The 129,342-nt window shown below is 30.2% G+C and overlaps 15 protein-coding genes, 1 long non-coding RNA gene and 1 other non-coding gene across 25 annotated transcripts; 9 read left to right on the top strand and 8 right to left on the bottom strand.

Moving 5' to 3' along the window:
* Positions 1 to 2,216: 2,216 nt before the first annotated feature.
* On the top strand, positions 2,217 to 2,651 carry LOC112705258 (uncharacterized mitochondrial protein AtMg00240-like). The gene has a single exon (XM_025756094.1). The coding sequence runs from the start codon at positions 2,217 to 2,219 to the stop codon at positions 2,649 to 2,651; it is 435 nt and encodes a 144-aa protein (XP_025611879.1).
* A 5,518-nt stretch (positions 2,652 to 8,169) lies between these two features.
* Positions 8,170 to 14,263, top strand: LOC112707024 (uncharacterized). Of its 4 annotated transcripts, none has more exons than XM_025758578.3 (14): positions 8,170 to 8,430; positions 8,726 to 8,848; positions 8,972 to 9,105; positions 9,417 to 9,455; positions 9,530 to 9,622; positions 9,760 to 9,876; positions 10,498 to 10,593; positions 11,299 to 11,412; positions 11,784 to 11,837; positions 11,967 to 12,014; positions 12,421 to 12,571; positions 12,861 to 13,026; positions 13,442 to 13,511; positions 13,840 to 14,263. In XM_025758578.3, the coding sequence occupies exons 2-14, from the start codon at positions 8,770 to 8,772 to the stop codon at positions 14,086 to 14,088; spliced, it is 1,410 nt and encodes a 469-aa protein (XP_025614363.1). In that variant the 5' UTR covers positions 8,170 to 8,430; positions 8,726 to 8,769; the 3' UTR covers positions 14,089 to 14,263. The 4 variants fall into 4 exon arrangements, with proteins under 4 accessions (XP_025614363.1, XP_072057211.1, XP_072057210.1 ...); XM_072201110.1 differs by having other exon boundaries at positions 8,268 to 8,430; positions 8,972 to 9,283; XM_072201109.1 differs by having other exon boundaries at positions 8,425 to 8,548.
* A 468-nt stretch (positions 14,264 to 14,731) lies between these two features.
* Positions 14,732 to 16,620, top strand: LOC112707025 (cyclin-U1-1). The gene is made up of 2 exons (XM_025758579.3): positions 14,732 to 15,478; positions 16,169 to 16,620. The coding sequence occupies exons 1-2, from the start codon at positions 15,069 to 15,071 to the stop codon at positions 16,506 to 16,508; spliced, it is 750 nt and encodes a 249-aa protein (XP_025614364.1). The 5' UTR covers positions 14,732 to 15,068; the 3' UTR covers positions 16,509 to 16,620.
* Positions 16,621 to 18,590: 1,970 nt separating this feature from the next.
* LOC112707023 (peroxisome biogenesis protein 22) lies at positions 18,591 to 22,467 on the top strand. Its single transcript, XM_025758573.3, has 8 exons — positions 18,591 to 19,039; positions 19,741 to 19,977; positions 20,138 to 20,185; positions 20,692 to 20,748; positions 20,840 to 20,941; positions 21,422 to 21,487; positions 21,766 to 21,867; positions 21,957 to 22,467. The coding sequence occupies exons 1-8, from the start codon at positions 18,923 to 18,925 to the stop codon at positions 22,059 to 22,061; spliced, it is 834 nt and encodes a 277-aa protein (XP_025614358.1). The 5' UTR covers positions 18,591 to 18,922; the 3' UTR covers positions 22,062 to 22,467.
* A 6,523-nt stretch (positions 22,468 to 28,990) lies between these two features.
* LOC112707022 (histone-lysine N-methyltransferase ATXR2) lies at positions 28,991 to 33,252 on the top strand. The gene is made up of 15 exons (XM_025758572.3): positions 28,991 to 29,296; positions 29,383 to 29,458; positions 29,607 to 29,692; positions 29,807 to 30,156; positions 30,450 to 30,562; positions 30,677 to 30,708; positions 30,835 to 30,986; positions 31,377 to 31,464; positions 31,563 to 31,611; positions 31,716 to 31,770; positions 31,961 to 32,030; positions 32,123 to 32,192; positions 32,290 to 32,366; positions 32,436 to 32,492; positions 32,897 to 33,252. The coding sequence occupies exons 1-15, from the start codon at positions 29,210 to 29,212 to the stop codon at positions 33,005 to 33,007; spliced, it is 1,473 nt and encodes a 490-aa protein (XP_025614357.1). The 5' UTR covers positions 28,991 to 29,209; the 3' UTR covers positions 33,008 to 33,252.
* Positions 33,253 to 33,352: 100 nt separating this feature from the next.
* Positions 33,353 to 33,436, bottom strand: LOC112708605 (small nucleolar RNA R11/Z151). The gene has a single exon (XR_003156455.1). It is a non-coding gene; the product is annotated as a small nucleolar RNA R11/Z151 (small nucleolar RNA).
* An 852-nt stretch (positions 33,437 to 34,288) lies between these two features.
* On the bottom strand, positions 34,289 to 36,233 carry LOC112707021 (peroxidase 3). Its single transcript, XM_025758571.3, has 4 exons — positions 35,851 to 36,233; positions 35,583 to 35,771; positions 35,351 to 35,513; positions 34,289 to 35,073 (listed from the first exon to the last, which is right to left on the bottom strand). Exons 1-4 carry the CDS (start codon positions 36,061 to 36,063, stop codon positions 34,658 to 34,660), a joined length of 981 nt encoding a protein of 326 aa, XP_025614356.1. The 5' UTR covers positions 36,064 to 36,233; the 3' UTR covers positions 34,289 to 34,657.
* A 14,724-nt stretch (positions 36,234 to 50,957) lies between these two features.
* LOC140174836 (ubiquitin-like domain-containing protein) lies at positions 50,958 to 51,963 on the top strand. The gene has a single exon (XM_072201107.1). It carries the CDS (start codon positions 51,049 to 51,051, stop codon positions 51,808 to 51,810), a length of 762 nt encoding a protein of 253 aa, XP_072057208.1. The 5' UTR covers positions 50,958 to 51,048; the 3' UTR covers positions 51,811 to 51,963.
* Positions 51,964 to 52,401: 438 nt separating this feature from the next.
* On the bottom strand, positions 52,402 to 54,724 carry LOC112707020 (APO protein 4, mitochondrial). The gene is made up of 3 exons (XM_072201106.1): positions 54,507 to 54,724; positions 54,139 to 54,403; positions 52,402 to 53,861 (listed from the first exon to the last, which is right to left on the bottom strand). The coding sequence occupies exons 2-3, from the start codon at positions 54,396 to 54,398 to the stop codon at positions 53,045 to 53,047; spliced, it is 1,077 nt and encodes a 358-aa protein (XP_072057207.1). The 5' UTR covers positions 54,399 to 54,403; positions 54,507 to 54,724; the 3' UTR covers positions 52,402 to 53,044.
* A 2,181-nt stretch (positions 54,725 to 56,905) lies between these two features.
* On the bottom strand, positions 56,906 to 59,930 carry LOC112707016 (uncharacterized transporter C405.03c). Its single transcript, XM_025758563.2, has 4 exons — positions 59,831 to 59,930; positions 58,950 to 59,671; positions 58,438 to 58,858; positions 56,906 to 57,675 (listed from the first exon to the last, which is right to left on the bottom strand). Exons 2-4 carry the CDS (start codon positions 59,526 to 59,528, stop codon positions 57,362 to 57,364), a joined length of 1,314 nt encoding a protein of 437 aa, XP_025614348.1. The 5' UTR covers positions 59,529 to 59,671; positions 59,831 to 59,930; the 3' UTR covers positions 56,906 to 57,361.
* A 924-nt stretch (positions 59,931 to 60,854) lies between these two features.
* On the top strand, positions 60,855 to 62,247 carry LOC112707018 (protein translation factor SUI1 homolog). Of its 2 annotated transcripts, XM_072200094.1 has the most exons (5): positions 60,855 to 60,919; positions 61,065 to 61,157; positions 61,249 to 61,454; positions 61,712 to 61,765; positions 61,983 to 62,247. In XM_072200094.1, the coding sequence occupies exons 2-5, from the start codon at positions 61,118 to 61,120 to the stop codon at positions 62,025 to 62,027; spliced, it is 345 nt and encodes a 114-aa protein (XP_072056195.1). In that variant the 5' UTR covers positions 60,855 to 60,919; positions 61,065 to 61,117; the 3' UTR covers positions 62,028 to 62,247. The 2 variants fall into 2 exon arrangements, with proteins under 2 accessions (XP_072056195.1, XP_025614349.1); XM_025758564.3 differs by having other exon boundaries at positions 60,869 to 61,157.
* A 2,544-nt stretch (positions 62,248 to 64,791) lies between these two features.
* On the top strand, positions 64,792 to 66,571 carry LOC112707019 (MYB-like transcription factor ETC1). 2 transcript variants are annotated; one of them, XM_025758565.3, is made up of 3 exons: positions 64,792 to 65,313; positions 65,641 to 65,728; positions 66,167 to 66,571. In XM_025758565.3, exons 1-3 carry the CDS (start codon positions 65,253 to 65,255, stop codon positions 66,258 to 66,260), a joined length of 243 nt encoding a protein of 80 aa, XP_025614350.1. In that variant the 5' UTR covers positions 64,792 to 65,252; the 3' UTR covers positions 66,261 to 66,571. The 2 variants fall into 2 exon arrangements, with proteins under 2 accessions (XP_025614350.1, XP_025614351.1); XM_025758566.3 differs by having other exon boundaries at positions 64,853 to 65,313; positions 66,170 to 66,571.
* Positions 66,572 to 70,031: 3,460 nt separating this feature from the next.
* Positions 70,032 to 72,598, top strand: LOC114924318 (uncharacterized). Of its 2 annotated transcripts, none has more exons than XR_011864779.1 (2): positions 70,032 to 72,020; positions 72,372 to 72,598. It is a non-coding gene; the product is annotated as an uncharacterized lncRNA (long non-coding RNA). The 2 variants fall into 2 exon arrangements; XR_011864778.1 differs by having other exon boundaries at positions 70,076 to 72,020; positions 72,276 to 72,598.
* LOC112707014 (syntaxin-132) lies at positions 72,323 to 78,315 on the bottom strand. 2 transcript variants are annotated; one of them, XM_025758562.3, is made up of 13 exons: positions 78,023 to 78,315; positions 77,260 to 77,376; positions 76,956 to 77,012; positions 76,825 to 76,873; positions 76,507 to 76,595; positions 76,333 to 76,406; positions 76,198 to 76,240; positions 76,056 to 76,116; positions 75,898 to 75,923; positions 75,731 to 75,808; positions 75,277 to 75,357; positions 75,123 to 75,188; positions 72,323 to 72,757 (listed from the first exon to the last, which is right to left on the bottom strand). In XM_025758562.3, the coding sequence occupies exons 1-13, from the start codon at positions 78,038 to 78,040 to the stop codon at positions 72,596 to 72,598; spliced, it is 921 nt and encodes a 306-aa protein (XP_025614347.1). In that variant the 5' UTR covers positions 78,041 to 78,315; the 3' UTR covers positions 72,323 to 72,595. The 2 variants fall into 2 exon arrangements, with proteins under 2 accessions (XP_025614347.1, XP_025614346.1); XM_025758561.2 differs by lacking the exon at positions 72,323 to 72,757 and adding an exon at positions 74,592 to 75,018.
* Positions 78,316 to 84,533: 6,218 nt separating this feature from the next.
* Positions 84,534 to 85,094, bottom strand: LOC112705257 (uncharacterized). The gene has a single exon (XM_025756093.1). It carries the CDS (start codon positions 85,092 to 85,094, stop codon positions 84,534 to 84,536), a length of 561 nt encoding a protein of 186 aa, XP_025611878.1.
* Positions 85,095 to 105,637: 20,543 nt separating this feature from the next.
* Positions 105,638 to 107,005, bottom strand: LOC112707012 (vascular-related unknown protein 1). 2 transcript variants are annotated; one of them, XM_025758558.3, is made up of 3 exons: positions 106,253 to 107,005; positions 106,061 to 106,126; positions 105,638 to 105,950 (listed from the first exon to the last, which is right to left on the bottom strand). In XM_025758558.3, exons 1-3 carry the CDS (start codon positions 106,631 to 106,633, stop codon positions 105,801 to 105,803), a joined length of 597 nt encoding a protein of 198 aa, XP_025614343.1. In that variant the 5' UTR covers positions 106,634 to 107,005; the 3' UTR covers positions 105,638 to 105,800. The 2 variants fall into 2 exon arrangements, with proteins under 2 accessions (XP_025614343.1, XP_025614344.1); XM_025758559.3 differs by lacking the exon at positions 106,061 to 106,126 and having other exon boundaries at positions 106,253 to 106,871.
* Positions 107,006 to 108,016: 1,011 nt separating this feature from the next.
* On the bottom strand, positions 108,017 to 109,738 carry LOC112707013 (RING-box protein 1a). The gene is made up of 5 exons (XM_025758560.2): positions 109,482 to 109,738; positions 109,325 to 109,375; positions 109,146 to 109,205; positions 108,434 to 108,505; positions 108,017 to 108,332 (listed from the first exon to the last, which is right to left on the bottom strand). Exons 1-5 carry the CDS (start codon positions 109,609 to 109,611, stop codon positions 108,295 to 108,297), a joined length of 351 nt encoding a protein of 116 aa, XP_025614345.1. The 5' UTR covers positions 109,612 to 109,738; the 3' UTR covers positions 108,017 to 108,294.
* Between the last annotated feature and the right edge of the window lie 19,604 nt (positions 109,739 to 129,342).

The raw sequence follows: 129,342 nt of genomic DNA, 5'->3' as shown, positions 1-129,342 counted from the left end.
CACAGAGAAGATGATTGGTATTGCTAACTCTGTTGATGGTCTATACATACTAAATAAGCACAGCATTGCCCCTCTTGGCGAACACTATACTCCACACCATATCACAGCACCCACACAAAGAGCACACATGCAGCATTTATGGCATGATAGATTATGTCATATTCCTAATAATAGACTAGCTGTTATGAAGCAAACTTTCAATTTCATTGATTGTATAATAAATGAAAATCCTTGTGACTCTTGTCAATTAGGAAAACAAAGAAGATTATCTTTTTCTCAAAGTGATACTGTTTCTGATAATAATTTTGATTTGCTTCACATTGATATTTGGGGACCACTTGCTATTTCGTCTATTGATGGCCATAGATATTTTCTCACTATAGTGGACGACAAGTCCAGATTTACTTGGATAAATTTGATGAAGTCTAAGGCTGAAGCAGCATCTTTGGTGCAAAATTTTGTTAAACTTGTCAAAAACCAATTTGAAAAATTTGTAAAAATTATTCGGACTGACAATGGTCCTGAATTTTTAATGCCAACCTTTTATGCTTCATTTGGAATTTTGTACCAAAGGTCATGCATTGAGACGCCACAGCAAAATGGTGTTGCTGAACGAAGCATCAACACATTTTGGCTATGGCAAGGGCCATTATGTTCTACGCCCAAATACCTAAGTGTTATTGGAGTTTTGGAGTGATCCACGCAGTCTATTTGATAAACCGAATTTTCACACCTTGTTTACATGAAAAATCTCCGTTTGAACTACTGCATAAATCACTCCCCTATATCTCTCACCTTAAAGTATTTGGTTGTTTAGCATATGCAAGCACGATCAAGAATAGCAGAACAAAATTGGACCCTCGTTCAAGAAAATGTGTTCTCCTCAGTTTCAGGGAGGGTACCAAAGGTTATGTGCTTCTTGATCTAATTTCAAAAGAAATTTTTGTGTCTCGAGATGTCAAATTCTATGAAAATCATTTTCCAAATATTGCTTCATCTCAGTTGCCTATTGATTCTCACTAAGAACCAGCTTTTCAGCAACATAATACACCCCACATCATGCATGATTATGATTTGTTTGACCACCACATAACCGATCTGCACACCCTTGCTTCCAATCCACTCCACACTAGTCAACCTACACGAACATACACACTACCACACAGCCCACGGATATTGAATCCTCGAGTCCAGCATTGCATGCACAACCCACTCATTCAAACATTCAACATCACAATGTATCACCATATTCTCACCCCACACCGAGAAGATCATCACGCATTAGTAAACTACCAGCATACTTAAAAGATTATAAATGCATGAATATTACTAATAATCACAACAGAGAAACTTCTTCTAATAAACGATATCACATCTCAAAGTTTTTATCATACAAATCTCTTTCACCTATGCATAGTGCATACTCATTAGCTATCTTGAACATTGAGCCTAAATTCTATGAAGATTCCATACTTGAATCTTGTTGGCGAGAGGCTATCCAAGCCGAATTGGATGCTCTGAATGAGAACAAAACCTGGACATTGACTTCCCTTCTGAGTGGTAAGAAGGCGATTGGTTGTAAGTGGATCTTTAAGGTCAAATATCACCCTGATGGTAGTGTTGAGCGACACAAGGCTCGTCTCGTGGCAAAAGGGTTCACTCAAGTCCCCGGAATTGACTATAAAGACACGTTTAGTCCCGTTATCAAGCTAGGAACACTGCGGGTTGTTTTGGCACTGGCTACTGTCAAGGGATGGCATTTGAAGCAAATTGACGTTAATACTGCCTTTCTACATGGTGAGCTTGATGAGGAAGTGTACATGAAATCCCCTGAAGGTCTTGCAATAGCTCTGGGTCAGGTTTGCAAGCTTGAAAAGTCTCTATATGGGCTTAAACAAGCTAATAGACAATGGAACTTCAAACTGAAATCTGTTCTGCTAGAGTTAGGATATAATCAGTGTAAATCCGATTACAACATGTTTACTAAATCCCAAAGTATTGGTTTTACAGTCATTTTAGTTTATGTTGATGATTTAATGTTGGCAGGGGACGATTTGTTTGAAATTGAAAGGGTAAAACAGACTTTGCATGACAGATTTCGGATTAAGGACATAGGTGATCTCAAGTCCTTCCTTGGCTTAGAGGTTGCTAGGTCTTCAAAAGGCTAGCTCTTACGGGACACTGGCTTTGAGCATTGTAAACATGCCTCCACTCCCATGGACTATGGGGCAAAATTGAGCAAGGATGATGGAGATAGTCTGCCTAATTCCTCCGATTATAGGAAAATCATTGGAAAACCGTTGTATCTCTCAAACACAAGGCCGGATATAAGCTTTGCAATTGGCAAGCTCAGCCAATTCTTGGATTGTCCCACAACTAATCACTTGCAATTGGCACATAGTATCCTCAGGTACATAAAGAACTCTCCGGCAGCGGGGCTATTCTTCTCGGCCAATTCTGATCTATCTCTTATTGGATTTTCTGATTCTGACTGGGTTGGATGCCCCGACTTGCAACGATTAGTTTCAGCCTATTGCTTCTATGTGGGTTCCTCCCTTGTCACTTGGAAGAGCAAGAAGCGAGTAACTATCATAGCTTCTTCCTCTGAGGTAGAGTATCGGGCTCTTGCACTGGCCACCAGAGAAGCTTAATGGCTTAGTTATGTGTTGAAAGACTTAGAGCACTTCTTGGTAAACTTGTGAATTTGTACTGCGATAATAAATCTGCCATTTATATTGCTACTAACCCAGTATTTCACGAGCGTACAAAGCATATTGAGGCTAATTGTCACATTGTGAGGGATAAATTGCAAGAGGACTTAATTCATCTTTTACCAATTTCTACACATGAACAAGTCACAGACATCATGACTAAGTCTCTGGCACCAGAACCGTTCAGCACATTGTGTAGCAAGCTTGGGTTGTTGGACATTTTTATGCCCAATCCTCCCATCTTGAGGGAGAATATTACCTGATATAACATACTACTATTAGTTGTATTTATAATGAGTTAGCCTTAGTTAGTTCTCCCTAGTTTTGTTAGTGCAGGTTAGCGTAGTATATATACATATGCAATTAGTTGCTGTATTGGTTGCTGTAAACATTTCTTGAGGGAAAATCATAATAAAAGTTAACATTTTTGGCTCATTCTCTTTATTGACTCTATATCTGAACTTGCTTACCTCTTCCCTCACACACCTTCAACATACACCTAACATAACCCTTGAATGTGTTATAAGTTGCAAGCTTGTATGAATTGTAAGCAAAATTAAAATATTTGACCATGCCATAAACTTTTCGAAGTTTTCATCTTTTAATCCAAATTAATTATAAATTCATCACAATGTAGTTATGATTCTTTCTTAAAACTTTATATTTCTTTTAATCAAAACCAAATTGTTTAATCATACAAAATTTATTTTGCTTTCTCACAATTTTCACTTTGAAATCAATTTTTTATTATTGCTTTAGAAATTCTACCATATTCAATAATATTTGTTGAAGCATTTGAGTCATTAAATATTGCTCGAACATCTTACTTTGTAAGCATTGCCGTCATACGAATTTTTCATATTGTAAAGTTGATGCGATTATTGAATTGTTGAATCTCGAGCTTCATAAACGTGTAGGATTATAAGTGTTCATAACACGCAGCGAAAATAATAAAGTAATCCTATTGATCTATTTTGTGCTTAAAACTTTATTGAAATAAGATGAGTTAGATGTCAATATTTGAGTACCCTAGTGAATGAAAACTTTCTCCTTCGATAGTGCGAAGGTATTATGTGTGTCAACTCCTTAACCAATGGATTTAACTGAGAAATTTCTTGTAACTCCTTGCACCAGCAATTCTTCACTAAGAATTAGAATATTTGTGTATGTGGAGGTAAAAGAAAAAAAACTTGTGTTGTCTTTCTTTTATCATATACACATATATATAGTATGAAATTGGTGACTGACTTGTGAATTAAATTACAACTTAATTTAAAACAGAATCAGTTAGGATCTTATCATATTTAAAACTCATCATAGAATAAATAATTAATTATTTAATATTTCTAATTATCATATTATTATATTCATGGTGCTAGCAAAGAATATAATAGATTCCATTTGAATTATTATAATTATTTATTTGATCTAATCAAGATAATAATTAAATGATTATTTACCAAGGATTAGAACACTCGTTAGTGTGTGACAATACTAAGCGGGTAGTAAATTAGTCATACTAAATTTACTAATCAAGGTTGGCGTCTAGCAACGTTTCTTGACGACCCGATAGTATGAAGTAATAATATTTTTACTAAGAACCCAAGATGAACAAAAAATACAACTCTTTTCATCTTTTCAGCTCTTAGCTAACTCTTAGAGTACGGTTTGATTGCCAAACTCTAACTTGTTATCATTATTATAATGAATTATGAATGACTTAAGAAACTCATTTCTTAATTCATTCAAACCCCTTGGCCAAGGCATTGTTTATTTCATTCATTATAATCGTAGAGCTCAAACTCATTACCATAGTTGATGGATTCCATTTTGACTAATCATTATTAATTCTACAAGTATTTAAATCACACCTAATGTCCATTCAACTAACACCGTAGAATGTTAGGTGTCCAGAATCAAAGTATAATAAATACATTATCAATTACTATGATAGTCACAGGTCAAAGGAGAATTCTAATATTATGTTCATCATAAGAATATCCTATTGACAAATATACGGTAACTATAACCATTAGGAGTATATATATATATCCGAATCACTAATGTCCCATTTTTAGTGATTCTACGATTAAGAACAATTTAAATTAAAATTACTTAAAAACGTATATCTCATTATTACGTTTCCTATCGTAATTATTCGTTTCTAATTTTAATTAAGGACACTATCATAAATTATAAATGTTTATTCTTATAATAATAATAATAATAATAATAATAATAATAATAATAATAATTCATGATAGTATTTTCTTGGACATACATATTTATCTCTAATAATCTCCTATTTGCACTAGAGCCAATAACAAATTGAATCTAGGACATATATGTATTTTCAACAAGACATTTTTAAATAAATTGGCACAGAATTTAATCAACAGTTCTAATACTATTATTAAAAAATGAGGTGTTTTTAATGACAGCATGAAAATTTGCACAATTAACATAAAATGAACACCAAATATTTTATTAAATAAGCATGATATAACAAGTTATAAAATTAAGTAACTACCTTACTCGAACTAAATTTTTAACGAGATACAAAGTGGTAATTGGTTACGCGATTTCACCTTAATTAAATACCTTCCAAAAGATCCTAAACGGATAACCGTTCTACCCAAACCAAATTTCGGACAGAGAGATATAAATGGTTATTTATGATACTCAACTTAAAACCAAATCTCAATTACACTTAAAATACCAAATCAAATAGTGTAAACATTCAACCAAAATATAAAGAGAAGATACCAAATATAAAACCAATATTCTCTAGCCAAAAGAGTAACTTATGACTTAGTAACAAAACAAATATCAAGACACAACACACAAAACAAAACATTATAATTTTTTATAACTCTTACTACATTGTTACTTCTATCATACCAAATTAAACTAGTCAAGCCACTTATTCATAAGTTAAGAATTTATGTGAATTGTAAACAAAATTAAAATATTTAACCATAAATCATTATCTTTAACCACACCACAAGCTTCACAAAGTTTTTATCTTTCTATTCAAATTGATTTTAAATTCATCACAATGTAGTTGTAATTTTTTTTCCTCAAAATTTTATATTTCTTCGAGTGAAAAATTAATCTGATCCTTATCTATTTTAATTTAATAAAGGACAAGACGATTTCTATCCTAAAAAGAAGAGACACTTTGACTCTTAACTTATTTATTTTGGGATAATATTTCTCCGTTAAAAAAATTATTAAATAATAACAACAATTATTTTTATGGGGATTTTAAACTTTCACAAAAAAATTTTAATAATAGAACCAACTATCACTACTATTACTACACCTTTTTTATTTTTATCATTATCACTTTTATGTTTTATCTCTATTATTTTTATTGTGTAACCATACTTTATTATTATCATTATCTCTTCTATCATATCATCACTAATACCAATACCATATCAATATTAATATTTTTTCTCATTTCTTGTTTGATGCTATTTTTTTAAATTTTTTCATATTGCAATCACTTTTTTTTCTCTAATATTATTTATAGTTATGGTCTTTTTCTATTTAACCACTAAGAATAATTTTTTTTAAAAAAATAATTGTATTAATAATTTGTGAATTTTTGAAAATTTAAAACCTCACAAATTATAAATAAAATATTCCATAAAATTAATTTTTGCTATTTAATAATTTTTTTAACAAAAAAATCATATTATATCTCAAAATAAAAAGATTGAAAATCAAAGTATCTTTTTTTTAACAAAAATCACCTTATTTTTCGTGAAAATATATATAGATTGAATTAGGTGTTTACTCAATTTCTTCTAATTCAAATTAAATTGTTTAATTATCAAAAGTTTATTTTGCTTTCTCACAGATTGTTCATTGCTTAAGAGAGTTGTTCCTGTTTGCAACATCAACTTCAGCTTTAAGCGGGTTATATATTTGCAGCCATAATTAATGGCGAGTTAGTAGTGTTAGTGTAGTGGGAATGGAGTGCTCAAGAGGTAAAACTTTGCCTCTGAAGTCTTAACTATGAATATTGAATGTAGAACATGCCGTGTCCAAAGGCCCCGCACTACCATGAACCAATTATTTCTTTTGTTTATTGGTATTATTTTAGGGTTAATGATGATGTTTTTTATTTATATAAAAAATTATATATTTTCTAATTTAAATGACAATAGAAAAACTATATTTTTATATATCATCTCTCAATTTTACAGTTTTAAGCGAAATTTAAAATATATATTCTATATTCTATACCTTAATTTCGTAACTACTATCAATGAAATTGAAGGAAAAAATTTGTATTACAATAAAAAAAATGATAAGAACAAATCAGTTTTATTGCACACTTTCTGCTATTTTCAATATTTTATTGACATTAATTTAAAAGTAATAAATATTAACAAGTTGTTAAAAATATAAACTATACAATATAACTTATTTGTATATATGATTTTTCCCCCTTAATTTCCCTCAGTACAGCTGTTAGTCAATAAATACAATATATCCAAAAAGATAATTGAATATATAAAAATAGTGATAAATTTTTAAGTAATGAAAGTGTATATTAAATAAATGCACAAACATATTAACACTAATATTTTTTAAGAACTTTCAAACGAACCTCAAATACTTATAAGAACTAAGAAGTTGTATTTTCTAGATCACTTTAAAATATAAGTGAATTAAATGAATAATAAGAAGAGAGAAATTACATTCTTATAAGTTATATCCATTTAGATTTTACATTTTTAGTGATATTCTTATATCTAGTTTGATTTTAATTTTTAGTGATATATGTCTACCTGGTTCCTTTTTCATCATTTCTAAAAGTCCTGTTTATTTCTAAATAGGGAATAAAACATTGTAAGAGAGACCTATTATTAGAGGCAATAATAAAATAGTAGGTTATAAATTTTGATTTTTTGTTAAATTTACCTAATCAAAGATAACTTGTTTTTGTTCTGTACTTTTTAGATAGTATATATATATATATATATATATATATATATATATATATATATATATATATATATATATATATATAGGAAAGTATCTGGAACAAATGGAATATTTGTACAATGTGTTCAATAGAGATTTAGAGAGTATTAGAGATATAACCATTAGTGTTATATTTTTCCATCAGCTGAAACTTTTAGGATGAATGGTATCATGATATGGTATTAGAGTTTTAGATTCGATATTTGGTGAACCTGAAAATCAGTTTAATCTTTTGGAAAGATGTTTATTATCCTAATACTCGGATAGTTATTCTAGATAGTATGTGAGATGTTCATTTTGTAACTCATATAACCTATTGTACACATTGTACAAATAAGTCGTCGTCTCTCTAGCGGGACTCATATCTCTAATACTTCCTAAATCTCTATTGTACGCATTGTAGGTTTAACCCATTGGCTCCCTATACTTTCGCTTGTGGATAACTTGTTTTAATTTTGTGAAACTTGAGGGGTGGGGTGTCAATTAGCATAAGTAGGCTTGGGAAATTGCCGAAGAGGTCCCCTTAAAAGTGAAATTAGCAAAGTGGGTTTTGCTGCAGCAAGAGTAATGTGCAAAATTATGCATGGCCTTTACTCATTTCTTCTGATTCTCTTCAAAACTCAGAATCGTGCTCCATCACCATCATGATGTGAGATCCCTTATTCACACACACTCCACGCAAAATTCATCTTCACATCAACGCCGATTGTTCGATTAGGTTCGTTGTCTACTCTTTACGCCACTTTCTCTCTCTTTCTCTCTCCAAAGCTTCATAGATCTGCTTAATTCATCATTTTTCAACGCACACAACACCGGCTTAAATTTTTATCTTTAATGTATAAGGTCTTTTTGTTTGTTTGTTAATAGTTTCTGAAATCTTACAATGTTAGCTCCTATATTATATGTAATGAGCATGCTGATAATCCCCTATTTACTGATAATTATGTTGATAATCCTCTATTTGCTGATAATTATGTTGATTTCTTTACTCAATTTTCTCTGCATGCTGGCAGGTTATTGGCGGAATTAGTGCATAGCGGATTGAACTTTGTCATCTATGTTTGGAGGACTTGCTGTTCCTGCTAATAGTCCGCATTTGAGGAAATCTGGGAGCAGAGCTGTTGTCTCTGATCTTGGTAACTGATCTTTTTCTTTTAGTAGCATATATGCTGCTTTTTTTTCCCCTTAACTTTTCATTGTGTGCATATTTTCTACTTTAGCTTTGGTCCTGTACAACTTACATAGTTTGTTTTAACCAGATGAGCATGAGGTGGAAAATGGTGCTGAGGAGGGTTTCTTGTATTCTGGGGAGGTGAACGATTCCAAGGGTGGCGTGGCACCAATTAGTGCCTCTGGGATAATGCCCTCGCCTATTTTCCTGTGGAGATTCAAGGTTTTTATACCTTGTCATACTTTTGAAGATAATACCATTTATATCATGTATTGGTGACGTCGTTCTCAACAAATTCGAACTTGTTTGACTCACTGATGGAATGCTTACATTTCATTCTTGTGGTTTTACTGTTGTATTTGAATTTGATGCTTTCGAAGATAGAAGAATAATTGTAAATGTGAGCTGCAATTCTGGCTCTATCCCTATTGCATGCCACCTTCTACTGCTTTTCTTCATTCCCTCCACCTGCCCCCTCTCTCTGCTCTGGTTCTTTTACTCTTTTGTAGAATCTGATTGAGATGGATTTCCAGGTATTCTTGTTCCTTGTTTGGGCCTTCATCTGTTGCAAGGTCTGTATCTCCTATTCCACTAAACTTAATGACTTAGTATTGCCACAATCTTATTGGACATTGTGAAATTGCAGATTGGATGGGATTCTGTCATGAGAATGAGTGCTGACAAGCGGGATCTGTTTCTATATGAGGCATTTTTGTATTTTAACCCGCTTCTTCTTGCGGTTAGTTTTCCTCTCTACTAGAGTCTGTTTATCCATGAGCATATCTGCATCTGGGTTTGAGAGAATTAAATGATATTTTAATTTTTTATTTGCATCCTTTGTTGTATCAATGTGTTCATCTTATTTTTGCAATGCAGGCTTTAATGGTTTGGCTTTGGGGAATCAACTTATGGTTTTTTGCTCAGGCTGGTGTCAATTATGCAAGAATATTTGATCTCGATCAAAATTACCTTACTCACAGAGAAATATGGAAGGTAACATCTACCATCACTTTGACCTATGCGGTGTTTTGCAAATGGATTAATTTTTTGCAGTGTTGCAATGGCAATAGAAATGTGAGTGGACTGATTTGGACTGCTGCAGCCATTTGACCATTTCTGTTCCAATATATGGTTTGCTTTGGAATGGATTTGTACTTCCTTTATTATCAGTTCTACTTTTATTATCCCTAGTATAAGTAGAGATAAACAAAGAAACAGAGCAAATATGAATTCTTTTCAGGTTTTGAATAATCATCCTTCCCATTTGTCTGGGAACGAATAATTATTCTTTGTGGGATAAAGCCATGGAATTTAATGATGTTTAATATTTTTAGCAGACTAAGGAATAAAGGAACCTTTATTCCACTGGAGTACATGTAGAAATCGAATGATTATTCTGTGATATGTGTACTAAATGTGCTATTATTCATTTTTCGTTTAATGAATCTTTGCATTAGTTTTTGGTGCTTTGCCTTCAGTGTGACTATGTAAAACAATTGCCATCTTTTCATGGTTTTCATTTTACACAGTTTCTTTCCTTTCTTCAGTGGACTTTCTAAGTTTTGTTTGTCTTGACTCTTGAATGCTTGACTGGTTTGTTGTTCACTGTTGCAGTGTGCCACATGGATGACGATTATTGTTCCAACCAGTATGACGGCATATATTTATCTTTATTCTCATGGAGAAGTTTCATATGCTGCCTCACAACCAGTGTAATAGATGCATCCACTCTTACTAGTTCTTCTTTCTCAGTTTAGACCTTTAAGATTGTCTGTTCAACATTTCAACATTATATTTAAATTGTCTGTTACCCTTTTCAAGTGTTCGGTTTCATTGACAAAAAGCCAATAAGTTTGAAGCACTGGTCCAAGAATTGCACCACATTAGCTTCAAATCATCTTTGGGAATGAGTACTGCTCATGTTACTGGGATGCGGTTGCAGAGGTGCTCTGCAGACTGCATCTTGTTAATTAGAGTATCAATTTAAAAAGTTGCATAATGTTATTATGCTGAGATGGGACTCGGAGTTGATCTTTTTGGTATTCAATGATGTCCTCAGTTCAAACTCAATGCAGTGGGTGAACGGGTAATTAGAGACGGGAAGGGAGACAATTTATTGGTTTTTCTTACTACGAAAAATACTCTGGCATATTTTGATGGATGAACATGTTCTTCCTATGGATACTTGACAACTTTATTAATTTGGATTTCTTGTCGGAGATAAGTGTTATATCTCTTCATATCACATTATCATCAGTGAAAATTATAGTTAGTATGACTTTGATGATTTTATGAAGTTAATACATATAATTTTTTTTAATAATTTATTTATGATTGGCAAATATTTAATTCCATTTCCTGCTTTTTTTTTCAGTTGTTGCAAGAGTTCTAAGTTTTCCTTGTACTTCTGTTCAGGTGCTCCTATATGCTGGTGTTGTATTGTTGTTGATATTCCCCTTTGATATCTTTTATTTTTCAACTCGATATTACTTCTTAAGGACATGCTGGCATATAGTTTTCCCATTGCAGGCAAGTTTTGCTCTTAATTGGATATATTGTTTTAATAAGTTCATGATGGGTGCCTGTTGTCAATCAATAACATTGTGAGTTACACAAAATACACTATTATGTGGACAAGGAAAAAGTAAAAAACCCTTGAAGAGGCATTGCCACATTGGTTTGAAACTTGTGTCCTCTCCTTCCTCAGAGATACTTGGGAACTATTGATGTTAAGCTTTAGAGAATTATATTTTTTTCTCTCTTTTTTTTAGATTCTTAGGAATTTCATATGTGAGCCTGAACTTTAGCAAACTTCATATTATTCCTTAACCAATTTTTATTTTATATTTTGTTGGAACTATGTTTGAATATATGATATTTTTGTATTTTCATGTAAACAGGCAATATCATTCTCTGATTTCTTCTTGGCTGATATTTTCACTTCCATGGCAAAGGTCTGCTTTGCTTTTGAAGATATGTTTCTCTAGGAAATTTAGAATCAACATATTTGTTTATCTAAATTTTGGTTTCTAACTTTTTTATTAATTCACTCCTTCATTTATTTAGATTATGATTTTATGCAGGTTTTTTCTGATCTGGAGCGTTCTGTATGTAGGATGGTACATCGGCAGGTTTGGTTCTGATTGGTTGATGTTAATGCCTTTTACTATTTAGAGTTAACTTTTTGTGATTTTATGTAACTTATGGGACTCCTATTTTGATTATGGCAGAATGTTGTCAAGTTTATGCATATGATTTATATATACACACATATATATAGCACTGAAGTCATGGAACAAGTTTCCTTAATTTTGTTCAAAATATTCTCGAGAAAAAAACCAGCACTGTGGACTCTATAATATTGATATTTGTAATTTGTCTACAGATTTAAGCATTCTTACCATTCTCCTTTTTCATAGAGCTTGTACATTAACAGTTAAAATTTTTAGTTTCTAGACTTGTATCTTTTGTTCTTGGCTCTCAAGATGCTTGATTGACTTCTCTAATTAGGGGATCCATTTTCCAAAACCCTTGTAGGTTGCCACAATTGCTTGGTTGGAAGCTGATTCTGTGTGTGGCAGTCACTCTGTTGCAATCCCTTTAGTGCTTGTCTTGCCTTATCTTTTCCGTCTAAACCAATGTCTCCGTCAGTACAAAGATACTGGGGAGAAAACTTGTCTTTTGAATGGTAAGAGCTATTTATTACCTTAAATCATGCTGTCTTTTTGTTTCCTATTCAGAACTTTTTTTAGTTATCAATTGCTGGTCTAAATTTTGCAGGTTTAGGAAATTGATGTAATACATTATTCGTTTTAATGTTGGAGTCTTTTATACTGCTTTAGTTAATCATATTCTTTTGTTTGTAATTTAACTGCTGGTTTTCTACGTTCTTTCTTTTACTGATCGAGTTCTTTAATCATTAATGATCAACCCATCACGTTTTCAACTCATCTTTTGTCTTTTGGTTATGGTTTCAGCTTTAAAATATTCAACCGCAGTGCCAGTTATCTTTCTCTCGGCCCTTAAATATCACGTCTTCCCTGATAAGTGGACAAACTTTTATAGGCCTCTCTGGCTTCTGTCAAGTGTTGTGAATTCATCGTACTCTTTCTACTGGGATGTGAATAGAGATTGGGACCTAAGGTTTGCCTAATATTTGTTTACGATGCATCTCTAAAACATAGATAGAGACTGCGAAATCTTTAGGAAAATATGAGATGAACTTCTTGCATTGTAATTAAGTCTGTGTAATCTCTCAAAGATAGAATGAAAAACAGAACACCAATGAAAAGAAAAAAGCAAGATAGACCCTGCAGCATTTCTAGGGGCCCCAAAGCCCCACCTTCTGTGACAAATTATTAATTCCCTCTACTACGATTCATCCTTTCTTTTTTTTCTTGTGTCTCACACCCCTTCCCCATGCCACAAAAGCAAGGCTGTTACGGTCAAAACTGGAAAACATTATTTTTCTTCCCAGAAGTATAACTATTATTTCATTTCTAAGCGGATGAGTGTCTTGTGACATGCTTTTTGATAAATTTTTCTTTTTCTTTCCCAGTGGCCTCACTCGAATATTCAAGTTCAGCAAGCCACATACACTCTCACATCTATTACATGGAAGGAGATGGGTAAGGATTATTTATGTGCTTGAGTTCCCTAGTTTTCTTTCCCTTCCAAGAGTGGACCATTTATGTGAAAATTTTCAAGAAACACTTCTCTTTTCACAGTTCTTAGCAATGTGAAGAAAAAGATGGAGCTTGAAGAGGGTCTTACGGATGCTATTATTAAGTTTATTAACATTATATTGTTAATGTGATTTTGATTGATCTGTTGAATGTGTGAAGACAAACTTGATAAAACAAAAAAGAGAACAATTTAGAACTGACAAAAGAAAAAGAGCAATATCTTCCTAAGAATCTGAAGTTGTTTATAACATTGTATTACTTGGGATCACAGGTTTACTTTTGGGTAATTGGAAGCAACCTAGTCCTTCGTTGCACGTGGACATACAAGCTTTCTGCACATCTTCGCCATAATTACCTGACAGTGTTCACCATTGCAGCCTTAGAAATTTTCCGCCGCTTCCAGTGGGTCTTTTTCCGTGTCGAAAATGAGTTGAGCAAGATGAATGCCAAATCACACGTACAGGTCACAGACATCTCAAACGAGGAAGAGAAATTGCTTCATTCCAACCACAATGTATAGGCTAGAGAGCATTTTGATGCTTTTGGTAGTATCATTTTCAAGGTATATTTTGTCGTTAGGGGATCTCCATTCCATTTTGTTGTTTCAATGGCTTCCCCACACTTAGAAAATGTCATTCTTTATTCGCAGAAGAAAAACAGTTTATTCAATTATTATAGTGTTCATTATTAGCAAATTCTTTCTATAACAATTTCATTAGGATCCCTAGCAAGCATGCCTTTGGGCTGATGAAAAAAGAAAAAAAAATAGGGTCCGAGATATCATAGAGTAATGGGGATACTCACTTTGCACGATATTCATCCCTTTACCTTTGAAAAAAGATACTCTAGAGTGAAGAGATTGGTAACCGTAAGCCGTAAAATAGAAACAAACCTTAAAAAAAACACGATAAAATTATTAGCCCTTATGGGTTGAAGGAAGGGTGCGTCCTGCGTGGCTCATCCTTTACCAGTTCTAACTAGTACCAACATTAGCACAACATGATAATGCCCCTTTTTTGGCCTTTGGCAACTATTTCACCATTGTGTAAGAGCTGAAAGCAATGCTGATATCTAATTGCTTGAACTTTAATGAAACCAGAGACCCTCAATAGAGACCTAGTATCTGAATTGTTGGGAAGATGGACCTCCATTTAGTTGCACATACGAATCAAGCCAACCTAGTTGATGTTGCCAGTCTGTATATTCTTAGGCATGGCTTGTTTTTATTCCTAAGACAAAGTCACCACATACATAGGAGTGGGACCCCCTTGAAGAATAATATTTAGCTTCAATTTTGAACAGACACAGATCCTAATTCCTAACTTCCAATCACAACCTTCTAAAATTAGTTAGAGACATAGCCACACACGTCAATTATCCATAGAGAGAGTGGTTCCTCCAAGCCACAACTTGAAGAGTTGGAGTTATCACCATCCTAGTCTTTAGCCACTCAAATAGCAACCATATGAACCCATGAGCAAGTGAATCTACATGGCCTAAATGTTAACAGGGGGCGAATACACAAACCACGGCCGGCAGCTTCAGCCGGAGACATGCCAGACCGAGCTAAACCTGCCCAGAGTACTATGCGTCCTGTCTTCGACGTTAGAGAAGCTGGTGGCTCGAAACGAAAAGCTGGTGCATGAACTGAGCCAGGAGGTAGATGGCTCCATAAGAATAGGGAAGAGCTTGAATGCATTCCATGGTGTAAGGGCCCCAAGCATAAGCATACCAAAGTACTTAGAGAGGATATACAAGTACACTAATTGCAGCCCTTCTTGTTTTGTGGTTGGCTATGTCTACATTGATAGGCTCACACACCTGCACCCTGATTCTCTAGTTATATCCTTGAACATCCACAGATTGCTAGTTACCAGTGTCATGATTGCTTCCAAGATGCTCGATGATGAGTGAGTCCTTACAATACCTCCTTTTGTTTTTGGATGAATTCAGTAAGTTCATGGTTTCAAAGAGCAATACTACATAACTAAAGAAAAAACATTTCATCAGAATTTTCGATAGAAATCATGGTGGTTGCTAGATAAGTATATCACGTCATTATGACAACTAAACTCTTTTACAAGGCTTTTTGCTCGTCTTGATTAGTTTTATATAATAGTAATATCCCAAATCGGCCTCTAAAATTTTTAGTCGGACACTTTAGTTCTTGACAAATTTTAATTACCAAATTAATCCCCAAGTTTTTATTTCGTCAGACAAATCAGTTTCATATAAAGAGATTGATATAAGAATTTTAAAAAAATTTGAAGACTCTTATGTCTTTATTATAATGGTATGGACCGATTTATCTATTTTTTACTAAATTTTGACTCGAAAATTGATTTGTCTAATAAAACAAAAAAATTAGGGACTGATTTAATGACTAAAATAAATTTGTTGACTATTAAATTATCTGACTAAAAACTCCATAGAACTAGTTTGTGATATTACTCTATAATTTAACTTGTTATATATAGCTTTTACACGTACATGACTCCTTCAATTCAACAATATACATAACTTGTCTTCGTTATTATTCACTAATCTTTGTTGTGCTTTATTATTCATTGCTTTCCTTTATTTGTTCCCCTGAATTTCAGGCATTACAACAATGCAGTATATGCAAGAGTAGGAGGAGTAAGCAATGCAGAATTAAACAAGCTTGAATTGGAGCTACTCTTTCTCTTGGATTTTGGAGTGATGGTAAGCTCAAGAGTATTTGAGAGCTATTGCTTGCACTTGGAGAAAGAGATGGTGGTCAATGGCACTGGCCTCATCAAGGTTGAAAGGGCATTGGCATCACCAAAGGCTATGCTAATGGATGAACATGACCATAACCATCTTAACCATGAGCCTGAAATATTAGTTGAAGATAACAACAACAGCAACCAAAGTTCTCCTCTACCTCAAATTCTGGATAGTGAACTCACTTTTTCTTAGCTAATTTTTTGGTCTCATGGTGTAATAATTATTGGATTATTCATCATGGTTTGAATACAACCGAGTCTATAATTTTTTTTCTTTCTATAAAAAAATTAGAAGTTGATTCAAAGAACTCTTGAATTATAAGTGATGAGTTTGATTATAATACACTAACAGTGTAAACTAATCAAAACCTGCCATTACGCATCTTTCTTTTTGAAGTAAGCATTATTGTAGTATTTATGCATGAGTGCTTGCCAACTAACAAAATAAAAGAATAAACATCCAATTTAGTTCTTGTCTATTTTCACGAAAGTTAAAGCAATTTTTGTAAAAAAAAAAAAAAGAAAACATTTTGATTCTCGACTATTTTATTTTAATACGATTCTTCTGTTAAAAAATTCGTTAAATAGTTACAAAAATTAATTTTGTAGTGATTTTATTTGTAATTTATGAGATTTTAAATCCTCAAAAATCTCACAAATTATTAATAAATTTATTTTTAAAAATTTGTTTCACCAATAGTAGTTAAGTAAAGAAAAATCATAGATAAAAATCTTGCAAGAAAAAAATAATTGCAATACGAAAATCTTTGAAAAAAAATAGCATCAAACAAGAAATAAGAGAAAAAAAAACGTTAATGTTGATGAGATCAGTATTGACGATGATGATGGAAGAGAAGATAACAATGATGATAAATAATAGTTATACAATAAAAATAATTGAGTTAAAAGTGATAACGATGAGGATGAAAAAAATAATAATAGTTGATTCTATTATTAAGAAGAACTTTGTAAAATTTTAAAATCTCTACAATATTAATAAAAAATCTTTTGGCGACTTTGAATTTGATGTGAAATTTGTCAAAAATTCTTTTTAAGATAAGTATTAAATATTTAAAATTTATTTATTTTTATATTTTTAAATTAAATATTAATTTTAATATTTTTTAATAAATTAAGCAACTGAATAAAAATACATATGGATAAAAGTAAAAGTATTTTAAAAAAAAAACTCATTGAATTTATACATGTTTTAAAAGATTAAAGAATTATATAAAATTTATCAAAATTGATAAGTACAATAAAATTTAGATTTGTAATAAATTAATTTTTAATTTATCAAAATTGATAAGTACAATAAAAAAATAAAAGGTTATTTTATTTTATTTTTGTTTGATTTGCTTGTTTTGTAGGTTAAAAGAAAAAAATATTCAGAACTGTGTAATAGATGAGTAGATGACCATATACAAAGCATCTCAGATCTCAGCATCTCACGCTAATTAAATTAAAGTTTTCAAAATAAAATAAAATAAAAAATAATTTGAGAGATAATGAAAAGGCTTTTCAGGAGATATCGTGTAGAATTTATTTTTTGCACAAATAATTTAAGAAACTAGTAGAAGAAAAATGGTAGTTGGTTCTATCTTGGGAAACAAACCCCCTTATCTTTTATAAACTAACTGATTTTTTATCAAGAAGAGGAAAACTTGACCAAGATAACCTTCAGCTTTCATTTTATTTTTACTAGTAGAAGTGATGTGCAGTCAGGATCATCTGTTAACAGTTTAGACTTTAGACTTTAGAGTGTTTCTAACGGAAAATAAAAAAAAATTATGGTGACAAAAGAATTAACTATTAAATTAATTATTATATATTTTTGTATAATATATATTATTTAATTTATAATTTGTAATATATATTTTATATTTTATATTGATTTAAAATGTTTAAGTTGAAATAGTAATTTCCTAAAGAGTTAAAATTTTGTAATAACATGAAACTTGCATATTATTTGTTTCCATACCTAGATATACATACAAATAGTATTTAGAAATAAAAATTCGTGCACATTTTTTCATTTATCATTATACATAATGCTGCCACTTTTTTAAAAGTGGAAAATTAAATCTAATATCTAACTACAACTTAGACATACTAATTAAGTACAGGTGAATACTATAGTATTTATAATGTGGTGCTTATTTATTAAAAAGGGTTAAAAGTTATTATTTTATTTAAAAAATATAAAAATAAATAATTTTTAAAAAATCAAAACTTACTATAAAAAATAAGTTAAGCAACATTTAGACAAAAACTTATAGACACCGTAGAATTGGCGTTAAGTATATAGAATTTAGGGGATTTTGATAAAATTAACAAAAGAGAACTGACAGTGTTATCATAACTCTCTTTTTGCGTGTTGGGTTTGGAACATTCGTTTGGTTCGTTGATTTCTTCAATTCCTTCACAGAATCAATCCAGAGTTCCAGACAGAGCGATCAATGGAGTGAAGTTGTTGTTGGAGGGGATGATGAACGAGTTAAACCCTCTGTGTCTCTGAAGAGTGACCCTTGGAACTTGCAATTTTGAAGAAAAGGAATCTGGTGACTGGTGTGGTTTGTGAGATTAAGAAGAACAAAGATTATAGACATGGCAACGGGTGAAGGTGACACCCCAAAACAAGAGCTTTTCCACCTTATCAAACGCTTCGGTGCTTATGTCACTCTCAAGATCTCCAACCTCTTCTCCATCTCCCTCCACAACCTCGTACCTCTCCTTCTCTCTCTCTCATGGTTTTAATTTTCAATGAGCTTATTCAATTGGATCTGATATGAATTATGATGCAAAACCTTATCTTTTTGTCGATTGTGGTTTGCCCTATTTGAACTTCTTTGTTGCTGTTCACTGTTCGGTTTCCATTTTTTTGTTGCGTTTTTATTTGCTTATTGTTGATTGGGGGTCCGGGATAGTGTAGTTCTGAGCTGAATTTCTGAAAGTTTCTATCTTTTTGGTAAAATTCATCTGGGTTTTTGCAAGTTGCGACCTTTGGAAAAGGTGAAGAGTGGGTTGCTTTTACCTGACTCAAGTGAGCTGGAACTTAGCTTAGCTATGATTATTTGGGTTAATTTAATCAACTAAGCTTAATTTAATGCTGGATGTGGCCCTCTGTACAAAGGATAAGTTTGTATGCTCAGGTTTGTTGTCTAAATAGGCCCAAGAAAGGGGGAGAAAAGAAGGAGGAAGAAAGTGATTTAACCATACATCATAAGTGGTCTCTTGTAAAGATTGTTTGTTTTGGTGCTTGAAAAAAAAGAAATTACTGTCAGGATGGTAATGATGATTTTTATCTGCTACTACTTATCCCTTCCGGTGAAGATATGTGCTTTAGTAGTAGTTCAAAGTAATGAAGTATTGTTTCTGTCTTTGTTTCAAAGCTTTAATCCTCATTAAACTATACTTGGTGTTAGGATTCGCGCTCTATTGGGGCTGTAGCTGGTCTTGCTGTTGCCATTGTTTTCACATGGAGGATGTTGAGATCACCTTCTGGATCTCAACGCAGGCAACAAAAACGGCAAGGTGCTTCATCTAGTAATTCTGGAGTCGGTGCACATTCTAATGCCTCGGTAGCTCCTCCTGAAGTTTGTTCACCCTCAGATGATTCAAGGGCACAAAATGTTGTCGATGAGTTCTTTCAGCCAGTCAAGGTAAAATACTTTCATGGCTTTCCCCCCCTTTTCTTCAGTGTCAAGGTCAGGCAATGCATGTGTTGTTTTGGATTAATAAAAGGGAAGCAGGTTTGCATTTGGTAGTTTTTTGTGTTATTGGTAATTCTAAGCTCTTTGTTTTTCCCTTCCTAATTTTCAGCCAACTTTGGGGCAGATAGTTAGACAGAAATTAAGTGAAGGAAGAAAGGTAATTATATACTCCCTCTGATTTCTTCTGTGAACATGATCTGTGTTTCACGCAGTTTTTTCTTGCTATGGTCTTCTAGAAATTAGCGTCTCCTTTGATGGTAAAAGATTTCTATCTGGAGTGAACTGATTGTTAACAATCCAGTTAGTAAGTAAAAATTCATCAATTTAATGCATTATAAATTAAATTGATATAGGAGATTAAGGTGTAAATGAAACCATTAAACTAAGGCTATTTATTGGTCTACTTTCAGGTTCAAGCTCAGTAGATTTTATATGTTACTTCTCTTTTTCTGGTCTATATTGATAGATGGTGCAGATACTTGTATTCTTTTTCTCGTGGAAACTTGAATAAGTTGTTTGCATTCATATCTTTGTGCAACATAAGTAGTGAAAAAATGGAATTAAGATGTTTGATGACAAAGGGAACATTTCTTACAAGTTTGAGTTGTTACATGTGATTTTGATCAATGTTTACTGACTTTTATGGCAACTATGTGTACATAGGTAACTTGTCGACTTCTTGGAGTGATCCTTGAGGAAAGTAGTCCAGAGGAGCTTCAGGTGATGAGCTTGTCCTGTGTGATGATTTTTTCCTTTCTAAGAAATGAATGTGAATAAAGAAACCAATGTGGTTCATCTTGTTTGTTGGCAGAAACAAGCAACTGTGAAGTCCTCTGTGCTGGAAGTGTTGTTGGAAATAACAAAATTTTGCGATTTATATCTCATGGAACTAGTTTTGGATGATGAAAGCGAGGTGTGTAATTTGTTAGATTATATCATTTACTCTTCACATCTTATCTGATGAGCTTAATGGAACTAATGAGCAATATTTCACATCATATGCTGCAAATTCACTATCTTCCAACTTTATCAAACTAATTTATAAACTGAATGATTTAGAACTAAGATATGTCTATCTGCTTGAGGCAAAAACTTCTAGACGAGGATTCAATGCTTGAGGGTCGCTGTTGTTACTTGTTTGTGAGACATTTGACACACATACACACAAACATAGATATATAATCTCGCTCTGACCCTTTGTCCAGCTTATCCTTCACACCACATAATGTTTACTGTTAAGTTATCACCATCTTGCAATTGCTAGCTGAACTTGCTGAGTGGTGTTGATATTAAGTTGGCACAAACTAAAATTGCTTGCAACTGTATTGTTTCTATTTTGGTAACTGCGTTGTTCAAAATAATTTACGCTTTTAAGCCTGGTTTATTTATGCAGAAGAGAGTACTTGTTGCATTAGAAGAAGCTGGGGTATTCACTTCTGGTGGTTTGGTTAAGGACAAGGTATGTGAATATGCACCAGTTGTTACACCATAAAATGTATTCACTTCGCTGCATATTACTTTAGTGTTCCTTTTAAGAGTTTTTCAGTGTCTCTTTATATCTTCTTGATCATTATTGGTACTGGAACGATCAAGAAAAGGGATCGACTTAAATGTTGAAAAGTAAAATTGTATCAAAGACTCTTGAATGCGCATATCATGAATGCGGTAAATATCCACTGCTTGCCAGCTACTTTTTCTTCTGTGCTTACTGATAACCTTTATGATACCTATATGCAGGTTCTCTTCTGTAGCACAGAAAATGGACGATCATCGTTTGTTCGGCAATTGGAACCGGATTGGCATATTGACACGAATCCAGAAATCATCAATCAGCTAGCTGTAAGTTCCTTATATATTCAACAACTCAAAGTTCATATCCTAATGTTAAATTCAATACGGTATCTAATGATGAAAAAATTATGTTGCAGAGGTTTATCAAGTATCAACTTCATGTATCGCCCTCTAGGACCGAACGAACAGCAGCCAATGTGTTCAGTGCTCCTTCCCTGGAACAGTTCTTTGGATCCATATAAGACTCAAACCTCCACAAATCAAATGTTTTTTATGAATTTCTACTAGTTTCTTCCTCTATGAATTGTGGATTCCACCTTCACCACACTTTACTTTTTTCTCAGCTGTTTTAGTTGTTTGAGAAATAGGTTATATGATGTTGTTATTCGAGCTTAATATGGGTTATCACCCTGCATAGGTGAAAAGACATGCAATGTATGTGCAATGATGCTTTAAGGAAGAAGTATCATTTTCTTTCTTTTTCTCTCCTTTGGTTTAAAGTTAGTGCATTAGATTGACAACTTCTGTTAGATATTTGTATTTGATAATCATAGTTACATGATAATATGATATGCCCTCATGGTCATGGACAAGCTAGATGGTTACACTCCTAACTTCAAGAGGCCATGGGGAACTTCATTGACACTATTTTTGTAGTATTTTGTAATGTGCTACAAGATTTAAGATATAGCATTTGATAAATACTCAAGCTAATCCATATTTAGGGCAAATCACGTAAATAAACCAATTGAAGTACAAAATTATATGGATCTTTTGAAACAAAAAACGTTACGAGCATACCTTCATACACAATTTTGTGTAAATCGAACTAAGTAGATTCGAACTACTAGGTATATGGAGCATACCTTCATACACAATTTTATGTAAATCGAACTAAGTAGATTCGAATTACTAGGTATATGTATAAATCAAATGCATTAAATTCGATTTAAAAGGAAATGAAATTCACCCATAGTAAATGAAAACCATTAGTTTCGAATTACACACATGGTATTGCCCATAGTAATTTGAATTGGGTTATAGTAAATTGAATGGAGTTATTTCAATTTACTTGAACGAATGCTAGTGGTAAATCGAATCCACTAGCTTCGATTTAGTGTATATATACCTATATAAAGAATTTGAATTCACTTGGTTCGAATTATATCTCACCAAACCTTCTCCCTCCCCCCCCCTCCAACCTCATTCCAGAGAAAGTTTGCACCAAAAGAATCGTAAGATTCAAACTGAGAAAATGGAAGACGACGCGGATTGTATCTATCGGTTAGACGACGGTCGCCCATATTGCTGGTTCATCCATGAAGAGGTTATTTTTCGAAATTAAATATCTTTAAAAAATAAATAATAGTTTGTGATGTTAAATCGCTTAGAATTCATTATATGTGCTATTGAGATTTTTAAACTACAAATGGTAGTTAGAATAGTGATTTAGTGGTTTGTTAGAATTTTAAAAGTACAAATACAAGGTGGAATATTGATAAACAATGTTTAGTTAAAGTAGTGATTTACTATATTAGAAGTTTTTTAGGAGTTTAGATAAATTTAATTTAAGTTTCAAATGTTAGATTAAATAGACAATAGAAGTTTGATAAGAATTTAAATTAGTTTAATTTTTTAAATTTAATTTAATTCCTAAATGTTAGGTTAACGTGCTAATAATTTAGTTTATTTTTAATTTATTTAAAATTTAGTTTGGGTTGTTTAAAATTTTTATTAATTTAATTTAGTTTAATTTATTTGAAGTTAATGTAATTTAATCCTTAAGTGTTAGAGCTTAAATTAATATAATTTAATTTAGTTTAATTTTATACTTTACGTATTGAATATCAAATTAATTATGTACAGTTAGAATTTAATTTAATTTGTTTAATGAAATTTAATTATATTATTGACGTTAGGTTATTTATATCCCGGGTTGCAACATAATTTACATTAAAGTTTGTTTTTAGTAGAGTTATTCACTTTAGGTAATTTTTTATATAACCTGTATATGATTTTGTTGAAAAGAGTATGCATTACTTAATTGTCTTTTGGTGAATTGATTTGTTAATTATGATGGTTCTAAAAGAATTTTTTTATCGTGGTGCAGCCACATCGATTTATCACCAGCATGAGGAGGCAGTATGGCATGCCCCTAGACGATAGAATCATACCGTACTTGTAGATGGCAGGCTTAGCCTATATCGCGAGGCTCAATGGCCACTGGTTTTATATTGAATGAGCCGCTGGTTAGTGCATTTGTCAAGCGGTGGCAGCTCGAGACTCATACCTTCCACATGTCATTCGAAGAGTGCACGATTACACTTCAGGATGTTGCATACCATTTAGGTCTTCGCATCGATGAACAGTATGTCAGCGGGTGCTTGACAGACTTCAAACAGTTTATTGATGGCGAGCGACCTGCATGGGATTGATTCCAAGAGTTGTTGGGTGTGTTGCCTCTGGTAGACTACATCGACAAGTTCACTGTGAAATGCACTTGGATGCAAGAGACATTCAGTCACCTTCCTCACAACGCAGACGAGGAGACCGTCAGGAGGTATGCGAGGATGTACATCACGGTGTTATTATCAACCCAGCTCTTCGGTGACAAGTCCGATATACACATACATATCCGGTGGCTACTGTACGTAGCGATATTGGAATACATGGTGATCCGCCGCTCTGTCGTGGTTATACCAGTGCTTGTGCCGTGTGCCCAACAGGAATGTGGTTAAGTTGGCCGGTCCATTACAGCTCCTCCAGTTATGGATTTTTTGGCGGTTCTCGATTTTCAAACCCGATGGGTTTGACGCCTTTCATTGGCCGTTGGCGACGAGGTAATCACTGTTAATCATTGTCTTGTTTAATAATATATATTACAGATTATTGCCGTTGTTCATAACATGTATTGGGTCTCAGGTGGTCCAGTTATCAGCCAACATTGAGTGAGAAGGGGCCTAGAGTTGCACAGTGGAGGCTCGGGATAGATTTACTCCGGCCAAGGGATGTAAGTGTTACCATTGAAGCATTCATTGTTGGTGTTTCTTTAAACTACTTACTGGATGTAAATTGACTTGCAATATTCTTCATTCTTTACTAGTTCACATAGATGCCATATAGTGCATCGGAGGTTGTTCAGGTATTTTCACCCGAGATCTTGGATCCCCCACATATGGCACCATGGAGGGTTGTCACGGAATTGATTTACTTTGTTGTGATAGAATGGCATCAGATAGATAGAGCTACCACAACTTGGTGGAGTATAGTATCGTCTATTGCTTGCACTCGACATTGATTTTCTGATGACGAATGATGGCAGAGGCGGCGACCGATGGTTTTTGGACACTCTACAGAGTTGGCACATACATTGGACCAGGAAGCCGACCATGTGCTACGATAAAGCAACAATAAAGCGTAATACAGTAAACAATTGATAAAGCAACACAATAAAGAAAACACTAAACTCCACTAGCTGCTCCAGAACCCCAGTGCCTCCTCCCTGTGGACAACTCTGCCTAGTATGACCAGGCTGTCGGCATAGCCCACACCGATTTGGTCGATTCATATTGACCTCGTTCATACTAGTGTGAATTCTAGTGCTTCTCAGACGACTTTCAGATGCACGTCTCTTACTGGGACCAGGGATGACTGTTGGACCATCTTACGGTGGCTAGAAGCCTTCTAAAATCGGAGATTGAATCCCATCCTGTAGACATTAAACACCGTGCTGAGGCGATATACCTCGTAGACATAAGTTGCTCAACTCATGCGGAAATATGCACAACAAGCAATTACATGGCGACATGGTTAGTGAAGTGCTTGAAAGTAGCCGCAATCGCAAGTCTAATCTCTCAACGAGACTCTGTAAGTATCAAGTGAGAAATTACCTGTTGAAGTAGTCTCAACCACCTTAAACTCTGAATTATCCCTATCATATAGTGTCACTGTGAAATATCTCGATGCCTTTAGTATTGCCTCCATTGCCTTCACAAGTGACAGACTAAATTGCTAACTTGTCTCCAACTGTGTCTCAACCTCTCTTTCCTTGCGAACAAAGAGCTCTACCAATCTCCTATTAGTGGACTTTACCAAAGAATAAACTGGAAGATTCCTAACACCCTTGAGCACCAAATTAACACACTCAGAAATATTTGTAGTCATATTACGACCCTCATCCCAGTGCTGAGTCCACTTGTCATACTCCATCATGTTGGCCTAGTCACACATTGTTAGGTCTTCAGTTCGGAGGATGTCAAACCAATAATCAAAATCGACCTCAATCTTCGCATAAGCAACGTTGACTAAAAGCCTCATGGCATCCTTTCCCTTGAAACTCAACGTGAATTCACTACAACGTGCTTAATACGGAATGCACGATAAGCAGCAGGTGGAACCCATCCACCATCAAGTACCTCCAAGGCGGCCTTGATCCCATTGTGCCTATCAGAGATCACGAGAATGCTCTGCTGAGGAGTCATGTGTTGCAGTAAGTGAGACAAGAAAAAAGACCATGACTCCGCATTTTCACCCTCCACTAGGGAAAAAGCAATATGAACGGTATTAGAATTTTCATCGTGAGCTATCGCAACCAGCAAAGTTTTCCATATTTTCCGTACAAATGGGTCCTGTCAATACTGGCCAACGGCTTACAATACTTGAATGTCTCAATGCACGGTGGGAATGACAAAAAAAGACGGTAAAAAAACGCTGACTCCCCATCAACCTGGCCTCCAACTTGCATAGGACTCGTCTTCAGAACTTCAATACTGCCTGGCATCATTATTTTCACACTGAGCACCCATCTTGGCAACTCATTGTAGGCCTCCTCCCAATTCCCATATTTCTGCACAACGGCCTTTTGCTTAGCCAACCACACCCTTTTGTACGTAAGTCTGAACCCAAAATGTGCCTCCGTCGCATTCTGCTGAACCTTGATTGACACAGCCGCATCAGCTCTGATCATAGGAAGGATGAAAGCAGATATCACATGATAGTCAAGCTTCCTGTGATCACTGGAGATCGAGGTGGCCAAACATGTATGAGGTCCGTTATACCGTCTGACCTCTCAGATACCCTTCTGCCGCCGTAAAGTGATCCAAATCAACCGTCTGCAACTATTTCCAAACTCCTTACACTTGTCGTAGTACGTATCATGGTCCGATTCCATCACTTTGTACTCAACCCTATGGCGGATGCTATAAGTCTTCACACATAAGACGACTTCCTCTTTATTCTGAAACTGTTGACCGACTTGGAACTCAGTTAGACTTGCGGTGTCCTCTGAATCTCTATCGCCAAAATCAGATTCTACATCCGGTAACCTCTCTAGTCTCATCGCATCCAAGTCTAGAGTAGAAAAGTGTGGCGGGTATTGCTGAGTTCTCGAGCTCGATGCTCCACTAGCCCCAACAGAAATACTCTTCCCTAAGACATCTTCCACCGCATCCGATTCTCCAACTATCCCAGAAATCAGAATTATAACAGGAGTATTCATGTTAGCACCTAGTTCTGTAATCTTATCATGGTGTAGATTAACTACAAAAGATGGTGTAGAAGCTCTAATAAAGACACTCAATGGATCCTTGCCAGTAAATTTTATACCCGATCATATTTTCTTTTTTAATCGTACTTTTGTAATGCACAAAAACTAGAAAACTCTTTTCACTAGTCATAGTGAATTTACCTCAATTCAACACTCTAATCCTATTTATATAGCACACGCTTTTTTAAATAAATCGAATTAAATCAAATTCGATTTAATCAATATGCATTGCTTTTTTAATAAATCGACGCTAATAACTTCGATTTACCATTCTTTTGCCTAGTGTAAATCGAGTCATATAAATTTAAATTACATGCAATCACATACAATGTAAATCAAATTATATTACATGTATTAAAGTCTTTTAACATAATTCAAATCATACCCTAAGCTATAGTAAATCGAATTAGGTTATTTTAATTTATATACAATAAATATAAATCGAAATAAATTGCTTTGATTTATATAAAATTAAAGTACGCACATAACGTTTTTTATTTTAAGAGATTTATATAATTTTTTCCTCCAATTAGTTTCTTTATGTGATTTGCCATATTTACCTTGTTCGAAGTTTAGCTAATTCATATATATATAATTGTGTTTTCTTTTAAGTAGGGGTGTTCAAATCCAAACCGATCTAAATTAAACCACTCATCCAATTTAAAATCGAAACCGATTAAAATCGCACTAATTTGGATCTGATTGGATTTTATTTTTTACAAACCGTTGGATCAGATCGGATTTCAGATCTACTTTTCAAAACCGATCTAATCCAATCTATACCGCACAATGTGCTATAATATTATTATTTTTTTATTATATTTATAATTATACTTATAAGATGTTTAATTTATTATACATTTTTATATTATTCATGTATTATTATTATTTAATAAATAGTTTATGTTCAAAATATTATTTATTATTTATTTTAACTAATCTATAATTTTATTTCTATGTTATGTTATCGTTGGCTTTTTAAGATATTGTTGAGACTTGTTATGTCATTGTTAATTATTTAAAATTTGATGTTAAGACTTGTTATATATATTTAATTTTTTTAATTTACAAAACCGTAAATCCAATCCAATTCAAACCGCTTGAAATTGGATCGGACCGGATCAGATTTTTTTAAAAACATCATCCAATCCAAACCGCACCGCAGGTAAAATTAGTGTTCGGATCGAATGAGTTTTTGACTCAAAACCGATCCAAGCCGCACCGCGAACACCCCTACTTTCAAGTAGCATTGGTACAATCCTTTTTTTTTTGTATACACAAAAAAGAAAACAACAGTTTATATGGATCAAATTATGGCATCTATTTTAAGATAACCATGCTTGAATATTTTATTTGTAATGTTTTTGGATTAGAAAAAAATGTTAAGACTAATATTTTTAATGAAAAAAAATAAAAGGTTAATTAATATTGCTTCAAAAATAAAATAAATATATAAAAGAAAAATATTAGTTACCAAACATTTTACTTGTGTTGGACTATCAAAATAAGTAATTTGTTTTTTTTTTCTAACTTTTCTTTACTAGAAAACCTATATTCCTTAAAAAAATATAAATATTAGTGGGTGGTGTTGTCTTAATTTATTGAGATATTTTTTTTTCAGTTAAAGAGGATTAAACCATATTTTTATTTTTGTGTTATTTTGTTGACTAAAAAACTATTATTTTAGAGGGGATTTATGTCAAATGAATTTTTCAGAACAAAAATAAAGAAATAATAAACGATTCATAAGTTGGTTTGTGTTTCTCGGCGCCGTCACTCTCCCATTAACGTTGGTGCTGCTGGACTCTGAATTCGAGTTTGTGTTTGGTGGCATTCATTCATTCAATGGAGGAACCCATTTGTCCAATCGATTCCAGTTGCCAAACTCAAATCTCTGCTCTTCTCTCTCCTCCCTCCACTCTTCAACTTCAGGCACTCTCTCCCTCAAATTTTCAACTTACTTCTCTGCTTTTTTATTTTGCTCTCTCCATCTTATTGCTTCTTTTTGTTTATCACAGGAATACTATAATACCCTTTTGTCTGCAAGGCACTGCAGTTCTATCACTGTCAAACAAGATGCTAACTTTGGCAAAGGTACTATTCTTTTGTGTAGTATACTATATATGCAAGTATGTATGTAAATGATTCTCAAATGGGGTGTGTCTCAACAACTTTTCATTATTTGTGTTGCTGTGGGGTGTGTGTGTGTGTGTGTGTCTGTTATGCAACTTGTGATCAACAGGGGTATTTGCTGCCATGGACTTCTCTGATGGGGACCTTGTTCTCAGGGACCAAATGCTTGTGGGGTCTCAACACTCTTTCAACAAGGTTTTTGCTTTTCTTAATTTACTTCTGTATTTATCTTGGTCTTGCTTGTTTAGGTTTATTAAGACTTATTCTTCTTTCTATTGTGTTCTTTTGTGTGTATGAACTACTTTGCAGATTGATTGTTTTGTATGTAGCTTCTGCTTTCGTTTTATTGGTTCCATAGAGCTTCAAATTGGAAGGAGGCTTTACCTCCAGGGATTAAGGGATTCTGAGAGTCATGGATGTGATGTCGGAAGCTCTTCGAGCTTGTCGAAAAACTTCCATGAGATGGATTCATCATCTGAAGATGAGGATCAGGGAACTCATCAATGTGGTTCCGGCAGTTCCAAAGATAAAATTCCTCTTCCTGAAGGTGTTGTGGAATCTTTAATGAATGGCCAACTGAATTTGCCTTTCTCTAAGGAGTTCTCGTTGCCGCCGGTGGTTCCATGCCTTGGCGGCTGTGGAGAAGCTTACTATTGCAGGTAAGGTTGTAGTTGTTTGAAATGATGTAGGGTGTATAATGCTTTTGTTTTGTAATTTTTCCTACTTGGGAATAGAAGTAAATGAGTGCTGTGAAAGTCCTGTGAAAAATTTTGTAAATAATGTTAACTTGTGTTCTAAAACAACAGTACAATGAGAAAGCTACACAATGCCACTATTTCTATCTTCGGCTGGAGATTATGAAAAATCAACCCATGCTCCTGTTCTTGCAAATTGTTCTTTCTGGATTATGCTTTGGAATAATCTGTTTTGATGATGTTGTCAATGCCTGTAGCACATCATGTGCAGAGGCTGACTGGGAATCTTCACATTCTTTACTCTGCACTGGCGAGAGGTCTGATCCCGCTCATAGGGAGGCACTTCTTAAATTCAATAAACATGCTAATGGTAAGATTATTTCCGTTTGGAAATCAATGATTTTTAACAATCTAAATTTCTTCAGAATATATTATTTTCTTTATGTTCCTGTTTATTTACCATTGGTCTTCCCTTTTTCCCCAGAAACAAATGATATATTCATCCTTGCCGCAAAGGTATGTTTCAGTTTTGTACTGAATTTCTTGATTTGTTACTTTTCGAACTAGCTGTTTTCATCAATCTCTGCAGCCACAACATTTATGATTTATCTGACCGGAAGCCTGGTTGGATTTTGTGACTAGGCTATTTCTTCTACCATATTAAGATACCGCAAGTTAAAAGCAAACTGTCATGAAGGGAAAATGAAATATGATACTTCTGGTGATTCAAACAGCTATAATGCCTCTCTTCTTTTGGAAGCTTGGAGGCCTATATCAATGGGACACAAGAGAAGGTAGTAACTGGCTGGTTTTACCTGCTTAAATGAAGCCAAAATAGACGGTGTTTGTGCTTTTATGGTGCATGATGTTATATCTTGGGACAAAGTGTTCTGTTTCAAGTCTTTAATGTTTATCTTATATGTTTGATTTGCACGATGTTACTTATGTGGCATGGTTGTTGAAATTGAAACATTTCACCAATTTTCTCTTTGCTTTTGTCAAGCTATCCGTTTTATGATTTATCAAACTATTTAGAGAGTGGACTACATCTCTTACAAAACTTCTTACTAAGAAAATTAAATTCGTTATTTTGTTATAGTTACCAAACCATACTTTGAAATTGTACAAATGATTTAAGATGCATCTGAATTATGAAAGAGGTAGTAACTTCAAATTGTTTTTAGGTGGTGGGATTGTGTTGCATTGCCAGATGATATTGATTCTTCAGATGAAGATTCGTTCAGGATGCAAATAAAAGAATTGGCATTCAAGGTGAGGTTCTTCAGATGTATGATTGTGCATGACACAAAATTATGTTTTTGCTGATTTGATACCATACCTGATTTTTTGCTTATTGGTTAATATTTCAGTCTCTCCAACTTCTTAAGAAAGCTATATTTGACAAAGAGTGTGAGCCATGTATCCTTACAAATGCTTTTATTGATACATTCATTCATGTGTATGATGAAGACTACTTCATCATTTTGTTGGAGACTTATCTTGAATTCCTTGACAATTTCTAGTATTCTCCCTTGATATCTATGGACACATCATTGGCATGTTCGAACAGAATAATCTGTAAGAGTTTTCTGTATTTTGCTTTATTCTGTTTAGCCATATATTGTTATTTCTATTTCTATTTCTGTGTGCATAATGCTTGAATATTGTGATATGGCCATCGAAGGGGACTAGACGTGATAATTGAAACTGAAATTGAAATTTTGGATTGAACTAACCTGTGTATTAATCCTTGGTTTATATTTTCCAGTGATTTGGTTGTAGCTTCTCCTGTGGAGGATTACTTTTTATACATTGATGATCTGAAAAATCCTGATAAGGTTAGAATTTTGTTCAAATTACTTTTCTACTTTATCTCCAAAGAAAGAAACTCTTTTGACTCAATTCCTTTCCTCGTCATTGTTAATGGTAGGAAGAAGCTGAGAAAATTACACAACCAATTTTAGATGCTCTTGGTGAAGACTATTCTGTTTGTTGCCAAGGTAATGAATGAATCACAGTTAGTGTTAGCCTACTGATTATTGGAATTATGCAGTTTTATTTGTAATTATACCTGAATCCTTTTAAATTTTACTGTAGGAACTGCTTTTTTTCCTTTGCAAAGCTGCATGAACCATTCCTGTAGTCCTAATGCCAAAGCCTTCAAGAGAGACGAGGTACGTTGGTTTCGAACTGAGTCAATCGGTACATGGTTTAATTTGAACTCCTAATCTTTTTGTATGCAGGATAGGGATGGCCAAGCAACCATAATCGCAGTAAGGCCGATTCGAAAAGGAGAAGAGGTTGGTTCCTAACTTTTTGCCATTATCTACAATTGACCAAGAATTCTTCCAAACTAAATGATTTTACTGAGGAATTTGGTTTTACAGCACATAAGGAATCTTGCGAATTTTTCACCAATGTGCCACCTTTTTCGAAACTTATTGCCAAAATAGCACTCTTTTGAAACTAATTTACTCAAGTGTCACCCTGAATATTACTATAAACAATCATAATTAAAAATGAAATAGCAAATCAGTTGTCACTGTGGTAAAAAGATGGCATCTAAGTAATTAGTTACAAAAAGATGACATTTTGATAATAAGGTTTGGAAAAGGTGAGACTTTGGTAAAAAGGCCAAATCTCACCATACTATATAATATTTCGAAATATATAGGTAACTATTAACATTTAGGAAAATTTTCAGATAACCATCTCATATGTTGATGAAGACCTTCCTTTTGAAGAGAGACAAGCATCCCTTGCAGACTATGGTTTTAGATGCAGGTGTCCAAAGTGCATTGAAGAAGAGCCATAATTACCAAAACACTTGATTCAAAAAGTTATGCACAAAGTTAAAACTCAAAGGAAGCAAAGAGAAGGGGTTAAATTGAACTGTGTTTCTTCTTTTTCTACCTCTATATTTCCATAATTTCACATGAACTGTGTGCTTCACTTATGATTTCCTATACTTCTGAGATTAGTTTATTTAAAATTTTTACATATGATATTTTATTCATATAGAAGATAACCATATGAGATATATTATTAATTTATTACTCATAAGTGTCTTCATCCTATCAATAAGGTAATATTATTACTTAATATAAGAAAAGAAAAGCAATAATAGGCATGGAATTTGAGATTGGAAAATGAAAGGAAAGGGCTTCAGTGTGTGTAGCAATCAGATCACGGTAGAAATCTGATTGAAATCCGCTAAGATAATTGAAGGTGGCATCATTAGCCCAATATTTTTCAAGCAAAAGATTAAAAAGAAATAATAAAAATTGTAAACTAAAAGAGAAGCAATTCTGCCCAGATAGAGGTTCAGAATTCAGATTGATTGTGTTTTATTGAAAGAAAAATAAGAAACAGTGAGAATAAGAACAAATAAGGAAAGTGCTCCATAGAAAACTTTGGAAACAATCTGATACCTTCGGTTGCACCAACAGATAAAAAGTGAGAGGTGATAAGATATCTAGGAAAATTAATACGACGACCTGTTTTTTTTTTGTCTGGATTTGTTATGGGCCTACGGATATCCTATGTGGGCCATCTAGCCATTTAGAGTGGGCTTGACCCTTGACAAAAAAAGAGTGGGCTAGAAGTGTGAAAAGTGAAAACTCATAATAAACCCTCTATTTTACCTATCCCTTTTAACCTTACAGTAAGAAAGGTGGATAAAATGAAAGAGAAATAACAAGCGTGGATAAAATGAAAGAGAAATAACAAGCGGGAAATTTTTTTTTCAAAAAAACCATACATGAGACAATCAAACAAGATTTATACGTAAAGTGTTTGATTATAAACATAATATATTATAGGATTCAATAGGGTTATTTGATTTATGTAGTCGACTTTATCTAATGAGATAAGATTTTGTTGTTATTATTATTGTATTTTAAAATTTTTGAAGGGCAATTTTACAAACTTTAACAATATTGAATTGGTGCTAATTTTAAAATTCAAAAGCTAAATAAAATAATACAATAATTAATTTAAAAGACTCAGTTACAAATTTACAACTATAACATCATGAACTAAATTATGACTTTAGCATAATTTTATTTATATAATAATAAAGAAGAATAACACTTGATTAAGAGAAAAATGAATTGAATTACAAGTACAGAAAAATGATAAAATTAATTAACAGGTTCCATCTTATACATGAACATGGGAAACACAACAATTCCTCTCTCACTTATCCTTATTGCAGCAAGAGCATTAACCTTCCCCTACCATTCACACTATAAAATAAGAACAAAAAAAATTATGAAAATGGAACCCACTTATTCCAACACAAAAAGAAACACCCTCACCATATGGTCTCCTATAAAATAGTACACCCTACAGCATAGCATAAAATAAGCAAACAAAAAAGGACAAAATATAGTAAAAATACATCATACAAAGTTGCACATACCATGACACAAATCTATTATCAAAAAAAAAAAAAAAATTACTCTTAACTATTTACCAATGCACATTGCTTCCTGATTTCACCTTGTGTCCCTGTCTTGACATTAATTCTTCCCATTTTCTCCATAGAGATTGCAAATTGAGCATAGAAATTCCGAAGTGACCCTTGAAGCAATTGGTTTACCAGAGAGTTTGTAACACTGTTGACCAACAACTGAGAATCTGAAGTGAATAGGCCTCTTCTCTTAACAACTTGGTTATAGTAACCAAGATCAAAGGTCTTGCGGCTACCAGGGTCCATCTCAATCAAAGTGGTGTTGTCATTGATGCTCTTGCACTTGAATTTCTTTAGATTTTGTGCATACTCACTGTCTAGTGCAGGGTCTTGATCTAACTTCCCAGTGAAGTTGTACAAACGGTTGCTGATTGTTGAGCAGTGAGACACTCCAATTGTGTGTGCACCTTTACAAAACCACAAAGTTACATATATTCATCATTTTAGCTGTCACATACTTATGTGTCATATTTGGTGAAAACTCGCATGCATACAGTTGTCTTTACGTGAAATTGATAGTTGAGAACGGTTAAATGATAATTTAGTTAAACATATTAAATTATCTAATAATTTTCAACTATCAACTATATACGAAGACAAACTGCATGCGAGTAAGAAACAATAAAGACAGATAAAACGAAATAAAGTGGTCTATAAAAAACTGTGATTGAATAATGTAAATACCAGATAGGATGACTAAGTCATTGAGATCAAGTCCAGCATTGTTAAACTTAGTTTGCAGGGTGGTGAAGTTATCAAATGGAGCAGGAATGTTTCTTGTGGCTTCTGACAAATTAGAAACTAAACCATCCCTTCTACCTGTTGGAACTTGCCAGAAGGGTCCACCCTGAAGAAAATCCCATGTTAATTATATAACATTAGTGTTGATGAATGATTATTATGTTGATGTACTCACAGTGGCAACAATGGAGTCTCTAGCAGCCAAAGTTAAGATATCAGCACAAGAAACAACACCAGGGCATGCAGCTTCCACAAGGCTCTTTATTCTCTCGATGAAGTCAAACCCTCTCACTGTCAAGTTTGGTGGAGCATTCTTCTCAGCTTGCTGGTTTGTGTTGTTCAGAAGCACTGATCCATCACACCCCTGAAAATTAAAACTCAGGTTATTTTGAAACACAACAAGCTAATTATAGTAATTACTTAATTAATAACCAACTAATTACCCTGACAAAACAATCATGAAAATGCATTCTTATTAATGCAGCTGCAAGTGAAGGAGCATTGTGGATGTGCTCATTCACAAAATCAGAAACAATCTTCTCAGCTTTTGGGCAGCTTTTAGCATAGAAACCAAGCTGCAATTGAGCATGTGTTTTTGCAATTGATGCTATCACACAAACAATAAAAAATCTCAAGTACCCTAATTTCCTTGCCATTATTATTTCCAAAGATCTTAGTAGCAATATAATTAACTAACTATATATTTATATATATAAGCACTAAGATTAAGATACACTACTTGTTAGCAAAGAGGAAATTAAATCTCTTATGTTCCTTTCCACAACAGTGTGTGGCTAGTGATTTATATAGTGCACTTAGGTTGAGGGTACCCTACAAGAAAACAAGAGAAAGAAAATCAGAGATGGTCCATGCATCTAACTAACATGTGCAACAGGATCATACTATACTATATTACTAATTCTACTTTATCATATAATAATTGTAACTAGTCTAATAACAACTTAGTTTGTTGCGTACCCTTATACGACAAGTGTAATAAGTTCTAAAATAATTGCATTCTAAATGCTTCAATACACGTCTATTTCTTCTTTTTCTTTTGCTTCAATAAGGGGTATCTAGAATTAACCCAACTTCAACTAATTTCAACTCTCGATTGGGTTTCATTACGTTAAATTTTAGTAATTGATGTATGATAAATTACAAAAATTAGTTAAATGTTATGTGCACAAAAAAAAATTAGCTATCAAATTAATTATTTTATATTTCTATATATATATTTGTATCTTATTTTTAATATATATTTTATATTTTAACATATATTCTATACAAATGATTTGATGACTGATTTTTTTATATACTCATAGCATATTTAGATAAATTATAATAATTTCTCTCTTACTGCAGAGGGTTTTCTTAAAACAATCTTATTACATAGAAATTTAGAAACAAAAAATTAGTTATTAATGAGACACTCAGCTCACTATATAAAGATACGTATGCAGGATTCATGAAAAGTTTAATTATTATGTTTATAAAAAATTTGATTAACACTAACCTTTCTTAAAAAGAATGTTATGGTGATTGTAGCAGCCCAAACAAATTAAATATAAAAGTAGCTAGGCTAAATTTAACTAAATCCCAAGGGAATTGAATATATCTTCGCATATTAACAACTAATATCTAGCATATCGAGTATTCATACTTTAATTAAGCATTGGATGCCATACCAAGCCATCTTTATTTTATTTTATTATTTATTTAATATTTTTTTTACTCAAACCATCTTTAATTTGGACCATATATTTTTATCAAGTTGTATAATCCACAAGACCACAATAATTTGCTGGCGAAATATATTCAATCCACAAATTCAATTCCAACTCATGCTAGTAGCGATGACACAAATTGATGAATAAAATAGTTGACTTATACCTGCTCCGATCGTACACTACTATCTCAGACTTCGTTCCAATCCATTGTGTTATGCACGTTCACTTTAATATCGTCACACATTCATGAGATAGCAGCCCCATATATATGTATATATATGTCTATGTCAAAGTGATTATGATAATTACAAAAATATTGTTAAAATTAATATTTTTGTTTATATTTTAATAATATTTTTAAATAATATTATTTTAATTTTAACAATATTTTTAAAATATTATAATGACTATAATTAATGTAATATAGTTATATTAAAATGATATATATATTGTTCAAATTAAATTAACGGTGGCTAGCTACCTGCTGCCACCTGTGGATATAACGTTAAGAAATGGAAAAATAGTGACGCTATGATATACCATAATTGTAGAGTGGTTAAGAAGTGGGTAAAAAGAGTTTTGTGATCTAAATCATTGTGATTTAAATTAAAATATATTGTTCATGTTGATCAAGATATAGACAAAAGTTGGGAATTCTATTCCTTTTAATTTGTTAATTATTGATGGTGAGAGTAGTGATCCTCTCATCATATATATAGTGTTGGGTTTTTCTCTCCTTTGTGAGGCCCAAGCCCAACATTTTGGGGGTGTATTCTTTCACCCTAGTGTCACAACCCTAATTTAGTTTTTTGAGGTTTTTTGAGAGAGAGAGAATAGCCACCAAGTGAGAGAGAAGAGGGAAAAACAGAATTCCCATTTTTGCCCAAAGCAGTAAATTTCAAATGGCAGTTTCTCAGTTGTTCACCGTTGGATCGGCTTGAAATTTAAACTGCGTGTTCTTATCATCTTGTTCTTCATTCTGATCGGTGAAGATGTTGATTGGAGGTTTGCAGTAGGAGAAATTGGTTTCGCAAGAGAGAAATTAGGTTTCCCGGTTTTACACAGAGCAGCAATTTTGGAACGGCAGTTTCTCATTCTTTCACCGTTGGATCGACGTGAAATTTGGACTGTAGATTCTTCACATCTTGTTCTTCATTCTGAACGGTGAAGATTTTAATTGGAGGTCTGCAGAGGGAGAAATTGGCTTCGACATCAGCTCTGTTTTTTGGGTATATTTCATCTTCTTGCCTATTATTTGTGAGCTTTGGTGCATTGATGTTTTGGCTGGTTATTTGCACATTTTTTTGTGCTTTGTTTGAGACTCTCTTGTACCTCATTTGATTATAGTGGAGTTATTTCATTGGTCTGGACGACCCGTGGTTTTTACCTCTCACGTTGAGGGGGTTTTCCACGTTAAAATCTCGGTGTGTTCTTGTTATTGCTTTACTTGCTATATTTGCTTGTTATAGTTGCTGCCATATTGTGTTGTGAGTGCTTCCATATTGTTCTTGTGTTGGACATTGTTGTCGTTTCCGCTGCTAGGCTCTTTCATACTGGTATCAGAGCTTGTTGGTATTTTTCTGGGCTTGTGATTCTGTGAACAATGGAAGCTAATACTAATACTAGTAGGATGATCACTCTTAATGGTCCTAATTATGATTTGTGGAAGTCAAAGATGGAAGATTTGCTTTATGTCAAAAATTTTCATCAACCAGTTTTTGGTACAGAGAAGCCTAATGATAAGTCTGATGATGATTGGATTTTGTTGCATAGACAAGTCTGTGGATATATTAGGCAGTGGGTTGACGATAATGTGTTGAACCATATTATTGGAGAGACACATGCTCGGACCCTTTGGATTAAGCTTGAACAGTTGTATGCTCGGAAAACTGGGAATAACAAGATGTTTTTGATCAAGCAGTTGTTGGCTTTGAAGTATACAGATGGGACATCAATGACAGATCACTTGAATAATTTCCAAGGAATTATGAATCAGTTATCTTCCATGGGCATCAAGTTTGATGAAGAGGTTCAAGGATTGTTACTTCTTGGCTCCTTACCAGACTCGTGGGAAATTCTCAGAATGTCATTGTCCAATTCTGCTCCTGATGGTGTAATCTCTATGGATCTTGCCAAGAGTAGTGTTTTGAATGAAGAGATGAGAAGAAAGTCACAAGGTACATCGACTACACATTCAGATGTTCTTGTTTCTGAGTCTAGGGGGAGAAGCAAAAGTCGAGGTCCTAAAGGTAGAGATCAAAGCAGAAGCAAGTCTCGAGAAAAGTATAAGAATATTGAGTGTCATCATTGTGGTCAAAAGGGACATGTGAAGAGATTTTGTTGGCAGCTAAAGAAGGAGAAAGCCAAGGCAAGTAAAGACAAGAGCACAAATAAAGATGATGGTAACAAGGAAGACAAGGTTAATGTAACTCATGATGATTTTCTTGTTGTTGAGGAGTTTGAATCTGTTAACCTTGTTGATAATAGCACTAGTTGGGTGATTGATAGCGGTGCTTCTATTCATGTTACATCTAGGAGGGATTTGTTTACGTCCTATACTCCTGGTGATTTTGGTGATGTGAAAATGGCTCATCAAGGTATTGCAAAATGTGCTGGTGTTGGACAGGTTTGTTTAGAAACCTCCAACGGTACCAAATTGACTTTGAAGCGTGTGAAGCATGTTCCGGATATTCGGTTGAACTTACTTTCTGTTGGTAAGTTGTGTGATGAAGACTTGGATAGCTCATTTTCTCGTGATAGCTGGAAGCTCACCAAGGGTTCCATGGTTGTTGCTAGAGGTACAAGACACTCTACTCTTTATTTAACTCAAGCAAAGATTGTGAAAGATGTTGTTAATGCTGCTGAGTTTGTTGATGAAACTGATTTATGGCATAAGAGATTATGTCATATGAGTGAGAAAGGCATGAATATGTTATCCAAGAGGAATCTTTTATCTGGTTGTAAGGTTGCTTTGCAAAAGTGCAATCATTGTTTTGCTGGAAAACAAAACAGGGTCTCTTTTAAGAGCCATCCACCTTCAAGGAAGCCGGAGATACTTGACTTGGTGCATTCTGATGTATGTGGGCCGATGAAGACAAGAACACTTGGAGGGTCTATCTATTTTGTAACCTTTATTGATGATTATTCTAGAAAATTATGGGTTTACACTTTGAAGACCAAAGATCAAGTTTTGAATGTGTTCAAGCAATTTCAAGCTTCTGTTGAAAGAGAAACTGGGAAGAAGTTGAAATGCATTCGTACTGACAATGGTGGTGAGTACTCAGGTCCATTTGATGCTTATTGTAAAGAGCATGGTATAAGACATCAGAAGACTCCTCCAAAGACTCCTCAGTTGAATGGCTTGGCTGAAAGGATGAATAGAACACTGGTTGAAAGAGTTAGGTGCTTGTTGTCACAATCTGGATTGGCAAAATCCTTTTGGGGTGAAGCTTTGAGCACTGTTGTTCATGTCTTGAACCGGACACCATGTGTTCCCTTGCAATTTGAAGTGCCAGAGAAGGTATGGTCAGGTAATGATGTTTCTTATGATCATTTAAGAGTCTTTGGATGTAAAGCTTTTGTTCATATTCCTAAAGATGAGAGATCTAAACTTGATGTAAAGACTAGGCAGTGTATTTTTATTGGCTATGGCATGGATGAGTTTGGTTACAGGTTTTATGATCCTGTTAACAAGAAGGTGATTCGAAGTAGAGATGTTGTCTTTGTTGAAGACCAAACATTGAAGGATGTTGATCATGCGGAGAAGCCAATGGTTCAGCCTAGTGATGATTTTTCTGAGCTGGATATTACTCCCTCTATGCCTATGGTAGAAGATGGTAGAGTTGAAGCTCAAAATAATGAGCATGATACAAGTGCAGGTGAAGATGGAACAGTTGATCCGATACTTGATGAAGTTGGTGATGATGATCAAGATGAAGAACCAGCTTTGGAAATTCCTGCAAATGCACTCAGAAGGTCTACAAGAGAGAGGAAGCCTTCATCAAGGTATTCTCCACATGAGTTTGTTTTGTTGACTGATGGGGGAGAACCTGAATGCTTTGAAGAGGCTGTTGAAGATGAAAGCAAAGCTCAATGGCTTAAAGCTATGCAAGAAGAAATGAAGTCCTTGCTTGAGAATGATACCTATGAGTTGGTGAAGCTACCGAAGGGTATGCGAGTTTTGAAGAACAAATGGGTATTCAGAATCAAGAATGAAGAACACAATTCTATGCCTCGGTATAAGGCTAGATTGGTTGTTAGAGGTTTTAGCCAGAGAAAAGGTGTTGATTATGAGGAGATCTTTTCTCCTGTTGTGAGGATGTCATCCATTCGTGCTGTGCTTGGATTAGCAGCATCTCTTGATTTGGAGATTGAGCAAATGGATGTGAAGACAGCTTTTCTTCATGGTGATTTAGATAAGGAGATCTACATGGAGCAACCGGAGGGCTTTCTTGTTAAAGGAAAGGAAGATTTTGTGTGCAAGCTTAAGAAGAGTCTTTATGGGTTGAAGCAAGCTCCAAGACAGTGGTACAAGAAGTTTGAATCTGTTATGGGAAAGCATGGTTACCGTAAGACAACTTCAGATCATTGTGTATTTGTGCAAAAATTTTCTGATGATGATTTTATCATTCTTTTGCTTTATGTGGATGATATTTTGATTGTGGGCAAGAATGCTTTGAGGATTAATGAGTTGAAGAAACAGTTGAGCAGGTTCTTTGCTATGAAGGACTTGGGTCCTGCCAAACAGATTTTGGGCATGACTATTACTCGTTATAGAGATTCCAAGAAGCTTTATTTGTCACAGGAGAAGTACATAAAGAAGGTGCTTCAAAGGTTTGGCATGAATGATGCCAAATGTGTTGCTAGTTCTTTTGCTCCTCATTTTAAGTTGAGTACCAAGCAGTGTCCAACCACTGATGAGGAAAAACAAGCAATGGATGAAATTCCTTATGCCTCAGCTGTTGGAAGCTTGATGTATGCTATGGTGTGTACTAGACCAGACATTGCTCATGCGGTTGGTACAGTGAGTCGTTTTCTCTCTAATCCAGGTAAAGAACATTGGAATGCTGTTAAATGGATTATGAGATATCTCAAAGGTACAACTAACTTGAGTTTGAGTTTTGGTGGTGAGAAACCTTTGCTAGTTGGCTTTACTGATGCAGACATGGCAGGAGATATTGATTCTCGAAAGTCTACTTCAGGTTATTTGGTCAAGTTTGCAGGGGGAGCTATTTCATGGCAGTCAAGGCTACAAAAGTGTGTTGCACTTTCTACCACAGAGGCAGAGTTTATTGCAGCAACTGAAGCATGTAAAGAGTTGTTGTGGATGAAGAAGTTTCTTGCAGCACTTGGTTTTAAGCAAGACCGTTATGTCTTGTTGTGTGATAGCCAAAGTGCTATTCATCTTGCCAAGAATTCTACTTTTCATCCAAGATCTAAACATATCGATGTTAGGTATCACTGGATACGGGATGTGTTAGATTCTAAGTTGTTGGAACTTGAGAAAGTTCACACTGATGACAATGGTGCTGATATGATGACAAAAGCATTGTCAAGAGAAAAGTTTGAAACATGTTGTTTGATCGCCGGAATGGCGAAGGCCTCCACCTAGTCGAGAAGGGGGAGATTTGGAAAAACAGAATTCCCATTTTTGCCCAAAGCAGTAAATTTCAAATGGCAGTTTCTCAGTTGTTCACCGTTGGATCGGCTTGAAATTTAAACTGCGTGTTCTTATCATCTTGTTCTTCATTCTGATCGGTGAAGATGTTGATTGGAGGTTTGCAGTAGGAGAAATTGGTTTCGCAAGAGAGAAATTAGGTTTCCCGGTTTTACACAGAGCAGCAATTTTGGAACGGCAGTTTCTCATTCTTTCACCGTTGGATCGACGTGAAATTTGGACTGTAGATTCTTCACATCTTGTTCTTCATTCTGAACGGTGAAGATATTAATTGGAGGTCTGCAGAGGGAGAAATTGGCTTCGACATCAGCTCTGTTTTTTGGGTATATTTCATCTTCTTGCCTATTATTTGTGAGCTTTGGTGCATTGATGTTTTGGCTGGTTATTTGCACATTTTTTTGTGCTTTGTTTGAGACTCTCTTGTACCTCATTTGATTATAGTGGAGTTATTTCATTGGTCTGGACGACCCGTGGTTTTTACCTCTCACGTTGAGGGGGTTTTCCACGTTAAAATCTCGGTGTGTTCTTGTTATTGCTTTACTTGCTATATTTGCTTGTTATAGTTGCTGCCATATTGTGTTGTGAGTGCTTCCATATTGTTCTTGTGTTGGACATTGTTGTCGTTTCCGCTGCTAGGCTCTTTCATACTGGTATCAGAGCCGATGGTTTAATCGGTCTGGTTTAAGGAGTATTCAAGGTGAAGCATCGAAAGTCTTCCCGGCAAAGGTGGTCCGGGCGGCGTGTCCCGCGGTGTTTTGCGGCGGTGTGATGGACAAATACTCGTGGTGGTGGAGGAGCTAGAGGGGAGTTGATGCTTGATGTGGAGGCTCACACTTGAGGGGGAGATTGTTAGTGTTGCAAGTGTGAGGAGTGTTGAAGTTAGTCCCACATCAAAGAAAGCATGGAAGAGTGAGGAGTTTATAAGATGAGAGACCCATTAACTTGACACCTTAAGGTTTTGAGTTGGATGTGGTGTCTTCTCATCTTATGTTCTCTCACTTGATTCCTCCCCGAAGTCTCCCCGGTTGTCGAGAGCTCTCCACGGTTGGCCCAACATATAGTAATTGTGAGTATTGTTGACGAGATATAACAAAACAAATTAAGCAGCCAAAAACTGCTTAGGAGTAGGTTTTCTTTTCCATTCTTTTGACATGCATATAGAAAGATATTATTCGTTTAACTTTAACTACTTAATGTTGAGAATTTGAGCAGGCTTTTTTTTTATCTCAAGTAAGTTTAAGTAAAGTTAGGTATCATCAAGTAAAAGTATTTATGTATTTGTGCTGTGTATATATTATTTTACATGTTTTTCAGTAGAGTAATTAATTATTAAAATAATTAATTTTTTTAATAACAAAACAAGCAATTTTTTGTGAATAATAAAAATAAATTATAATTAATTTGTTCTTTTACTTTTATTTGTATTTTAACTATTAACATTGATTTGTCACTTTATAACTCGATTTTTATTGAGCATTCTGAGTCTTAATTCGATTTTATTTGCCTTTATTTTAAGTTTGTAAAGAATAATTTAACTTAATGATCAACGATCATAATATTAACTCTATGTCTATAAAGAATTAAAAATACCTATTTTTATATCTCAAAAAGACCACATAATAAATTTTAGTTTTTGTTTAATATTTTATAATTATAAAATTTTTATATTTCTTAAACACTTACGGATTTGAGTATCAAAATGTCTTTTACAAATATTCACTGATCATATTTTTTGATATCTGAATTATTCTCATTTTATTGAAAGAAAACGTATTACAATAACATAAGAGATGAATTATATCTCAAAAATTTATTCACACGAGAATAAATATAAATTTAATTTGATTATAGTATTTATAAATATAAATATGAAATCATATTTGTAGGCGACTAATTTGCCTAAGATGGTTAATTATCATGTGGATGTTCAAACCTGCTTAATAATTAAGCATTATCCTATAACTTCGCCCGAGAAAAAAAAAAGACAAATTAAAGTAAAAAAAATACCTAGGACACAGCAATACAAGATATACTTTATTTAAAAAATATTATTTATATATTAAAATTAATATTAAAATCAGTTATTATATATATTTATTGTTTAATTTATATTTAAGGTGTATTTTATATTTTAATATATATTTTATATTAATAATTAATTTTAATATATATGTGGTATAGAATATAGTTGATATTATAACGAGACAAGTATTGCTAATTTTACGGGAACAATTGAAGGGGAGGGGGTGCGTGTGGCATATACATGATTAATATAATAATAACTTGTTAAATATGCTAAATTGTAATAAAAACAACTTTCTTAATTCTGATGGAGAGGCTTTTATGGGAATTACCGCACGTAGATTAAATTAGTACATTGGATGGGGGTCACTTTCGTGCCATTTCTGTCTCTTATATCCTGTGGTTGATTCCAAATCCATGTGCCCTTTATTTTGTATAATCAAAATTGAAAAGCAATAATGTTGTTGATGGACATATTCAAAGCCTAGAGACCCCCTAATCATGCCAGGTTTTTGGATCTACCATGCCCTTGCCTATTCAGCATAACCAATGATCAATAAATAATGAGCAGGTTTCAAATGTGTTGAGGCATATGATTTATTAATTTTCATGTCAGATTTTCTTCTGATCAAGGTGGTTATTAGTCGGTGATCAACATTAGCTAACTAGCTTAGCTTTCGTTAATCAATTTAGATTAGTGGAGTCAGTTTATTCATCTATTTAAATAGTATTGAAGATTTGAATTTTATCTTATGTATATAGTAATTTATCGATTAAATATTAGTCAAATATCAAATTCTTAAATAAAATTCAAATTTAAAATAGATTAATTTTTAAACTGTCAAATTAAAAAAAATCGTAAATAACAAAAAAAAAATTAACGAGTCTTATAAAAATGTGAGGACTTTGTTTTTCTTGGGAGATCGATCAGCTGTCGGTAGTAAGGTGAAGCCAATTTAATTATGAATGTCCTGTGCTTGTGATCCAATGTTATATGCACAATTGTAACAAACTTTTATATATATTTTAAAAAAAAAATTTGAACGTCGTTTTCTGAATTAACAATTTAAGAAATAAAAAACAGCTCAAGAAAGGACTCTCCCACTGGCCATAATGCATAATTGAATTTGAATAGTCAACATTAAACAGTTCTTTAGAGAAAAATTAATCACATTTCACATGCATTATTGTGGTATGGTGTTGCAAAAGGGAAAGTCTCTACGTTTGATGAAATAAGATACAATATTATTAGTTCAAGTGATTGTATCTTTGCTTCATCTTGCGGGCAAAGCTTGATTTTACAGTGATTGTCTAACTGATTGGGACCAAGTTGTCTAGTGATTTGGAAACCAACCTTGCAAACATACTTTCTCTAATGTTAGAATCACCACATCAAGAGTTCAAATATGTAAATGTAATTGCCAATTTGCTTGAAAATTGGACCAAACCAGCTGATGGAATCGATTTAATCGAAAATTTCGATTGATTTGAGCTATATTTAAAAATTTATTACTAACTAATTGGTTGTTGTATGTACAAAGTGAAATTCAAATTTCAATACTTATTTAAGCCGATGAAAAATTCACTCGACTAACTCAAATTAGTTACTTAAGATGTCAATACATATTAACGCAAATATAAACCTTTTATAAGTCTTGATTTACAGTAACTATAAGAAAAATAGTTTATGTGGCATTATTAAATTTAGAAAAAGTTTAGAAACCAATTTTTAGTTAGTTATTTTTTTTAATTTCTACGAGTTCAATGACATCGTTTGATCCATGTAACCGACCTCACTTAGTAGAGTAAGACTTCGTTGTTATTGTTATTGTTATCGTCTAAAAATTCTCAATATTTAAGAAAAGTGAGAACTTAAAACTTTAAGATTTAAATTAAAAATTTTTGATTTAAAATTTAATATAAAAAAAATATAAAAAAAACTGAAATTAATTAAAAGAATTAAATCTCTAGCATTACTCGTAAATATATATTATTTCTCAAGGATTAGCAAGTTGCCAAAGTCCAACGAGTTCCCATTTAGTGAATGTAAAGAGGCTCACTTTTTTTCTTTTACTTCAATTAAGTAAATGTTTGTGTGAAAATTTCAGAATTTGACAAGCATTTTTATCTTTAATATATTTTTTCCTTTGTCCCTTCAATGCACTAAATCCACAAGTGCACACAACATCTTCAATTCAACTCAATCACGTAATTCATATTGCTTTGTTACTTCACCTGACATGAAAGTGATAATAAGGATTCTATATCCACATTCACCACCTCGAGCCACAGCAAATTAAAGGGCTAATAATGATTAATGAGTCTTGGCCATGAAAATAAACAAACATTAACTAGGGATCAGAATACCTTTGCTCCATAATAATCCCAAAAGCTAAGAATTAAAGAATAATAATTTTGTTGTGTATAGATTCCAAGTTTTGTTGTTTGCCAGCTGGAATAAAATGCAACTTACAAGTAATATACACCCTTTAGTCAAAAAAGCATGTCTATAATAATTTATGATATTATTAACTTAATTGAACAATTTTCCGAAGCTGATTTTGCATGTAAAGTTGGATAAAAAACGTGACATTTGTTGTTGAAAATTAAAGTGGAAAGTGTGTGGAGCCTCTTTGATCTCTTCTCCAACTAATACAGAAAAGGAATACAACTTATCCAGTTATTACCGAATAGAAGAAGAGAATACATTAGAACTTCCCAAATCCCAAAAATTGCAACTGTATCATGAGGTAGGCCAACCATATGAATGTTGACATTAACAAAACTTTATAGTATATTCGTTGGGTAAGTATGAGTATGGCTTCTTTCTAAAATGCTGATAACATTAATAATTCATGTAACTTGTTGAAGTCCCTAACAAAAGAAAGAATTTAATTTTGATCTGGTAGATAGTAAAATAATTTTACACTTGCATTCAACTACGTATGTCACATTAGCAAAAATAACTACTTCTTATATCAACTATGTGAATGGTTATTTAAAAAAGAGAAAAAACCCTAAACAGTTCGTCACAAATACCTCAAAAAATAATAAGACACTCAATAAAAAAAACTATTTTCAGCCTTTAATTTTTATTTCTGTGAGACAGATTAGTCCCTCTATCAATATTTTCTCTGTATATTAACGAAATAAGCCTACATGACATGTTAAATTATTGAGTTATCCATTAAAAACTAATTCGAATTGACAAATTCTTTTTTGTTAGAAATTTTCTTGTCCTTTAAGGATAATTATTAGGGTTGTTTATTTATTTATTTATTTATTTATTTTTGCCTTTTTTAAATACTTAGCTAAATTTATTATATAAAATTAGGAAATATTAGTAATTTTTAAGTTGTTTTTACTTATAAAAATTAAATAAAAGATATATTAATGATTAACATGTCACATAAGCATATTCTAGAGACTAACCATCCTTACGAAATTAAATCTCAAATGTCCGAATAGGTATTTTTTTTATTGGGAGTTTCATAATCTTTCAAAAAAATTATCAAAACCAAGATGGATACCCACTCTTAAAAAATTAGACGTAATATTACACCGTTGGTAAATCAAAATTAAACTTTAAAAAAAATATGGGATACTTTGTTTTGGAAAGCGGAAAAATAAAAATAAAAATATACTATACCTCAAACTCTACTTCTCCATCATGTTAAGCTGTGTCAAAAGTGCTAGTTGTGTACTATACCTCAAACTCTACATGTAGAAGCACATTGCAAGATAAAGATTAATTTACTTATGATACTTTTTTTTGGTAATTATTTACTTTTGATATTAAATATTAGAATTTTGGGATTCTCATTCAACAAAAAACCAAGTACCACTCTTAAATTTTTTTTTTTGGGCATAAAGTTTTTTTAGAGAAAGTTTCTCCTTAATACTTTATTACATGCTTGTAATTTATAAATGCATTTGGAAATCATTCATTAATAAAAACAAATTAAATTCAGCAATTAAACCTAAACCAACTAATCTAAAATCGTGCAATAATTACTAAAACGAGATAAAGCACTGGTTTCCCTATAGAGCATTAGAGCACTTGTTGGGGCCAAATCTGATTTGAATTGGAGTATGCTACATGCCTAATTGTAACCATTAGAAGAGAAAAACACCAAGCAAAAATGTTACATAGAAAACGACAAGTCACATGCTTTGGACCCAAACTTGTTCAATTAAGATGAATGAAGATTACACCTACAGAGTGGCAACAGGGTAGTACACATAATCATATGAGTTTGGCTATGTTATATCTCTTTTGTAGACTAAAAGCTGTCTTCATTCTGTTGGGTTCCACTCACTACTGATTTTTGTCATCATTTTCACCCCGTTTTCCCCGAGTTTGGATTCTCTCAAGGATTTTCAATGTTTGTCAAAATAAAACGTTATTTGTACATTAAAATTAACCACTATACATTTGTATATAAATACATATGTTGTTTAACTCATTTTTAATATGTATTTTATATTTAAATATTGAACATATATTTTATATTAGTGACTAATTTTAATGACTAATTTTAGTTTACACATAGCATTGTCAAAATTCACAACTGAATTAACTTCTTTCATATATGTAACCTACAATCCTACATGCATGGTTTGTTATATTATGATAAATTTATATATATACCAATAAAATGATAAAATGCCATCTTAAAACAGTACCTTTGGTTTAAAATAAAAGTTGTTTATTTCACACCTATAATATATGATACTATGTGTATGATTTTTTATTTTTAGAAAAAAGAGGTTTCTATTGCTTTCAGTGTACTCTTAATTGAATGGTGATTGATGAATTATCTTTATTGGATTAAATGCTATGGTGGACACTTTTACTCAAGAAAGCTTGTTGTACTCATTTTTAGTATGTAGCAAGTTTTGAGAAGACAAATAAACTCTCTCATGGCAGCAGTAACAATGCTGTCCCAGGAAATTATGTGCAAATATTAGAAGGAATCTTTTATTTCCACTTGATCATGTTAATGGGTAAATCATGGCATAAGAGTCAATTATGAATTTAGATTATTACACCGTGCATGCATACATGATTATCAGAGAATGTGTGATGCTAAACAGGTAATAAGGTTTATAATTATTTGTAGTTTTCTAATGAATAAAAAGCACTTATTTCATAACATGTAATTCCAAAGATAACCCTCAGAATGCATTTACATTTTTTTGGTTGAAGGACAACGCACATAAACGGTCACATATATGCAAACATAAAAGTAGGGGTGAGCACGGGTCGGTTTGGTTCGGGTTTAAGGTAAAATTAGAACCGAACCGATCAAAAAGTAATTGGTTTCGTTTGGTTCGGATTTGTGTTTTTTTGTGCTTGTACCCGAACCAAACCAAACCGATTAAGAGCGGATTGGTTCGGTTCGGGTAGCGGGTACCCGATGACTTTGAAATTCATAAAAAAAAAACTAAATTGGCAAATTTTTATCTTAAAAATTCAAGAAATACAATAAACATGTAATATCAACAGAAATAATGCAAACATATTAAATACAAAATACATTAAAAACTAAACTCATCAAAATCCAAACATAATAATAGTAAATAATCTTGTCTAATGAAAATATAAAAGTGCAATAGAAATATTAGAAGTTAAATACAAAAGTCTAGTGAATAATCTTTGAAAGAAGCTAAAACCAAAACACATTAAAATCTAAACATTAGTGAGATAGGATTAGCGTTATGAGTTAGAAAACACATAAAAAGTCATATATATATATATATGATCGGGTATACGGGTTGGTTCGGGTTCCGCACCCCCAAAACCGATACCCGAACCAATCATCAGCAAATATCATTGGTTTGGTTCGGGTTGGACCCGATTACCCGTCGGTTCTAGAACCAATTTGATTGGTTTGGTTCGGATTCGGGTGGGTAATCGGGTACCCGCTACCCGTGCTCACCCCTACATAAAAGACATGTTCTGCATGATAATGAACCCCACAATCTCAACTACTCACATATATAACATGATTCTAACGATTTGTATCCATTATCATTCATATTCTCATGAGTCATGAGGCTAGCTAAAATTTTTTTACTACTCCTCATAGTTTAGTTTGTTGAAATTAAAACTACTCAAATTGATATTCATATACTGTTGTTGTCTAGTCTTTGCCTGCAAATAAAATTCTAACAACTAAAACCCATAACAACTTCATAACAGTTCTACCATGAGGGTAGTTATTGTTACAAGAATAAACCAATTCTTCATTGAAGTAGGTGCCCAAGAAACAGTTTCCGAGATCAAAAGAAAAATAGAACAAATTCATGGTACTCCAGCAGCTTCACAAATCCTAACAGTTTCTGGATGGGAACTAGTGGATGGCTTAGACATGGAAGACTATCCTATAGTCACTGAAGGTACAAAAATTGACCTCAATATCAAACCAAGCACAGAACCACATTTTAACCAGGTTAACAAAATGCAAATCACAGTGAAATTTTCAGCTAGAAGGATCAAGATAGAGGTGGACAGAACAGATACTGTTCGGAGCTTAAAGGAAAAAATCCACATAATTGACAGCACCCCCATCAAAAGAATGACACTAGTTTTTTCAGGGGTGGAGTTGAACGAAGATTTCAGAAAGCTAAGTGAGTATGGCATACGTGAGTCTTCTGAAATTGTTGTGTTCCTCAACACCATAACTAGGGCAAGAGATGAAGCTCCCTCAAGGAAGGTGAGCCTGGTGGTAAAAACTTCCTCTAGTTTGCTTAATGCAGCAACTATTCCCCTGGAGATGAGAGATGCATGCACTGTAAATGACTTAAAGCAGTTGTTGTTAAGCAGAAAAATTCTGCCTGTTGATGACTACTTATTTATTCATAGGCAAAGGATCATGAGGGATAGCTGCAGCCTCAGATGGCACGGTGTTGAAAATGGAGACTGCCTCTATGTGTTCAAAGGGACAGTTAGTCGCAGTGGATATCACTAAGCATTTTTAAATTTTAAAATATTATTATTACTAATATACATTACTTCTGCTGTTTAACTTTTCACTAGGGAAATGATTGACAAGACCATAAAAACTTAGTGTTGTTTTATATGTATGCTTAGTGTTTGCTAAGAATCTACAATATATTTACAAGTCGATACTATTGCTATTTTTATGAATTTAATCTAAGACTATATTTTAAAAGAACTTGAAAGCAAGAAACCAAACTACTCAAGTGGTATATCATACATTATTAACAGCAAATAGTAGCTTCATATTTTCTTATATGATAAATAAATAAAAGAGAACTTGATTAACTTAGTAAGTGAAAATCCTTATTCATTGAACATACAATAAACTTTGCAAGTTTGGAATTCAAATATTGCTATTCCAATCGACGACATCAATGTTAAACTAAAAACATAAACAACCAGAATAGCAACGAGCTTGAACAACATTTTTTGTTTTTTCAAAAGGAATAAAAATAAATAAATCTAAGGTGATTCTCATAATTTTGTAGAATTCCCTCAAGGTCTTCAATATAATTTAAAACAAAACGACCTGATAAACTATAAATATACAGTGCTATAATTGAAAGCCAAAACTTCAGTTTCTATAAATAAATCATGCATTTACATTGGCAAGACAAATTAGACAGCTTGGAAGTTCAAATTGGAATTAAGAATTGGCCAATCCTGGGAGTAACATCACTCACTACGATGCTTAATTTTTCTTCATAAAAAACTATGTACATAATAAAGCATCAAAAACTTTCTTTTCTCTTTTGTTTGGATCACAACTATAATTAAGAAGAATAAAAAGGAAGATAATGACATACTTTTTTCAGGCATCGATGAACTTATTACAAACATGTACAACAGTGCAGCATCTCTCCTGTGTATATCTAGCAATTGTTGGACTTTAATTCCTCAAGAAACAAAAATGTGTAAAAAGGGAAAAACAATTGGCACCTTTGACTGGAGAACTAGAAGATGAAATTGATTTCTTCGAACTGGGCGAAGATCAGCTCCACTAAGTCCATACACATATATTAGATTTTGATCTGTTCTGCAGAAAGTAAATAACTGAGGAGATATGATATATAGGAACCAAAAGAAACGCTACAAGTAACTGAAGAACAGGCACATGGACCCAAAATCAGAATATGCAGACAACTTTAGAAATATGGAGCAGTTGCAGGCAGCACGCTGAAGTAATGACATATAGTTAGATGTCATTTTCCCACACCGTACTCTGATTCCAACCATGCCTGTGAGTCAACATATTGCTGCCCCGGAAAGTTCAATGCTATACTTTTTCTAATCTCATTACTGACAGGGCCTGACGAACCTTTAACTTTCTTCATACAATTATACTTTGCGGGCACATGGGCACCACCCTTTGAGCACAGATCCAATACAGCTGGAACACGCCCGTAAAATTTTCTCCCTTCATCTACAAGTTCACGATCTTGAGGCCTTTGGCTCCATACGATCTTCGGGGGCACTAAATCATCCACTGTAGCTTTCATCCAAAAGTGAGATCCTCTCCAACTTTCATATTGAAATACTCCACAAAGCCTAGCTTTATGGCCAGAAGGCCCAACATGAACCTCAGAACAATGTTTACAAACTTTTACTGGATAAACCAACAACAATTTCTCCACCCCTGACCTAAGAATTTCCCAAGCATTGAGTGTTTCTTGTGCTACAGAGGTAAGATCCCTTGGTGACAAAGATTCACCTCCATGCAGGCTATCATTGGCAGCCTCCAAGCTCCAATTACTTGAATTAAGATTTTCATCATTGGGATAAGCGCCTGCTTGCCAACATAGCTCCAAAACAGCAGGTACGCGTTCAAAGTCAAACCTCTGGTTGTGTGTAATAACAGGCTGGAACATGTTATGTAGGTGAAATGCTTGGACAGGAACAAGTATATCATTTAAACCACCTCTGACCCACTCATGAACTCGATTCTTGGCTCGATGCTTGTAGCCCCAGCAAGTTTGAATTTTATGCCCCTGCTCACCAATAAATATCTCTGGACAGAATCTGCAAATGTATATTATGGGCAGATAAGAATAAAATGATCTCAAGAATTTCAGCTCTCAAAACACAAAACACAATAGGCCCGAGGTAAGGTACTAACTTAACAATCATACTTTATATATGGCGTTAACAAGATTGCAATTATCTCATGTAAATGCAGTACAAACTTCCTAACTCAAAATGTAAAAATCACATTTAAAAAAAAAAAAAGGAAAATCCCAGATACTACTACTAGCAACAACAAAACAAACAATAACAAAAATTAATAAAAGGCTCTCACTTGCAAGCCATGATAGGAATGGACTTGAGAAGGATGGAAACGCCATGGAAGAGAATATCCCGAGTTACCAGCACCTCCTTTGCAACCGGAATGGTGGCGCGAACCGGGTACGCTTGGGCTCTTCTCTCGATTCTCTTGAGAATCATGGGGCGGAGCTTCCTCAGTTTCGTTTTGGTGGCGTAGAACCGAATAGGAAACTCAAAGCATCTAACTGATTCGCTGCACACAAGGCCCCGCCAAGGCAAAGTTCTCAGAGCCATCGAGTCTGCAACACAAAATGATAAAAGAGGACTTAGTTGGTCACAGAGGCATTTCATCGAACAGTTAGCTGTCGTCACGGACACGCAATGGGAAATACTGACGCTAACCTATTGGGATTCAAACGAATCGCGAGAGAAGCCAGGGCCAATTGCCAAACTGGGCTCTTCGTTTCGGATCAAATTTTTTATCTTTGAGGTGCAAATGCGAAGCAGCGTCTGTTAATTTTGCAGTATGAGGAAGATGGAGTAGCCGTGAGTCTTTCGTTGTGGCTTACTGGCTTTCATCCAACAGCGATCAATAGTTGTATATTTGTATATTCATTTTCAATTTTAATTATATTATGAGTTCGATTATATATTTAACAATGTTTTATTAAGTAATTATATTTTAAATTTTATGTAATTAGCTTTAAATACACCAAGTAATTTTGGATGTTAATTACTTAATTATGAAAACTGGTTTTAAAAAAATAATAATTTATTTAATCTGAGTTGTGACATTCTCACTCTCGAGTAATTACCCCCAATTTTAAAAGTGGACATTTTAGTTCAAAAAAAAATTAATACAGATCAATCTCTAAAGTTTTATTACGGCAGACAAATCAGTCTTCGGCTTATTTTTTCGACAGAGTAATTACCCAAATTAGTCTCCAAAGATTTTAAAAACAGACATTTTAGTCCCCAAAAAAATTAATATACAAATCAATCCCTAACGTTTCTCTTCCTTAAACATAACAGTCCTCTGTTCAAAAATAAAATAAAATAATTATTATTATTATTAATTGCATAATAATATTGTACTATAAATTTTTGTATCTTTTAGACAAAAATAATAATAAATTTATTCATTAGATTCTTTTATATATATATATATATATATATTTATATATTCACTCAATAATAATAATAATTAATAAAATTATTAGAGATTATTTTACAAGAAATTTAAGGTTAAAACTATTTGATATTTTTGTATTTAATATAATTAAAAGATGTTCTATTTTAAAAAACATGTTTGTATTAAAAGAAACGTATTTAATATAAATTCAAATTAAAATATTTTTTAATACATATTTTTTAATACAAACATATTTTTTTTAAATATGGCATCTTTTTATTATATTAAATACAAAAATATCAAATAATTTTAACCTTAAATCTTTTATAGAATAATCTCTAATAATTTTATTGATTATTATTCTTATTATTATTATTATTATTATTATTATTATTATTATTATTATTATAATTGAGTTACTATATATATATAAAAGAATCTAATAAATAAATTTATCATTATTTTTGTCTAAAAAATACAAAAAATTATAGTATAATATTATTGTGCAATTAATAATAATTATTATTTTATTTTATTTTATTTTTGGACGGAGGACTGTTATCTCTAATAGAAAGAAACATTGGAAATTAATTTGTATATTAATTTTTCTTGAGGACTAAAATGTCTATTTTTAAAATCCTTGGGGACTGATCTGGATAATTACTCTGCCGAAAAATGAATTGAAAATTGATTTGTCTGCCGGAATAAAACTGTGAATTGATTTGTGTATTAATTTTTCTTAAAAACTAAAATGTTCACTTTTAAAATTTTTGGAATTGATTTAGATAATTACTCCTCGCTCTATTTGAAACTTAATAATCATAATTTTATAAGTTATAATGACTAAATACTCAAACTAATCCTTCAAATTAAATTCTTACATCAATTTTACTCTAAGAATCTAATTACACTAATTTGATTCTCGCAAATTGAGCTTCAAATTACATACGAATTCTTCGGTTCATTTTTGACATAAATCAGTAAGTGAACTGTTGATGTAATACAACTATTGTCACTCTGTCAATTATAACAACTAACTGACATGTCTAGTAATATATAATTTTTCAATTTAATCCGTGTTCCTATTTATAAACCCTAAAAGCTACTTCTTCTTTTGTTCTGTCTCTCTTTTTTTATCTTCTACAGTTCTCCTTTTATCATGGTGCAATACTAACAGAGATGGGTAACAACTAATTCTGGAGACTAACAAAAAAATAGAAGACGAAAAAGAGAAGCAAAATTAAAAAAAAAAGATGGTATAAATGGGTCAAAAATTAAATTGTGGAATTATCAATTGCTAACCATGTCAGCTAGCCGTTATAATTAACAGCGTAACTGTAATTGTGCCACATCAATAGTTCATTTGCTAACTCATGTCGGAAATAGACCGAAAGACTTGTAATATAGCCCAAAACTCAATCGAGGAGAGGGGGTTCAATTAGTGCAATTGAATTCTCATAAAATTAGTGCAAGGACTCCATCTAAAATACCACTTTGGGATTTAATCAAGTTATAAATCTTACAATGTCGATTATGATCATATTATAAATATAAAACTCACACACTAAAACGATTTTCTGTATTATCATAAATTTTAAAATACTATAATTCAATCTACCTCATTTTTATTTTATTATTGTTTATTGACTGGAAGAACAGACAAAGGTGATTTGGGTTAGATTCCACATGACATTGGCAAAGCAACTAGATTCAAATCTGCAAAACATTTAAAGGGTATAATGAACATTCAAAGAACATCTCTGACTCTTCACTCTTGGTGCCATTGTCGTTCCTATTTCCATAAGCACCCTCCAAAAAGAATAGCAAAAATAGACCTGTGTATGTATATGTACAAAAATACAGAAATTCAAACCGTATATGCTTGTAGAAAGGTGAGGAACCAATCACCATGCTATTTCGATCGAGAAGCAATTTATGAACCCAAGGCAGTCTCCATTTCTCTCCAACTTCAAGTGCATGTGCAAACTCACTTATGCCACCTTTAAACTATATTCTCTTGTTCTCGTTCTACTTCTGTGCCTGGTAATAGCAGCCATTGCAACTAACTTGGTGGAGTTACAAGATCAATTCGTTAACTAACACGGAAAATGAATCCAATTACATGCTAAGGTATGGCAGCCGAATCTTCACCTCTCGGGATTGTAAACTCTTCTTTTCCTAAACTGACATTATTTTCCAATTCGATGTTAGCTTCTCTTTTGTTACATAAAGTCTCAAGAGGAATATTAATTCCGGCGAAGCCAACCATGACAGCTATCGCTCCCAGATAATTCATAAGGCGAGGAGCACGGCCAGTCAAGGTATCCACGATGGCGGCCAATGGAACCTGAATCGTAAGGCCAGCAGTTGCTACTGTGGTTGATGTGAGAAGAACAGCCTTGGCCCACAAGTAATCACTCAGCACATTATCAAACAGTCCTGGTTTTGACAGGAAACAATCCAAACATTATGAAATGTACAAAACTTAAGAAACAAAAGCATTGTGTTGAACATCGAATTCAACACAATGCGTCAAACTAAATATAGGGGTCATAGAGTCAATTCATTCTTTAATGGAAATTCATTAATATAATTGGTGCCTAATTTTTAGGTTTAATTCTTTAGTGAGTTATTACCTTGTTGAATATTGACAAGTTTTACTTATTCTGATGTAAACTGCACTCAATGTAAAAGCTTGCACACTATCATCAAATAAACTAACAAATTACAGAGGATAAATAGTTAAATACCAACATCACTTCCTACAGTCCTTAAATGTGCAAATTTTGCAACATTAACAAAAAAAGATAAAAAAAAATGGAAATATGATCCTCAATACCAGATTAATTGCTACACCTAAAATCAAAGTGTTCTCTATGACTACTACTAATAATACCGATAGTCTGATAGGGAGGGATAAAGGTCCCCATTTCCAAATATGACCAAAAACAAAAAAAGTTGGACAACATGTGCAATATGCATAATTAAATAACCAAAAGTGCCTGAAAGAATGCGTCAGTGTGCTAAGGTCTATGTCTGCTTATTTGCAGAACACAGAAAGAATAGCACAATTTCGATGGCAGAAAAGGTAAAATAGGTAGATCTCCTCCTTAAATAGTAAATACCGATTGCAATTTTACAGCAATCATGTAAAAGAACTAAACCACAATGTCAAGCTACTAATAATAATTAATAACTGACCTTTGCCAATGATCAGACCAAGCTGCTTCAAGGTAAGTGTATGAAAAGGTTCCACCTTGGTGAAATTGAGTATGAGGGCAATTGGAAGAAAAATAAGAATATTAAAAAGTCCAAGAAATCCAAGAAACTGAGCCATGCTTGCTTCACCACTCTTTCCATCATCCTCAGGTAATTTCTTGCGAATTAGGGTTATATAAACCGCATATAGTCCTGCTGAAACAATTGCAAAGATGTCTCCAAGAAGCGGATTCGATGCGATTGTTTTTAAAGTGCTTTTTGAATCACCAAGACTCACAATTATTGTTCCTCCCATGCAAAGAAGAACACTAAAGAGCTTTAACCAAGTAAACCTCTCACCCAAGAATGCAAGAGAGACCAAGAAGGTAAAAAGACTGGATGCACTACTCAAAATTGTATTTGACTGCATAAACCATAAAAAAGGAACTAATTTGAGCACAATGATTAATTGAAACAGAACCTACAAACCAAGAGATGAATCCATAAGTACTTACTGTGACCGTAGTATACTTCAACGACAGGTTAAAAGTGAGCTGAGCAAGAAACCAAAATGGACATATCAATAGACTAACTTTGGCCACCCTCCACCGTGTCCAACGCCCTTTCTCATCCAGCTGATTTTCAACATTCTCAATCACATTAACTTGACCAGGCAACACCTCAACCCTGTTTTCCGGTGGCAGAAATATGGAACCAGAGTTCCTTTGTTCGCTGATGCCAACCTCATCATCCACAACCAATGATTCATTGCCCTCGTTCCCTACATCATTCTCTTCAAGGAGTATAGCCTGCTCTGACTCCTTCACACTTTCTGAATGTTGGCTCGCTTTCTTCGCGCTCCAAAAGCAACCACCGCCACAAGAATCCTCCAAATATCGTCCAATTTCAACAATTGGTATCAAAACCACAAACAATGAGTTGCAGATGTAAGTAACAAGGAATGGTGACACACCACCATCAACAACAGACTGTACTACAAAGCTAGCAGCTATCCAAATTGTGGCCACAGCAACTATATACACCAGACCCAACCCCCATTTCCATGCTTTACTATTCTCAACTTTTGAAGCCATACCAACATTAAAACTCACCGAAATCAAAATAGAACTTCTCAAAATTGCAAACACTGATAGTGTGGGAACTCCAAATCTAGAATTCCCATGAACCAAAACCTTCTACAATTGGGAAATTGTCAACACCAGTTTTGCAATTCAAGCTGAAAAAAAAAAAACACATATAAGCACCAATAATTTGGAATTGCGATTCAAAATCTTTTCTTTAACTTTTTTCACATTAAAAAAAAGGTTGCAGCAATTATTTGGGAAAAGGAGAAAAGAGAAATCGAGAGAATTAGCTTAGTAGATGAGAAAATTACCTGTTAGGAGAAAGAATTTCGGTTAATGGGAAGATGAAAAACCCGAGATTCGCATCTGTATTCCAGTAGCAATCGTTGAAACTTGAAAGTTGAAAGTTGAAACTAAATCCACGCGGTTTCCGGGTTAAACAACGGGTGGGTCGTATCCGAATTTTGTGGTCTCTGGCCCGAATATGTGCCAGCCCATTATGCTCCAGGTTTGCCCATGGCTGTTGTAAACCTAGATTTTTGGCAAAAAAAATTGGATAAAAATAAACGAAAAAAAAAATAGAGAATCAACTTTTATTTAACTACCAAGTCCAAAAAAAAAAACCAAAAACTTTTATTTAGCTACCAGTCAAATTTAATGTTTAGATTTATAATTTAAAATTAAAACTTTATAATTTAAAGTCTAAAATATAAGATAAACAAAAATATTTTTAAAAAATTAAATAATATTAACTGAAAAATTTAAATTACTTAAAATTACTGTAATAAATATATAAGCATTTACGCAATTAAACTTAGTTTACAAACTTGTTTTCTTTAAGTAGATAAATAAACAATCTCAATATGTCTTAATTTTTTATTTTAGACATTATTTTAATATTAATATTGTTTTATAACTAACATGTATTTTCTTAATTAGAAAAATAATTTAAATATATAATTAATTAATAACAATTGTATTTTTATAGGATATCAAAATGTTTAGTATATGAATAATGTTATTGATAAACAAAAATTACCTTTTATTTGTGAATGTTTGGTTCAACCTATTAATTACTCTCTCTTATAAATAAACTGTAGTATAGTATTGTCTTTAATTGATAATCATAATAATCAAGTAGTTAAATATATAATTACTTGTCACAATATTCGAAATAAATTATGAAAATTAAATTTGTCAAGGGATTATTGTCATGATTTAAACATTTGTAACATGAGTTTGAACAAAAGTATTACAACAACCACAACCAATTTGGGCGGCTGGGAGCACTTCTCTCAACCGCTATATATTAAAGCATGACAAAGTTTTTAATCCTTAATTACTTTTAGTAAAAATTAAAGGAAAAGAAAAAATCACCTTCATACCAAAACAAGCTTCAGGTATTTATCATGTATGTTATGATCGTTACTGCAATTCCCTAAATTCCCCTATTACATATAAGCGTGAGGATTTCATTTAGAATTATCAAGGTTGATATATACGTCAGTTATTTCATTTTATTTCTGACTTTGCTGAATTGATTAGATTTATTGAAAAGAGTGTGTGTTGAATACAAATAATAACCAAGTGCAGTTTTCATGTCTGAATTTGACACAAACGACATTCCATCTACTTTTGGTGAGTTCTGTTTTTAGTCTGAAAAAATATTGAATACACAATATGTATGTTATTAAGTTGATATGGTAATGAACAACATACATACATACAGATCCGTTTGCTGAGGCAAATGCTGAGGACTCAGGTATCGGGGCGAAAGATTATGTTCATATCCGGGTGCAGCAGCGAAACGGGAGGAAAAGCCTTACAACAGTTCAAGGATTGAAGAAAGAATTCAGTTACTCCAAGATTCTTAAGGACCTCAAGAAAGAGTTTTGTTGTAATGGTACTGTTGTCCAGGACCCTGAGTTGGGCCAGGTATATATTTTAAAGATCAATTTAAAGCATTTTTTTACTTGAGGACTAAATTGACGTATAATTTTTTAGGGATTATTTTGATCATTAATCTCTAAATAATTAATACTCTTTTAATTTTACAGCATTTGTTATTTGAATTATAAATCATAATTATTAAAAATTCTCAAACTATCATAATTCTTTAAGGTTTTTAGATTTGAACATTACATGCATATTTTTCCAATAGTAGGAGAAGGGAATAACACTATATTATGCAGGTCATACAACTTCAGGGAGATCAAAGGAAAAATGTTTCTACCTTCCTTGTGCAGGTGAACGTTAAATAATTAATAATAGATGGATTCTAGCAATACATTTTAAAAAGTATTCTTAAATAATAAAAATATTATTTTAATTTTATTTTTTTTAAATAATATATATAGCTACTGTAAAGTAATTAACATACCAGAATGACCCTTAATAATATCATAGTTTTAAATGGGTGTTGTAATCTATAATATAATAAATTCCCATGTTGTTATAATGCAGGCTGGCATAGTAAAGAAGGATAATATCAAGATTCATGGTTTCTAATTAAGTACTTACTACTCAATAGCAAAAGATTGTAAATCTAAAACTCAAGCAATAGCCAGCTTTGCGTTATTGTATGTTAGTTCAAGAGGCCTATGTGCTGTAATCATCTACTCTAGGTTTCTTAATTAATCATTGTATTATGTAGTAAAAGATTATTATAGATTACTTATATACGTGTGTTCCCATGCAACCATTTCGAATAAATTTCTCACTTTTCTTCCCCTTGTGCATCACTTTATCTAAAGAATCACTCCACCTTTCACTTTTTCAGAGAGATGTATAATACATTATCGAATTAATTTGGTAATGAAAATTTTCAGAATTAATCTTAAGAACAACCCTCTTTTTAAAACAAAAAATAGTTGTTATTTATACGTCGATGTCATTGTTCAAGACATAGTAGTTTATATATATTTTATTAACTTAAATTTTGAGTAAAAGTATTTATAGATCGCATCATATATACAAATCTGAGGTATTTATATCCGCAATATGATCGAATTGATCTGCACTCTAAGCAGATCAAATTGAAGATACCACATCTATATATTTAAAAATTCACACTAAATAATAAATAATTAAATAATATACGTTGTATTTATGTTTTATTTTAATTAATAATTATTATTCATATATGTAGTATTATTTTATGTTTGTTATTTAAGAAAAGTTAGTTTATTAATATTTTAGGAATAAAAATATTTAAAACTTAAAAGAATGAAAAAAATTTTGATTATAGTGAAAAATAGATTTTATTGACTTTTTTTTTATAGAAATAAGTTTTTTTAATATTTTTATTTTTTCGATATGTGTGGATTGAATCCAAATATAATAAACATGGATATTGAATTCAATTTAATCTAATAAGGTTAATGTAAATCAGATTGAAATTTTGAGTATATCTAATATGATTGGATTTACAAATACTCCTAATTTTGGGATAAATATTATAAATGTTATTAGATAATTATTAAAATATATAATTTTGTCTCTAATATTTTAATTAAATTTTAATTTTATTCCTAATATTTAAAATATTATATATATTTCTATCTTAAATATTCTATTTGGTTCTATTTTTGTATTCGGTTAAAAATTAATTTTCTTCTAAATTTTATTATTATTTTTTATTTTTCTTATTCTTCTATTATTTTTATTTTTAAATTATTATTATAACTACTACAATTACGATTTTTTTGCTACTTAAAAAATATAATGAAAAAAAAGTTTTTTAATAAATTTTAATCAAAAAATTAAAAAAAGATAAAATAAAATATTTGGAATAAAAAAATACATTTTAAAAATTAGAGACAAAACTAAAATTTAGTCTAAATAATAAAAATTAAGCAATACTTTATTTTTTTAATTTTTTTAGACATGTGATAATATAGTTTTATTAACTAATTATGTGAACATAAAAATTAGTTAATTATATAAATATATATTAAAATATATAAAATAACACATATAAGGATATACAAATTTGGAATAATTGATTTAGTGATTAGTTTTTTTTATTCAATATGAAATATTATAATTCAGTTTTTCTTTCTTTTTGACTCATCTGAAATTATTGGAGAGACATGTGATATGACAAGTGACAACCTACCTTCTCCCACCGAGTCAGCAACCACATTAGTCATCATTTGATTACATGCCATAATAATGGAAATAAATTGTTCCACTTTATTTGTGATTGTAATAAATATATAAGCAAAATTAAACATCATAGGGAACTTCGTTCCATATAAAAAAGCAAAAAAGAGGTATGAAACATGCGGTAGGGGTGGAACAAACGTAACTTGGTCAAGAAATCAGAGGGAGCAAATGATAAAACGTGATGGGCATTATTTTCCTTTACATTGAAAGAGAACTAGTGGTGAATAATTGAATATACACAAAAATATGTTAATGACTTTTGTTTATAGAAAATTTTTTAAGTGTATTGATATTTTAATAATTTTTAATTATTGATCTTAATTATAAATAATATAATATAATATATATAATTAAGATCAGTACCGGTATATTTAAAAACTTTCTTTCTCTATATATCTTGTGAATTCTTTTCTTTTCAGAGAGTTGGTGTTTGTAGATTTAACTTTGTGCTGATCACAAATGTAAGCAAATTAAGAATATATTTGTATCAATAATCATCAGTGTCAATTTGCTTGCTTCATGGCTTCTATTTTATATTTTCAAATATTATTTTTTTAATATAGTATAATTATATACTTATTTTATCATTTAAATTTATTGGTCCAAAATTTACTTACACTTGAGTTGTTGTTAACAAGTGATTTAACATTAGCATTAATAAATTAAACATATTCTATTAAGTGCTATTTTCTTCACTTGCAATTTGTAAATTTTTTTCTTTTCTTTTTTTGACAAAAAGAAAATCTTGACAAATAAATTAAATATATAATTTAGACTAACCATAATGTAATATATACATATTAAACAATTAACAGGAATAGTATATTTGAATACTTGGTACGGCTGCACATTTGACAGGTTAATAACTAATTCGATATAAATCATAGCTCTATTGAAGATGTCGTTGACTAATGAATTCTTGTATATACATGTAAAGCTAGATTCAAACCCTCAACATTTGTTTAAGGGAACGAGAGAACTGATTATTCGACCAATTCAAATTGATTTATATTTATACATTGTGTTTTTTTCTTTTTTTACTTAAACCACACTAGAAAAAGAAACAAGCTTAAAGAGCAAAAGAACAAAAACCAGCAGCAGCTATAACCTTTCACCGTTCCATAAAATCGATAACCAAGAGCAGCAGACACAATTTTCCTTCAAAGCTTTAGCTTTTCTGGTGTTGATTCTTAACAACAAAATTAATTGTATATTATATTTTATTATGCTTTTTCTCTCCCGTTTTTATATTTCAATGATCTAAAACATTTTCTAAATTTATTATTTACTTTCAACTAACATGTATAGTAACATGGTAAAGCTCAACTACCTAAGGGTCACATATACGTTCAACTACCATTCTTCATTCTTCTCTGTACTTTACTATAGCCATTTTATTGTTCCAGTTCTACCATTGACGTGCCTTTGATTAATTAATTAAGAAAAAAGAATCACTCGGCTTCTATATATTAATAGCAACAAAATTCATAACCTTCCTCATCCTCTAACATATCTTTCACTTCCGCATCTATCTATATATCTTTTTGTTGAAAATTATTTTTGACAATGGACGACATAGATCACTCTTCTTCTTCTTCTTCTCAACATGTTTCTGCAAACTCTACAGGTATATAAATATATAATAATAATCCTTTAATTTTGTTATACTCCATTTCTTCTAATTTATATAATATAATATTCCTCACTAGCTAATATGTAATGCTTTCTTAGCTTGTGTTAATTACTACCACTCTTTTTGGTATTTTAATATTGGATCGAATAATTATATAGATTTTATTTAATTGAGATCATATTGATGATTACATACATATATACTCTTCTTCTTTTTTCTGTCTCTAATTTTATGAGTTATATATGATGACACAATATAATTCATTTAGATTGATGCAAGTGATGACTAGTGCTTTATTTTTGGAGAGTTTATATTGTGCAGAACAAGTGTCCAATCGAGCTTCCAAGGTTGAATTTTCGGAGGATGAGAAAACTCTTATTTCCAGGATGTATAAACTTGTTGGGGACAGGTCACTATATATATTCTTAAATTTGTATCGTATTTTTAAGAAGTTAATTTTAATACACTGTAATGTAAAATAATTTTACACGTATATTTAACTACGTAATGTACATAGTAAAAATAGTAAAATACTTTATACTATCAGTACATCAAAATTAAACTGTATTTTTAAATTAAACACTACATAACTAATAGTAAAAATATAAATAATACTACATATCTAAGTCTTTTTATGAACCAAGTCTAATCAAATTAAATAATAAAATTTAGAATAATATTAGTCATAATTGATTTTTGTTATGTTAGACCAATTTGATTGGATTTGATTAACAAAAGAACTTGAATATGTAGCATTATTTTAAAAATATAAATGTTTTTCAAAACATAGTAATATAAATAAGCTTAAGAAAATAATAATATATGTTGTTTTAATTAATTTCCATAGCAGGTGGTCCTTAATTGCCGGAAGAATTCCCGGAAGAACAGCTGATGAAATAGAGAAGTATTGGACTTCAAGATACTCATCAAGAAACGAATGACTAAATTCTGCCACAGAAACTATACTCTTGGCTTGGAGCAAGAAATTTTTGGGAGCTCAGTGAATTTTAGTTTGTGATGATGAGACCCAAAACAAAAGAAAGTGTGCTTTAATATAATTTAGTACACGTATTTTTATCTGTATTTGGGTTTAAATTTGACCAAAAATGGGGTCAAGCAATTACCTTAGAAGTTAGAAATTAAAAGCTGGTGTTTGTGATATATTGTGGATCTTTTAAATGTTACTTGGCGTGTATGGTTACTTTCAATTTATAAATTATAATCACTTATCCACTTGCTGGTATTAGTATCATCTTCATTCTTCGATATAAAATTATAAATTATAATTAGGAGATACTATATATATTAATTTTATGTACATTTTGTATATATATAATTTTTATTTTAATATTAAAATTAATTGATAAAAATAACAAATATACACATATAAATATAACAAAGAATAGTATAAATATAATTTCTTTAAATAAAATGGTTGGTGTAAATTTATATTAGTTCGAAAAATATTCAAATTTGTATTTTTATTTATTTGTAGGTAAATTCTATGACGTAGAAAGAAAGATTCTTTTACATATGTATGTTTGTGTTGTCAAAAGGATAGTGTGACAAGTGTTTAGAAAGAGAATAATTGAAGAGATAAGATTTAACATGTTGCAAGTAAAATGTAGTATATTTTGTCTTATATAACATGAAAATGATGTATTGATTTTTTTTTGTGATTAAATGATGTATTAATTAAATAGGCTAATTATATGTATGTTAATTAATTATTAAAGATAATATTAGACCTTGTATGATTTTATTTATTTTTAGATTTTTTGAATGTACGCTTTCTCTCTCAAAAAATATTAACTTTACACACAAAAATTTATTAATATTTATTTATTTTAATATATACCTTTTTTTTCTTTTTGATGACTTAAATATATTCAGTTTCACAAAAATAATTAATTGAATTTTTCTTTTTTATTAATTTTTTATCTAAGTTAATAATTTTTCTTCTAACTCATGTTACTTGAAAAAGAGAATTCAATTAATTATTTTATTTATATAATAAATATCATCTGAAAAATTAATTTTTACACACAAAAATTTATTAATATTTATTTTAAATTAAATTAATGAATGTATAATATATATTAGAAAAATTATCATCTTTCTTCAACACATTTATATACCTTTAAAGAGAAACTAATCATATAATTTTGTTAAATCTATTTAGATATACTTTTTTAGTTTAATAAAATAATAAATATTAAATATTCACTCAATAACATAGTTTATTCATTGTAAAAAATTAATAATTTAATTATAAATAATAAGTTACATCTAAAATATTCCAATAATAACTTGAAATATTTAATTTTTTTTGAAATATTAATTATTAAAAGATTTTTCTTTTTTTAATATTTGAAATTTTTTTTAATTATTTTTTATAAACAACTGTAAATAGATATTTTAATGCAAACAAAATAACAAGATATTGTCTATATAATACCAAAAAATAACTATATTTTTTTATATTTCTCTTGGTGTCTACCATATTTTACTATATTTTTTCTATATGTCTGGTGTTATACAAATTTTGGGTGCATATATTTTTAATGAGTTTAATTTTGGTGTATTGACCGTGTAGAATGTGTTTTACACAGTCGTGTAATTATATTTGGTCTTTTGGATGATAATTCACACCGTCTATAAAAAGTAATTATTTTTGTTAATGTAGTGTTACGTCATTAGATGTAAATATAAAATTATTTTATACTAACACTACATTAAAATTAAATTTATTTTTAATTTCTCTTTATAACAAAAAGCAAAATTTCTTATTACAATTTTCATTTTTAAAAAAAATTAATTCTCTCAAAATATATATTCTCTCTTTCTGCACCATAAAAATGACAATATTACAAATACTATTTTGCTATCAATATTTTTTAAATAATTAAATATAAATTTTTTTATTAATTAAAAAAATTTAAATATAAAATAATTAATAACAAACTATTTTTATAAGATGTCAAGAATATGTGGTGTTTGAATAATATTTTTTTATAAATATCTATATGTATCCAGAATAATATTGAGTTATTGACAGATATATTGATATAATATTTAAATTAAATATATATAAATATTATCGTTAATTTAAATGTATGTAAATAAGTAAAGTTATATGTTTTTTATTGGTTAAAATATGTAAATATATTTTTATATTTGTGAAACTGAATATATCTAAGTCATCAAAAAAAAGGAATATATTAAAATAAATAAATATTAATAAATTTTTTTGTGTAAAGTTAATATTTTTAGAAAGAGAGCGTACATTTAAAAAATTCAAAAAATAAAAAAATCATACAAGGTCTAATATTATCTTTAATAATTAATTAATATAAATATAATTAGTCTATTTAATTAATATATTATTTACATGTTACATAAGACAAAATATACTATATTTTACTTACAATATGTTAAATTTAGTTTCTTTAATTACTCTTTTTCTAAACATTTATCACACTATTCTTTTGACAACACAAATATACATATATAAAAAAAATCTTTTTTTCTATATCATAGAATTCACTTATTTGTATGTAAGTCAAAATAATCATATTATAGGGATCATGGATAGCGGTTACATACATAGGTTCCCTCGGTTAAAATGTCCTAGAATTTTAACTTATTCAACGTGACAAATATATACACACTACTTAAATTCTTTATCGTTAACACATTAATACATACCTAATGACATAGTAACTTAGTAAGTTAAATGATTAGAAATATTTTTAAGGATGACAATATTATTATTGGTCTACAATTAAATTATATGATAATTAATCTTTTGTTGACTTGTAAATTTTGACGGGTAAAAGTGTAAAACAATGTACTCAAAGTTTTACCTTTTAAAAAATAAAATCAAAATCTTAATACTTAATTAAAGGAAAGACTGATTAAGAATATATATTAATGGATAATATATGAATTAATTTTTTCTACAATAAAAAAAGTTAGTAAAATAAAAATTGAGAATATTATTTTTAAATTAAAATAATAAAGTTCATACATAATATAGTTATATTTTTATAAATTAAATATATAATAATAGTAAACATAAAATTTGTTTATTATATTTTAACTAAAAAAATTTGAATTTGAATTTTTAAAATAGTAAGAATATTTTTTTTATAAAGTATATAATAGAAAAGAGTAGTGCTAGGAAATCAATAACTTAAGTGTACAATGGGTTAAATCTTTGGTCCATGAATAAAATAAAATCATCCATACTATTCAGAATAACCATCCGGATACCAGGATAAAATGAAATCACCCATACCATCCTGATTTTGGCGTTCACCAAAGATCGAACTCCTGACCTTTCGGATCTAGAACTCTAATATCATATCATGAAACCACTCATCCCAAAAGCATAACTTGATAGAATAATATAACACTAATAATTATATTTTAAATACTTCCTAAACCTCTATTGTACGCATTGTACGCATAAATTATTGACTCCCTATACTTTCCCAATAGAAAAACATTTAAGTAAAAAATGTGGACCCTAAATTTTTTTCTGTATATATAATAGAAGTTTGGTGACATTTTTTTTAAGTATATGCTATGGTGGTCATTATTATTATAATGATTACGACTTTATAATTTGATAACATTTAAAAGATATTATTAAAATTAAAATAATATTTTTTAAACATTTAAAAAAATTAATTTCACTATTTTGCAATAGATGACAAGATCCACTGTCGCTGTTTCTCTTTCTCTCTCTCTCTCTCTCTGTCTCTGCATCGATCTGAATAATGAGGCACGTTGGAGCTGATTCGCCATGAATAATATGCACCTTCTTTTTCTTCCAACCATACATCAAATTCAAACCTTTTCAACCTGCAAATTTTGACTCTCTATTTTATTTATGGAAAAGTCTAGGGGCCAGCAATTTTTGTGATTGTTAGCCATCACCTAGCCATCAATGATGATTTGATGGTGTAAGATTGGTGTGAAATTTCATCCAATGGCTCACCTTCCTCTGCTGGTCACATGCTGGCCAAAATTCAATAAAACTGCTGGCCCCCTAGTATTGCTCTTTATTTATTTCCTTCACTGGTTTTATTTTTTTCTCTCAGCTTCAATCAAATTCAAGGTTAGAGATTTATTTCCCCCCTTCGAGATTCGGGCGTATAACTATGTCGCTTTTTATCTTTTGGCCTGCCATGTTGTATGTTCTGTTAGATTTGATTTTCTTTCTTTATCTCTCTGGTTCTTTTAAATCTAGCTAGATCTTGTTGATTTGATATTTGGTGTTGCTTCCTCAAGGAAATGGTAAATTTTAATATTTTTTGTTTTATTGATTTTTTTTTTTCAGTAAAAATAACAGCTTGCGTATAGCTCGATCGATTTCCTTATAACTCTCTTGTTCAATGTGAAATTTTGAGAACAACTGGTGTTGGGCTGAATGTTCACCTCTGACCTAAAATCATGTGGTTTTAGATATCCAAGCTTGGTCTTGCTATGCTGCTTGAATTTAGATCCTTTTTTCAGATGATCAAGCTGTGATAATTTTATTGCTACCTTGCTTGTTTTTATTAGGAGTTTGTGATCTTACAATAGATTATTTGAAGAAAAATCCAAGCTATTGATTGGCATTTGGCATGACTTTTCATATTTTGATAATTTGATACTCATGCTTTTTGTCACGAAATAGTGCTATCCATGATGCTCAAAAGCATATTATACTGTTTCTCTATTTCCATGTGTCTGCTTCAATTCTGATAGTAACAAAATTTCCCATTTGATTGTTGGGTTATTTAACTAGCAAAGTCTTGTAAGTCTGAAAGTTGAATCTATTTGCTTATAGATGAGTTTAGTTGGAGTCTTGGAGAAGCTGGAGTTCCTGCTATTCTTTTGGTGAGGAAAAAATGCCAGTGAAATGAAATATATTAGCCTTTTAAGGTATTCTTCATAGTCACAGGGTATGGATAGATGGTTGAAGTTGGAAACCTTTGTAAGTAGTGAGTGCTAGTAGCTTGGTGTTCACAAATGTTCTTGCATATGCATTTTGTTTATTGAAGCTATTGGCAATGAGATTATCAAAATCGTGGTCTGAGGATAGTCCGTAATCCCATTTTGCATCAAGTCGAATTGCTAAAGCTCAATTCCATAAGCCTCTTGGACAAGGAGCACAAAATCAAATTGGCCTTTCAATTATCTTTAAGAATTTTTATGCATTTAGAACTTTCATGTTAACTTCTTGTTTTCCTCAATGATTAGATGCTCAGATAGAGAAGTTGGTTTCCGGTCTAAGGGATTGCTCGGCAGTTCCAGGCCCCAATGATGGTTAGATATTATAGGTGACAATATTTGAACCCCTGAATTGCAAGTCAGGTTCACTTGGGGTCACAACCACCTCTGCGAAATCAACTTTCCATGGAAAGTTGTTTTTGATAACTAATCAATGATACTGCTATAGCTATGGACATTGGACAATAGGTGGTAAGGCTATCAAAATTTGAAATCATTCTAAAAATTAGGTGATAATGCATGAGATATTGTATGATGAAAGCACAGGCAGGAACAGCACTTGAGTGCATATGTCCAAGCTTATGAAATGAGCTATTTGGCTAACAAGAAAGGCTATTCTATCTGAAATCAGTTACCATAAATGAGGATGGGATCATGAAAGACTACTTAACATGGTAACATCAACATGAAAGAAGCAGGTAAGATTGGAGTCTTACATCTTTTAAGTTTTGCTACCATTGTCATCTATTAATGCTTTCAAGGTTTGGTTTCATGTGATCATTCTCAGCCATTTGAATTAGTTTTAGTAGGGTATTTGACAAAATTCAGGCTTACCTCAGTGTATGCATACTTGCATCTGTTTTCCTGAATCATTAATCAAATATTAATCCTATTCAATCATCAATCCAAATATATTATATATGTTTAACCAATTAACTATTCATAGTTCACAGCTCCTGCCACAGTCCCTTTTGAAGTTGCAGTTAAATAGACAAAATGATGGATGTAAATATCAATTATATGACAGAGTCATGGTCCATGTATTGCAGAACTAATTTTTCTCTCAAGTTGTCAGTGAAAGGAGAGAAAAATTCCATATCTTATGATTCATAAGATGTTCAATTATTCAAGCAGAGCCAGTTTGAGAAAGGAAAAGTATCAAAACCAGGACAAATCACAGCAACAAAAAGATTTCGTGTATAATTTTCTCGTAAATGTTATGTAACATATGTTTTCCTATGTTTGAGTAAGTCACTTTCTCTTGTGGTGATCATCACTTCTTCCTTGTTTTCAAAATGGGGATCACGATAATGGCGGCGATGATCAAGACCAGTATAACAGCAATGATCATGCATTTTCTTGACCTCTTTTGATAACTCTTTGCAGTTTGAAGAGCATCGTTTCCCAATCTAACATGATCAGTTGCGTTTGTCACCTGTCAAGTAGAATGCCATTTTGGGAGGAAAATGCAAATCTGATTAGTAAACTAAAATGATAGACGACTTTTCTGATTATCCAACAAATGAAGATTACTAAATTTCCTGCTGCAAAACATGAACTTGGGATATTATAGCAGCTTAAAAACATTGTGCATTATTTTTAAACAATTATATGAGAATCGAATCAAGAAAATTTTTTGTCAAAACTCGAAAGACAACACACAACTCTGAAACCACTTCACAATAATACAGATTTTAGGATTTAAGGTATATATTGACCATTATATGTATACACCAATATCAGATATCAATTCAATTATGAGTATAAAATATATATTAAAATATAGTATATTGAAAACATACGAAGTAATACATACATATATTCCAATCCATGATGGAAAGTCTTGAAGATAACTAGTTTATATGTTGCACAAATTTAAATTATTGAATATTATACGGCATAATGCGCAAATGACAATTTTATTAGGTAAATTACTCACAAATTTAAGAAATTCATAGACATGTTTGATGTAGATATGCATATAATAATATACCCAATGTAGAAAAGTGCTTTGCTCTTTTCTTTTTATTTAGGACCATATTTCAGCCATTTTATTGAGAATTGCCATGATAAATGGAGCATAACCATGATTTATAAAGATAAGAAAATCTCCTAACCATAATAATCAGATTATGTTAGCATACAGCAAGAAAAGATATAAAAGTTAAAAAGGAAATGATGAAACTACGATGATAATGTGCTGGTATTTGCTAGTTACCAGCATACCCTTTTTCATGTTTACATGGCTTCATCCAATATATAACATAACGCATAAAGCGGAATGTCATGTAAATGTGATGCTCAACAATTTTATTTTCTAAGCAAACAAGAAGGGCCTTCGATTTTAGAAATTTCTAAGCAAACATTACATATGATATTTTTATTTTTTAAAATATTTTTCTTAATTTAAAAACAATCAATCTTCATTTGCCACTTTAACTTTACTCTTTATCTTAGCATTAAACTTCTGCCTTTATTATTGAATAATAAAAATGATGCATAGAATACTACCTATATATAAGATTTGTCTGCTAGCAAAATAATTTCTCAAAAATTGAGACTTAATTCCATTATACTCAAAAATTAGTTTCATCACTTAATAACCATTCTAAATCAGGCATTGTTTTCATAGCAACTAAATTGAAGAATAAGGGTTTGTCTTTGGTTCTCACAACTTTCTCAAATTCATTTGGTCTTACCGAACATGTAAATTGGGAGAATTTTGGTTGGAGTGGGAAATAGGAATTTGATTGTTATTTTCAAAATAAATTGGAAGACAGAAAATAAAAAGTGAAAAGACAAAAAAAACAACTATACATTGTGTACTCAAGTCTCAACCCTCCAAAACTTGTGCGAGAACCAAAAGCATTCTTCAAAGGAAAGAATACTGAAACTACTTTTGGAAGTTAAGCTACCCTGGTTCAAAATACTCTTCTTCAAGTTTTCAAATTCTAAATCTAACTCTACTTTTCCTTTTCCAACACAATACTAAGACATAACTCAATCCTGCACATTTTACACCAAACTCAATACAGAAACTTAATTTAATCTTAGTCTCTATTCCAAATGCAGCCAAATGCAGCCTAAGAACATAAGAACTAGTGACTCGGTGCTAAAACATGGTTGTCCGCCGAGTACTGGCCCGGCGGCAAACGGTACTCTAGCATAAACCAGTAAACAAGGAAGTAAAACAAAAAGAGAGAGTGCACTGTCGTTCTAATCAAAGTAATAACACATGATTAAATCTACCAAATGGAAGAAGCTGCTGCTTTAGAATGGAACATGGAAATATACTTTTGAAGGTATATTAAAGAATGTGAATTTCATATTGTGAGACACACCAATGTATATAATAAGGTCAGAAATCAACACACCAGACATATCAAGCATCATATTCAAAAAAAAAAAAAAAAGACTCGAGAATCCTGTGCTAACAAGTCGTCCCGCTTCACTCATACAAATGCTTTACTGAAAGCAACTCAAGGAACGAAAGTATATTGACAAGGGATAAAAGGGCCATGATCAATTGCCCTAGCTACTCTTCCAAGGATGAAGAACGCCAACAACTATTATAGCTACTACTATCAATAGTATAAGGATGGCGATGCACGTCCATTTTCGAGTGTTCTTCTGGAGTTTCTTAGCACCTTGAAGTGCCGTTGTCCCCCTCTGGACATGATCGACTGCGTTGTTGACCTGAACAAGGCTCTCATTATCGCAAACTGAACTAGACATTGCCTGCACTCTACATACAAATATACAGACAGAAAAACCGAGGTTGTGAGGGAGCATGAACAAACCTGGCTTTCGATGTTGTCTAAAATCTCTCCCTGAGCATCAACCAAGACTGCCATGTCGAGATAAATCTGAAATGATGAAATACGATTGGCATATTCATAATGGTATCATCAACTTAATTAAATATTTAAGGCTGAGATTTTTATCCATGCAAACCTGGTGCAAATCAAGAAGCTTTTTCTCAATTTCTTTCACAGCATCATGTCTCTCCTGAATTTCTTCTACTGTGCTTACAACCTGTAACAACCAAGAAGCATGAACAGTTATGAACAAGTTCAACCAAAAGATTTGAATTTCACCAAGATGCTCCTAGATACATGCAGCAAAAGAGAGAGGAAAAAAAAGACGGAAGGGGGGGGGGGGGGGGACTAATCTTATCTTTAATAATGTGAAACATCACTTCACTTGATGCAGCTACTACGCTTTAGATAAAAAAAAAAAAAAAAACTTCATAAAATCGTGATGAAACATTTCGCACTTTCGCTAATCCCCTCCTCTTCTGAGAAGAAGGCAGAGAGACAGATTGACAACAATGATGGCATAGCGCCATATCAATTTTCAAATTATTTTTTTGGGGGGGACATTTCAAAACAGAACATAAACCAAGTACCTGTCCTCGACCTGCTTCTAAAATTGCCTTCTGGAAGATTTGTTCACTATTTCCAGTTTCAATCAGGTGATCAATTGTCTAAGACAGCCATAAAACAGCCAATTACAACAAAATCTATATGCAGTGTATTCTTCATCTCAAGTAACAAATTCACAAGTGAAGCTCACCTCATCATCTGGCCTAGTTCCAGTGACTGTCAAAGAAATAATTCAACCGCAAAGTGAAAACCTTTTCAGAAAAATAGTGAAATAGATCGAAGAACAATATATACTACTACCATAGGACAACAAAAGTGAATTTATCAAGGAGCTGAAAATGCTCAAACCTGTAATAACTCTTCTCTCAACAACCTCACGATATTCATCTTGTATTCTTTGTCTAAGAGTCTAGAACATAAAAAACTTCTAAGAATATGGACATAAATGGAGAAATACAACTGATGTAAGGTGCTAAAAATGTAAACATACCTGAAACTCTGTCATTAGATCCTTGAACCTTTTAGTTAAGGCACTGCAATTTCAAGATAAAATAGATATTTTAGCTTTTTAAGTTGTTTCATCATATATACTAATGAAGATAAGTAGTATGTGCTCCCAACATACTTTGTCATATTCATCCTCGCTCTATCAATACCCGTTCCCTTCTCACAACCAGGCTTTTTTCTGTTGTTTAAGTTCTGCAAATAACAAGACCATATAAAAAATTCCTCATATGTTTGAAATTTCAGGACTGAAATCTACTAAAACAACATCAAGTCATTATCTTCGTCTCATTACATCTCTGTTTATAGCTTCTATTTTTGTTTTGACACCATGTGCAATCTTTCCAACTTCATCAATATCCTTCTCCATTCTCTTCTTGATAGCTGAAAATGATGTTGCATTTCCATCAGTGATCATAGAGCATTAAGTTTCAGTCACACATAATGTCCTAATGGAAAAGGCAATATATTTAAAAATTATTGATTTGATGCAATATGAACCATGAATATTTACATAGCCAATATTGATGCCAGAAAAATCTCACACATCATGACCCAATTCGACTCTCATGCTTTCGACTAATATATAGGGGGAGTTTGCATTGCAATATACCTTTCATAGCAGATGCTTTTGTAACGGCTTTTGATTCTTCATTAGCTTCCTGCAACATTTCCATTTAGTAACAGCTGTAGATGAAACCTAGCTAACAACAAAAAGTGATAACTGATGGTGATAATAGGTACCTTTAGCTTTTGAAGTAGCCCAGAGAGCTTATCGATTTGTTTGTCGACCTCATGGATCTAATAACACAATAAATAATATTAGTAACTTCAAATTATTCAACTGAAATATTGAACAAACAGTTTGAACAAAACAAATATTATATACATGGAGAAACTAACCAATTTCATTACACTCTTAAACTAACACTATACTATTACAAAAAAGAATCAAACAAAATATTCATGATGGGAAGAGGAAAAAAACTGCAATGGCAAGTTAAAAACACCATCAAAAGACTACATAGCATGCACATAGTGGTTGTACCTGCTTATTAAAAGCTTCCATTCCCAGATCAGAGTTGCTTCTCTGAACCTGCATTCCCATTTCAATATCACCTTGTCTAGAAGGCTGACCATGATTACCTTCATCAGCAAACGAATCCTACAAGACACGAAATCAAAGGGGAAAAAACATTTAAACTTTGATCTTAAAAGACCACAGCATGATACATAATCTAAGTAAGCTCCAAAGTTACTAAACGATAATAAAACAAAATAGTAAAAAAAGATCCCAAGATCACTATCAGAATAAATCCAAAAATCCCAAAACATGTACCAAGTGCTCTGTCTTCCACTCATTAAGGTGGGAAACAAATCAAGCAACGATGTAGACTAGGAAGCATCAATAAGCATAGCACAACAGAGAGCACAGCCACTTCAAATCTAAATAGGGATCCAAAACATGATCCAAGTTAAAGCAACACACCACTTTCAAGGAATAAAATTTAAGAAGAAGAAGAAGATTCCACTACCAAACACCGTAAAGCACTAAAAATCAAAGCTCAATACAACAAAGAGTGATTAATCCAGGTCCTTACCCTATAATTCAAACCTTAATAGCATTGGAAAAAAAATCCACAGTACTCCCAAGTCATAATACAAAGAGGTTATCAAATCCAACAGTAAGAACAGAAATTTGCGATCCAAAAACGTAAACTTTAGCAACAGAAGTACAAGACCCAGTTGTCAAAATTGAAAATTTTTTGTTGCATCGGAAAGGGGCAAATCAGAAAGATGATTTAACTTACAGTAAGAAGGTCGTTCATCTTGAAAATATGATAAAATCAATCAAAAGGGAGCAGAGTGAGTGACAGAAAGGAATGGAATTTGCAATGAGATGATACTGAAAAAACGGATACAATTGTTTCTTTTTGCCCGTTGGCCGGCGAAACGACAGCGAAGCAAAGAGGCAAGGCAAAAGGTAAACCCACGAAGAAAACTATATTAACAACAATGGCACTTTTTTTTTTTTTTGTCTTTCTTGTGTTTCCAATAATTACTTCCAAATTATAATTAAATATTTCAAAATTTCTATTGTCTCACTTTCTCTGTTTTAAATTTTTAATAATAGTAGTCACCAAAAAAAAAAAATTTAATAATAGTACACACCTAAATCAAGTTATGTTATAGAAAAGATTAAAGAGTCAATAGTTTTTAATGAAAAAATAGAAAATTAATAGTATTGACTTAAATATATTAGTACTTAACATTTTTCTTCTTTTATTAACCAGTCAATTAAATATCTATACATCTATATAAATGTTACTAATGCATTCAATTTAAAATAAAACTATATATCAAAGAGAAAATAATTTTATTATATATTATTATTTAATCACATATAGTATCTTTTCAAAAAATATTAATTAGTTATATATATTATAGTGGAGGTTTATTTTACTTTATTTTGACAAGAGATTTTTTATTTTTTATATTGATGATATATTATTTTGGGTTTAAATTATTTTCTATTGAAATTCTTAAAAATAGGGTTAAAATTTTTAGTAATATTTTTTTTTAGTCTGAAACCCATTTTAAATAGATTTAATTGGTTAATAAATTAATATTTTCTTTCTACATAATTATGATCTTGCAGAGATTTTATACCCCCATCAAATTGTACTTTTTATATAATATAATAACTAGAAATTTTAATAATTATAAAATTAGTTAAGAGCTTAAAGGAAATGTTTGACTCTATCCAATAATCATTTTAGAATTATTTCTATAAAACTGTGAAACAAAATAAATGAAAAAAAAAAAAACTAAGAAAGATCAAATTTGTTAGAGGAGAAATGAGGTCTGTGTGAGTACTAACCAATGGATCACTTACTTAGTAGGCCCATCTCTACCTTTTAGGTTCGCCCTTGGGCATTCCGATTGAACACTATTTTCAATTTGTCAGTGGTTGAAAGAATAAAATTGTTTCCAAATGTCCACATTGAATCCAGCTAGAATGAGCTATATCATGACTTGCCAACGGTTTAACTTGAGAATTTGGTTTTGACTTTTGCGTATGTTTTGTTTTAGGATTTGGCTATGGTGGTGAAAGTATAAAATGATCCTTAAAGGACACTTTATAATGATTCTAAATGTGTGGCTGTTATGCAATCCGTACAAGTGAGTATGTGAATTTATATTCTCACCCAAAATTTATAATAATTACAAAGAGGCTTGAATCATTAATAAAAAAAAAATTTTTGAATGTAATTAGAGGGAGATTAGGTGTATGGACTTTTTGCAATTTGAGCTTTTAATGGACATTCATATAGAGAACTATAGTTTCAGCTCTATATATAAAATTATATTGGACACCGGTAAAAAAAATTTTGTTACGTTAATAGTTTATTTGTCACAAAGCAAAGCATAAACAAGAAAAAAAAAGTCACCAGCAAAGTGTCATCAATAATAATAATAATAATAATAATAATAATAATAATAATAATCCTTTATTATATACATTATTTCAGCAAAGCATTAATTTTAGCCAAAACATATAACAATTATTTAAGGGGCATGTTTTAGGATTTCTTATGTTTACGGTTGAGTAAAGTGTCGTTTTTGTTTTCAATGTTTGGGATAAATTTTAAAGTTATTCCTAACGTTTCAATCGTTTTATTTAAATCTTTAACATTTCAAAATTGACTTAATGTTATCCTGTCGTTAGAGATCAGTTAATAGAATTGATGGTGGAACAAAATTGAGACGATTTTGAAACGTTAGAAACTTAAATAGGACGAAAATATTGGAACAAAAACGATACATAGAAATAAATTTTAATTATATCCTTCAATAATATTAATTTTTTGTTGTACATAATGTTCAATTATTTTTTAATCACATCTAAGTAAATTATACTTATTCATATTACTTTCATTCTAAATAAATTAATTTTTTTTATAATTTTACTCTTAAAGATTTGTAGTTATCATAAAATGTTTGTAAAATGATTAGTACATAAACTTATAAAAAATAATATATATACAATAAAATTTATGTTCTAATCATTCTACAAATATTTTTTATAAAATAAAAAAACAGTTTAATTTTTTTATTTTTACATATATTAAAAATTTAAATGCTAGACTATATTTACTTAATTAATAGAATTGTATAAATAATAATTAGATCAATTAAATAATAATACTATATTTTTATTATTTGTTTTACTTATAGCATATGTAGTTACTAAAATTTGTGTGCTATTTGTTTTACTTATATTTTTTAATTTTATTAATTTTTTTTAGTTATTCATGTACAAGTCAATGACTAATCTGTCATAGATCTGAACTCTATTTAAGAATTTGTGTTTGTCGCTGGCCAATAAATAATTGCATACACAAGACGAAATTCGAACTCCCAACACTTACTTAATCTCATTTTTTACACCTTAAAAAATACAATTATCTTCAACATTATAGTGTTTATGTTATCATGCTGGATTGGGATTCTAACACAGGATTTGAGGGATGACTGGATAAGAGACAACTTAACCACTACTAAGACATGTTATTTGTTGTTATCTATTACGTTTTTTTTAACTATATTACATAACCATATATTATATTTTTAATTAAAATATATATTTAAAACATTAAATTATATATTACTTTTATATTTATTTAATTTTTTTATTTTATATTCACTCTTTTAAAATTAATTATTTTTAATTATATAAAAAATAAATATTAAATTTTATTAAACATCTATAAATTAAAAAAGTAAATACTATATGATTCATAAAATTATTTTTGTTTATTTTTATAAACGTTTAATAAAATTTAATATTTATTTTAATAATTTTGTACAATTAAAAAGACAATTAATTTAAAAAAAGTGAACATAAAATAATAATAAAATTAAATTAAATATAAAATAATATTTAATTAAATATTTTAGATTATATATTAATTAAGATGGTTATGTAATATAATTTAAAAAACGTAATATATAATAAAAAACAGTCTAATATAGTGATAGTTAAATTATTTTTTATCCCTCAAGTCTCTTTTTGAAACTCACATTTAAATATAACTAAAAAATAAAGAGAAAGATCTTTTTTTTTTGTCAATAATTTATTTTCGGTAAAAAATTATTAGAATACTTATTAACAAATAATTTATATCTATACGATTTTTAAATAAGTTTTATTTCAAAAACAGAGACCCTAAGTAATAAAATAGAGTAAAATAATTAAACTAAAAGACAAAATATAAAAAAATATTTTAATTATAATACATAATTAAACATATGTATAAAGTCTTTAATCTGATATGATGGTGAAATTAAATTAAAAATATATAAAATTTAAATTATTTTAAAATAAAAGTAAGAAAAAAATTATAAATTAAGTTTGTATTATTTTATATAAATATATTTTTCATATACAGGTTTAACTTTTTTGATATTTATATATAATTTTAGTTTCAAATTATAAATATTAGTGTATCATTAGAGGCTAACGTGTCAAATGAGAAGTCTTTTATTATTAGGTGTGTGTATAAAAATAAATAAAAACAACATTAGCTAGGATAATAAATTATTTATAATTTAATTAAAATATTTTTAAGTGCAAATTTTAAAAATAAAAAATATTTTTTATAAATTATATATAATAAATAATATTTTAATAATAAAATTATTCCTGAACTCTTTTTAATTTTTATATCTATTATATTTTTAATATAATTAATAATATTCAACAAAATTTATTTTAATATATATATTTTTTTATTCTTAAAATTTTTCTGAGTCCGTCACTAAATGCAGCATAATGACCTATCAACTTGAATAAAATTTAATTCAATTATGAAAAGTACAATTATTTTGTATATAACATTTTAAAATAAAATGTATGTTTGCAAGTATTTGAATAAAAAAATTGTATTATATAATAATATATTTTTAACAAATTTGACTACAACAATATTTTTTAATTTTAACAAAATATAAATATTGCTACATGATATGATTTGGGCCTTTGGGGACTCTTGCGGATGACAAAAAAAAGTTTTCAGTTCAAACATTTGTGTGGGGCACAGATTGTGATTATGTGACAATAGAAGTTTATGATAAATTGTCATATTAAAAATGAACCAACAAACATCTTAAAATTTTATAAACTACCCTGGTCCTTAGAGGACCACATTATACTTTCCCCATAGTAGAACCAGCCTTTGTTTTAATATATCTGTATGTATTTTGTGTTTAGGGAATGTTTCTATTTTAATTTATAAAGTAAAGCAACCAAAAGATTAGAAATAAGTAGGCAACACCACTTGAATTTATGGGTATTTATCTTGTTTCTATTCGTTTGGGATGAATAATTATTCGTCCCTATCCGTATGTATATGTATAATATATATAAAATAATTAGTAAAATAATTTATAATATTATATTATATTTAAAATTTTACTTTAATTTATGTTATATATATGATTATGGTTATATAAATTTTAAAATTTTATTTTATTTATTATATTTTAATAATTATGCGACGGATATCTACAAAGATGGTAGATGCAGGATGGATACCCATATGGACAGATTAGGATTCAACTATTTACTATCGAAGATAAGAATGAGACGAATTTTATGATGAGAGTTGGATAGAGCAAAAATTCGTCCTTACCTATTCCGTTGCCACCCCTAAAAATAAGTACAATCTTAAATTCTAATATTTAGAAATGAAATCAAAATTGTCTTTAATCTATTTTTTGGTTTAAAATAATCTTAATATTATATTTAGTATCACAACCATTCTTTTGACCAATTTATTCCTTGTAAAATTTAAAAAAAAAAAAAAAACACTCTTCTTTTTTTTTTTTTATTATCTTTTATCTATCATCCTCAACCATTATCCTCTATCACGATAATAAATTATTATAAAAAAAAATTATTTTAAGATATATGTTAATAAAAGAGGTATATATGTCATTTAAAAGATTATTATGTTAAAAATAATGATTTTAATGCTAAATATAACGTGACATTATTTTGAATTAAAGAAAAGATGATGGACAATTTCAATTTTAACTCTAAATTTTAGAAATTAAAATTTTATTTATTCTAAAAAGTTATGTTTTACCAAAAATTAATTTTATTTGTGAGTTTTTATTACATAGCTTTCTATAACCACCACTCATTTAGCTGTGAGAATTTTGGCCTGGTTAATAATCGAATTTAAAAATATGATAATTTTAAATAACCTTTAATGATTAATTGATTTCTCAAATTTCAAAGAATATGCTACAAAGAGAATATTAACTTTTTATAATTCATTCTAATTGTTATATTGTAACCACTATTTTACTATTAAAGAGAAGGTTACAAAATTAATTATATATAAACTTAAAGAATATTATATGAACTTATAATACTATAACAAAGTCATATAGTCACAATTAATTAGGAGATAAGCTCATAATGTTATAACTTTATAATATATGTACTATTTTAAATACGTATATTAAAGTATAATTTTTAATTTAATTTTTCTTAGACCTATATTAATTTGAGAGTTGAAATTCTTACAGAAACATCTTATCATTAAAAATAAAGAATGAACTTGGGATATTAGAAATTTAGAATAGAAGTATGATAACAATATTATATTTTAATCTACTCTTTATAATTTTATTTAGATAACTTCTAAACTCAAAAGAAGTATGTAATCCGCCCTAGCTCAACTCAAGAGGACTACATTTAACAGAAAAACGAATGAAAACGAAATTCCTACACGAAAAAGGCAAATGGAAGGCTTTGGGACAAGATATTAGTTAGAAAACAAAAACATTTCAAACAAACCCATTAAAATTTCTATTTTACATCTCTCTATTTGCTATCTGGTACGAATTAATGCTAATAGTATATAACAATTTTGTTGGAGGTACGAAATTTCAGGAATGAAGAGAAAATCTGGATAGAGAAAGAAAACACAAGCTGAATTATGGAACTTTTTTAATTTCTTGACTCATATATGTCAGGATTTTTTTCATAGTATTAACTATTGAGTATATAAATATAATAACTAGACATTATAAAATAAAATAAATCAAAATGTAAGAATCAAACATCACCCCATTTTTCTTCTCCTTTTAATTATATGTTGCAGCACACAGGCGAGTATACTCATAAATAAATATTTACTTAAAAATAAATAAAAAGCTAAGCCTATTTCTACAACTACATAAACAACTTTGAATCTTGATTCTTGGACCTGCAATCACTAAACAAAGATATCACATATTAAGCAATAATCAAATCTTGATTTTGGTTACACAATTAGACTCCACATGCACACGATTAGAAACAATACCAAGAGATATATCACAAGAACTGTGTGTTGTAGCCTTCATTTTGATAAACTTGAGTATGATAACTTTCCCAGGCATAACAGCATCTGATGTAAAATTCAATGTCCCACTTGCAATATCAAGCAAAAATTTCGGATCCTCAATCATCTTTGCTACATTAAATTCCGCATTGCTGCTGATATTGATCTGGCTACGAGCTGGAATAAAGTTTGAGGCCAATGGAATATCTGCCACAACGTTACCATCATAATTTACATGGCCAGTGGAATTCACAGACCTAAAGTCTCCATAATTTGGATTAGTGATAGTGATTAAGGTTGGTATGAACACACTGGAGGATAAATTAGTGACTGAAAGGCTTCCTGGGCCTATTATTGGGTGGACAGTTACAACAGGGTCCTTGATTTTGAAGACTGTGAAGATTAAGGCAACAATCACAGCAATGACTATGATTAAGAATAATGCTGACACTGACATGCATATTTTGAGTTTCCTACTAACCATTGTTAGTTGTTCTTGGTGTTTTTGATTGAAGGTTTTTTTGAGAATTAAGAAGGGTATATAAGAATTTGGGAAAGAGGGATTTTGAGGAATGTGAATTAATGTGGAGTATAATGTATATATGGAAATGTGTTATTTTTTAGATTTTGATATAAATAATGGATTTGATTTATCATTTATGACTTGAAATTTAATTTTTTGCTGCTTTAGTTATGAATCAAATTCATCCAAAAAATAAAATAGAAAACAAAAAGTCCACTAACAACCAGATCAAAATTCAGCCTAAAAATTAGCACTTGACTCCTAGTTTGTTTAGAAATTAATAACAAATTAATAAATTATCATTATTATTTTTCTTTTGCTTATATATTTCTCTTTATTGTAGTTTGACCTTTAATTTATTTAGAACTAGTCAGCAGCTAGTGCAACTACGTATAAGAAAAAAGTCATAGATACCATTTATCCTTATGTTTATTGACAGGTAGTTGTAAATTAGATATGACTAAAATCTTCATCTAATCCACATAGGATTAGATTCGATATTTGTATTTTTATATTTGTATCAGATATCAAATATATTCATAAAATAAAAATATAAAAAAATTTATTTTTATACAAAAAAAAAGTTAATAAAACTCTTTTTTCACTCTAATAAAACTCATTTTTTATTATTTTAGATATGTTTACTTCTAAAATATTATTAAACCAACTTTTTTTAAATAGCACAAAAATAAAAGAATACAATATATATGAATAATAATTATTAGTTGAAATAAAACATAAATACAATTTATCAATTCTTTGTTGTAAATATACAAATTGAATTTGCAGATATAGATGTCATATTTGCGATTTAATCTGGTTCGATCATCTTGCGAATTGGATGCAAATAAATACCACAAATTTGCGGATACGATCATCCAATCCATAAACATCCGTATTTTCTATGTTATAGATATATATATAATGTATTTTATGAGAATGAAATTCTTATATAAGAATGTAAAAATATATTTATAGTTATTAAATTAATTTAAATGGTTAAAATTAAATATATCTAATAAATATATTTATATTTTTTAATTTCTGTTAAAATATACCAAATAAATAAATTAAAAGAATTAGATTTTTTTATGCAAATAAAATTTAAAAATATTTTTGATGATTGAATATATTTTTTAAAAATTTATAAAAATATGAAATAGAACTTTTTAAAAAATGTATTAAAAAAAATAAGTGCTTTTTAAAACTAATCCAAACTACCTTTATATTCCGTTGTTGATCTTAAAACAATTTAGTAATCAATTTTATTTCTTATTATTATTTCTTATTATTTTAACTCCCAGAATGATGAACGGGATTTCTGGTGATTCGTTTACAATTAGTGAGCATCAGTTCAACTTAAAGCAGTATAATCTGCTGAGATCTTGCTTCCATAAATAGTGCTTTAAACTCGGAAGGAGTGTCAATGTGTCATTCTACTGATACTAATAAAAGAAAAAAATTTGTTAGAGGAATAATATTTTCTAACTAACAATTAGCCAATAAACAAGTTTAATCACCCGTGCCATGCACGTTATAAGATTGAAATTATAATTTTAAGTTGTTATGTTAAATTTTATTTTAATTATAATAATTTAATTAATAAAAAAATAACTTGTATGCGTTGTTTTTCTTTTCTTAATATAGTGTTAATTGTATTAACTATAAAATAGTTATTTAATCTACTTTTTTCAATAAATCAGGTATATATACTCAATATGACCATAAATAATATAGTAGTACTTAAATCTACCAACAAAGTTTTATATATTGGTATACTGTGAAGTAAAAAAAATATTAAAATCAGCTCAAAATGAAGAACAAATTGATAGAGAATCCTAATGCAGAAAGTTTTGTAATAAACAATAAATAATTTAAACCTACTGAATAACAATTCAATGCTATCCTTTGATACCTACAAAATATATACATGAAATAACATTGTATCAATGTTTGTATATAAAATTATACGATTAACGTAATTATAAAATTGTTTGTCAAGAGAATAAAATTATACGAATTTTTATGATAATTTTAATATTCTCAAACTATTAATGTACAATAAGAATTCATCTATTAGTTCCTAAAATTTCTAAATTATTTTAAGTGATAGTAATAAATTTTAATAAATAAATAGATTTAGTAAGACATTTTGTTATTACCTTTTTATTATAGGCTCTCAAAAACTTCTCTATATACCACATTCATCGTGCAGTAATTTTCAAGTGTATTAACCCGTGTCATGCACGTGATAAGATTAAAATTATAATTTTAAATTATTTTGTTAAGATTAATTTAAATTATAATAATTTGATTAATAAAAATATAACATGTTATGTATTATTTATTTTTTATTAAGCTAGTGTTAAATATATTAACTCTAAATAGTTATTAATTAGTTTTAGTAATCTACTTTCTTCAATAAATCAAACATATATACTCAATGTGACCATAAATAACTTAATAATACTTAGACCCACCAACAAATTTTTATATGTTGTTTTACTGTCAAATAAGAACATATCAAAATTAGCTCAAAATAAATAATAAATTATTAGAAAATTCTAATGCACAAAATTCTCTAATAAACAATGAATAATTTAAATCTACTAAAAAATAACTCAACACTTTTCTTTGATGTCTGCAAAATATATACCTAAAATAATATTATATCATGTTAGTATACAGTTTTACAATCATCGACCGTATTTACTATACATGACTCCTTCTTAAAAGTTATTCTATACACGTGTGCAGTCGGAAGATAAATTACTGGACTTTATTTTATTTTTTTAAATTATTATAATTATGCATTATTCATTAAATGCTAATTATAATATTGTAATATAATTATAATAAAGACATTTTTCTAAAATAAATTTAGAAGAGAGAATAGTACTTTCATTTTGGAGGGAAAATGAATTCATGAGGAATTGACAACTCACTTTTATTAGTTGATAATGTATTAAATATTGATTTTATATAATTATAATAAAAATATTTCTCTAAATTAGTATAATCATACATTATTCATTAAATGTTAATTGTAATATAATTATAATAAATATATTTTTTTAAAATAAATTTAGAAAAGAAAATAGTGATTTTATTTTAGAGAAAAAATAAATTTATGAGGAATTAACACCTCACTTTTATTAGTTGGAGAAAAAATTCAGTTTTGGTATATTTTGTCATTATTATACATTTTTCTCTAATCATATATTCACTGTTTTCTTTTCTTTGTTTTAGCATTTTGAACCTGGGTTTAACTTCTCGTAGTTCTCACTTCTCAGTCATTCTATTAGATGTAGTTAATAACTATTGAAATTTTTTGATTAATATAGGAGAAAAATATATTATTATATGATAGAACTAATATGAGTATATTTTATTATTAAATAAAAAAGTTAATATAAAATAAAATTATACATAAAAAACAAAGAAAATAAAATTAAAATAGCAAAAGTGATAAAAAGATTATTTTTATAATTTTGTTTTGTCATTTTTATGTATAGAAGATTAGAAAATAGTAAATTTTTAACTAAATTAATTTATATTTGTTGTATTCAATTTAAATAAGTAACAAATTATCTTATTTTAATTTATTCCTTAAATTTATATATCATAAAAATTAAATTAAATAATTAATATACATAATTTTAAATTATGTGATACTTAAATATCTATTCAAATCAATTAGTTGATATAATTAATTCATCATAATGAATTGACTTTAATGAGTTAAACAAAATAATACAGAAGTATGCTACGTTGATTCTATCATTAAAGGTAAAAATTCGATTTTTATATGATAGGATAGATAATATAATAGACGGTGAGAAAGAGAAAGATAAACATTTTAGATCCTAAGTTGTTTCATTTGAATGTTGCAATGTGGTATCATATTATTTTACTTATTCTACTCTATGGACCCTTTTGTAACTTTATTTCATTATCAATAGAATTTCACTATCTTTGAGTACTAAATTAAAATTCAAAATGAAACTAAAAAAAAGTAAAGAATACAAAATTATTGATTAAAAAACACTCTAAATAATAAAAAGCCAAATTAACTTTAATATTAAATTTATTAATACGATTTTAATTTTATATAATAGTTAGAAAATATATTAGTAAAAGCAAATGGAAGAATAGCTTTAATTAGTATTTGATAAAATATTCATTTAGAATAATTAAAAAATATAAAATTATGATATTATTAAAAATAATACATTTTTATGTTAAAAAATATATTTAAATAAAATATTTATAAAATATAAAATTTAGAGTAACATAGCTTTATAAACATTAATCATTAATCAATTATGAACTAACATAAAATTATAATATAATTTATTTATGAAAAAATAATCAATAATTAATATTAATAAATATAAAAATCATCCAAACATTTTAATTAAAAGTATGAATGGTTAATTATTATTCATTATTAATAATATTTTGTTTATAAAAAAACTGAAAATATAATTATTCAGATTTAGATTTTAGAAAAATAAACGTATAAGTAATAAATGATCTATTTGATCATGTATATTATAAATTAATGAATTAAACTAACTGATATAATAAATTATAATTAATTAATTGGTATAAATTATAATAAATTATATGATATTTAAAAAAAATAAAATGAATAAAAGAATAAAAAATAGAAGAATAGAAGACTACAATAAAATAAATTGAATGTAAGTTTTTTTTTTTTACAAAATTTATATCACATCTGCTTCAATAATAATAAATAAAAATACATCAACTTAATATCTAAGAAAAAAGGATGAGATAAAATCATAGCACAATTCTAAAATAAAAGCTTAAATTAAACCATAATATCATTGCACAACACAAACAAAAAGTAATTTCACACTACAATATACCACACAAATAGATAAATGACTTAAGCTTAATTATGAATTTTTTATTTATTTATGCAAATATGATAACACCATAGTCTATAAATGCTTAATGGATAACATATCATATATTGCTCTAAATGATGAGCACGGGAGTTGAAAAGTGTGTGCTGATTTGTGTTCATGATAGTTGCCTTCTTGTGACGGCGCCTCATAGGAAGAAAAATAATTGTTGTAAAAGCTACCCGATGAAAGAGTAATTGGTAAATGAATGATATTTCTTCTAGCATATATGGTCTTTTATAGTGGTAAAATAAAAATGGAATGAATAAAATTTTGTATTTTTATATTAAATAGAATTTGATATTTATCCTAATAAAATTAAATAATTAATTATTTATATTTAAATAAATTAAATAAATTAAATAAATTAAATAAAAATATTTTTAAGAATTAATCAAATTAATTAGTCAATACAAATAATTAGTATAATTAATTTTATTTGATTTATTGAATTCAAAAAATAAATTAAAAAATAATTAATTGAATTAATTAGTTGATATAATTAATTTATTATAATTGATTGGATTTAGTGAACTAAAAAAAATAAATAGAAAAACATAGAAGACAGTGATTTTTTTTAACTAAATTAATATATATTTATTGTATTTAATCAGCATAAGTAACAAATTATTTATGTTATTATATATCTTATTTAATCTTGCATGGCACGGGTAATTATAAATTATATTTTGATTTCTAATTATTTACGTACATAAATGATTAAAATATATAACATAAATATCGTAATTATTATAATTCTATAATATAATTATAATTAACATATTTTATCATAATTAAATATTGATTTGATATAATTATAATGAAAATACTTTCCCAAAATAATATAATCTACTATTATTCATCCACTAATTATTTGGCAATAAACCTTAATAAGATTTTTTACATCTCCGCTATGAAAAATAACTACTTAGATATACCAAATAATATGTAACATATTACTACCTGTATAAGTTAAGGCACAAACACATGATTTAATTAAGGTGATTGAAACTTTCACCAAACAGAATATGACCTCAATCGAATTAAAAAGGATACTCGATTTTGTATTAATTAACTAGTCGAAGAAATAACATACTCATTTATTATTCATGTTTCATTATATTTTTTAAATAATATATAGAAAATATATATCTTGTGCATAAAAATGTGATTGTTAGTAATTTTATTAATAAACCTTTTTTTAAACTATTACTAATTTCAATTTTAATAGAAAATCTGAGGAAATAATTTCGCTTGCCATAAATAATATACTAAAACTGTTAGTATATTATCTTCTATATGGTTAATTGAATTTATCAATGATTTTTCTGTGTAAATCGTTATTACCCAGTTTTTAATAACTACTTAATATACAAAATTTGAAATTGAAAATTGTTATTACTAATTCAATTAACTGGTTAATTGAGTAATAATTGTCAAATTATTCCGGTGCAAAATCATTGATTTACTCAATAAATTTTCATATATTATTTATATTTCAAGTAATAATTTGAAATTATATTATTTACCCAGTTAATAATACTATTATTAATAATTATTTTTTGCATTGATTTTTAAATCAATTATTAAATAATTATTTTTGTTAAGATAATTGTTTATAAATTATTTCAAATTATATTTTGTTAAGATATAATTATTTAGATTATTACTGATGGCACATGTATAATTTCATTTTATACCAATTAATTAATTATAATTATATGACACAGGTGTAATTTCAATTTTATCCACTGATTATTGGCAAATAAATTTTATTCCAATTATAAATAAAATCTGTTTTTATTGGCAAATAAATTATCTTTAGGTCAACGATTTAATATATGTATAAGTTAATTTTTTGTCAAATATAATGAAAATACAAATAAAGAAATAAAGAATAAAAATAAACTTAATAATATCTGATACTACTTCATTTTATTAAATTATTTAAAAATAGCAAAATTCACAAAAAATAATCGTAATATATAAATTGAGGCAATAATTTAAAATTCTATAATTATAATTTAATCAAATACTAATAGTAAAACCAAATTACCTAAACAATATTGAACCTATTCTAGTCCTTAGTCACGTATAGTATAGAATCATTCTTATAACGACAACCAACTGAAATAACATCGTAAGTTTCAATATTTAGAATTCGTGCAAAATCAGACCATTTTCTTGTTAGATAAGCTTCATCATTCGCTATCCATGCAATGTGGCAAGATATAGAATTATCACACCGAGAAACCAAACTAACTCTTATTCCCCTCAATGGCATTGTATGCATGCAAAAGAAAGCTAGTAATTTCTGAAAAAATTAAAATATATTAAAAAGTTATTCTAATAATTAACAGTTTAAACTAAGAAAATTTAAATATATTACCAATCATTGAAATTGCATATCTGCATTTGTCACGAATTTAGCAAAACTGAACTGAAAATGAGGGAATTCAATTTCATTATGTACTCCACTTCGAAGATTTTCGGGCAGACGTAAAAAGCATGGAGGGGATGGAACTTGAACTTGCCCTATAAAGTTTCGCGAATGCAATTCCTCAATCAAAAATCGAGCTCCTCCTAAGAAATCTAACTTTAACCACATTCCATTAGGTTGGTCATAATAGGTGAGTAGATCCAACCATCCTTCGGTAAAGTAGAGACTATTGCCTCTTCTTTGAACGCTTACATCCATGTAGTTGGAACCCGAATCAGTGAAGACAACTCGATGAGGTATTTCATGGATGTGATGCATTGTAAATGATTGTGGCAAAAAAAATCGAACTGAAACATTAGACGATAAGAATAACTTAGAATAACAATAAATAAAAAATTATCAAAAGAATAATATAATAAAATGAGTATATGATATTATAAAAAATTATAAATTGTACTAAGAATCAACTTCAATAAAAAACGAAAAATACATTCTTATTCTATGAAGTAGTAAAAAAAAACACTAAATATAAAATTATGAATTGACTCTCAAATTTAGATTCATGTACCACAGGAAAACATTATATATAGACTTTAGTAAAACAAAAATAAATATGTAAATTATCTATTATTAAGGTAATTTTTTAATAATGCATTAAATTTTGATTTAATACCATTATAATGAAGATATGTTTCTAAATTAGTATAATTATATATTATTCATTAAATATTAATTACAATATAATTATATTAAAGATATTTTTTTATAAAATAATTTAAAAAAATTATTTGATATACGTGAATCGGGTAACAAAGATTTATTATTATTATTATTATTACTATTATTGATATTATTATTATCAATAAAATTATTAAAAGTATTTTTAATTGATAATTGATAAGTAGTTTAATAGTGCATTAAATATTGATTTGATATAATTATAATGAAGATATGTTGCTAAATTAGTATAATTATATATTATTCATTTAGTATTAATTACAATATAATTACAATAAAATAATTTAGAATAGAAAAAAAAATTTATTCGTTTTGGAGGGAAAATGAAGACATGAGAGATCGACACGTCACTTTTAGTAGTTGGGGGAAAACCCAGTTTTAGTATATTAAGTAGATTTCTGAATTCTTTTTCGAGAGGATTTTTTCTGTTCGTTTTTGGTACTAATATGGGCCGAGGCCCAAAAGAAAATTACAATGTCAAAATTTCGTGGGGCATTACAACCCCTTTAGCATCATCATTAATTCTTGACCAAAAAAAAAAGCATCATCAATAATTAGGGAACCTAATTCATCTGGTGGAATATCTATGTAGTTTTTATCATCATTAATCTTTTAATATTTAATTTTTGAGAAGTTTTTCACTCAGAACTATCCAAGTGTTAATAATTGATTAGTCCATAAAATCCCATTTTCCCTATCATTTTGGTTCTCAAATAAATACATGGTGATTCATTAGCCTGTCATATTATGGTGCATATTATTGTTGCATATATTGACATGTATGTATGATTACAATTACATTTTAAACATACACTGGAAATCACATAATATATTCATGTAAATATTTTATCAAAAATTTAATTTGATTAATAGAGGTACACAAATAATTATATTTTATTTATGTAAATTTGGTTTTTTCTATTAATCACCTACTTAACACAATCAATTTATATTGTAGCCTCACAGCGCCAGTTACTCTGGAAGAAGTTAAGTCGGCCGTTTTCAGTATGCATTCTTTTAAGGCGTCGAGCCCTGATGGGTTTCAAGTTTTATTCTTTAAATAATACTGGGAGATTGTTGGTTTTGATGTTTGGACTATGGTTCGTCATGCGTTCTCTGGTTTGGATATGGATCCAAGGATGATGGAAACTCTTGTGGTTCTTATTCCGAAGGTAGAAAACCCGGTTTCCATGAAGGATTTCCGACCAATTAGTCTCTGTAATGTGGTTTACAAAGTTATAACGAAGGTCCTGGTCAATAGACTTCGTCCCCATCTCAAAGAGATTATTGGGCCCCTTCAAGGAGGGTTTATCCCGGGGAGAGGAACCCCAGACAACATCATTGTAGCACAAGAGGTTCTCCATTTCATGAAGAAGACAAAGTCAAAGAAAGGCACCTTGGCCTTTAAGATTGATCTGGAGAAAGCGTACGATAGAGTGGATTGGGGATTCCTGAAACAAACCCTGGTGAGTTTTGGCTTTCCTCCTCCGATAGTCAATCTGATTATGCATTGTGTCACTGCTTCCTCACTGTCTATCCTTTGGAATGGGGATAGATTAAATAGCTTCACTCCGAGCAGCGGTCTTAGGCAAGGAGATCCTATATCACCGTATCTGTTTGTGTTGTGTATGGAGAGATTGTCTTGTTCTATTAATCAGCAAGTTGATAAGGGCTTGTGGAAGCCGGTTGCGGTTTCTAGAGGGGGTCCAAGAATTTCTCATTTGATGTTTGCCGATGATTTGCTTCCTGTAAAGCTGAAAAACAGCAAGTTCAAACTGTAATGGTAGCTTTGAAAAATTTCTGCAGAGCCTCTGGGATGAAGGTTAATGTGGAGAAATCTAAAGCGCTATGCTCTAGGAATGTTTCAGCAACAAGAAAAGAGATTTTCACTGGAGTCTCCTCCATCAGATTTGTCCAGAACTTGGGCAAGTATTTAGGGGTGAACCTTAATCACTATCGGGTGACACACGCAACTTTCAATGATGTTCTGGACAAGATTCGGGGAAGGCTAGCCAGCTGGAAAGGGAGATTGCTTAATAAGGCAGGTAGACTCTGTTTGCTCAACTCGGTAGTGACTGCGATTCCTACTTATCGTATGCAAGTATCTCTCTTCCCTAAAGGGGTAACTAATAAGATAGAATCCATGATGCGAAACTTTCTATGGAAGGGTCAAGCTGATGGTAGAGGCCTGAATCTAGTTAACTGGAAAGTGTTGGTCACCCCTAAGAAGTTTGGAGGTCTGGGAATTAGAGATCCTTTTTGTGCCAATATTGCTCTTCTTGAAAAACTAGTTTGGCAACTTTTTCACCATCCCGATAAGCTATGGGTTCAACTGTTGACGGAGAAATACCATTCTTCTAAGGATGATTGTCTTAGTCGGTCTCGAGAAAGGGGATCTTATGTTTGGAAGAGTATATGTCGAGCTTGGGATATCCTGAAGGAAGGTTTTATTTGGTGCATTGGGGATTCGGAACAGAACTTTTGGTTTTCTAAATGGAGAAGAGAGGGGCGACTGTGTCAGGAGATGGATTATGTTCACATTTCTGATTTGGATCTCAGGATCTTGGACCTTTGGTCATCTGAACAGTGGAACCTTGAGAATATCTATTCTCCTCTGAATCAGTCTCTGCAGAGCAACATTAACTTTTACAACCCAGATGTTCAAGCTGGTTCAGAGGTCGGTTGGTGTTGGACTGGTGCGGTTTCAAAGGTTTATGATGCTCATAGTGGTTATTTGTGGCTCAGTAAGAAGATGTTTAGTTGGGAGGATAGGGGTAATTGGCTTTGGCTTTGGCGTCAATATGTTCCGGAAAAGCACAAATTTTTGGCCTGGCTATGTCTTCGGGAGGCTCTTCCTACTGCTGCATTTCGTTTTAGGAGGGGCATTTCGCACACGGATAGCTGTCCACGATGTTTCTCAGGTCAGGAATCGGTATTACATTGTATTCGGGATTGTCAAAAAACCCAACTTGTTTGGCAAGCTTTAGGGATCTCTGATCAACCAGTGGATTTGATGAGTTGGTTCTTACATAATAGCAAACAGCGCCCCTTTAGATTCTTTTCTGGTCTCTAGTGGATTTGACGTTCGAGGAATAACGAGATCTTTCATCCTCACGACCATTAGACCACAGACAAGGTGATTGGTATGGCTTTGTCCTTGGAAAAGGAGCTCCAAAATATTTTTGAGTTGCAACGACTGTCTATCCCCTCAACCATTAGTGGCTCTTGGATTCCCCCCTTAGTGGGTACCTTTAAGATTAATTGTGATGCTAGCTATCTTGGCAGTGGTGCTCGAGTTGGTTTTGCTTGTGTTAGCAGAGATTGGAAGGGAAGGTAGCAACGAGGCTGTCTGGGAACAATTGAGAGTCGTAGCATTTTGCAAGGAGAGTTGTTTGCTATTTGGAGAGGCTTTCTTTTAGCATGGGACTCGGGACAAAGAGACATTATATGTGAGACAGATTGTGTGGAGACTTTTACTATTGTCAATAATTTACAAGATTGCTCTGGGTTTATTGATCCTTTGGTGTTAAAAATTTGAGATATCATGTTTTGGAAATGGCATGCTGATATTCGGTTGATCTTGAGATATGCAAATACAGTAGCAGACATTATGGCAAAGACCGCAATGAGGACCCTTTCTCCCCAAGTGGAGCTTCCGTTGCCTTGGAAAGAATTTGAGAATAGTATTCAGCAGGACTGCCTTTCTTAAGCAGTTTCTTGTTTTTTTTTCTCGTTCTTAATTTTTGTTTATTTCTTTTAAGTCACCAAAAAAATTTATACCGACTTAGATGGATTATAACAGGGTAAATTAAAAAGCATTATTTGTTTCAACGAGTTTTATTTTATCTATATTTATTATTTAATAAGATGTGAAATTTGTTTATATTATTTGTACTTATTTTTATTTTATATTTTTTTGTACATATTTATTATTTTATAAGATGTGAGATTCCGTTTCTATATTATATACAAATAATTTCTTTTGTAATATTAGTGTTTTTTTTTTGTTTTTTACGGTATTTTCCAATCTGATAGGTTAAAATTCGTCGCGGATTTGAGCTTTATTTAAGGATCTGTTGTTGATAATGAGTTGCTGTATACACAAGACAGAATTCAAACCATCGACACTTGTTTAAACGGACGAGTGAGCTAACCACTCGACCAACCCAAGTTGGTTATAATATTAGTGTTTAATTTTGTTGGTTGAGTGAAGAAATTATAGCAAAAAAAGACACATGGACCATACATCCCAAAGATTAAGCCCCCCTATATGCACCATAAAGATACGGTGATAAGCTACATTGGATATTGTTCTCATTATATTATTATTATTATTATTATTATTATTATTATTATTATTATTATAAAAAAGTTCTTCAGTTTATGCGTAACTTAGTTATTGGTTGCCGGCCATTTTCATATTCAATCTCAGAGAATGTCTGCACCCACAAATTAAAATAAAAATGATGAAACTTAGATTAAGTATAGTTGTAAGTATTGTATACCTTTTTTTCTGGTGACATTATTTTACTGTTTTGAGTGTGTGTATATAGTAAAAGATATTTTTAAAGGTATTTAAAATTATTTTTATATAACGAAAAAGTAATACGTTTTATTAAAATAATAATTTTATATAATTTATTAACAAGTATATGTAATATTTATTATAATTTTTATTTTTGATAAAAAATTTATTGTACTAAAATTAATTTCAATAAAAATGATGTATTTTAAAGATGTTACAAATATAATTTTTATTTATAAAAAATTGTAATATATTCTATTTTATTTTAATTTTAACATTAACATTTGATTTAATTTTATTTTCACATTTCAATATATTTTAGTTATACTCTTAAGTTGGATAATATATATATATATAACATGTCAGCAGTCCTATGTTAAAGTATAATTGAAACGTTTGAAATATTAGAAATAAAAGTAATACCTTTTAGGTCATATAAATTAAAGAGAATGCTAGTACATAGCAAAGGAAAAAATGTAATAATTTTGATTATTAATATAATATATTTAATATTATTAATGACTACACCATTATATATTAATTAGATACCCTTTAAAATTGTTATTGGAAAAGCAAATACAAAAAGAAATTATTTATCAGTTACAACAACTAACAACAACAATAATAGTAGTAGTAGTAGCAGTAGTAGAGAATGTAGATAATAAATATGAGATTGTACATTGAAATGAAAAAGTTCAATGTATTTGTGAGAAACACAATGTCCATTGTCCCCAACATGCTTAGCTTTCTCCCTTTGCTTCTTTCTATTCACGGGGACTAAATAACACTAATTTTACTACTATTTCATATTTTCATTCTTGTCACGGGGGACAAGAGAACCTTGTTTTCCACAAAAGTCAATACAATACAAAATTACACTCACCAAAAGGACTACGTTTGAGGCTGCCACATGCATGGTGGTTACTGCTTATTAGTTTATACTTTATATATATATTCAAAGGTGGAAACTCGGGTGCAGTCGACTTCACGTGAAATTGTTAAATGAGAGCCGTTAGATGATTTGACTGATTTAAATAAATTTTCATCTAACGAATTTCAGCTATCAACTTCACGTGAAGTCGACCTCACATGAGTTTTCACCATATCCAAATCATTTGAGAATCAACAAGTTTTTTCCTCCTCTTCTTTTTTTTTTAAATTTTCTTTTTTGGATATTTGTGCCTTAAGTTATGTTCCTCAGTTTCATAATTTGAGCTTTACATGACATAATTTAGTTTTTCTTCTATAAAAAAAAAATAGCAAAGAAGAAGCAAGTAAATGGGACAGAAAATTTATTTATTAATTTAACTTTTCTAGAAAAAAAAATTAAAAAACTACAATTTATTTTGGCTTGGCTTTCAAATTGCCTCTATGGCCATAAGCCGTAAATCACGCATGAAGTATAGCTTTCCAAAAGTGGCAATAATAAATAGACAAAAGTATATATAAAAGGGAGAAAATATTTTAGACGACATATAAATGATTTTAGATTTAATTTCCATGATTTTGTATAAGATCAAATAATTTATCTGTTGCCTCTATATTGCTTCTGCTTATTGTTATTTTGACCTAAAAATTGTAGCACAGTAACACATGGACCACCAAACGACCTAATTAGGCATAGTGAAGCATAGGAAAGCTTCGTTTTTCTACCCTATCCTTCACCATCCCTTTCATCATTGCCTTTCATAACATAAACAAGTTCAAACTACTTCCATCATTCAAACTCAATTATATATATATTGTTGAGCAACTAGGTTTAGGAGAGCAAGAATAATGATGCATTTTTAAAAGGTTATCATTCTTCATTTTATCTCATTTTTGCTAATGCTATATAATTTGTAAACCTAATAAGAGTTTAATTTTGGTATATTAGCAGTGTAAAACGTTTTACACAGTCGTGCAATTACATTTGTTCTTTTGAATGACCATTCACACGATTAATATAAAAAATAGTTATTTTTACAGATATAATATTACATAATTGAATGTACGAGTAAAATTACTTTATATTTGATTGTGCATCAAAATTAAATTCAACTAATAATAACAAGCATGTATTTTAAAAACATCTGTATATAGTTCAAAAAGGACAGTTTTAAAAGTTAATATTTGTGAATATTTATAAATTTTAATAAATATTCTTACAAGTTTTCCAGAATGTTTTTAAAATACTAATTAATTAAGTAAACTTAAAAGAAGAAATTGGATATATGTTATATATGTATAGATAGAGTTTCAAATTAAATTTGACTCTATTTTCTTCATGTTAATATATATGCAACCACCATATATAAAAACCATTACATTAAAAAATACACTATATGTTTGTAATCATGCAAATTTATATGTAAGTTTGCGTAGGTACATTGTAACAAAAAGAGCTTTCTAATCGCATTTAAGCGATGCTGTGCTGGAGGATGATGCGATTGATGGTGGCCAAGTGGCCATAAATGCTTATCCTAGCTAACCTATGATATTGCATACGATGATTGTAAAAATGTTCGGTTTTAAACTGTGATTGTTGTTAGTTAGTTAGTTAGTTGTGTTGTAAAATGAACCATGCTAGACGATCATTTTAGTCAATCATATTTTAAGTACTAAATTTTAAATTTTAATTAAATTTTAATTTATAATAATATAAAAATAAGATATTAATTAAAAATAGAGATTAATTTTGATGTACTAACCGTATAAAATATTTTACATAATCATATAATTACATCTATTTTTTTGAATAACCATTCAAGCGATTAATATAAAAGGTAATTATTTTTATTAATATAGTATTACGTAATTAGATACACGTATAAAATTTTTTACATCAAAATTAAATTTCTAAAAATATTAGTTAATTTTATTAAAAAATATTCATCTTTTAATATTTTTTAAGAAAAAACTTCATGGGTTAATGCTTTTATTTTACATTTGCTAATATTTTTATCCATCGTTTTAATATTTTTAATCTAAAAGCCTAATAATATATTGTTAGTCAATATTTTTAAATATTATTAACTAACTACTAACTAAAAATAATAAATTATACTAATATTCTAGCATTACTCATTTTCTAATAATGATAATAACAATCTCTATCTATTTTATCTGTATAAAAACTTACATATATTTTTTTACAACTAAAAAAATGGCATACATCTCATTTATATATATCCTATTGTCACATCAACCTTTTCTTCAAGTTGTAGTTTTCATTAAAAAAAATTCCATTATCTCTTCCTAATAATTTCCACTAACATTGTCTATTAATTAATAATGAATTTAATATCATCATTAAGCTCTTTTTAGAGAAAAAACTATCTTATTATTTATTTATTTATCATTAATTATATTTATTATTATTAATTAAATACTTTAATATATATAAAAGTAAATTGACAGAGTTAATTTTATTATACTATTATCATTATATTATACTATAGAATTTATTATAATATAATTATTTATATTAAAAGTAAAAAAGTTTAACTTGGCATTACGCGAGTCTAAATGATCTAGTTTGAAAATTTTTCGTAGCGATGTGAAACCTATGAAAGCGATAATAGTTTGAAGATGGTCTTTGAACTATATATAGACCTTTCATCTTCTAATCCATGACATACATTTAAAAAATGTAAAATATAATAAAAAATATCTAAAATATAACTAAAAAAATATTTAAAATTATTGTACAAAAATTTTTAAAATGATTTAAAAAAAATGTGAAGAGAGAGAAGAAGAGATTGAAAGGAAAGACTAAAAAAAAAAGGAGGAACAAAAAGAAAAGAGAAATAAAAAAGGGTAAGAGCGCTGCGTAAAATTAATTTTTTAAATTTTAAAATTAAGATTTTTTAAAAAGTTAGCTCCATATAGAGTTGTTTTCTATATTTTTTAATTAAAACATGATTATTATTAGTGATAGTTAATTATTTGATTGGTTACCTAACCTTTGATTTAAACGCGTTTATAGTCCAAGTGGTTCGGACTAATTAATTGTCTTTTCAAATTAGTGAAAAGTTTATCCACTAGAAGAGGCTTATATAAATATTTTAAGGAAAAGTATAGGGTCCCAACATATTATCTGCCAACTTCTGCCAACTCTTATTTATATTTGTGTTTTATGGAAGTGTGTTCGTAGATGTGTCTAGTAATTAATATATTTTAAATACATATATAAAGAGACACATCCAGAAAATATATCTATAAAGACACTTCTATTAAACACAGTTATAAAAAATACATTTTTATTAGACACATCTACAAACACACTTCCATAAAACACAAACATAAATAAGAGTTGGCAGAAGTTGACAGATATGTTATTGGTAACGTAGCAGAACCGATATTTTAATTCTTTTCTTTTATCGGTTACAAGTCTAATCCTAACTTTTTTTTGATGTGCAAGACTTTAATCTTATTATTGGCATGGCATATATGTAACAATACAGAGATCAAATCGTTGTCAATGTCAACAGTTTTCACCATTTATGAATTATTGCTTTGTGATGGAGACAACCAAAGTTCATATGCAAAGCATTCACATATAGAATCATAATTCTTATGTACATATACGTTGAAAATTCAGCTACTGTTAATTTTACGTAAAATTAATAGTTAAAAATTATTAAATAATTTGATTAAATTTTTATTTAATTTTTAATTATTAATTTCACGTAAAATTGACTGCATCTAAATTTTTTACTATGTATATACATGGTTGACTCAGTCACACACACTCATATATACACACTGCGCAATGAAACATTTAACACGCACGTAGTATTCATTATTCATTTTATGCTTTGAACCATAACTTAACTATTTATATAAAGCTTACATACTCACAAAATAAATCATCATATCCATGCATGCACACAAAAGCAAAAGCATGGATTAAACGTCCAAAGATATAGGAGTTACGTTTGTGGGTATGTTTAATTTTAATTTATAATAAATATCTCTTAATTGTAATTAACTTGGACTTTTAATTTGTGAAATAAATATGATAATCTTGGTTATATAAGAACAATAGAGAGGGTGAACCGCCTTTATGATTGTACCAAACTATATAGCTGTAAAGTAATTTGCATTAAGTCTTACTTATATCGGAGAAGAGAGGAATATAATTAAAAAAAAAAAGAATGTACTATTACACCAACACATGAATGATTAGGTTCATAAATAATACTCCTTTAATCTTAGCAAGAGTCATGCATTCTATAAAATGGCCAATTTTAAGAATAATGATTTTCAATAGAAAAATATTCACGATTTCAAAAAATTAAAGAAAAAACAAAATTATTTGAAATAAATATAATAATCTTTGTTTTACGGTAGAATAATTGAGAGGGTGAATTGTGTATACTAGTATATAATAACAAATTTATTAATTTATTTTTTATAAAGTAAATATATCTAATAAGGAGACGACTTTAATAAAGACACTAAAAATATTTTTTTTAAAGATGTTTACACTGATCATGTTATTATTGGACATTTTTATTAAATCGGTTAATAATTTATATTTTAATAAACCATAACAAAATCGATTTGTTATAGCAATAATAATAAACCCAATTATTCGCATTATAATTATTAAGCCCGGTTAATCCGATCGATTTATACAATTTGAACCGATTTATGTTCAAATTTTTTTATAAAAAGATAAATATATTCTTGAATTTTTGTTTTGCAGATATTTAAATTCCTATAATTTAAAAATACAATTAGGATTGTAAAACGATGTCCTTTGTGGAAGTGAAAAATCCAAAAAAAAATTATGGTCCAATCCGAGTCATATAAATTGGTTGGTTCAACTGGATCTAATAACAATTAAGTTTATTATTATTATAAAAAAAAGGTGTTATTTTGGTTAGTTAAAAAAATTTAAAAATAACCGATTTATTAATACGTTCAATAATAATACGATACATAAATGTCTTTACAAAAAACGTTTTTTTACATCTTTATAGGAGCATCCTCGTCTAATAATCACAAATACAAGATTAGTCAAAATAGTAATACATATATCCTACTTTAATAAAAGGTATTAAATTTACATATATACTTTTTATGAACTAGATATTTAAAATCAGAAAACTATGCCCAATGGCCGCAATATTTGTCAAATATTTATTACATGGAATTGTGGGTAAATGCGTTTAAGAAGTTTGTATCTGATACTTGGATTTTATGAGCACATGGTAGCCGTTTCTGAATATTCTTAATTATATTCTTCATCAAATGATTGGCAAGCAGGAAGCACAAGATGAAAACTAATATTTAAACCTATCACTCTAGTATTTCATGTTTATTATATGCTATAAATTAATCACTACTTTTCCTAAGGTACAAGGAAGATAATAACGAAGCTCCCCTATACCTTTCGTGTTTTCTGTATTGTTGTGTTATTTTTTTATTATTCTTATCTCTTTGTATTTTGAGTAATGTTATATGATGAATAGAATTTATGGTTTTTGATGACTAATCAATTAAAGATATTTTTATAGTAATTTTAAATTTTAAATCTTAATAGTATAAAAATAAATATTAATGTAAAGTATTATCTAATATTAATAAAAATTATTGTTTTTAACATTTTTTATTTCTAAATATTTTACTATTCTTCATCACAAGTATATCTTAGCCGAATACGTATATATACTTGTTTGCCATGAGTGTATAAGTAATTTAATTTCTACAGAACTTGAGTGTTGATGATTACAATTCTTACATGCCATTTTTCTTTGTCATGAACGAATTTAAAAAATGAATGATATTTTTCAGGAAAAAGACAGTTATAGTCTTATAGAAATACTGTATTAGAAGTATACCATGCAATGCAATACTATAGAAATTAAAATAAACAACAGCATATTGTTAATTATTTTTTAGTTCAGAAAAAAAGTTGCTTAATTCTGAAAAAGTTGCATTGGAATGAAGTAAGAATAAACAACCTTAATCTATATCAGAAGAATAATGCAATTTAAAGGTGACAATATGAATACAGAAGACAATAATTATAAATATATTTTTATAATATCTTTTATTTCGACATATTAAATATTAATCTGCTATATATTTTAATTTTATTTAAGAGTTTATTATTAACTAATAAATATAAAATAAGTAAAATTTAAATTTCGATATTTATTTAAACAAAAAAAAGTAAATTAATCACTCAAAAGATTGTTACAAATAAACCTCAAAGGATTGCTCACTCTTAAAGGCTAAAGTGGTGCATATCCTTAAGATACCCCACACAACATTAATATAGTTATTAGTTAATAATGTTGAACTACCTAGGAATAATCTTGGATTTTCAACATCACAAAGTGAAGATTTTTTTTAATTACAGAAAATTTATCTTCTTATTTCACTCGTCTTTTTATTTATGTTTATTTATTTATTTATTTTTAAATAAAAGTAATTTCAAACTTATTTTTATGGGTTTATTATCACTATTTTAATTTCTTTAACCTTTTTCACCTCCACCGATGACCCATTATTTGGTCTATCCATTTCAAATTTTATAATATTGCCGTCCACATGTTTTCTGGATATATATCTCAACACCTTCTCACCTTTCTTAATTAATTATTTTATTTTTATTGTGTTCAATGAACATAAGAGAAATGCTGAAGCACTATAACAAGTAACAACAATCAGAATCTAGTCTAGTCTTGTCTTCTTGAGTGGATGGACTAATTTTGGAGCCAGGTTATTATCACAAATAATATTTACCTAATCAAACCCAAACATATAAGATAAAAGAAGATAATTTGTGTTAGGCAATTGATAATCATACATAAAATTTTGATGAACAGTGTAACTAAATTTCTTTTTTTATGGCAACTTAACAAGATACAAATTCTTGGACTCAGCAGATTGTTAACATTGATTGGTATGATAAAAATTATGATGAGTCACAAATCACATTGAGTATCCAATTCTACAACTTGAGCTACATAGAATCAACATAGAAAAAGTAGATGAGGAATTGAAGGGCACATTTTTGGAATGGTATCAATCATTCAGCCATAATAATTAACCAACATGGAAAAAGGAACCAAGCATAGCCCTCTTTTCTTCAAATCATTGCACTCATCAATATTCTTCTTTCCATGAAAACTCACTTCACCACCCTCATTTGTCTGCAACTCTGATTCCAATCCCTTGTTACCCTGCAGAATCATCATTACAAACCAAACCATAAAACTAGAGTTTCTTCTCTTCTAATGCAAATTAAAAATTATAATGACAAATTAAGGTTATACATATATATAATATATACCACAGAACCAAGTTGATAATCATCAATATTCCTTGAAATAGTTTCTGTTGAATTCAAGTCTCCTACCTACACAAAACAATGAAATCATAATGTTAACAGTTTTGTATCCTAGTACTACTTTCGCTCATATAAGTTTAACGGCCGTGTTGCATTAGTACTGGTATGATCGCACCTGCAAATTATTGTATATACCTTGGGACTATTGAGAGGGGAACTAGCAGTGTCTTCCAAGGGATCATCACCTTCTTGTGATATCTGCTTGGCTCTTGTTTTCTTGAAACAAAGTTTTTTAGGGAGGCTTGAAGGCTTCCTAATAACTGAAGAACAAGAAGTAAGGTGATGATTGTGATCATGATTATTATCCTGCTGGATTGAAGAGAATTTCTTCCATGCAGCAGCAGAAGAAGAAGAAGCATCTGAGACCAAAGAGGATCCACCACCAAAACTGAGACAGTAGCTTTGCTCTTTTATCACCATGCCTTGAGATAAGTCTTGGAAGTAAGAAGTCCACCCACTCTCTTCATCAGAGACTGCTTCTTTCCCCATAGATGGATTCAGAGAATGCTCCATCATAGAGACCCTTTTTTCTGTTATTTCAAAGAGGAGTTTGTTTATAATTTATATAACTATGGAGAAAAATGGGAAGCCATTAAGTAGAAGTAGAATCATGGAGGTGGGGCCAGTGGGGCACTATGACTATGAGTATGAGGGAGTTAAATTAACAGTTGAAGGGTGCAAGCCTGAGTAGGGGAACAAGTAGTAGAGAACGTGCAGGGGAAAAAAAAACTAATGGTGAAGGTGGTTGACCTTTGTGGCTCACAAGAGATTTTCTTTTTGTTTCTATTATTATTTTTCATTTTGGGATTGGAGGCCATTTCTCATTGTCATGGCTTACCTTTTTCAACCGAACACAATTAATGGGTATGAAGAAAAATAAAAGTGTATAGGACTGACTAGTTCAGCTAAAAATCTGCTCATGGCAGCAGACCAGAACCAGTAGAGTTAAAGCCTCTGTATTGTGGGGTCAAAATTCACAGCCAAATTGGAATTATTGACATGAATTTCATATTAGAGAATAGAATTACTCTAACTGCTTGTGGATGACTTTGAAGGCTTTTCTCTACCTTCAAAACACATTCAGTCATACATATAGGAACATGTGTGTGAGTATGCGTAAGAATAGATATCATGGTATATTAGGATTGTGTATTAATTTGGTTATTGGTGTGAGTAAATAATTGTAATTTTATCCTCAACCATTATCATCTAAATAGTCTGTGCCACACCAATGAGGATTACTTGATCATAGATTCATAGTACTTAGATAGTTCGACTGGGGTTTCCATAACCCTGTTTTGGTTCTGATTCGGCTTAATTATTTTATTTTGCACAATTGCACGAATAAGTTGCTTAACCATCATAATCCAATTCTATCTGTCAAATCACTTTGCAAGTTCCAAATTGATTGAAAAAAAACAAAACGAGAACCGAGCACTTCCGTACGAAATGGGTTAGGGAGGGGACATCATTTTCACAAAGTGTGATGATAACACAAAATAATATATCCTTAATCGCGAAGCTCTATAAAGTTAATACAGAATTGACAATGTTAGCACAAATCTAATTCAGTTCTTCTCTACACAGTTAAGCTGGGGCAAGATGAGTCAAGGTCAAGATTTCATTCCCCTATATTATATTATCATATGGTGATAATTATTAACAAAAAGAAAAATAAAAGGGTAAAGAATACGATACTATTGTTGCACACACTTTACACAATTACAACTTACAACGCCATTTAGTCACTAACATTTTTTATCAGTTAAACGTACACGTGGCACATCAACTGGAGATCATCATTAATCGTTAATACAGTTTCAGATAAGTAGGAAAATTCGTAAGCTGGATATAGCAACTCACAATTCAATCTTGAAAGGGTGGAAAAGAAATTCTCAGTTAGCAAGGCAACAGATTCTATTGTAGATTGCAAAATACAAACAGGAAACACAGCCAAGATGAGCAAATGATCATGGAACACATTGCTCAATATTAAAGTGAAACTTTACATGTTACTCTGTCTGTGTGGATCAAATTCTACTGGATAAGTTTTCTTCCAAAAGATAATAGCAAGGCAAATATAATAGCCAGACAGGGCTATAAATGTTTCCTTAGAAGGATCCACAACCGTACTCTCGCTCGTGGCAAGCAGCGAGTAGCTCGGCGGCGCCAAAGTTCTAGTGGCCATATTTCTGAAACTCCCACTCGCTATTATCTATACCAGCAAATAAGACACCAAGGCAGTGAGAAGGTTACCAACTAATCCATTATACGTTCAAACATAAAAAGCGAGGTGAAATAAAACCAGATATGTACCTAGAGGGCAAACTTGACGGGTCTTGAGCCATCTGCTTATGCAATGGAAGTGAAAAGCATGGTTGCAAACTCCTGCATAAGATATCAGCCAAATCAAGCAACAGTTTGCATAATCCTGAACGGCCAAGCCAGACAGTAACAACAAGAGAAGAACATAAAACTGGAGAAAGGGCCAGTGAATATTCTTTATAATCCTGACTAAAGTACAACATATATCCGATTTCTCAAACATAAACAAACCAAATGTTCTATCTACCTCTTGAAGAAATTACCTATGCACTATGTCCTATGCTGAACGAAAAGAATTAGGAACCACGATATTATTAAGCATCAATTAGTTAAGCAATCAAAAACATTCTAGTAATGCCAAAATCTTTACAGAGCAAATTATGGCTCTATAAATACATACTTTGACACAACAAATTAAATCATGCTCTATTATTTCCCTTGCTTTAAATGAAAAATATTGGCCCCATATGGTTTAAGTGAAAAGAATAGCTACAAGCACAGAACAGCATATCCCAAATAGCACAAGTTAGACCTTAGGGTTTGGAGTTGATCAAAAAGCCCCTAAAATTTCAGCCAACAATACTGACTCAGACACCCTATTTGACACTAAGTTCTAACCAATAATAAGCTTCACAGTGGCATGAACACCAAAACCGAACAAATTACTCAGACCAAAAATATGTATTAGCACAGCATAACATACCCCACGCTACAGTGCATTCCTCGCTAGTGGCGCTAGCCTGATTAGCCTGGCACTCAATGCCTGAATCGTTCACAATCAAAATCCAAGAATCGAAACAAGAATTAATACGATTAATAATTACTTCAAACAGAAAATTATTATTCACAAAAGTAAAAACCAGCTGAAATCAAGGTGTTTACAGAGATCCATGATATGGTTCCGGCAAATAGCGCAGTTATCAACAACTATATCTGCATTCAGCAAGAAAAACAAGTAAATAAATAAAGATCGTGGAGCATAAGGAGAATTTTGAATAGAAGGGGCAAGAGAGAGAGAGAGAGAATTAGGGTTACAAACCCCAAGCCCAGAGAGCAACAGCGTTCCATTTCTTGATCTCGAAGCGCTTGGGCTTCTTGGAGGAAGGACCCGCGCTGCTGGAAGGCTCGCCGGCCGGAACCATTGGTACGTCGGAGTCCAGAGTTGCCATCGCTCTCTCTCTCTCTCTCTCTCTCTCTCTCGTTTCACGTTTCGAAATCTTGGAGCTTGATTTCTGAATGGAACGAAAGGGTTCGCACTTCTAAGCTCGTGAAGCGTGTCGTGCGAATCAGGGTCTTATTCTTTACGGCTTAAAGTGGGCTTTTTTATCCCCTTTTTGGGCTTTCAAACACGGTTAAGCCCAACAAGAAAAGTTTGGCTAACTCAATCCATAGGTAAATCCAAGACCCAAAAAATTTCATAAGTAAATATGGCTAGCAAAGAGTTCTAAAATGCTAAGGTAGCGTTTGGTGGAAAGACAGAAATAGAAAAATTAAGATTAAAAGATAGAGACTAAGATATGAAAATTGAAATAAATCTCAGTATTCTATTTGGTGTAAAGTGAGAGACAGAAATTGAAACAAGAATAAAATTCTAATTTAATTTGTACAAAGGGTAAAATTAGAATTAATTAATTGAAATGAAGGTATTTTAGGTATAAAATGTTATTAAAGTTTCAGTCTCTATTTATAAAAATTTTAGTCTTCCATGTCCTCACTTTTTGGATGTACTAAAATACTGAATTTTTTGGGACAGAGACAGAAATTTTAGTACCAGTCTCTGAACTAACAAACATGATATTGAGTCTCAATCTCCCAATCTTTGTCTCAGTACCTCAAAACAAACGTTACCTAATAGATTAAGGTCTTTAAAAAAACATAATTTGAATCAATTTATTAGTTAGTTCAATAGTCTGTTTAAACAAATATTAGAAGTTTGAATTCTATTTTATGTATGCAATAATTCATTGCTCAACGACAAATTTTAACATAAAGCTCAAATTCGTGATGAATTACTCATTGACTTGTAGAATTGAAAAATATCATCAAAACAAATTTAAAAAAAAATAATAGCATAGTTAATTAGTCTCTAACAATAAAAAATTGACAAAATTGGCCTCTAATATTTTATAATATTAGATAAATTAGTTTCTAGTAAACATAAAGATAAATTAATTTCTTATCTTTTAAAATTTTAGACAATTTAATTACTTTATCATATTATGTATATGCTTTAGCAAAATAGAAGACTAATTTGTCATTTTTAAAAGAATATTAGAGTCCAATTTATCTTTTTATTCTTGAATTAATTTATTTAATATTCTAAAAGATCAAAGACTATCTTGTTAATTTTTTCCTTTTTAAGAAACAATTTATTAGAGACCAATTTATTACTTAGAGTACTACGCAATAAAAAAAATACATTACATTGTTTCAATTATACACATCTACCTATATGATATTTTTTGTTGATATAATAACATATTATTAGAAATTTATATTATATATAATGTTTATACTAGCTAGTATTATTCCATTAAAAATTAAATTCATCATATGCTATTATTTATAGTTCTCTTTTTAAAAAAAAAAAAAGCAAGCTTAATGCTAATTAATACATCACTTAGTCAGTTAGTCCTTTTATTTTATATAAAAGGGGCTTTACAAGTTATCAGCCCAAACTTCATTAACACGCGCATTAACTCATTTTGAATGGAGCGTAACTACACGCGCCCCACTCAAACGGTTCCTCTTCGTCTTCTTCTTCTTCTTCTTCTCTTCTTCTTCTTCTTCGTCTTCCTCTTCCTCTCCCTCTTCCTCTTCCTCTTCTTCTTCTTCTTCTTCTTCGTTTTTTTTTTCGATTTTCATGGTTTCTGAAATTCTTCTTCTTCTTCTTGCTGCACGTTCTTCTTCCTCTTACTCTTCTTCTTCTCCTTTTCTTTCGTTTCTGCACGTTCTTCTTTCTCGTTTTCCTCTTCTTCTTCTTCTTCCTCATTTATGTCTTTTCTCTCTGTTTTCTCTTTTTTTTTCTCGATTTTTCATGGTAAAATCGTTTTTGAAGAAGAAGAAGCAGCAGAAGATGAGGAGGAGAAAGAGAAAGAGTTCTGAATTATGCATAAGATGTACTTCAACGAATTTTGGGTGTATTTTTTTAAATCCTTTGGGTGTATTTTCTGTAACCCTTTGGGTGTATTCCTATAATCGTTTGGGTGAATTCTTGTAACCGTTTGGATGTATTTTCTGTAATTCTTTGGGTGCATTTCTGTAATCATTTGGGTGTATTTGAGTGATATCTGACTGATATCTATGGGTGTATCTGACTCATATCTATTGGGTGTATCTTACTGATATCTATGGGTGTATTTTTTATTTCAGAAAAAATGGCAAACATTACAGAAATACACCCAAACGATTACATAAAATACACCCCAGAGATTACAGAAATACACCCAAACGGTTACAGGAATTCACCCAAACAATTATAGAAATACACCCAAAAGATTACAGAAAATACACCCAAAGGATTTAAGAAATACACCCAAAATCATGCATAATTCAGAACTCTTTCTCTTTTTCCTCCTCATCTTCTGCTACTTCTTCTTCTTCAAAAACGATTTCAGAGCTTGATATCAAAAAATAATAGAAATCGAGAATAACGAAAAAAGAAAACAGAGAGAAAAGCACGTAAATGAAGAAGGAGAAAGAGAAGGCAAGAAACAAAAGAAAAGAAGAAGAAGAAGAGGAAGAGGAAGAAGAACGTGCAGCAAGAAGAAGAAGAAGGTGCAATGAAAACATGCCGTAACAGTATGTGGAGGAACTAACGTCAACGACGAAAAACAAACCAGTGAGAAAGGAGGAGAAAAGAACGATCGAAAAAGAAGGAGAAGAAGAAGAGATGTAGCGCGTGTAAGGAACGTAGCACTTGCAGCGAATTTTGGGGATTAGAGTTTAATTGGCTTGTAATACTTACAAGCCCTAATTGCTTGAATGCAGAGTTTTCCCTTTATAAAAAAGGTAGTTTTATTTACTTATTTTCTTTTATACAAAAACATGGAAACCACTTACCCACATATGCCAAATCTGTCTTGGTAGAGAAGAGAACAGTTTGGTTTGTTTAGTGTAAGCACCAAATTCATTTATTGTACGAGGGAAATAAGATACCCCAAATCCCTTCCTCTCTTTAATTTTCTTTTCTCAATATGAGAGGGTTTCATTCCATGCAATATATATGCATTCCACCAATCAAGATATAGAAGAATAATTTAAATATTTCAATTATTATTAGAATTATCAATAATAATATAATAATAATATGGACCTTCTACCAACAATACCTATTTCAATAATAAGGCATTAAAAGAGGTGCATATGCATATATATAACATTAATGATCATTCAATAATTTAATAAGATTCATATTTATTACAAAGCTTCTTACATTAAGGAAGGTTTCCAATGTGTACATATGTAGTTGGCACTTCTGCGAATCAATCATGTAAATTAAAGGAATCCATTGTGTGCATATTATGTCATTCAATGAGAACACTTTTATTTTTTAGCTTCATAATTTTCCCTTTTCACTTCAGTTATATATGCTTTAAATACTTGTGCCGAAATGCGAATCAAGATACTCTCATATACGTATTCAAACACACTCTATGCTTTAAATAATCCTTTCTTGCACTCCATTATTATTGCACTGAGTTTTGTTTGCAGGCAGCATGACACAAATACAGAAACAACAGAGATATAAATATATAAAAAAAATATAATAATATATATATAGTTTTTTATTTGTGTGTTTTAATTTCTAAAATTTTGAATAAAGTCATAAAGGGAATACAAATTTATTATAACATAAGTAAAAATATTGGCGTTAAAATAGAGTCATGAACATGACATATATATAGTGATATTTCAATTGTTAAAATATATATATGTATATAAGTCTCATATAGCAAGTAACTATGTTATAACATTGAAGCTAAATATGGAAAAAATAAAGAAGGAGAAAAGCACATGGTATATAATAAAAGGTGTTGTACACGTTCTATTTTATTGGTATTTTTATTTAATTCAATAATATTTTTAAATGAAAATATACGGCATCGTTATAATAGTTTTGTTACCACTTACCAAACCATTGTCCATGTATTTATTATGGTGATCGCCTGTCCGGAAAAAAAAATTTGAATTCTCAACTGTGCTATTTATTACAATCGCCGGTACATTCTGGCTCAGATTTCATATTTGTTCTCTGATTTAATATTCTCATTAGTATTAATAAGACGGGAGAGTTTAATTAAACTCTAAATTAAATAAATTAAGCATGTATTTAATTTATTTAGAGTTTAATTAAAAACTAAATTTTTAACTAATATCAGTCAATTTTTTTTAAAATTTTTTTGTTATATTAAATTATAAACACTAAACTTTAAAATATAAATTCTAAATTTTAATTTCTAAAACTTAATTTTAATTTTAAACTCTAAACTATATATATTAAAAAGATAGGGTTAAAAATAATTTTATAATAAAAAATTTAATTAATATTAGCTAATAAGAATTAGTCTTTTTTATACTTATTCATTTATTTAAATAATTGAAAATAATATGTTATATTATAACTTTGATATAAATAATTTTATGGCTAAAAAATTTGAGCCAGAATTTGATATTTGTTACATTAAAAGAAGACATTTAAGCATAAGATAGAAAAACAAAAATTTAAGAAAATATGCCTATATATTCAATTTACATTTCAAAACTAAAAATAATTCTCTCTACCAATTTAAATTTTTGAAATGAAATAATTTGATTTCAGGATCCTTATAATTAATAAGGCATGCATCAAGAATCTATCTATAACTAGCTGGTCATGTAAATTATTTAATGAGAAATGTTACGCGGCTACTCATTTTTGTTAGTATATATATATTAGTCAATATGTTGGACTAACACTTTATTTTTGTACTATTAGAATTTAAGATAAATAGTTTAAAATTTAGAATTTAGTATACTAATATTTTAATTGACTAATAAGTATTGATTATAAAAGATAAATTTTATTGGTCATATAATATTATTTGTATTTAATATAATTAATTACTTATATACTTTGAAAGTGGGTTGACGCCACTCTCTAATATAATTAGCCGATTATCTAAATTTGAAATCCCTCTTCATCCAATTAAGTTCATGACAGATATATAAAAATTAAAGATGATGTATATACTTTGTTAATTTATATAAATTAATATCACAATAGTTTCATTTTCAAACAAACAATAAAATTTGAGCTAACTGGAAAATTATATATAATTGGTTGTTATCAGGATAAATACTTACCCTTAGCTTCATTCATGATTTCAATTTATTATGTATATTGAAGTATTTATCAATTTCCATGAACTAATAAAATTTAAGGAAAATGTCTATAAATTTTCTTTTCTTAAATCCTATATTATAGGCATCCTCACCAACACACAAACTTACATACATATTCAATATCATAAATATCTTATTAATCAATAAATGATATCTGATAACTATAGCTAGTAAGTAGGAAAAAAATGTTACTACATTAACAAATTGGAACCAATAAAAAAAAAAACTAATTTTGCTAGTGTGATTTACAAAAAAAAAAAAAAAAACAAAACAACTAATAATATCCCATAATAACTACTTGTAAATAATTGGGTTTTGCCTTTCCCATAAGAAGATGAATGGAAAATGCCAAATGGAAAAGAAGAAAAAGACCATATATATATACATATATGAAGCTAATGGCTATGCTAAGTTAGAGCAGACCTAGAAGCTTATATGCAAAATGGGTAGAGAGGGAGAATTAAGGAATTATTGTGTACATTAAAAAAAAAAACCTTAGTTTCAAACTACACAATTACTACTACAAAATCGAAAGATGGTGGCGGATAATTAACAGTTTTTTTCACAATTTCTGCTATCTGATAGTTTTTCAGCAGTTTTAATGATGAATGCTAAAAGAGTAGCTATTTAATTTGGTTTTGTAACGAATTTTAAAGAATTGATGCTAATCTATTTTTGGCAATATTTCAATCTCTCACTTCTCAAAAACACAACACTCAACAGCAGCAAAAAAAAAAAAAAGAAAGAGAGAGAGAAACCTAAAGAGAAAAGAGGGAAAAACGGTGAAAGAAAGGAAAGGGAGGAAAGAGACGGGCCGGCACTGCTGGGTTCGCCGTCGCCGTCGCGTTGCCGTGCCGTCGGAAAGTCAGAACCGCAAGAGAAAAAATCACGAAGAGAGAGAGAGACCACATCAGCTCACCGCGAAGCCAATGCCGTCGTCGTCCTCATCGCGGGTCTTAACCATCGCGTCTTGCCACCGCCGCCACCACCAAGCTTGCCGTCGTTGCCACTGAAACTGAAGAGAGAGAGAGAGAGATCGTAAAGATAGGGAGTGTGCGTACTCACGAAGGAGAAGAACGATGAAGAGTGAAGGAGAAGTAGAAGACGATGAATGCAGGGGAGAAGGAGGAGGACTGTTCTCGCACCGTCCTGCTCTGCTGCCGCCGTTGCCGTTGATTGGGGTCAAGGCTGTAAAATCCGGTTAATTAATGACTAATTAACCCATAAATTAAAATATATTCTAGAAAGTGATAAATGAGATTTTTATGGTTTAATGTGATAGAGAATTTTAAAATGAGAATTTTGATACCAATTTTAAAGAAATCGACCTAAAATTGGGCTGAACGGGCCAAACCGAACCAACCAGACCCAAGTTGGGTCTAAGGCCCAGTCAAACCTCTCTTAATTAGGAAAGCTCAGCTCTGTCTTCCCTCTCAAACACACACACACGCTGGTAAAGGGAAGAGGAACATGAAACCCTTGCTTCAAATCACTTCCGATCCATTGATCATAACTTTTGATCCGGAGTTTCGATCGACACACTGTTTGCGGCCACGCGACCGCGGCATTGAGCTTTACAAAGCCCACAAGGTTGTGCAAGAGGTAAGCCACGTTTTTCTCTGCTCTTCCAGCCTTGATTTTTGAATTTCTTGAGCAAAAATATTAAAATTGTGAGCTCTTTTGTGTCATAAGATCTAATTAATTTGAAGGGAAGACTTAGTCTTACCTCCTTGGTCCTTGGGTAAGGTAAGAGATCTCAAATTCTAGTGAAAATTCTAAATTAAAGCATTTGGATATTGAGTTATTGTGTTTGGGTGTGATATTGTGGTTTAGGCATTGTGTATATGTGTATTGGAGCTTGATTGGTGGTTTTGAAAAGTTTTAAAGGGGAGCACCAAGCTTGGAAATCTGTTGGTGAAGCTTTTGAGACTTTGAAAGTTGAAATTAGAGGTGTTCCGGGTGGAACGGAAATCGGACAAGGTATGATTTCGGTTTTCTGTATCTAAAATGTAATATGGTTGTGAAAACATAGGCTAGTGACCCTAGGATAAGATTTTGAGCTATTGATGTAGTTCATGAATGATATAAGTTGTGTTGTTATGTATGAATTTAGTAGATTGTGAAATGTTGATGTAATTGCTGAATGAATTGGATTGAGATAAGTATATGAATAGTGGTTGAATGATTGTGAGTGATGATAATTGTTGGCAAAGAATGTAAAAGTTGTACGTGATATGGAGTGACATGTTTAATGGATGATAAGGTTGAGCCTCTTGTTGATGAGCATGAGTTGAAGTGTTATATATATATATATATATATATATCGTGATTGATGAATTGAATATTTGTTTGGAAATTGAGATATGAAATGTTGATTATGATGTGAGATTTGTTAAATTGAGATTTGATTAAATATGGTGGAATTGGTAGGTTGATGATTGAATGAGGGTTGGGAAATGATTGATGTTGGAAGGGTGAGTTTTGATTGGTTTTAAATGAGAATTGGAAGTGTATGTTTTAAAAATTGGGAGTTTATGAGTTTTGGTAAAAATGGAATTTTCATGAACTTCAATGGAACATATCTTGAGCTATTGTATTCAGAACTTGATGATTTTTATATCAAATGAAAGATAATTTCATAAGATTTAAAATGGTTTAGATTTGGTGGAAATCTGAATTTTGTGGAAGGAGATATGATTGTTGAAAATTTGGGCCAAAATTTTGAATTCTACAAATTATGCATAATTTGTGATTTCTAGTTTGTGTGCGCACGCACACCCCGTGAAATTTTGAACATGTGCGCACGCACAGCCTTGTGCGTATGCACACGTGGGGACAGGGCTACTGATGGGAGCGCTAGCATGCCCTGTGCGCACACTCCACCAACGAAGGTTTACAATCTGTGCGTACGCACAGCCTTGTGCGCACGCACATGTTGAGAATGTCATTCTGTTGATGGCGCTAGCACACCTTGTGCGCGCACTCAACAATGGGAATTTTACTTTCTGTGCGTATGCACAACCCTGTGCGCACGCACACTTTCTTAAAATATTTCTGGGCATGCGCACGCATACCCCTGTGCGTACGCACACGACCTTGTTCTTTTCTAAAGCTTTTGTTTTCAAGTCTTTTACATTTCCAACAAGCTTGTAACCTTCCGAGATGTTGTTTCACGCTTATGAACCCCCAATTTTATCCTGTAAATCTTAAATCAAAGAAAAATGCCTAGTGATTGAGAGCAAGCTAGGGAAGAGGGTAGCTTGTAGATGAAGAAACGGGATGTTAAGATGAGATATGATTAACAATGATGATATGAGTGGTTGAAGGGGGTGGTGGAGTGCTGTAAATGAAATGAGCCGAATGGCTAAATGTGATATGAGCCGAATGGTTGTGTGTGATGATGGTTGTGGCCGATTTTGAATTACGATTTGTAAGCCGGATGGCTGAGATGAATGTTAGTGTATGGCTGTGATTAAATGCATATATGTTGAATTGTTGATTATTGTGATTATTGCACTCCACCTATCTAAAATACGAGTTTCCTTGGGTGAAAGTAGTGGCTAGCCACCACGCGCTCCAAGTGGAGACTCGATACTCTGCTGACCCTATATCGTAAGTGTGGCCGGACACTGTGAAAGTTCTGGATGAGCTCGCCCCCGTGAATATACACCATTAAGGGTGTTGGATATAAATTATGAATTGTATTGTGAATAACTCGAGTTGGGGATGCACGACAAAGGAACAGTCCAATGGTTAGCTACTAGGACTTGTCGGGTTGGCTTTATAACTGACAGATGAGACTCATCAGCCACTAGGACAGGCATGCATCATATGCATTATATGTGATTTGTTTGGAATGTCTAATTAATTGCATCATTACTTGTACTTGCCTAACTGTCTTATCTGCTTCCTACTTGTGCATTTCTTTGTTTGATATACTCATGTTTGCATCTCAATTATTGTCGGCGGTTTGGAAGTTCGAAAGATTTGGAAAAGGGATATTTAGTTAGTCTGAAGACCCGTAGTTAGTTGCCTGTGTTCATTTCTCTTGGTTTAGTTATATTTATACGTTTCGATTATAAATTGAGAGTTCTAGGATTGCCTTCGCCTTTTTCAAGACATTACATGTTAGATATTAGCGCACTGTTACCATGCTGAGAACCTCCGGTTCTCACCCATGCGAATTTTGTGATTTTCAGATGTAGGACGTGAGGCTCCTTGCTGAGGCATGCTGAAGACTTCTATTTTGACGAAGATCCTTAGCTTTCGGGGTGTAATTTTGATCTTATTTACTTGTTAGATACTTACATTCTCCATATCTGTTTTATGACTTAAGCATAAAACTCTGTGTGGTAGGGTGTTACAAAGGTCGTCGCCGTCGCACCCTATTCCCGTCGCCATTAGAGTTTGCTGTTGCTGCCATTGATAGAGCCGCCGCTGGAGGAACCAAATAAGGAGAGGAGGTTGCCATCGCACACGCCGCCATCAGTTACAACCGTCGTCGAACCCGGGACAGATTCACTGATAATTCTGCTTCTTCCTTTCTTAAATCTGTTGTGCTTCTATTTTGTTCCACTATTCTCCTAACTTTCTTTCTATGTACTTTGAAATTGGTTTTGCTCATTTTTTAAAATTTGTTTTTCAAGCGTCGGTTTTAAATAACTCATTCTATTTAGCGACGGTTATACTAGCAATTGTTGAAAATCACTACAAAATCAACTCTCCACGTCCTTAAAAAAGACAGTCCTTCAACTGCTGGTGTTTTATTTTGTGGCGGTTTAAAACCGCCATAAATCGATAAAAAAATCGCGGCTAACCTCCGTTCTCTTTGTAGTGAATGAACTAAACTATATAAAAAGCAAAACAAAAAATAATGAAACCAAATGTAGCCGACATGGTGAGCCCGGTAATATTGACCTCGTAAATTTATGGTTACATATTGCACTTGCAACCCCCTTTCGATAATTATAACTTTATGAATAGGACAATAATCCTAGAATAAATTGGCACATTATTGTTACCCTTAATTAATTTCATTATTACATATAGTCAACATGCAACACAGCAACCATAATGACATGTATGTTTTTGCCTGAAATAAATTATAATCACCACTAATAACCAACAGCTTTAATTTCATTAGGTCTTAATCAATTTGACTCCTAAGTTGCCAAGTCCATGTTACCATGATAAAAAGTTATCTATATCTATCTATTATTATACTACTAGGTTCCAGAAAAAAGACAACGTCTTAAAATTCTTAATTAAATTCTTGGTTGACTACTATATATGGCGTATTAATAGTTTTGCTTCCTACAAGAATTCTTCTACTATGTAGGCTTATTTAATGGAAAATTGGAAGACTATGAACTAGTAATACAAGAAAAGAAAATAAGCCTTCAATTGCGCCGGTGAACTGTTCCATGACAATGTGTTTTTTGTGTTTCAGTGATGACTTATTACCCATTCACCAAAGAAGAAACGGATGACTTAGTATTTGATAGAGAGAGGGGAAGAGGGCCCCAATAATATGATGCTATTTATCAAGACCAAAAAAAATATATTTATAAATATTTAACTAATTTAATTTATCATAGAAAAATATTACTAATTGTAAATATATACTAGAATTGATATATAACTTTTAGTCACTTAATAATTTATAATAATTAATTAGATTGTTTCATGTTTTTATACATTTTTGTTAGATATAAAAATGATAAGATATATTAACAGTAAATTTTTAGAAGAGATAATAGTACATAATATAATATTAAATTTTTATAAAATAAATTAATACAAAACACAAAATAATCATATAATATATTCTCTAAAAAAATTTTCAAATGTGTTGTCGTACCGGTATTTCAGTAATTTTTAACCGTTGATTTTAATTATAAAAAATATATATAATATATATAATTAAAATCAACAGTTAAAAATTACTGATATACCGTACCAGTATGACGGTATACTTGAAAATCTTCTCTATCCTTTAAATCCAATGACTTTTTTAAGTTTTAGAAAAGATTTTAACAGCCAACTTTACATTTTAAGTTCAATAATTATTGTCATAAAAATATGTCATCATTATTGGATTATATTATAGAAAAGTTATCAAGTGTACCTAGAAATATAGTATTCCAGTTGTTTTAATCGTTGATTTTAATTAATATATATTATATATATATTTTATAATTCAGTTCATTATTGGATTATATTATAGGAAAGTTATCAGGTGTATCTAGGAATACCAGTATTCCAATTGTTTTAATCGTTGATTTTAATTAATATATATTATATATATATTTTATAATTCAGATCAACAGTTAAAACAACTGGAACACCGGTATTCCCGATACACCTGATAAGCTTCCTATATTATATATAGAACTTGTGATTTGAAAAGCAAGGAATCAAGCTTATTGTGGTTTGACCTAATCAATAGGGAAGACTGTTTGTTCTAGGGCTTACTCAATCACTTTATTTGAAGTCAATGATGACAAAAATGGGAGCCACTTGCCATTTCCTTCAGGACCATGACAGCTACAGCTACATGCTGACCCCCATATATATATATATGGATATCTGCTTACATCACCATGTCCTACAACAAATGGACATTCAGTTTTGGCACAACCTGCCTAGCTAATTAACATCACTTACATCTATATAAACACTCTTTAATTGTTTTTTTGATATAATTTCGAGATATGCTATTAAAGTGTCTTTAACTGAATATTTGCATTTTAACCATGACAAAAACAAACAATGGTGACGATTTTGCGATTTTATCACGTCAGTTCAAATCGTTGTTTGAAAAAAATTGCGGCAGTTTATAAATTGTTATTAGATAAAAGTTACAGCGATTTATAAACTGCGACCAGGTCGACTATTACCACAAAACGACAATAATTTTAATATCTATTAAAATAATTGATGCAAAAAATATAAAACAAGCAAAATTCTACCATGGCCAAATTTTATGAAAAATATAGTATTTTACAACGGTTATATAAAAATATAACCACCAGTCAAATAATCTTTGTTGATTCTTAAAATAAAATAAATTAGTATAACACAAATAAAAAAATTATACAAAATTTATGTAAATAAAAAAAAGTGGCTTTAAGACAAATAAAAAAATTATACAAAATTCCTAAAAGAGGCAAACATTTTAGAATTTGATTCTTATTTGGATCGATGAAATACGTCTAAAATTTACTCTTTATTTTCATTATATAGACTGTCAAAAAATTATTCTATTTTTTTTTATAAGAAAATAAATCTAATTAATGATATGCACAAAAATGAAATCAAATCATCGAAATGAATAAAAAAAGAAGCAAATAATAAATGAAAACGGCCAACTGCCCCGAAAAAGAAAGGGGGAAAAAGTTAAAGTTTGAAAATGAAGCCATATATATAAAGATAGATAAATAGATAAATATAAATATGTATATATGAATCAATTGGCCAATAGCAATAAAGATGGATATAAGATCGCGCAAGATGTCATTTTACAAATTTGACTTGAATGTTTCTGGGGCATATATGATTCTGGATTTGGACCAACCTTTATGTGATAATTTAATTTTCACGATATATATATATATATTCTAAAATATAACATTCTTACAAATCATAATTAAATATGAACAAAAAAGAAAGAGTGAAAGAAGTGAATGAATGAATGAATAAATGTCATTCCGATCCGTTAAATTAAAAGTGGAATGCCTTGTGTATGTGCATGATTACTTAGCTTTGACGAGAAAAACAAAGGGAAAAACAAGAATAAAAGATTAAAAGAGGGACATACATGATTAATTAAAAGCAAACAACCCAGAGGGACTAAATAAAGTTATTATAATAAAGCATACATTAATTGAAGAGGTCTCAACCAAACTTCACGAGGATAGTAAATACTACATAAATGAAGCGATGAAGCACAAGAGAATATTTCACAAGTTCTATTGGATCATAGAAATCATTCTCTAATTAAATAAATAAAGCTATAAGAGGAATTATAGATCACAAGAGAATTAAATAAATTAAAGAGAAGAATTAAATAGGAATGAAGGGCAATCAACATTAATAATAATTAATGGACGATATATGAATGATGAAGATAAGGACTGGTGGTTTAAATAGCACCACATACATATGTTCCCCTATATGTGGAGATAAAGATACCTACGTCCTCTAATTAATTCGGTATATTGCTATTAATTACTTATCTTATACTATAGTAAATGTGAATTAATAAATAAGAGTCATTTTCTAATGGAATTTTCATTTTTTTGGTTGTCAACCTTTTCTATTCGAAAATGTTTAGAAATAAAAAAAAAATTAGTTATCAACGCAAGTTAGTATAGATGGATGAGAATTTGTGTCTTTTAATCATTTTTTTTGGATTTGATATTTTAACCTGTCAGATTGGGGGATACCGTTTGAGTAAACCAAAAAATTTACTAGAGGATGGAGATAGAACTTACTTGTTTGGGAGAGTCGTCCATTCTGTCTTTACAATATGCCAATATTCAAAGAATTAGTCATTGAATTTTCTGGCTAATAAATACCTTGATACAAAAAATAAAAAATAAAAACAGTCAAAACTTACTTTATTTAATATTTATTAATTATTATAATTAATAAATATTAAACAAAATAAATTATATATTTTTTATTTTTTTAATATTACTGCTTCATAATATATAGTTGATAAAAATTATACTTTTTTTCGTCTTCTAAATAGGGATTCAATCAACGACGATACAATTAGGTCAGATCCAAAAATATTATTATCGGGGACTAATAATAATATATATAATATTAAAAAATTATACAAAAAATTATATAATGTAAGATATATTATAAAAATATACTGATAGAGAATATATTTTAAAGTGCAAAAAATATGTGTATATTTTTTACTAACGAAGTGGTCGATTTTTTGTATCATAAAATTCACCGATAATAAAATTTGTGTCAAATTTTGTTAAAAGACAATTAGCAAGAAATTTATCTTTCATTTTGTTTTTAGGTCATTCTTCACAATATTTTATAACTGAAAAAGATCTTTCAGTTACAGTAATTAAAACAGGGAGAATTAATATCAAATAAATAAAAAAATACAATCACAAAAAAAATCTATTTTATAAAATTTAAAATTTTTTATTTAATTAAAAAATATTAATAATAATATTCTTTTCAAATTTTTTAAATATTATTACTTACTTTTTAAATATTAAAAATTATTAATATTTAAATTAAACTAAATTTTTGTTGATGTTAAATTAAATATTAAATAACTTTTAAAAAAAATTAAATCATATTTAATAACTTATTACTATTAATTTTTTTTAAAAAAAAAACTGGACCGAAGTCTCCCTCGCCACCTAATATCCGTCCCTCGATAGAACCTATAACAATAACAATTTTAACGTAATATAAACGAAGAATATTAAGACTATTCACATCCAAAAATTAAACATGAAGGCATAGAATATAGCATTAATACTTGTAGTTCCACCGTTCATATTGATGTAATAATTAATGAAGATTAGTCTGTAAGCCTGTCTTTAACCAGTGTTTTAAGATATATAGATACTTGGAAAATAGAGAAATACATAAATATTCACCTGTTTTTATTTTTACCTTTGTTATTTCCAAATTTTGAATGAACAAACAATTAGATAAGCTTTATTTTAAAACAGATCATTTCAATTTTATTTTATTTTAATTTCTACAACTTCTAGAGTTAGTCCTTTTTTCGAATGGAGCTAGTTTCCCCAGATTCTTAAAAGAACTTTATTAGCAACACCGTAAAATAGTATAATATTTCAGTAAAACAAATTTTTCTAGGAAAAGGTTTGCTGTGTATTTATTAAAATAAATTATTTTAAAAAAACTTTTACTAATAGATAAAAAAAATAATGATGATAAGCAAAAAAAAATACTTCTTCTTATTTTTGCTTTATGTTTAAATTGATATTAATCAATTCTCTATTTTTTTACAATAATATATTGATAATTTAGTATTCTCCAAATTTTTATACAAAAGTAAATTTATTATCAACAATTATTAATGCTGAAAGTAACACAATAATCCGTCATTAAATCTTCAAAACAGGAGGTGTATGATATATATACAAGCATTTTCATGAATATGCGATTCAACTGTTGAAGTTTGTACTTTCAATCCATGATTTCCTAGATGGCCCTTTTTCCTTCAGTTATAGTTAAGGGGAAAAAAAAAACTTGAATCTGGAAACAGGAGCCGGATGATTAATGCAAGAAAAGATAATAAAAGTATGTTGTTCCCATTTATATACTTTTCAAATAAAGGATGAATAATTTTATTTGTTTTGAAATCTTATTTTGTCATGTACCGTGTATACCTTCAATTCTTAGCAGATTTCACCAAATTAAATATATTTACACTTCAATCGAAATACGCCTAATTGAGTAATTTAATTTTTAATAAGTATAGAAAATTATTTTTTAATTAGTACATATTAGTCAAATTTTTATTATAAAATTAATTTTTAATTCAACTTTTTTGAAAATTTAAAATTTAGGATTATAATTTAATATTAACATTTTTAATTTAAAATTTATGATTTAAATTTTAAAATAAAAATAAAAAATTAATTGATATTGACTAAAAAAAAGTTAATCCAGTAATTAAACTTTTAATTTATTAACTTTTCAAAGATTATTCATGAGAAGCACTAGACGTACTTATATATTATATATATATTTGTATATATACTTGTTTTTCTATATTGTTTTTATATATCATTCTAATTTATTGTATTAATTGAATATTTAGAATTAACGAAAAATTAAAAGAAAACTAATTAAGCTAAAGTCTAGAGATCAAAGATGTGTATACCCATATAAGATTTTATAATATCCGAGCGAGACAATGAAAAAGATAAATTCTTAGGGACAATAATATTTAGTATTTTTTGTCATTATTTGATCAGTATAAATATTAAATTTTTTTAATAAGTAAATTTTATTAATTTATGTATATAAATTTTAAAAAATATAGGTACAAATTATATTAATTTATGTGTGTAAATTTTGATAAATATAAATAAAAATTATATATTTTTTATATGTAAAATTCTTATAAATATAAATGTAAATTATTATTGGCTAAATATTGGCCAAAAATAATAATATTTGTTGGTAATGTAATATTAATCGAAGAAAAAATTATTTGATTATGGACGAAGTTAGTGACATGAACTATATATATATATATATATATATATAGTTGGGTCCATCCTTAATAATACCATCAGCAGGTATCTATCTAACAAAATTTTTAGTTTTCTTTTTATTATCTGATATATTTATCGATTAGCCTCTAACTTTCTAGATTAAAAAACAGTAATGACCTAATCATTGGCAAAGAGAGTTCCAACTTTCTCCCAAACTTTAATCCAGATTTTCTTTTTTTTTTTTTTTTGAAAATCTTAGGATTACATTAGTATAGACAGTAATAGGGTAGTAATAGAATCTGTTTCTTCTGTTACAAGTTAACTAAGATTGTAAATCTTGATCAATTGAGCTACTACTAATAAGTGTATATATACCCTTATTATTGTATGGTTAACTAATTAAGTGAACAAGTAACATTCAATAACACTTCCCGATTTTCAATTCTTCTCATGCAATTCCATTTCTCTTTCTCTGCATAATTCCTTCAATTAGGTATAATGGTTAGTAAAAACTAAATCAACTTATATCATACTAGAATTATCATAAAATTATAAGTTATAAAAATTATAAGTGATAAATTAGAAGTTATAAAAGTTATAAGTCAAATTTTAATTAAAATTAGAGGCTGTAAATTAAGTTGAAAAAATTATGAAACATCTATCTATATATATATATATATATAAAATAAATTGTACTTATTACCTTCATATTCGAAAAATTATGAATTGTATTGGAATTTAGAAGTTTCAAGTTGATGACTAAATTTAGAGAATTTTTAAGATGTTTATAGTAGTTGTGCTAGAAATTCTAAGATGCCAACTAATAAAAATATAAAAGTTACTTATTTGAATAGTCAAAGTTAAAAACAAAGTTAAATAAATATGTATGTGTATTAGAAAGTTAGTAGAATCATGAATTATTAGTATGAAATATTTCCTATATAAAAACATATATGCCTTATGTATTTTGTGTGTTCAAAAACAATGAAAAATGTGTTATGAAAACTGAGAGGTACTCCTTAGTTTTTTATTCTATGAGTGTTAGTGAGTTTAATTTGAGAGAGAAAAAAAATATGATAGCATTATTTATGTGAGTGAGTAATCCTGGAGCCAATATAATGTGGATATTATATTTACATTTGGTATCAGAGCCAGTTAATTCAGTGCTTGGTGTTTGAAAATTTGTGAGGTGTAAGAGAGTTCTCACATAATTATTAATTCATAAAATAAGTATGGCAAACACTTTTAATATTGTGTAGTCCAGTCCCAAGTTAGATGAAAAACTTGATTATAGTTATTAGGAGACTTTGATGTCTATCCATTTGAAGGCCCAGAACCTATGAAATTTTATTGAACCGGATTTACATGAAGGAGCAAGTGCTGCCTAATAAAGGAGAGATCAATTGGCGCTATCTCAAGTTCATCAAGGTGTAGATTATACGGTGTTTGGCAAAATAGAAAATGCCGAAAGTGCAAAAGAAGCACGAAACGTGTTGAATCTTTCATACAAAGGCGTAGATAAAGCTCAGAAAGCAAAGCTACAGTCTTTAAGAAGAGAATATGAAAGGTACAAGATGTCTAGCTTAGAAACTGTTGAGCAATATTTTGCTCATATTACGGATCTTGTTAATGAATTGAGAGTCTATAGAGAAAATATGCCCGATAGTAAAGTGGTGGAGAAAATTCTTCGCACTATGCCGATGAAGTATGATCATTTGGTGACTACGATACTAGAGTCCCACGATATGGATACCATGACGATTGCAGAGTTGCAAGGAGCCATGGAAAGCCACATCAGTAGAATACTGGAGAAGTCAAAAAAATCAATTGAGAAAGTCCTGAAAAATCAGGTGAATTTAAACAATGTTGCAGAATTAAGGCATACACAAGAAGGACAAGGTCATGGTTTCAATTTTCAAAATAGAGGTAGAGAAAGTTTTAGAGATAGAGGTCGTGGCAATTACAACCAAGGAAGTTATAATAATTTTACACCACCTAATCAAGGAAGAGGTGGAACAAATTTCAGGCCTATCAACCGAGGAAGAGGTTGAGGCAATTTTTATCAAGAAAGAACAAATTTCAACTTCTTTCATTGTGAAAAATATGGACACAAAGTAGTAGATTGCAGATTCAAAATGATGAATAATAATCAAGCACACATTACAGAAAATTAGCATCAAAATACTGAAGATAGTTTGGGTACTCAGACTTGGATTTGGATCCTCTAAATTTTGAATTTCACTTTAGAGAAAAAAGTGTGATCTCTCACCCTTTATTCCATAAGTGGGACCAAGAAAAAATATGAGAGAAAAACTATTCAAAGGTGAGAGATCACACTTTACCCTTTAAAGTGAAAATTCAAAATTTAGAGGATCCAAATTCCTCGGACTTTTTTTTTACAAGTAATTTATGTGCTGAACATAAAAATATATGGTATTGGGGATAATACTTGTAGTAATCATATGTCTAGTAGAAAAGAGTTGTTTTCTTCATTAGATAATTAAGTTAAACTATTATTGAAGTTTAGTAATAATACAAAGATTCCTATCGAAAAAAAATGACACACACCAATTAGATTGAAGGATAGTTCTTTGAGTTATATTTCTGATATTTTCTATGTTCCTGAACTTGATTACAATTTATTGAGTATAAGGCAATTATCTGAGAAGGGATATAAGACGACAACATATCATAGATATTGCACTGTGTTTGACAACACCAGAAGGTTCATAGATAAAGTAAAACTGTCTTCAAACAGAATGTTTCCATTAAAAATTCAACATGTTAATCCCTCTTACATGAGTTCTGTGATACTTGATGATAACTGATTATGGCATATGCGGTTTGGATATTTTTATTTTTCTGGCCTAAACTACCTGTAAATAAAAGGACTTGTTTCTGGTCTACCACGAGTTCAGATCATATTCCCAATTGTGGTTGTGAGATTTGTGAACTGGGAAAAAAGCACAGAGATCTATTCCCTACAGGAAAGTCATGAAAAACCAGAAGATAACTTGAAATTGTGCATTTAGATCTCTAATCTGTAGAAATTTCAAGCAACAGTGATAGCAGGTACTTTATCACTTTTATTGATGATTTAGATATACATGAATATACTTTCTGAAGCAGAAATCAGAAGCACGTGATGTCTTTAAGACATTCAAGGCGTTTGTCAAAAAATAAAGTGGCTGTAAAATCAAAATCCTCAAAATAGATAGAACCATCATGAATATGGTCAGATGCATGCTTAAGTTAAGACAAATGCCTAAAGAGTTTTGGACA

This window comes from Arachis hypogaea, chromosome 8 (assembly GCF_003086295.3).
Source record: "Arachis hypogaea cultivar Tifrunner chromosome 8, arahy.Tifrunner.gnm2.J5K5, whole genome shotgun sequence".
Lineage (NCBI taxonomy): Eukaryota > Viridiplantae > Streptophyta > Magnoliopsida > Fabales > Fabaceae > Arachis > Arachis hypogaea.
The sequence above is the reverse complement of the archived record's forward strand: the minus strand, read 5'-3'. Positions and strand labels throughout refer to the sequence as shown.

Coding starts and splice junctions, on each gene's coding strand:
- LOC112707020 (XM_072201106.1), bottom strand. CDS start 54,398: ATGGCTCTGAGAACTTTGCCTTGGCGGGGCCTTGTGTGCAGCGAATCA. Junction 53,862..54,138: donor ATTCCTATCATGGCTTGCAA/GTGAGAGCCTTT, acceptor ATACATTTGCAG/ATTCTGTCCAGAGATATTTA.
- LOC112707012 (XM_025758558.3), bottom strand. CDS start 106,633: ATGATGGAGCATTCTCTGAATCCATCTATGGGGAAAGAAGCAGTCTCT. Junction 106,127..106,252: donor CCCCTCTCAATAGTCCCAAG/GTATATACAATA, acceptor TGTTTTGTGTAG/GTAGGAGACTTGAATTCAAC. Junction 105,951..106,060: donor ATTATCAACTTGGTTCTGTG/GTATATATTATA, acceptor ATGATTCTGCAG/GGTAACAAGGGATTGGAATC.
- LOC112707021 (XM_025758571.3), bottom strand. CDS start 36,063: ATGGCAAGGAAATTAGGGTACTTGAGATTTTTTATTGTTTGTGTGATA. Junction 35,772..35,850: donor TTCATGATTGTTTTGTCAGG/GTAATTAGTTGG, acceptor TTTAATTTTCAG/GGGTGTGATGGATCAGTGCT. Junction 35,074..35,350: donor TGACTTAGTCATCCTATCTG/GTATTTACATTA, acceptor GGTTTTGTAAAG/GTGCACACACAATTGGAGTG.
- LOC112705258 (XM_025756094.1), top strand. CDS start 2,217: ATGGACTATGGGGCAAAATTGAGCAAGGATGATGGAGATAGTCTGCCT.
- LOC112707014 (XM_025758561.2), bottom strand. Junction 75,809..75,897: donor GAACTAGGCCAGATGATGAG/GTGAGCTTCACT, acceptor TGGCTGTCTTAG/ACAATTGATCACCTGATTGA. Junction 75,358..75,730: donor TAGAAGCAGGTCGAGGACAG/GTACTTGGTTTA, acceptor TGGTTGTTACAG/GTTGTAAGCACAGTAGAAGA.
- LOC112707018 (XM_072200094.1), top strand. CDS start 61,118: ATGTCTGAATTTGACACAAACGACATTCCATCTACTTTTG. Junction 61,455..61,711: donor AGGACCCTGAGTTGGGCCAG/GTATATATTTTA, acceptor TATATTATGCAG/GTCATACAACTTCAGGGAGA. Junction 61,766..61,982: donor TTTCTACCTTCCTTGTGCAG/GTGAACGTTAAA, acceptor GTTATAATGCAG/GCTGGCATAGTAAAGAAGGA.
- LOC112707019 (XM_025758565.3), top strand. CDS start 65,253: ATGGACGACATAGATCACTCTTCTTCTTCTTCTTCTCAACATGTTTCT. Junction 65,314..65,640: donor TGTTTCTGCAAACTCTACAG/GTATATAAATAT, acceptor TATATTGTGCAG/AACAAGTGTCCAATCGAGCT. Junction 65,729..66,166: donor TATAAACTTGTTGGGGACAG/GTCACTATATAT, acceptor TAATTTCCATAG/CAGGTGGTCCTTAATTGCCG.
- LOC112705257 (XM_025756093.1), bottom strand. CDS start 85,094: ATGGTTAGTAGGAAACTCAAAATATGCATGTCAGTGTCAGCATTATTC.
- LOC112707023 (XM_025758573.3), top strand. CDS start 18,923: ATGGCAACGGGTGAAGGTGACACCCCAAAACAAGAGCTTTTCCACCTT. Junction 21,488..21,765: donor GTGGTTTGGTTAAGGACAAG/GTATGTGAATAT, acceptor ACCTATATGCAG/GTTCTCTTCTGTAGCACAGA. Junction 21,868..21,956: donor AAATCATCAATCAGCTAGCT/GTAAGTTCCTTA, acceptor ATTATGTTGCAG/AGGTTTATCAAGTATCAACT.
- LOC112707025 (XM_025758579.3), top strand. CDS start 15,069: ATGTTAACAGGGGGCGAATACACAAACCACGGCCGGCAGCTTCAGCCG. Junction 15,479..16,168: donor TCCAAGATGCTCGATGATGA/GTGAGTCCTTAC, acceptor CCTGAATTTCAG/GCATTACAACAATGCAGTAT.
- LOC112707016 (XM_025758563.2), bottom strand. CDS start 59,528: ATGGCTTCAAAAGTTGAGAATAGTAAAGCATGGAAATGGGGGTTGGGT. Junction 58,859..58,949: donor TGAAGTATACTACGGTCACA/GTAAGTACTTAT, acceptor TGGTTTATGCAG/TCAAATACAATTTTGAGTAG. Junction 57,676..58,437: donor TGGTCTGATCATTGGCAAAG/GTCAGTTATTAA, acceptor TGTCAAAACCAG/GACTGTTTGATAATGTGCTG.
- LOC112707022 (XM_025758572.3), top strand. CDS start 29,210: ATGGAGGAACCCATTTGTCCAATCGATTCCAGTTGCCAAACTCAAATC. Junction 31,771..31,960: donor ATGTTCGAACAGAATAATCT/GTAAGAGTTTTC, acceptor TATATTTTCCAG/TGATTTGGTTGTAGCTTCTC. Junction 32,367..32,435: donor AAGCCTTCAAGAGAGACGAG/GTACGTTGGTTT, acceptor TTTTGTATGCAG/GATAGGGATGGCCAAGCAAC.
- LOC112707024 (XM_025758578.3), top strand. CDS start 8,770: ATGTTTGGAGGACTTGCTGTTCCTGCTAATAGTCCGCATTTGAGGAAA. Junction 9,877..10,497: donor CTCACAGAGAAATATGGAAG/GTAACATCTACC, acceptor TCACTGTTGCAG/TGTGCCACATGGATGACGAT. Junction 11,413..11,783: donor ATATAGTTTTCCCATTGCAG/GCAAGTTTTGCT, acceptor TCATGTAAACAG/GCAATATCATTCTCTGATTT.
- LOC112707013 (XM_025758560.2), bottom strand. CDS start 109,611: ATGGCAACTCTGGACTCCGACGTACCAATGGTTCCGGCCGGCGAGCCT. Junction 109,206..109,324: donor GAACCATATCATGGATCTCT/GTAAACACCTTG, acceptor TGAACGATTCAG/GCATTGAGTGCCAGGCTAAT. Junction 108,333..108,433: donor CCGTCAAGTTTGCCCTCTAG/GTACATATCTGG, acceptor TTGCTGGTATAG/ATAATAGCGAGTGGGAGTTT.
- LOC140174836 (XM_072201107.1), top strand. CDS start 51,049: ATGAGGGTAGTTATTGTTACAAGAATAAACCAATTCTTCATTGAAGTA.